The 110,000-nt window shown below is 40.5% G+C and overlaps 1 protein-coding gene and 1 long non-coding RNA gene across 2 annotated transcripts; one reads left to right on the top strand and one right to left on the bottom strand.

Moving 5' to 3' along the window:
- Positions 1-8,164: 8,164 nt before the first annotated feature.
- On the top strand, positions 8,165-45,932 carry LOC136840367 (uncharacterized). Its single transcript, XR_010853610.1, has 4 exons — positions 8,165-8,300; positions 11,823-11,947; positions 38,862-38,975; positions 42,188-45,932. It is a non-coding gene; the product is annotated as an uncharacterized lncRNA (long non-coding RNA).
- Positions 45,596-91,643, bottom strand: LOC136840366 (uncharacterized). The gene is made up of 4 exons (XM_067107050.1): positions 91,276-91,643; positions 69,304-69,708; positions 68,821-68,905; positions 45,596-50,591 (listed from the first exon to the last, which is right to left on the bottom strand). Exon 4 carries the CDS (start codon positions 48,137-48,139, stop codon positions 47,429-47,431), a length of 711 nt encoding a protein of 236 aa, XP_066963151.1. The 5' UTR covers positions 48,140-50,591; positions 68,821-68,905; positions 69,304-69,708; positions 91,276-91,643; the 3' UTR covers positions 45,596-47,428.
- Positions 91,644-110,000: the final 18,357 nt, after the last annotated feature.

Raw genomic sequence — 110,000 nt, forward strand, 5'->3', positions numbered from 1 at the left:
TATATACTGTATATATATATATATATATATATATATATATATATATATATATATATATATATATATATATATATATATATATATTAAATATAGTGTATGCGTGTATGTATGTATATACTTAAGTACAGTATGTGTGTATAATAAATAAAAGTACAAAAGATCCGAAACTGCCTAAACATTCCTACAAAGACATTCAAATGACTTATAGTTTTCGTTTTACCTGAAGATACCATTCAGAAGCTCATTAAGTCAAAAGGTAAGTGTTACTCTATCGAGTATTATATATCGTACGCGGCTAGCACTCTGCTGGGCCCGCGTTCGGCTCTCCGGCCGGCCAATGAAGAATTAGAGGAATTTATTTCTGGTGATAGAAATTCATTTCTCGGTATAATGTGGTTCGGATTCCATAATAAGCTGTAGGACCAGTTGCTAGGTAACCAATTGGTTCTTAGCCACATAAAATAAGTCAAATCCTTCGGGCCAGCTCTAGGAGAGCTGTTAATCAGCTCAGTGGTCTGGTTAAACTAAGGTATACTTAACATTTTAACTTATCGACTCTTGTCTTCTTTCATTTTTTTTTTTTACTATTTTTCTTCCTTGACCGGTTAAAATTTGGTAAATGATAATTTTAAATATTTAACCTACAAGAAAGCTTGAAATTTCTTCATAATTGACATCGTTTGAAGTTTACTTCGGAAAAAGAGCAACTGCTGCACCTGAAAAGAAGTCGACAACACCAAAATCAACCAAGAGAGGGAACTTTTGTACATCCGTGGATCTGTTGTGTCTGCATCATCCACAAAGGCGATTTAATGTTTGCGATAATAACTGCAAATGCTTCGTCCAAAGGTCCCCATTAGCATTTCTCTCTCGTGCTAATGCTTTTAGCATAATTCGAGGCAGAGGCCGTCGTAATCAACGTCGTAAAATTCAGATATATCCGCTCTCTGGTAAATTCGAGCTTCCGGGCGAGAGGGCCATTGCCGACGGTTTTATTAAACCTCCTGTGTGAGTACTGGAGACATTTTTGTTTAATCAGTGACGGTTTCGTTCACATAGCGATTCTGAAGCAAAGGGGTGGAATGATTTGGTGATGGAGCCAAGAAGAGTTTTAAATGGCATATGGAATTAGAGGGACGTGAGGATAATTGTGGAGTTAACAATTTATTATAATAAACCTTACGAATTTCCTTACCCTCTCTCTTCGTAAACAACGATTAAATCGGACCTCCATGATATATACATGTCCAAGTATGTGCATTTCCATGCTTTAGTGAAATAAATAAGAAATTTGCTAGGAGTTTTATCTTGGCTACAATTGAAATGTGGAATAGTGCAGCTAGTGCATCTGTGGAATCTTCTGATCCCCAAAAGTTTAAGCGAGGAGCAAATTCATTCCTACAACTGGTCTCTCTCTCTATAGACTGATTTCCATTTGGAGCCCCGTGGGTTTATAGTCTCTTTACTCTGTCCATAAGGGCTTTCAGCTGAAGATTTAAAGGAAAGAAAGAAAGAAATTTGCTAGGAGTTTTATCTTGGCTACAACTGAAATGTGGAATAGTGCAGCTAGTGCATCTGTGGAATCTCCTGATCTCCAAAAGTTTAAGCGAGGAGCAAATTCATTCCTACTCTCTGCGAACGTCTCCTGAATTTTAGGTTTATCGGCTCTATTTTCTGTTCCCCATATTTATCTGTTTATAAAATTTTCCTATAACTGGTTTCTCTCTCTATAGGCTGATTTCTATTTGGAGCCCCGTGGGTTTATAGTCTCTTTACTCTGTCCATAAGGGCTTTCAGCTGAAGATTTAAAGAAGGAAAGAAAGAAAGAAAGAACAGCTTCATATGCAAAATTTTGATGACCTAACATAAGCTATTAAGGAGCAAGCGTAGTTGAGTTCAAAACACTCAGTGCTGATTGAAATTAGTTCAGAAAATGCATAAAACCTAAATTATAAATACTATCTCAGTAGCCTTAATAGCAGCAATGCCACAAGTATTTACCTGTAAGTAATTGGATATCATTGGGTTCGATATAGTATATTCGACAACTGAAGCTAACTATTGCCCTGTTTCAGTCAAAAGCGAGAGAAAAGGCGTTTTAATTTGAAATGTTGGCTGATGGGAAGGCACTCTAAAGGCAGCAGTCCAGAAAAAGTGTCAGCTGACGAAGTTCCAAAGCATGCCAGTAGAAGGAGAGCTTAAATTATAAACTCCCGCATTAGGGGGATAAGATATGGGAGGAGGTAGACTCACGGCTATTACAAGGCTGCCTAAGGGGAGGAGGCAGTCTCTATCTTAAGCTCAGTGGGATAGGTGCCAAAGTAAGACCTAAAGTAAGAGAATTAGGATCGAGACATGTAAGGAAAGGGGTATTAACCATAGGAACCGTCTTCGATTTCAGACGGTTCCAATAGTAGAAAAACAATTGGGCACATTAATTACCATAGCGGCATCAAAAAACAAAAGGAAATACTTACGGTGTATAAGCAAACCTCTAAACTTTACAAACATTTATATTCATTATGATCATTCATGTAAAAGCTACAGTAATTCGCGAAGCGAAAATAATAATAGAAGTTTTAAACTCAATAAATCTCAGCAACATTTGAATACGATACAAGGATATCTGGCCATCATCAGTAAAGATTGTGATTATTTCCGACCCCGTCTACAACCTACAGCTGTGGGCTTCTTCTATACAAATAAGTTTATCTTCTGAATAATATATATATATATATATATATATATATATATATATATATATATATATATATATATATATATATATATATATATATATATATATATATATATATAACAAATAAAAAATATCGAAGATACTTCCATTTACCCTAATGTGTTTGTAGAGTGAATTTTCTCCAGGATATTTGCCCTAGGTAGGTAAACCGCTCAGTTATACGGCACACGAATATATATATTTATCTGTCTCTGTCTCTGTCTCTGTCTCTCTCTCTATGCACACACACACATATATATATTTATATATATATATATATATATATATATATATATATATATATATATATATTTATATAGATAGATAGATAGATAGAAATAGATAGATAGATAGATAGATAGATAGATATATTCGTATGCCGTATAACGGGTCGGTTTATCTACCTAGGACAAATATCCGGGAGAAAATTCACTCTGCAAATACATTAGGATAAATGGAAGTTTTCACAGCCTTGCTAAATGAGCTGCAACGTTAAGAAAAAATTTCACCTCACAAAATAAACTTTCAGATATATATTTTCTAAAAAAAGGTTTCTTGCTTTGATTTCTCATATGGATATATACATACACACACTCACAGACACAAAACACACATATATATACTGTATACATATATGTGCGTGTGTGTGTGCGTGTGTATGAGTGCATGTATATTATAGCTCGTATAGTAAGGCTCTAAAGACTTGCATTTTCCTCAGAGTCTTTCTAAAGCTAATATTCTCCAGGATACTTGTCCTGGTTGGATAAACAGCACATTTATTTGGCATACCCACTGTTACAGAAGTCATCATTCAAATTTGTATGTGTATGCTACAAAGAAATAATAATAATAATATAAGGAGAAATAGATAATAATAATAAACATGCTAATAGTAATAATAATAAGCAACAGAGAGAAATAGATCCTCTCTTAAACATGCTCTCGCCTTAAAAGAGAGAGAGAGAGAGGTAAATTTATATCATCCGTTACTGAACTATGCCAAAATACAATCCTAAAAAAAGGAATACGACGGAATTTTAAACATAATGATAAGAGAGAGAGAGAGAGAGAGAGAGAGAGAGAGAGAGATTTCCTGAATATTCTGTCCTGCAGCCGTAGCAAATGTCCTTCAGTTAAATTTGCCTTAATAAAGAGCACTTCATTAAGTGTTCCTAATTGGAGAGTCGCTTGAAATCGATTCACTACGCTATAAAGAGATTCCTGAGAGAGTGACGTCATACGCTTATTGCCTTTCAACTTACGGCGCAGTGAGATTATTTATTATTTTTGATGACCAGTAGCGATAAGGGCTCTCAGAGACTCGGTCTCTGAAAAATTTTCAGAAAAAGAACATTTTATGACTGGTGAATGAAAGGAGGGAATTTATGCCAGTTGTATCCCATCCTTTTAGTAATTCATTAAATACTTTCAGTTGCATCATTATCTCCTCTTTCTTTTATGTATAAGCATTAACACCTTGTATTTGTTTGTGGTCAAACGCTTCAATCCGGTGCCCGATTGTTTTAGACCTGAGACGAGCACAGCTGTTGTGATATGTATTTTATTTGCAGGGAATTTCATGGATATTAGGTTATGTGATTAAAGAACATATTCAAAAGATAGAAGAGTTGGGTTGTTAAAAATTCTTGGAGTTGTCTATAGTCTGTTGTCTATAGTCTGTAGTCTATATGTATTTTCTCTGCTAATTTTGAATTAGCAGAGATTAATTTTTCCCACTTCGACGCACGGGTAAAAACTTATCGAAGAAAAAGTACAAATACTTACAACAAAATCAGTATTAATTCTTGTAAATGCACACCTCCTGTAGTGTTCTGATATTAAAACGCCGAGGAAATAAGTGATACTATTCGCAGCCCGTTTATATAAATGGCTCGAGAAGAGTCAGGTTTTCCTATCGGTCTCATTTTCTTTTATAGCGCAATACAATTTTGTCCATCTGGTGCAGTGACCTTTTATGTCATGGTTAAAGCTTCCTACGGATAGCTGCCTCTTCCGACGTGAGATTCCTTTTTATCAAATGGCTTCCAGACACTTAGACTGAAGCCTTTATTGTTTTATTTGATGCGAGCTTTCCTTACATTTTTCCACCATGATACCTCAGTCAGCTTGGTTTTTTTTTATCAAAAAGCTTTTTCTTTGTTGTTTAACATTTATAGTATATGGGAAAATGGTGAATTCATACTGAGAGTTTTTTAATACCTCATATATAACTTTTCCTATGAGGAAAAATTAGATTAATCGGAATGTCTTTTGATAGTGATAAATTTTTAGAATGGATTTCATGGTCATTCTTGTTTATATACTTAGAAAGTCTGTAAACTTCCCCATATCTTGAAGGGATCTGGCAAGCATTTATGCAAATAAAAGGACGCATCAGTAAAAAAAAAAAGAATTGGCATGAAAAGTACACATTTGTTTTACCTCTTTGAAGAAATTGTTATAACACCAGTGTCCTCTTGACTTCTCGATTTCTTTGCACTTTTTGGACACGCTTGTCACAACAAAGCCATCTGCTTCTTAGCTTTAACGGGTTCGGGTTCGAATCCTGCCACGGGCGTCATAACTTCGGTATTCACTTCTTCAGTTGGATCTTAGGCTCGGTAGTGGTAAGCGTACCCAATAACTGTTATTACAGTTACATACGTTTATGAGGTAATTTAAATGCATTTTAGTCTGCTTCAGAAGTTTTATGTGATCAAGCTTATAACAGTATTGATAAAAAATATGAAAACTGAGAGAGAGAGAGAGAGAGAGAGAGAGAGAGAGAGAGAGAGAGAGAGAGAGAGAGAGAGAGAGTGTTAAAACAAAAGTCATAAGACAAGAGTCTCCCCAAGGCATCAGATGCTTCCCAGATACTCGACCTATGGAAAAACAGATTTTCATTTTCGCATTTTACAATTATTGCCATCCCGTTCAAGAGGACATGTTTAAGAGAGGGTCTAATCCTTTTATATTATTATTATTATTATTATTATTATTATTATTATTATTATTATTATTATTATTATTATTATTCCCAGTAAAAACACTTCTGCATTCATAAAATCATTTTATTTTTAGATGATTTGTCTTTGAGGATAACCAAGCTTCTTATTACATTTCCCATTCATAACCTGTAATCCTTGGGGGATAAAATAAAACTTATGACGACACATTTCATGGACTTCTGTGACTCGATCTTCAAAGGCTGCTCCAAATATCGAAATGTTCTTAATTAATTCCATTCAGAAGACCTAATTTAGTCCCAGGGTCTTTTCACGGGCTTCAAATGAGACATGGAACAACACAGGGCTCTCTGTCTGACTGCCTGTCTCTTACCAGGTGCTTCGAATGTAATTTTCAGTATTTTACATCGATCATGAAAATACTTTAATTGCGTCTAACTTGGTCTGAAGAGAAAAAAAAAATAACATTTTGGAGGTCGTCCTCAAGCAGTGGATTTCCTCTGGTGTGTTCATTATATTTCGTCAGTTTTTCAAATTCTATAAATTGCCATTTCAGATTTTCTGTCAAATGCAATGGCAGCAATGATATGTTACAAATCTAGGTTAGCTCGAAAATCTTACAGAGCGTCACACAAGTAGCCACGATTTTTGGGGGCCACTGAGCAAGATGATCAAAGTATGGATATGCACGATTGGTCGAAAATTCTGCGAACGTCAGTAGATTGAACGACTTTGAATCATGGAGAGGAAATGAGGTTATGAGTCTTGTGAACTCAAAATATAGCTCATTCTTTTGAAAATTTCACCGTAAGAAAGACGCCGATGTTTTTCTCGTTATCTGGTTGAGATCCCTTGAGTAATAGACGGTCGCGCGCGCGTGTGTGTTTGTGTGTATAAGAGACAAACGCTAGTGATTTGCTTTCACAGCAACCACTTCTTAATGTGTGTGTAAGGCCTGAGTCAATCTCAAGAGATAAATGATCAAGGATAAATTATAGAGCTTTTTAAGTGGAGAAGCAGCGAAGTCTAGCCTTGGTGTGACAGCCACTGTACAAATACGGCTGTCTTATTCGAATATGTAGTCACTCATGCATTACTGATATTAACATTGTTTGTGTACAGTATGTATAATCACCATATGCAGTGTAGGTCATATGGCCACACAATTGGCCGAAGATTGGTCATACCAATCATAAAATCTGGATTCATCTAGATTCCTAGGTGTCTCCTATTTTTTTCTTTTTCGAAATTTCCAGAAAACTCAATATAAAATTAGGCAACATATACTGCATCTAATACTTCATACTGTCATACTGCCCCTTACATTCTCTCTCTCTCTCTCTCTCTCTCTCTCTCTCTCTCTCTCTCTCTCTCTCTCTCTCTCTCCCTCCAAGCCTGTAGCGCATACCCACTTCGCAAAACCCTTATCCATTGACTGATACAGTTTTTTTTTTTTTATGTCACTTAGTAAATGACATTGTTGTGTTAATAGTTTCAAAAGATCACTATGCCGTAAAAGATGATGACACCTTGTCTTTCTTACTGGTGAATATTTATTTTAAATCACATGATGTGTACTAAATTCGTGTTTTTGTTTTTATTACGTCTGGTTGCAATGCTGCATGAGTGTTTTATCTCATTATTAGCTTTGGCGGAGATATTGCTTCACGTAGAACCAAGGTCTGTCGGTCCAATTACTGAAGCGATGGATTCTCCCTGGAGGAGTCGGTATTTAATGAACAGTAGGTCTTTAGTGACTGGTTTATGGGCATTGAAGAAAACGCTGAGAATATTCACTGAATTTCTGTTATCTGTTGCGTTAATGGCTTTCGACACACAGACAATGCTTTGCTTTTCTGTTAGTGTATTGTTTGTGTATACGTTCTGTAAAACATGTGCTCATGTATTCATTATTTCCACAGACACACAAACACACACACACATATATGTGTGCATATATATATATATATATATATATATATATATATATATATATATATATATATATATATATATATATATATATATATATATATATATATATATATATATATTCTGATGCCTTCTGACTAAAGTATCGTCCTTTCCTGTGAAATTTTCTTTCTTATTTTTATTACTTTTTATACATGAGTGTTTCCTTTTCAGGTTCCACTTCCGGTAATTTAAAATCTTGTTTCTGTTCTTCACCCTCCTCTTCTACCTCCTCTTGCATTTTCTCAGCGTAGATTATTAAATAACTTAAGTAATCACGTATCAGCGCACACAGACACGTATAATGTTCGTAAACCATTCGTATGTATGTAAATATCAAATGACAACGACTTCTAAAGATATATTTTCTGAAAATTGGTTCTCGTCTCACCAGCCAATGGGGAATCGTTTACAAAGAGGCCTTGCCAAAAAACCGAAGTTTTCAGCCAATGAATGGGGGTGAAAGAAACGTTGTGTATGGTAGAGGCCTGTCATTGGCCAAAGCAATTCCTATCCATACATCGGAATGCTCAGTTGCTCAGTGCTCACTTGCTTAGTGTAGTTCTAAACAAGAAGACGAACGGGTCATACAAACAATAGCTTACGAAATTAAGCATAGTGCTTGGGTAAGAACAAATTATTAGTTTTTCCTACATTTTAGGGGAATAATCTTGATTCCGTAGACCTTAGAGGTTTGAATAACCATTAGAAAGCTTTAAAATGTTATGAAATGAAGCAAATACCATAGGCGTTAAATTAAGCACTTGATTTTCTGAAAAATACTGGTAGATCGTTAAGTCCCTCAAGGCTGAATGCCATCCAAAGCCTAATTTTTCATTTTTCCCCAAAAATTCTGAGGTAGCTAATGATAGGTATGGTCCAGGGTCTATAACAGACCTTTTATTGCAGGGGTGGATAATAATCCATGCTGGGATTATTATTCTTTGCATGCAGTGTACCAAAAGCCAGTGATCTAGATTAAACGTGCTCTAACTTCCTAAATTGTAAAGCGCAGTTTGAAGGCCCCATGCCTTTAACAACACTTGGTGCAACTTGCAGCAACCCACAGACAGTTGCAATATTGGTGACGTCAACAGAGGCACAGTGGATTTCTCTCCCATGGGATCAATTGCAGTTTTGTTTCGTCTGTAAAAACTAATGTACTTGTGTCTTAAGCTTCAAATCGGGTACTTGCAAGGAACACCTTTCGGTTGGTTAAATTTTTAAAATTATTTTGAGACGTTATATGATCATGATGTCTTTATTCGTCCTTATTCGATATAAAAAAATGTGGCATTAATTACCTCACGACCAACTGCCAACATTACTTAGTAATTTGACAGTTAACCGGAAGTGAGATTGTTCGGCAGTCAGGTGAGCTAGTCGCCTGCCTTGCTCGAGGCGTGTGGACATATTCGTGTTAATGGCTAAAATCCTTTGAAGAATTTGAAAAATTCTTCTTATTTGGTGCTATTCAATCCGTAGGTGTTTCTGGGTAGCAAAGGCATTTTTTTATACTGTATTTCATTTCGTATTGGCAGAATTGATGTCAAGTGTTCAAATAGTGAAATTTAGTCTCGTAAACAACTAGGTATCTAGGGTATTGTCCCGTGATTATTACAGGTATTCCTGATCAATAAGGTCAATGTACCTTTATTTATATATTTTCTTTGGCATGGATTAAGTAAGTAAATAAGGTGACCTAAATATTATTGTACGTAGATAAGACCAAGAAAAAAGGCTTTACATTGATTGAGGACAGATCGAAATGTATGCCCACTGCTTGCGTTGACAACATATATGTAAATGGCAGCGTTTTAAGCAGCATCACATTATCTGCATTACACGTTGGAAAATGAAAGTATTTCTATAAATCTGAGGTTACAAGCAAGTTTGGTTTGAAGTAGCCAAACTGTATTACTTGGCAGTATTATAAATGTTATCATTTTATGACCCGCTCTAAAACTGTTGTCTGTTCGTGACTTCGTACTTGTCATCTTTAGTAAAAAATCATTCATATTGATTTCTGTTACAGGAAATAATCCGTAACTTAAATATAAATGAAATATTGAACTAAGCTAGAGTTCTGTTCGTTTTGATAGTAAATTGGTCATTTGAAAACCATGAATTCCTGACACTACTGGCCTAGTAAAATTCTTAGGATCTGTTTTTTCCAAGGCAATGAAAGGTATTTGTTGAAACTAATTACTACACCTCGTTTAAGCTTAAATAGTTTTCTGTCTGGGACAACGTAATTTAACAAAATCTCATGGCAACTGACATATGAATGAAGAACTCTTCATTTCGTAGCAATCTAAAATGACAACACTGAATGTTAGTGCCATTTAAGCTTTTTATATTTTATGATTATTATTGTAGTAAGACATTTAAAAAAAAATAATAAGGGAACTTTGTTCCTAGGGGAGAGTTAAGAAAGAAACTTCCATTGCTAATGTTGACGGTGTACAAGGAAATTGTTTTACGTCATCTTATCGTCAATTGCTTTTTTGGTAAATCTGGTGGAAAGGGACGAGGGATGGAGCTGGGGGCGGAAGGTTAGGGGAAGGTACGGGGCAATAAACGTAGTTGGTTTTAGATTAATATTATACTGAATTTGTTGTACGGAGCTTTTGTGATTAAGTGATTTTCTGTGATATAGGATATTCAAATATGGTAATTTTTCAGTTGTCAAAGTGGTGTGATATTAGCTGCATTGGTCTTCTTATTAGCTAGAGCCTCGATGGCCGAGTTGGTTAAGTCAGCAGCCTTGGACTTCTTAGAGGTCTGTGGCGCTGGTTCAAATCCGCAGCCGACCGGTCAGAGAGGCGGACACTTTGCTATCCGTGTAGACACCCCGGGATTATGTATGTAATCAACGGATAGGTTTGCTTAAAAAGCAGATGGGTGTTACAGACTATTACACACACAAACAAAGCCACTCCAACATCTAAAAACATAACAGACACCTCACACGTCTCGACTATCGACCTCTCCGCGTAACAACTCCTCGCTGCTGGGAGAAAGAGCGCTGGTGAACTGGTGCAATACATGTACACAATACCGGGGTCTAAGCGATGTCAGGCAGGGCAGCTGATTGGGACTACAAAGTCTACCCCAAAAGCCAAATCAAAGTCCTTCAAAAAGAAGGCATCACGGCGACCCCATATAAAAATGGGAACAAGCTAGGAAGAAGGAGGTCTTCTTACTAGCTAATTTTTATGGAAGTTAAAAGATCCATAGGTCTATATAACACCAAAAGGAAATCTGCTTAAACAGGTAATTACTACTGCTGTACCGATTAGCTTCTAAATTGGGAGTGCCATTACAAGCATGGTATCAGTTACTGATAAATGGTTAAGTAACTTCACATGAACATAACGGCATTAGTTTTTTAGTAATTTAAGAGAAACACTTTAGTCCTGGATTAAGCGAGCACTTGTTTCCATGATTTAAGTCTTAAATGGAAAACTTTCCTATAAGTGTCATGGATCATGAAGTTTGCGTGGGCAGGATGTGTCATTGATGGCCAGAGTACTTGAAGTATTTTTGAAAAATACTTCAAATCTTCTCAGGTACCAAATCTTGTGCTGGTCTTATGTTAGAGCATTTGTCGGTCAGGCTTAGCTGGAAGGTTTAGACCACCAGTGAGGAAAACAGTTTGCCACGATGTGCCGATTGGTCAACTATGGAAGTACCTTTAGATGTCAGTGATTGAGGAGGCATTATTTCAGTATGAAATGTTGCAGCATGTTAACATTAATTATATTAAATATCTGAAATAAACACTACTAGATAACAAAAATAACAAAACCTTTACAAAAGTAATTCATGAAGGAAATACCACATTCCCACCATTCTTTAAGAATTAGTCAATGTGCACATATTCTGATCAATCAGGTAAGTTCAAGATCGTGTTTAATATCAGAAAATGGTAAATGATGAGAATTGCGGGTTGAATTATGCATAAGTGAAGGGTATTCAAGTATTTCTCGTGTCACGCAGAGAGGCTTAAAACCTGTGCTGAGGAAATGATAAAAATGGCTCAGGAATTATAAGGTCCACTTTCTTTTTAACCTGAGACTTGCTCATCTGTAATCATCATTTGTACAGAACTGTTTTCCTAATGTAGATCCTTTTTTTTTTTACAGGCAAGGCATTGCCTCAAGGACTACGGCCGTTTCGAGTCGAGTGGTTTCAGAACATCCTTAAAGACGATTCGATGCAACCCACCGTCTTTCGAATTGTCCAAGTCATTAGTCACTTAATAAAACAGGTAAGAAACGTATTAGATATGACTACTGATGCTAAATCCTGAAACAGTATTTAAAAAATCAGTAAAGCCAATCACTTGACAGAGAGATAAGAAATGTCCTCCAGTAAAGCGAAATACGCTACGCGGTCTGTAACCGTAATAATAATCAGTGTTGGTGAGACATTCTACTCTGGCGTAAAAATAGCCGCCAATTAACTTTAAGGAACCGTTAGAATAAGCGTGATAATTTAGTACTTTTTCAGTTGTAAATTAGAATCGCGAAATTGGCATGCGAATCAAATATGTTCTTGGAAATTTAGATTTCTAAAATCAGCGTGTTAGGCTAAGCTATCGTTATTATAATAGAACCACCGAATTATCAAGTATATTATGGCAGTTGTAAAACGTGTTACTTATTTACGTAAGCTTCGATAAATTTGTGTATGTGTTGTTTGAGCGCCAATAAATATAACGCAACTGCTGCCATTTTGATTAAAGAAACTCGTGATCGTCTGAAGAGGTCTATTTTAGTGTTCTGTCATTTCTGTGGAAACGAACTGGATTGTAACAAATCGCTTCATAGATGAACTGAAAAGACTGCGTTTGTACCAAAAAGGCGGGATGAGGAACCAGGAACCACTTAAGCATTAAAATATGTAAACTAACGTTGAGGTTGAAAGCTATTCAACGTTTTGACAGGGCAGGAGTGGACAAATGACTTCGGTAAGTTTTTTTTTTTTTCTCCATCTGATTATTCCATAAAAGACGGGAACTTGGACGCCCAGGTATCTCAGTTCACTTCATAGACACCCTGCATTATTTGTAGAGATTTTTAGCCTCCAAATACTATACTAAGTCACCTAACACTGGTCCAATAGGATGTCTGTCTGTTAGGTGTCTGGGCGTTTTGATTGATTGATCACGTCTGATCCACGACAAAGCAGCTTGAAGTTTAGATTTTGCTACAGAATTATCAAGTGTCTAATTTTTGCTGAATGGCAAGGAAGTGTGCATCACTGTTTTTTACTTAATCAGTGCCAAATAAAAATATGGCTTATATACGGTGTATCAGAAAATACCTACTGTATATACAAACGAATATAATTAATTTTTTTGTTGGTTCGTCTAGTTTTCAGTAAAATGGAGGATGTATCCATGATAAAGCTTAGAGCCTCCACAAGACAACGCGCAGTGATCTGTTTAATGAATCCTTTTAAGTGTCATGGGTGAGATGGAAATAGGTTGTCCTTTCACTTTCCGATATTTCTACCATAATGCTGGTTTCCTCAGAATTTTTAGTAAAAAAGGGAAGGTAGAATATTTGACTTATGGGTCTAATGAATAATTTGGAAAGAATAAATGCAGTAACCAGTTTTGTTGGGGAACTGGAAAGATAATGTTAATAACCTGTACACTTCGTAAGACTTTTTTCAAAGTTTTTTATAACCAATTTACCTTCGAAGTAACAAGTTTTTACGTAACACTATAATGCAGTGATCGTATTGAGAACCATAGGTAATCAAATCTGTTGTTAAGAGTGACATCTGGATTGTTTAACATTTCATTCAAAGAGTCATTTGCCCGGAATGTTAGTTAGTTAGTGTTCCTGACCTTATAGCACTGAACCAAGCCTCATACAAGTGACATTTCAGGCTGCCTTGTCTAACATGCAATTAACCTCTATTAGTTATTTGCCATTTTATTTTAATTTTGCAATATGGTTTGTACTGATACGATTCACCCCCTATAGTCTGTGCAGTTTTCATACTACCTATTATATTTTGATCTCATTAAGGGAAAGATTAGGCTATATTTCATATTCCAGTAAGTTTTACTTTCAGCAGGGAATTTTTTCCCCCTCTGCAGGTTCATTGCTGAGTACTTTCTGAGTGAAATGAAAAAAAGCTAAACCAAATTCGAGACATTCTGATGGTACATAACGAAGGCAGAAGACAATTCACCACTTACGGAATGTATCAAAATCAGCAAACTAGAAAAAATTATGGGCAGAAGACAATGGCCAAAATTTCTGCTGCTGGCCAATTAAACAATTGGAGTCGAACTTAACAGAATTCTTTTTCTTTGCTCTTGTGTGCAAGCCCATTTCCCCTGCTTTTGGGTTTGCTACACAGCAGGCAGTAACACTGAGAATCTCGCTAATCCATTCATGCATATTACTTAACCCATTAGTACAGATCTCGCCATCCAGTGAGTCAAATACTGCTTAATGGTAATACGTGGCAATTAGTGGAGTTGGTAATGACAAGCAGGTCAGAACCATAGTTACTCCTGCCATTTACCATCAAATTTTATATAAGTAACTTACCAAGTAATTACATACTATAGTTTCGACTTTAACGGCAGCTTAGATTCAAAATTTCGCGGGTAGCACTTCAGTATTGTTTGTGTAGGTGATCAGCCCGTCCTACTAATGGAATACTGGAACGACCCAGCAAACAATTCTCATTCATTTTCTGCCGTCCGTGGTGGCAACATCTGGTCTGGAGGTAGTTTTTTATTTTATTTTACCGGATTCCGATGGATGATTCTGTAAATCAATCATCAGAATGTGTATGTTGTAGCCTTCAAGCTGAAATCTTTCAGGATGAGTTTTTTCTTACTTTGTTTTATGTTGATTCAGTCACCATTGTGCCGCTGGTAAACGACACCATTTGCATTGATGGTTTGTTTACCGGTTAGGCTTCTGGCGGCATCGATAATAGTTTTGTATTAAAAAAAATGTTAAAAAAATTTTTAATATTAAATCCTAAAATTTATCAAAATTCAAAATATGAATAATTTTCAGATGTGTCTACGGTTTCTGAGGTAGAATTTATCAAGGATACTTGTGGTTTTAGAATTTTGAAAATTGAACAACAAATAAAAAAGCCTTGTTGCTTTAAAGTTACTGTTATACCGTAAAACTTAGTTTTGAGGTATCGCATGGTAAAGTTTACACAACAAAATTTCCATTGTTGATGCATGTCAAGCTCTCTAATAACTCACCAAAGTTTGATTTCTGTTTTCTACTGGCATGCTTCTATGGTACTGGTCCCTTCACTTTCAGAATGCGATACTAACCCCTCTAAGGGGGGAAAGTTGTCATGAGGCACCACCTCACTCATTGTCACCAGGAAATTCAGAAGCTGCAAGCTTCATAGCCTGGGTCCCATATTACTTTAAGGCTTTTCTTCCTTCTTTTTGGGACTCTTGAACTACTTCGCAGTCTTGTGGTCTCCTTCCAAACTGTTGCTTTTCCTGCAGGTGATCCCATTATGTCTTCAGCTAAGCTGCTTTCCTCATACTCAGCGTTGTGCTTGCATGCAGCCATTTTCATAACCTATGATGACTCTTCTTAGTCCTTGAAATTTTCCTTTGGACACTTTGCCCATATTTTCCCATTGAAGGACTCGTTCAGATTCTGTGTCCTGCCTTTGATACATTTTAGTAACAATTCATCTGTAGTGAGGCTGTTGTAAACCTCTCTTATATGGTGTGTCACTTCATCGGGAATGTTTATCTTCACTTTCATACAAGTATGTGATCTTGGTTCTTTCCCCCTGGCTATATCTGCTTTGTAGAAACACCAAGACATCTCCCCATCTTGATACAAGTAGTGGTCTGGTTTTTCAACAGTGCTTGTCACATGATTCAAAGTTGCCAAACTATCATTCCTAAGTTTATGTACTTCATCTGATTTATACCATTTTGCTCTTTTTATCGCCGCCCTCAGGTACCTAACTAAGTGACCAATTTTGATGTCACTTAGTTTACCCTTTCCACCCAAGTATTTATGGAATCAAACTTTCCCAGACTTAGTTATATTCTTATTTACATATCTCTCCCTAAGATTTCTAAGTCTCTTGTCCAGTCTTTTGGAAAAATGGTTGATACATTCATCTTTGTGAACAAGATGTTCTTTGCCATATGGACCTTCTTTTTCATTCATCCCAATAACTCCATTATAAGTGCAAGTGCTTGATTTCCATCCCCTACAAACACAGTATATCTAATTTTTCTTTCTAGAGACTGACCCCATAACACTTTTGCTGCTTCAGCTTCCATTTGACCTGAACTCAAATAGAAATTTTTTTAACAGTTTCCACTTTCTTGATGAACTTCCGTGTCCTTTTCAAACTCCTCTTGGCTCAATTTTCTTTTTTTTCAACTCACTGTCACAGTAGTTGCAGTACAGTATTTTGAAAGAACATAAGCGTCTAAAATAAAGCCTGTGTAGGCTTCTGACACAACACCAATTCCAATATTTGAAGAGTGGCCCCGGGTCATCCAGGTGCCATCAAAAATGACTTCCACATCAAGTATTCCATTTCTGTCAGGATGAATACCTGCTTCTTCTTTTTTTTAGTAATTGAAAACACACTTATCCACTTTTTCTGGAGTTTCTGGTATCTACTGCTACCAATTAATTGAACATAGGCTTTATGTCTTACAAATGTTTTCTGTGCCATAGCACCTAAACCTATAACACCACACATTGTTTACAGCTGCTTGCCCACTTCTATTCAACAATGAATTATATACAAATTCAGTATTATTTGCAGTAACTGTAGATTTTGGTAAATTAGTTATGTTGCTTGTTTCAGCTTTTTCAGAAAACATGCTTTTGCCACATCCATCACATTTTATCATAATGTCACAATCAAAATTATGCTGAGTCAGAATCAGTTCACCTTTGCCATTACAGTTCTTCTCTGTACAATTTGCAATAGTAGAAACCATTCTAGTAAATACAGACTCCCTTACCATGGCTATTGGGTCACTTTTTGCCGATAACTGCTCCTGTACATTTTCTCCTCCATCTTCTCCCTCTTGTGGGTCAAGTTCACTTAGCAATTGTTTCCTCATTTCAGCAGGAGACTTTTGAGAGACATGAAGTTTTCATACTACAACTAATATTGTAATACTTACCTGAACACCTGAATTAGCCCTGGTCACTGACCAGCCCAAACTATATCCCCATAATTTTACCCACAAAATGGGTAACTAACTGTCAGCGTTACCAACTCTACAGGAAAAATCTTGTCAAAGTACCGTTGACAGCGCTGCTGCAATACCGGCTGACAAAGGCCAACATCCCCAGCTGAGTACTCACTATCAAAAATTGAAGTGGGGAGGAGGGTGGGAATCATTCAGGTGTTCAAGTAAGTATTACAATATTAGTTTTATTATGAAAACTTCATATTACAATACACTCCCTGAACACCTGAATTAGCCTGATTAACAAAATTTTCAAGGAGGTGGGATCAATCTAATTCAGCCCGACCTGTCAACAGAGAAAAGCATGTAACTCATTATCAACCTACTATGTGTAAATGAATGTGTCCTCACCTGGTTATTCAACTCGTTAGGTGAGGATGCCTGTAGAGAGAGTACCAAACGTCAGTCTCGTGTCTAAGGTACTGTCTGAGTCAAGCTGCCTCCCATGTGGTATTCTATACCTCTCATGAATGGAGGGGAAAAGATGAACCTCCTATGTTGCTATTCAGAGCCTCTCATGTATGGAGCAGAAGTTGAGTGTGCAAGACCTTCAAGTTCTTCACTGCTCGCTGACGCAGATGGCTGTGCAGAAGAGGTTGAAGATAATCCAACCTGGTCATCCGGATCTGCCTAACCTCAAAGGCCTAATGACAAATTAATACTCTCAATATGAACCCCGACCAACAGAGACTCTTAAGTTCATTAGACTACCATTGACTACCTAAAAACTCCCCACACCCTGACATTACAATCTAATTATAAAATTGAGTTGGCGGCAACAAAAGGACCCAGCGAGTAACCCTTCTCTGAAGAAAACTGAATGTCTCTAAGGTAGAACGTCGTGAAAACCGACACTGACTTCCAAGTAGCTGCCTCCAAGATTGCTGACACCGAAAAATTCCTCAAGAAGGTCGAAGAAGTAGCCATTCCCCTGATACTATGCACCCTTGAATGCAAAGAAGAACTCAGAGTCCGAAAGCGATGAAGAACCCTCCGACGCTTGACTAATGACCTCTCGCAAGAAGAAACTAATTGCATTTTTGGAAATGGGATGAGATGGATACTGAGGGGAAGCAAATAAGGCTCTCAGACGAGGCAAAAGTTTCTCAGTACGAGACAAACTTTGAGAGGCTTAACCGGACACAGCAGCATTTCGGACCTGTCGCCTCCTATGAAATCATCCAATGGTGCAACTTTAAATGCTCTAGGAGGTGGATTCATTTCTGATTTGGATTTAGCAACAAATTCCAGCAAGTACAAAAGAAAAATATCCTTCCCCGAAAAGGATACTGTCCTAGACACTGCCCGAACCTCTCCAATTCTTCTTGCTGTAGCCAGAGCAACTAAAAATAACTCCTTCTTGGTTAACTGCCTTAAGGACAACGACTCTAAAGGTTTGAATGATGAAGAACTTAACAAACTTAAAACAGCCGCAAAATCCCATGAGGGGTGCCTGGAGTGGAAAAATTGGATACTCTACAGTATTTTAAAAGATCTTAATAGATCATGTAAAATTCTGCTGGTCAAAAGCTCAGGTAGATGAAACCAGAACGTGCTGCTGAGCATCGACCTATAACCAGCAATTGTAGAATAAGATAAATTTTTTTTTTTTTCTCAAGAACAAGAGGAAGTCTGCTACTCTCACCACTGACAGACGAGAAATGCTATGCCTCTCTTTTCGGCACCAACTATGGTACATCGCCCACCTGGCCTGGTAAAGTTTCCTAGTTGAACTTCTCAGACAGAAAGACAGTTGGTGAGCCACTGCCTCAGAGAGTCCTGGATGACAGGCTGCTCGCTGGACAGTCTCCAAGCAGCTAGCTTCAGCACGCGGAGGTTCCATTGGAAGTAATGGAAATGAGCGTGTCTGAGAAGATCTTTCCTCTCTGGAAGGAATACTGGGACTTCTGTCAGCATGTCCAGAAGGTCTGGAAACCAAGGTCTTTGGGGCCAGAACCTGCATAGCAAAGTCATCTGCGTGTTGACACTGTTTCTGAGTTTGATCAGGACTTTCTGGATCAACCCAAAAGGAGGGAATGCATACGCTTGCGGGTTGTCCCAGGAGTGCAGCATTGCATCTGTCCCGCAGGACATGGTGTCCACTACTGGGGAGAAGTAAACCGGAAGACGGAAATTTAACCTGGTGGCAAAGAGATCCACTGTCGCTGGCCATCTCTTCAACAGAAGTTGAACTTCCTCTTGAACTAGAGTCCATTCGCCCCCAAGAACTTCCTGCGAACAACTCAACGTGTCTGCCAAGACATTGAGTTTCCCCAACACGAATTGAGGGATGAGAGAAACTCTGCGGTCCTTGCACCAACGGAGAACTCTTTGTGCTATGTCGTTTAATGCTTGCAATTTTGTCCCCCCCCTTTCTTGAGATATGACACTGCTGTAACGTTGTCGCAAAACAGCGCTACTATCTTGTTGCTTACTTGCTCTGAGAAGCAACTTAGAGCCTCTTCTACTGCTCACAACTCTTGGAAATTTATGGACTCCTCTCGATCCAGATCCCTCCAAAGGCCTCGGGCCTGAAATTCCTCCAGGGTCGCACCCCAACCCCGATCTGAGGCATCTCTGTACAGATGAACATCTGGAAGAGAGGAGTCCAATCTTACGCCAATAGTCAGATGATGTTCTTCTGACCACCACCGAAGATCCTTCAGGCAAGAGTTGTCCAAGACTATGAACGCCTTCTCTTCCCAAAAGTCCCAGCAATTCCTGAGACACACCTGCAGAGAACGCATCTGGAGACGAGACCCTGGAACTAAAAGCGAAAAGGAGGACATTCGACCAAGCAAGCTTTTCCACAGGGCTCACTGGTTGAGCTCTGTTTGACAGGAATACCTCCAGTTGTCTTAGAATCACCAGAGTCCGCTCTTCTGTCGGGAAAGCCCTCAAAAGACGAGTCTGAATTATCATCCCTAAATAAGTCTTGACTTGCGCTGGAATTAGTGAGCTTTTGTCTAAATTGACTCGAATTCCTAAAGTTTGACACAGGTTCAGTAGAAAATCCCTTGCCTGCAACACCCCGTCCACAGACAAAGCCTGAACCAACCGATCGTTGAGATATCTCCTCATCCGAAAACCCTGACGATGCATTATGTCTGAAATAGGAGACATTACCCTCGTGAAAACCTGAGGTGCTGTGGTCAGGCCGAAGCAGAGGACTTTGAACTAGAGTGTTTCAGTTGGACTTGAGAAACAAAGGAACTTCCGAGATTCCTGATGAATCGGAACCTGGAGATACACATTCTTGAGGTCCACTGAAATCATCCAATTGTCTCTCCGAACAGACCTGCGCAGCACCGACTGCGAAGTTTCCATGTGAAACTTCGTCGAGACTATCAACCAGTTGAGACCCGAGAGATCTATAATGGGTCTCCAAGATCTTCCCACTTTTGGGGCCATGAAGATTTGGCTGTAAGAACTCGGAGAAGGGGGAGCGAGCTCTAATGCTCCCTTCTCTAAAAGGGCTTGGATCTCTGCCGCCAAAGCTATTCCCTTGATGGAGGATGGGGAATAACTGGGAAGGTAAACCGGGGAGCCGGATAGAGGAGGACAGGAATGAAAAGGGACTCTGTACCCCTCCCTTAACACCTCCACTACCCGACTCTCTGCGCCCCACTCCTTCCAGATGTTCCAGAAGGGAGTAAGGCAACCTCGTACAGGCACAAGCGAAGGGAACATCTACTTTTGAAAACCATTCTTGAACGAAGAAGGTTTTGATACTGAGGCAGGAGTTGAACTCTTGGAGGCAAAACGGATCTTCTTCGTTGATCTTACAGGAGACTTAGAACTTGATCGCTCAGCTGGAGATGGCATTGTGGACCCTTTAGGAGATCTGGAACTTTGGGCTGCTACCCGACTCATAGCCTGTTGTGACTCTACTGCCGATGTCGAAGACACAAAGCTTACCATGAAAGAGACATCCTCCTCTCTAAAAAGACTGTTGCTGAGTGCAAAGGGAGACCTCAACAGAACCCTCTTATGAATCTCCAGATAATGAGGAGGCAGATGATTCAAAAAGAAATCCCTCCTCTTCTTTCCAAAGAACGTCGTACAGCCAGCAGAAATGCTAGCCTGGTAAGCCAACCCCCTTAGAAACTGAAGTGATGAGGATATCAGACAATGCAGGATCGGAGGGAGTATACCCATCCTGTTTAAGGAACCCCATTAACCCGGACAACATCCACATAGAGTGGGACAAGGCTTCCGACTGGCTGCGAAAAGTGTTCTCCGAGATACAAGCCTCCCTAGATGTAGCTGAGACCAGACGATTTGACGAAGGAACGCGAGAGAGAAGAGCATCAACAGATTCGTTGAGAGGAACCCTGACACCCGCAGAAGGGTTTCCCACTACCTTGTAAAACCCCTTCCGAATAGGAAGCAAGGTTGAATCCTGCTTACCCGACCCGATAATAGCAGCTAACCTAGAGTCCGCCTCCCTCAACGCTTGCTCGACTCGGCCAAACCAGACCAGCTCCTTTGACGTTTGAGAGACTACCAGTTTTGTTGCATACACTGATTTGAACATCGCTTGATTTGATTGCGTAGGCTCCTCAGGAGCCTTGGACTGCTGATAAAGGGAATGGATAAAGTCCACCATCCGCTGATACTCGCTCTCAATAGCTTGAGAAAAACTAATATCCGGAACTGGATCCTCCTCTTCAAAGGAACATTCTGTCAGACTGGTCCGACCTAACCGGAACAGGAAAAGAGCCAGGCTGACCACTAGCAAACGCTGAACTCAAAAACCTGGGTGCACGAGACGGACACCTGGCATACCTGTCGCGAGCATACTCAAGCCAACCATAGTCGGTTGCACAAACCCTGCACTACCCAGCGACGATGACTCAACACCTGGGCCGGCCACACCTGGGCGACAAACACCCACCCCTGAGAGCGAAGAGGCCACAACACCCGGACGAATCAAACCCGCATGAGAACGGGAATCCGGAACTGAAGTCACGCTAATTAAGGAAGAAGGAGGAAAAACTCCTTGATGACCCGGAATCAAAACGTAGACGGAGGAACCAGGAAAAGTTGAGAAAGAAGAAGAAGGAGGAGGAGGAGGAGGGAAGAAGGAAGAAGCCACACTCGGAGTAACCACAAGAGTGCCTACCACTGACGTTGGACAGGTGGAGAACATACCAACTGGTCCAGAACTCAAAGGAGTTTCTAAGAGCAAGCTACAAGCTATCGAACCCAAGGTAACCGAAGAAGGCAAATTACCAGCTATCCTAGTGAATGGAGAGGCTGAGGAAACTATCGGTATTGATACACTGAATGCTGGCGCGGGTGAACCGCCAACTGCCGTAGCATCTGCGAGAATCGAGGTGGATACATTACGGTCAGAACCCCGTAAAGGATGAAAATTAGTTGCTGACACCTCCGCACCACCTGGGAAATATCTAGATTGGATGCCTGAGAAACTACAGGATTCACAGATGGTGATAAAGAAGATGGATCCGCTAAAGGTACACCCTCCCTTAAACCCGAAGAGAGAGAGGGAGCCGCTGAAGCTCTAACATTACAGGGTTGAACCAAAAAAATCTTTGCTCTGCTGAGTTAAAGGCAAAGAAACAGGATGAGCAAGAAAAGACCCCAAAGAGCCCTCCGAAGAGTGGACTGAAAAAGAAGATTGAGTAAGGGCAGTGGAAGAAGGCTTAGAAGAAACTGGGGAAAAGGAAAATTCTGAAGCAGCCGAAGAGGCCCTAGATTTCAAAGAAAGAAAATAGACCGATTCTGTTCCCCCTTGATAATCTTGATAGACATTGTTAGCAAATTCAGGAAAATTCTTCAAGACATGATCATGAATGTTGGATAAACCAAAATTAAAACCCTGCCTAACTAGTAATCTATAACCTTTAGAGAGACCCAGCAAATCTGCATTATATTCAGCAACATTGAAAACCCGATCACCAGAATTACCACTACTGCAAGACAAAAGAAATTTATCCCCCAAAGGAAAAGGAACCTTGGAAGAAGTATTCCCCAATAATTCAGAACCAGACAAACCCGAAACCAAATCTGAACAATCATCCATGGATTTAGACACCTTCCGTTGCAAAGAGCACGAAGCAGGAAATAAAACTGAAGATGGATCTAAAGGAGAAGCCGAAACATTAGAAACCCCAACCAAACTGGAACCCGAAGAGGACTGCACCTTCAACTTCTCCTCCTGAATACTTCCTAAATTACTATTCCTACTCATCTGTGTCATACCTAATTCTATATCCACCTTAGAACTTACACTTTGAGAGGGAAGGGGGAAATCTGATGCCAACACTGACTGCTTTGCGCCAGGAGGGCCAGCAGAACTTACCTTCAAGGTTTACGGTTCTCCATGACCCCCTGCACCCATTAGGGCTGGTTCTAGAACAGGTGGGGAGGCTGAGAAAGAACAATTAGAATCAACACCACTAGTACTACTATCACTATCTTAATTTCAGTTAATTTAGTCATAAGGCTAGCAAATAGACTAGATAAACTAGATGGTAACTTGTCTTTTAACTTCTTGAATAACTCAGACTCTAACGCTTCCTTATCAAGTGCCTGTACCTCTACAGCTGGTTCTGACCTACACTTACTTTTAGAAGCTAAGGATTTTCTGTGCTTTACATAATCTTCCATCTGATCTACCGACCAAGACGTACACGCGTCACATCTTACTGACACTACATTGAATCTTTCTACATGATATACAAAGAGAATGTCTATCATGCTTGAGGGTACTCATCTTATGCTTGCAGGCCATGCATGATCGATGAGCGGTAGCATCTCCAGCAGTAGAAAGTGTGGTTGTCAAGGCTGTAGCAGAAGTGGAAGCAGCAGCGCTAACAGACAGCGACGTCTTCCTGTCTGATATATCCATCTCAAAGTCCAAGAACAAAGCCAAAGATAAAACTGGGAGAGAAGTTCCAACCAGTCATTAAAGTACAAATCCAGGAGAAAAGGACAAAAAACAGTCCAAGTCATTATCTGATATCCAAGGTATTTATAAGGGGGTCGGGCTAAAGACCAAAAAGTTTGCCTGATGCAGGATACATCCACACAGCACGGCGAACTAATAACAATTGGGGATGTCGGCAGCAGCATTGTAAATGGTACTTCAGGTAACTCATTTGACAAGATTTTTCCTGTAGCGTTGGTAATGCTGACAATTAATTACCCACTTTGTGGGTGAAATTACGGGGATATAGTTCGGGTTGGTCAGTGACCAGGGCTAATTTAGGTGTTCAGGGAGTGTATTGCAATACATTTTTTATATATATCATTAGGAATGTCCATTGCATTACCTTCCGTATCACTACTCTCTTCCATTTCTTCTTCATTGGCATCATCTGATAAACAGAGCTTATAATCATCATCATCACAACACCAATCATCATCTCCACCAGCATCACCACCATGGTTTTTTACATAGAAGCATCAGCTGACTTCGATGGCAGCCACTCGTGAGTTGAGTCATGTTTATCAAACACTACATTTTCTTCACTGAATTTTCTTTCTTTTCCAATCTTTGATGTCTCTGTTTATCTAATAACCTTGCACGGCTTTTCTGCCAACTCTCAAACCATTTCTTCTGTGACAGTTTGCGTGAATAGCAAAATAAAAACAATGAAAAGATATAGCACTAACTGGCAACTTTTTGGAGCACACGTGCAACGTAACCTTACATGAGCCAAGTCTATGGGTGACGGAAGGTATCTGGCTGGTTGAGCTACCTCCATACCTCTTCGTTCAATGTCGACTGACAAAGGATGGGAAAAATATTGTATAAAAATGTTGATTATCTATGCCAAATTCATGTAAAATGAAGCACAACGAAAGGACATCATGATTTCATGACTATTTTTATTAGGAATACTTTCACAAAAAGGCATTTTTTACCCATTTTAAGGTTAGATAGAGCGTTTATATTTTACGTCTGGCAGCAGCACACGCAACAGTTACCAAAAATGATTAAAACAGAAAATCGACCTCTGCACTTAAAACCACCTCCCGGGTAACATGGAGGGGCTCACCTTAAAAGTAACTCTCGGATGTTACAACATTTCATTATAAAAGTAAACTGCATGTTATGCATTTTCATTAGGCCATAATTTTGGCAATTTATGAATTGTTTTCCAGCTATAAACTGCTAGCGAGCCACCAATAATAGTTTTGTTCTTAAAAGTAATTTTCGAGTGTTAGGACACTCCTTTATAAAGTAATTGGTCTAGACACTCTATTATAAAATAATTGGTTTATGTTAGGCTTTTCATTAGGCCATAGCCTTTGCAATTTATGCATTGTTTTGCAGCCATAGTATACTAGCAAGCTGTAGATAATAGGTTTGCCTTAAAAGTAATTCTCGGATGTTATGGCATTCCATCATAAAGTAATCAGCATATGTTACGCCTTTTCAATAGGCATTAGCTTTTGCAATTCATGAACTGTTTACTGACCATAGGCTACTGGCGAGATGCCGATAATGTTTTTGCTTTAAAGTAATTTTCAGATGTTATGACATTGCATTACTATCTTTCATTAGGCCATAATTTTGCCAATTTATGATTTGTTTATTGGACATATGCTTCGCGCAAGCCACTGATAATTGCCTTGAAAGTAGTTGTTGGGTATTTTGCCATTTCATTAAGCCTGTAACTTTTGCAATTGTGATTTATTTACCGGACCTATGCTTCCTGGAAGCCGCCGGTAAGTAAATATTTGACATAACTGTCACATCTGCCTTTCTGGAACTCAAAGTGTAAGGCAGAAAATAGTAAGGAGCGAATTGGGGTTTTTTGTTGGCTGCTACGAGTTGACGTTCTCAACAGCCGAGAACCACCTCACGCTACGAACATTGCTGGCTGGCACTGATCTCAGGCGCCAGCTTCGCCCTCAGCACTCTCTCTCCTGTGCTCGGCACCAGCACTAGCGCCTGGCGCCAATTCTCTCCTACTAGCCGTCTTACCACATGCTCCCGCACCTGGCTCCCTTGCTTCCCTTTCCATACCTTTGCCAGTCTTGTGTCTTGGTTATACGGATGTTAACCTTGTTATAGTGAAGTGTAGTGCAGTGGAGGACTATTCGTCCCCCGATGCTCCTAGACAGAAGGTCCCTGTCAAACTCCCCTGCAAACCTGGGAGGAGGCAAACGAAGTCCAAGAGAGGTCGGGGGGTTTCACACGTGTTGTTGGCCCCCCTCAGTCGAGCCTGTTGCTGTCCCAGGTATCAGCAGACAGCCACTGGAAAGGCACCTTGTTGTATGTGTAGTGGAGGAGGTAACTATCCAGCCCTATCAGATTTCATAAACCCATACTGTCTGTCCATGTGAGTCTGAAAGGGTTTTACCCCAGATAGTTACCCCTCAGTCGATCCTGTTGTCTGCTGGTCTCGACAGAACACCATTAAAAAGGTGTCCATAAAGATGTGCTTGCTTTTGCCGTAGTGGCGCTGATGGCATTTTTTCGGTTTACGGATCCAAGTGTGAACAAGATTAGGATTCCAGTGTGAACAAGAGGCTCCATTGACACTTTCAGGATCCCAATGTGGTTAGTTATGGATCAGAGTTTAGACTAGTGATGTCAATGGCATTTTTTCGGATTTATCTCAGCCATTGTAAAGATATATTTCCCAGTTTTGGTGCGTCAGTGGTTATCGGCATTGCTCTCCAAATCTGGACAGAGTCAGAGAGCCCCAGGTTCCAAGCTAACTAGTTCCAAACTTCCGAGCACCCAAATTCTGAGCTCCCAGCTTCTAAGAGACCAATTTCTGAGCACCAAAATTCGGAGCTCCCAACTTCTGACCCCCTTAATGAGAGACTGCCGTGACGTAGTCACATGGCTCCAGCATAGAATATTCCTTCTCATGCTGTAGATTTGTGACGGACAAGGGGGCTCTCGAACGAGGGGAAATCATTCCCCCCGTTTGACTTTAAATGTCTCTCTGTCCTCTTTTTCATCTACTCCTTTTTTACTTCTTCCTCCAACTTATTTTTCAGCTCTCTTCCATCTTCCTATCCTCCTGCTATGACTACCACTTCTATTTTTTTTTTTCTCCGAACTCTTTGGCTTACGTAGTGTGGATATTTCCACCTTCATTAAATTTCCTGTCTGTGTGAAAGGAAAGGGCATCATACCTGGGATTGGGGTTCACGTTCGAAGCTAAATGTGGGAACTGTGATTGGGAGCGTCACCCAATCCGATGATGTTTGGACCTGAAGGGTGTTAGTATGATGTCATATTAACACCCTGAAGATGGAACTATCCCTGAGATCAGCCCATGGATTCTAGGGGTGGGCTGTTATTAGGGGTAGGACTCGTGGCATATTTTCCGGTATGCCCACCAACATAGTCAGAGTGGGGATGATTGTATTCTAGTAATAGTCTCGGTCCCAACAAGCGGGTCAGGCTTACACTTATGCCTCTCTGGTATGTTGGTGCCATGCCTTTTTGGATAGGGTAAGGGGTGGACATCTGGGAGTCAGTTCCTACTGGTTTCGTTAGCTGAGAATAGGGCCCCATGAAAAGTCAATGGTGCCTCTTCAGTGTTCACCAGTAGTGTTTTTTTTTTTTTTAACCAATTTTTTCATGGAAGGTCCCCATGTTGAAATCGGTACCCCTAGGCCAAATGACAATCAGACACGGTTGACGACCCAATGCCAGGCAAGAAGGAATACAGCCAGGAATCCCCAACAAAAAGCATCTGGTTCCAGTATTGTCACACTGGAACCATTTGCAATAAAGAAGAGCAAGAAGTATGAAATAGTTCCTGGGGTCTTTGTACCCAACTCATATGAAAAATATCTAAATTTAAAGATTAATGGTGACAATATTGATATTTTTGAGGTAAACAGGGAAATTGTAAAATGCTGTGGCAGACAACCAAAAATATCCCCTCAGAACAGTAATATGCTCCTGGCAGAGACTATCTCCCCAGAGGAAAGCATGAAGTTGATGAGTTTGTCGGTCCTTGCAGGAGTTACGGTGGAGTGCATTCCCCACTCCAGCTTGAACTCCAGCAAGGGTTTGATTTATGCCCCTCAGCTAATGGGTTTCTCTGAGGAGAAACTTGCAGATGAATTGAAAGATCAGGGTGTAATTAAGGTGAACAGGATCACAAAGAAGGTGGATAGAGATCGGATACCTCAACCTACCTTAATATTGACGTTCAATACTTTAAGACTCCCAGAGTACATCTCTGCAGCCTGGCATAGATACAAAATAAAACAGTACATCCCGAGGCCCAGAAGGTGGTTTCCATTGCCAACATTTCGGGCACACCCTTCGGACGTGCTGGTCCAAAACACAAGAAAATCCTGCGGTTTGTGTGTGCACAAGGGAACCTAAATGTGTTCACTGTGGTGAGGGACATGCATCATCACCTCAACAGTGTGATATATATTTATTTGAAAAAGAAATTTAGGCGTTAAGAGTGATGTAAAGGATAACTTTTAAGCAAGAGAGAAAGCAAAAGCTAAGATTGTAAGACCAGGTCTAAGTTTTGCCTCGGTAGTAGCAAAACTTAGAAACCAACAGAAAGAGACAAATAAACTAACCAAAATAAGAAGCACAAAGGTAGAGTCAAAGAATCGCTGAAAAGACGCCTAACAGATTCATCAGAATCTATTGATGGTAATGCAAAGACAAGGTTCAGTAGAACCAACAAGGAAGACGTCAACATAGAGCTAAGAAAAACTGAAGTGTCAGTTGAGACACACCCTCCTCCATCTGCCTTTTTGGAGGCAGGGCCAGCACTCGCTGGCCCGGCCCGGTGCCAGCTTCTGTTGGTGCCAACTCCTCTTTGGAGGACAAACCAGCAGATGCTGGTCCCCCGGCGCCAGTCCTTGCTGGTGCTTCTGCCTCTTTAAAGGCAGAGATGGCTACTGCCACGAATAGCAAGATAGATGAGGTGGTCTCTTTAGAGAACACCTCTGCTCTCCTCGTCTTGATTGAGATGGAGAGAAAAGAAACTAAAAAAAATCCTCAGTGTCAAAGACACTGAAGGAAAGGATGTTGGCTCTTTCAAGGTGGTTTTTCCCCCAAAGAAGCCAACAAAACTGCCCATTAGATTGCCTTCCCCAAGTAGAAAAAAGAACCCTCCCAATCTTGTAAAAAGGAACCATACTGATAGTCCCAGACGGAAATAAATTCACTTCCATAATTCAGTGGAACTGTCAGGGACTCCAAGCAAAGTATGAGAAGTGAGGCTTTTGCTCTATGAGCATTCTCCTGTAGGGATATGTTTGCAAGAGAACATGCTAGGTGAATATACCCCTTGTCCTAGGGAATATGTTCACTTCAGAACTGAGTTTGATTTGGAAGTGGGAAATGATGGTGGATCCCTCATCTACATCTGTCAAGATACTCCACACTACAAAGTAAAACTAAATACTCCTCTTCAAGCTATGGCTGTACGGATTAATTTAAGAAGGCAATATACTATATGTTCCCTTTATATTCCACCCAATAGTCATGTCTCCCGAGAAGACTTAATATCCTTAATGTGGCAACTACCAGAGCCATTTCTTCTTCTTGGTGACTTCAACAGCAGACACCCATTGTGGGGAGATGTAACATCAAACCAAAAAGGGAATATGATGGCATCTATTGTAGAAAATGAAGATACCTGTATAGGCCTTCTTAATACTGGAGAACCTACCCATTATCACATTCAGACTGGCACTGTCTCCGGCATTGACCTTTCAATTTGTAGCTCTAATTGCAGTGTTGATTTTAATTGGAGAACAAGTGATGACTGGCATACCAGTGACCATTCTCCAATTATAATCAGCACCAATGATGGTCCACCTATCCCAAGATCACCACGATGGTGCTTAGAGAAAGCAAATTGGAAAAAATTCAAAGATTTGAGCGAGTTGGAAAGGGATGCTAAAGATTTCCCAAGTGTAGATGATCTCCTCAATGGAACCTTCCATACTGCAGGCTTACATTCAGTTCCTCGAACTAAAGGACTTTTCAGGAGACGGCCAGTTTCATGGTGGTCAGAAGAATTAAGGCTACTACATCGAGCTACAAGGTCATCATTGACCAGGTGCCGTAGATGTCGCACCGTGGATAATGTCATCACTTATAAACAGTGTAGGGCACGATTTCAAAAAGCAATGAAAGCTGCCAGAAGACAATCATGGGCAGGATATGTATCCTCTATTAAAAGCAGAACACCAGTCAGCAGCATTTGGAAGAAAATAAGAAAAATTCAGGGTAAATTTACACCCAATCCTCCTCCAGTACTTAAAGTAAATAATAATCATATCACTGATGCCACAGAAGTTAGTGATATATTTTCTGAACACTTTGCTCAACTCTCTGAAAAATCAGATAGTTCCCCAGGACATCATTTCAGAATGATGGAAGAACAACAGGTACTTGACTTTTCATCAAACAAAACTGAATCTTACAATATGCTTTTTCTGAAAGGTAATTTGACTCTGCTTTAGCCAGGAGCAAGAACACTGCCCCTGGCCCAGATGAGATTCCTTACGAAATGTTTAAACACCTTTTAAGGAACACAAAAATTTTTATAATCAGCATTATCAATAGAGTATGGGATGAAAGCAGCTACCCTAACATATGGGAATTAGCAGCCATGTTACCACTCCTTAAACCTGGAAAATATCCTCTGTATGCAGCAAGTTACTGCCCCATTGCATTAACTTGCTGTTTGTGTAAATTAATGGAAAAAATGGTAAATGTAAGGCTGATGTATTTAGAGCACAACAATATTTTAACACCTTCTCAGTGTGGCTTTCGAAAAATGCACTCCACACTGGATATCTTACTGCAACTTGAAACCTCTGTCTGTGAAGCATTTGCCTCCAAACAACACCACGTGACAGTGTTTTTTGATATAGAAAAGGCATATGACACTGCTTGGAGACATGGTCTACGAGGAAAATTACCTTTATTGGTCAGATCATTTTTACATCGTAGGTATTTTAAAGTTAAAGTAGGCAGTACTTTATCAGAGAAAAGGTGCCAAGAAGGTGTTCCCCAGGGCAGTGTTCTCAGTGTAACACTTTTTGCTCTGGCCATAAACAGTGTTACATCTGTTATTCCAAAAGAGGTCTTAAAGATGTTATTTGTGGATGACCTGTCAATATCTTTTGCTGCCACCCGGATGACTGTAGCTGAAAGAAAGTTACAATTAACGATAAATAAAATTGCAAGTTGAGCTGAGAAACAGGGTTTTAAAATCTCTGTAAGCAAGACTATGCTGTCCACTTCTGCCGGATCAGGGGAGTACATCCTGATCCAGACCTCTATTTGTATGACCTTAGAATCCCATGTGTAGAACAAGCGCACTTCTTAGACCTAGTTTTTGACAGCAGAATGACTTGGGTCCCCCATATAAAACATATCAAAGCAAAGTGCCTAGAAGCTCTACACATCTTGAAGGTGCTGTCTCACACCATTGGGGAGCTGGTAGAAATCTTATACAAGTTTCATAAAACCTTAATCTTATCAAAGCTATCATACGGTTGTGAAGTATATTCTTCAGCCTCTTCATCTAACTTAAAAATTTTAAATTCTGCTCATCATTCAGGCATTCATATAGCCACAGGAGCTTTTCGTTCATCACCAATACCTAGTTTGCTAGTTGATGCAGGAGAAATGCCCCTTGAACTCTATTGCCAGTCATCATTACTTCGATACTGGTTTAGAGTACAAATACTTCCCAAATCTCTGGCATTTGCTGTGGCAAACAGAAATATTTTTAATGGTTTTTATGAAAATCATCCAAGGTATCCTACTCCTTTTAGCTATAGAATTAAAAAGATTTTAGAGGATACAAGTATTGGAAAAATTCCCATACTTCCTTTTGTGTATCCCACTACTCCTGTCTGCAAGTTACCTGCTGTGAAATTCTGCAGGTACTTCAATGGAGCAAAGAGGATAAATCTGATGAGGAAATGAGGGCAATATTTTTAGAGCATGCTTCAGAGCATATAGATACAAGATTTATATTTACTGATGGTTCCAAATCCAATGCTGGCGTTGGTTATGGAGTTTTTAGTGAATCTTTTAACCGAAGAGGTGCGCTTCCTCCAGTTGCTTCAAACTTTACAGCTGAGCTGTATGGTATCTTAGTAGCACTGGAACATATTGCAACACTCCCAGTGTCTAGCTACACAATATTTTGTGACTCTAAAAGTGCCTTACAGCCCCTGGAAGTCTTCAGTACTGATCATCCCTTAGTATTGAAGATCTTGCAGTGAATCTTCTTGCACCATTATAGAGGAAGCATTGTTGTTTTTTGTTGGGTTCCTGCCCATGTGAACATATCGAGAAATGAAAAGGCAGACCAGCTAGCCAAATTAGCAGCACAAAGTTTCATACCCAGAAAATGCCCTATTCCATATCGTGATACATTCCATATTATATGGAAATCCATCCAGCAATTATGGGCACATCAGTGGGACAGAGTAGGCCCCAATAAAATGAAAGAAATCACTAGTCAGACACACCCTTGGAAATATGACCTAATACCAAGGAAGTGGGAGGTTGTATTGTGTAGATTACGTATTGGCCATACACGTTTAACTCACGGCTATGTGATGAATGGGAGAATGAGCCCTTGTGTGACGATTGCTTGGTTCCACTGACTGTTAGGCATTTGCTGGTTGAGTGTCCCAGTCTAGTGGAACTTAGGAATCGTTTTTTATCATATAGCAGTGAAGCAGGTGGTAATTATAGCATGGAAAATCTGTTGGGAGAAAGTATATGTATTAATAATGTTATCTCTTTTATCAAAGAAGCTGGTCTTCTCAAATATATTTGACAGCTGTGCTGTCTTAGTATATATATGTATATATATTTTTTCTTAAGTTATACTGTTTTTATCGGATTTTTTTAGCAGAATTTTATATATTGGTTTATTTATTTATTTTATAGTCTTCTTTTTTGTTTTTTTTATTTTTAATCAAATTTATATGTAGTTCTGTTTAGCAGAATCTTATTTTTAATTTTATGTAACATACTATAAAAATGAAAAGATCACATTTAGTATTTGGCATCAGTGACCCTGGTAGTTTTGACGCCAGATAACCCACAATTAATCAATCAATCCCAAATTCCGAGTGCCCAAATTCCGAGTGCCCAAATTCCGAGTGCCCAAATTCCGAGTGCCCAAGTTCCGAGTGCCCAAGTTCCGAGTTCCCAAGTTTCGAGTTCCCAAGTTCGGAGTTCCCAAGTTCGGAGCTCCCAGGTTCCGAGTTCCTAGTGCATGGGTTCAGAACTCCTGAGTTCCAGACTCCTGAGTTCCAGACTCCTGAGTTCCAAGCGCCCAAGTTCCAAGCTCCTGAGTTCCAAGCTCCTGAGTTCTGAACTCCCAAGTTCCGAGCTCCCAACTTCCGAGCTCCCAGGTTCCGAGCCCCGAGTTCCAAGCTCCCAACTTCCGAGAGCCCAGTTCCGAGCGTCTTTATGTGTCCGAGCGCCCAGTGTCCGAGCTCACATTTGTGCGTCCACCTGTGTCCTATGTCCACTCGTCCTCCTGTCTGTTTCGAGCCAGCTATCAGTTATCTGACACCACACTTGGGACTACGGACACTACCTCTTCACTTTTCTACATCGGTTTTGTCCACTCCTTTGCTTTGTTGGAGTTCATTCAGCACCAACTTAGTAATTTGTTAGGAGTGTTAAACCGTCCACTGAAAGTCCGAGTGTCCAATGTCAGAGCACCTAGTACCAGAGGCTCAGTGCCTTGGATTATTTATGTGGCCTGTCAGGGTCGGACTTGGAAGAGTTTTTTCCATTCTTGTTTTGTATTCTCTAGAAGGAGATTTCTGACACTCTCTTCTACTGTGAGATTCACACAGTTGCAACGGGCTTTCACTCCCAAACGACGCCGTTCCGACACTAGTTTTGGAGTGCTCAACATTTTTTCTTGAACTTTGCTCCTGACAATGGGCTGCATGACCACAGTTCTTCATTTCCCTCTCTTAGACAGTAGATGAAGGTCAATAGGGAGATGATCCAGATAGTTCTTTCACCCATTCTCCAGGGCAATTGGATAGGAGTTTGGATATGCAGGGAGCAGTCTTCCAAATCCCCATATGAACCCTAGAGAGTTTTTTAGTTCCACCTTTTGGGACAGGGCTTCCCAATTGGGAATCTTTCTTTTGACCTCCTGATCACTAGTTCTTCCTGCATTTGAATTCCCCTTTTGTCTGGGTATTACTTCAATCTTTACATGTCGACTGACTTCATTATCCTCAAAGAAAAGGAGCTTGGAGGCTCTAGACAGTAACCTTCACTGGGACAGGGAAAGAGTCAGACACATCTGTGTTGTTTCTTAGCCCAGGTTTCTTTAGTCAGATTTCCAGTGGCGGCTGTCTGAACATGACTTGTGCAAAGGAATTCCCTCTTCTGCTAAGCTTAGTTCTAGTCTTCTTCTTAGCACCTCAGATCTAGGTCAAAGGAACCCATTTGAAGAACTGGGAAGATGTCCAGGACTCGGTCCCCAAGAAGAACGGAACCTCACCTATACTTTGGAGAGTTAAATTGTTTCTCTTATGGCCCTAGTACTGCTTGACCCTAGTTTTATGGTAGTGTGTTGGGATTAGACCTCAGTCCTAACACATCTACTCAAGCAGGGAAGCTGGATCCAGCATTTCTCTCGACCAGTCAGCAGAGTTCTTCCTCTGTTGACAGATCAATCAAGTCTTCTAGTCATTTGATTTATTCAGGGACTAAACGTCGAAGGATGTGCTGGGCCGTCAAAAGCTTGTCCTTCCCATCATGGTCTTTTGATCCCCTGAATTGTCAGAATCTCCTTATTGTATGAAGCAAGCCAACCTTGGACCTGTTTGCCTTTTCAAGGAATCTTCTACATGGTCGAGGAAGTGCTGAACAGTCTCAGACTCAGTTTTTCAGTTACTGGTGGACTCTTCAAGATCTTTCCCCAAAACTGTCTTCTCAGACAACCTAGATCAGAGATACTACCACTGGTGTATGCTCTTGCTCAGACAGGCACTGGACTGTCCATAGGATTGTCTTTCAAAGAGTCTTCAAGACGTGTTACAGAGGCTATTACAAAATTCAGAAGTCACCCTCTGCCTCCGTCTCCCAGACTTAGTGGTCGTCTTCCAAAGCTGGTGTCTCAGACTCTTTGTCTCTTCTTTTTAGACACCTCTGACCCTGCTGCAGATTACCTCTTTGTTTCTGAGAAGATCTAGGTTCTCTTGCTTTCCTTGAAGAGGTACCGATCTATGCTTATCTCTGGTTAAACACAGAGACCTGGATCTTTCATCTTCTTCTCAAAGACCTCACAAGCCTTTTTCACACCCAACTAGGAAGCAAGAGATGTGTTATCCTTGTTATTTTCCTTTTATTTTAGGCAGGAATGATTATCCATCCGAGACCTGGATCCATTCTTTCTCCCTTAGAGCTTAACAGGCATCCTTGGCTACCAGGAGCTCCGGCCAACTCCCAAATTCCTAACTCGCCTGTCGTCCAGCTCGCCTGACACCAGCTACAACCTGGCGCCGGTGCATGCTCCAAGCACCCAGGAGCGCTCACCAACTCTGAGAGGAAATAGTGAACTCTCTGTCCAATTTGAAGTTTTTCAGGCATTTACCTGAACAGGACTTGATAATCTAGAGGGCTTTCCTGTCCTTTGATGTTTGGTCAAGAACCCCTTTCCCTTGGATTAAGATTGCGTTGTCCTTCATCCTTAAGAGAATTTCTGAAACACTCAGATTCAGAATAACAACTTTTCCTTCTTTTAGTGAAAGCTAAGGTCATCTGAGCAGCCTCTACTTTAACTTTCAACTTTCAGGTACATATGTCCCTTACTTCCATTTGGCATCAGCCTACTGGAAGTATATCGTCCTTCAAGTCTGACAGGCACATACAGCCGTTACTTCCATTCTGCATCGACCTACTAGAAGTATAATTGACCTTCACATCTCACTATCTTAAGAAGTGAAACCTGAACTTCTAGCTCTGCTGGCACTCAGCTCTTCAGGCACCAGCTACAGTCTGCCGCCAGCTTTAGAGCTTCCAGAGCCTCGAGCTGCTAACTTGCCTGGCATCCAGCTCACCTGGAGCCAGCTACAAGTCCAGCCCCAGCTATAGAACCCCCAGCGCTCAGAGCTTCCGGCTCCCCTGGTGTTCAGCTTGCCTGGCACCAGCTACAGTCTGGTGCCAACTTTAGAGCTTAAGGCTTTCGTGATCTCCCAGCAGCTTGGCTGGTGCCCAGCTCAATTGGCGCCAGCTACAGTCTGGCACCAGCGATATCTATACCAATCTGCAAGCTTCCACAGCTCACCTGGCACCAACTCCAGACTGGTGCCAACTAAATAGCATGTAAAATCTGCGGTACCTCAGGATAGTGACTGGCATGGTATGGCAGGAGGAAGCATAAGATCTTCTCCCACTGTCTCTTCACCTTCTGGTGAAGTATAGAGTTTTCTAGGAGCCAGGAGCACCCACCACTCTCAGTGGATGGGTTGTGGTGTTATTTCAGTGTAGGTGACAGTGTATCTGTTAGTTTTTATGTTGGTACTGCGCTTGGGGCAAGGGCACCCATTAAAGTTTTGCTAGCTGTTGAATAACTCCTTGGCTGCATAATTTCCACTGATGCTTTGGTAGCCATCGGAGTACTCCTTTGCTACAAAACCCCCCACTTAGGTAGATGAGAAAATTGGCTCTACCGCCACGCCACTACAGGTGAAGTTGAGCGTCAACCAGTTGCAGTTTTATACTGCAGGCTTTCTTAACTAATAAGGAACGACAAGCTTTGTATTCAGTGCTAACAACTTTTCTATTTCAAATTCATTACATGAATTAATGTTTTTGGAGTAGAATACTATGTCCATGTATCCCACCTCCTGTCAGTGTGGGATTCAGCTATGTAATTACTTGGTAAGTTACTTATATAAAAATGACATTTTTATAACAAAATAAAGGTTTATATATACTTACCAAGTAATTACAGAATTGGAGCCCACCCTCCTCCCCTCTTATGGACATAAGGCATAAAATGAATGAGAATTGTTTGCTAGGTCGTTCCAATATCCCGTTATTGGGACCAGCTGATCACCTACACAAACTATATTGAAGCGCTACCCGCCGTTAAAGTGGAAACTATAGCTATGTAATTACTTGGTAAGTATAAATAAAACTTTATTTTACTATAAAAATTTCATTTTTACATGATCGGAGGTTTGCCAGGCTGCAGTTTCTAGGAATAAATGTGTGCCAGGTTACTAATGCGGGGAACACCACAGGTATTTTATGTCTCTGACCACTTGCACAGAAAAAACTACAAAGTTTAAAAAAGCTAGAGTATGGAAGCGGTTAGAAATTAAAATAAAATTTTGTGAAACAGTCAGTCATTGAGGAGTTAAACTATTTAATCAAGAGAACTGATTATAGAAGCTTAGACTGACTTCTTACTAGCAATGCACACCTGTACAAATAAAAATACAAAAGATATAACATTAATGAAATGTTATCCATTGCCTATGAATTTAATCATGTGCTGAGGGCTGAAAAGAGGAAGCGGTTCTGGAGTAGGTAAGCACCCAAAGAATCTTATGAAGCCACACTTGACTAATTGATTTCAAGTACGTCTCCACCATGAGCACAGAGAAATATGAGGTTGTGGAACCTGGTTGTTATAAAGAAATTAGAAACGAAAAATGTTTTATATCCAGTTCACCGAGTACTTGGTTGTATGTACCAAGAACCAAGGAAATTGGAAAATACGAATATATCAAGAGTGCACTGACACATGAGAAGTAGTATTTCAAGTAAACAATTCACGCAAACTGGCAAGAGGACCTGTCTGAGTAACCACACAAGGGCAAATAGGAGCGACTCCCATAAACAAACAGGAACAGGGAGAAACCGAACCACTTGGGTTATGCCATCAAAGCCCCGTTCATCATGGGTGAGTCTTGACGTTTTGAGTAATATGAAATTCTCTTATAATTTTTCTGGAGACCATTCAGATTACGGGTAACACTTTTAAGGTCTCTGTTCTGCGAATATGAATATAAGAGTAAGAGAATGTGGAAACTAAAGTAGACCATGACTGGTAGCACTAAAAGATTAAGGAAGTTAAAGGTTGCATTCACTGTGCAGCACAAATAATCAAAATGTTCAATGAATTTCTGGAAATGCTAAAATGACAGGATTCGAAGGAAATCCGAGTTTGTGTTGGGCTGTGCCGAAAGTATGACATAATAGTGGATTAGTTACTGATAGGGAGAGTTTTATCATTTATTTATGAGGTGTTTGGGTATTACCAGATGTAAGTACATGCTGTTATACTGTAGGGAAAATTCAGTGCTTTCCCCTCTTAAGGAGTTATTATAACCATCTCATTTCTGATGTTAGAGTATAATGAACATCTGAAAATACATTACATTTTATTCTAGACAGTTTATGAAATGGTAGAATTTACATCTTGAACCAGATGTAGAAAGTGACTAAATTAAATCTCTCACTGAAGGACGACTGTAGATAAAAAGTTCATATAGCTGTTCTAGTACGGTGTTATGGTCAACTGTCAGGTTTGGGTACTTGTATACTCCACCCTAACTTTATAGAATTCGGATCTAAAATCCATTAGCAGTAGATGTGATTTACATAGTACAGCTAGCCTTAGCAGGTAGAGTAGTGAATTTGATTGACATAAACAATGAGCTTAATAGGTCATAATCCCCTGGATAAGGATGGCTTAAGATACATAAATCACTTTGCAGCAGTTTTCCACAGTATGCCTTAAAAAATGAGTGATATCTAAAAGTTTAAGTTTAAGGTGTTTACAAGGCAATGATGAAATCATTTTAAACTTTTCTAAGGACTTAAGTACAGGACAGAAATTTGCTGAACAGCTTTACATGCAAATTGTAAAATACAGGTGTATAGATCAGGTTTATAAGTTATCAGTATCTGATTAATGATTTTCCTTTTAAGCTGCGGCCTTTTGGGAACAATTCAGTATGAGAAGGTCAAGAATGATAAGCCATGTATGTTGCATACTAGAGTGGACTAAGCCCATTTTGTCACCTGGACCTATGATCTTTGAAGGTAAGACATTGATCAAATTAGAAATGCTCTACTGATTACCTTTGATTGACTCTATAAAGTTGAAGTAGGGTTATCCACGAACACCAGTTAAAAATAGCAAACCATTTGTGTTGCTGAATAGATCATACTCTACAAAAGTCAGATATGGTGCTTTTAGAAATATTTTAAGATTATTTTGAACCTGATAATGTGTTATATTCTATAATAAAGTGTACAAGTAAAGAATTCTGTAAAAACTTTGACAAAACAAATACAGTATCAAGAACTAAATGGATTTTGGAAGAGAATAATGGCTTGCATAAAATTAAAAGTTAAAAGTAGAATTAAGTAGAATTAATAAACTAATCATTAAAGAGAAGTACATTTTGCACAGGAAAGAAGTTTGCTTGTAAGTGAAGGACCCTTGGAAGTTTGGTCGAGTTCTGTACAGGAGAAAGGGGGGGTCTGGAACTAGGGTAATTCAGATTTTTGGTATCTAGACAATATTTAGGATATTATTCTCATAGTTGTCTTAGGTATTTATACTCAGAAGCGACAAATTTTTTTTATTTTCATATTGTGAATCTTCCTGATCTGGTGCACTGCAGTCTTAATACAAGGATAGATTAATTTTTGTAATTAAATGTTCAATGAACTTGTTCTATGGTATATCATTAATACAAGTAAAATGTGATTTAGTAAAAAAAATACCGAATTTGATACCAAATTATCCTTCGAAAATGTTTGTTAGCACAATAACTGAGCAAAATAATGTGAATGAAAAGGTTCACCTTTCCAAGTTACAATAACCGTCGCTACAGTATGTGTGACTCTGTGTTAATTCATACATGATGTAGAAAATTAATGTTCAGCGTTTACTGGATTTTTATGGTTTCAAACATTATTTTTTCGGCCTAGTCTCCATTTGGCATGGTAGTTAACACAGAATATCCGGTACGTAATCCAGGTAACTTGAATCACAGCTTATGACTAAATTTCCTGAACGAGGATAATTTTGGGCCTCAGTCTCAAAATTGCGGCTTGGCAAAAATTAAAACTTCGCCTGTTTTAGTTCCTTTAACATTTAGTACCCATTTAACTGTATTTCTAATGAATTAAAAAAATAGGTTGATATTATCATTGAACTACAATTATCATGCAGGGCATTCGTACCGAATTCAGGGCAGGACCACATTTATACTGGCTACTTTGATATGTGGGCTACTTGCAGTGAATTAAGAGTAAGGTATATTATGATATTTGAGTGCATTTTTTACTGAATCAGGGTGTACAGAATTAAGTCAGCACTATATTCTTTAATTCCCTCCCTACAATATAAGGGGATTTTTTTTTATCAAATTAAGACTCAGGTCTACATTATTCATGGACATTCTCTGAATTCCCGGGCATTTGTACTGAATTAAGTCAGGACTGCAGTATAACTACACAGCCAGTGTTCAGGACAATTTTAACAAAGTTTTCTACTGACTTTTAGGAATACAGCATTAATGGTTAATATTCAGGCGTTTTCTTCCAAAATACCTCAATTTTTCATGTTATAATTAACATTTCACACTCCGGGTTATCCACTGCTTGCAAGTTCTTGAAAAGAATGATTGACGACTTCTGAGGAAAATTATCCAGGGAAGTTGTGCAACTTTGATGAACATGAAATGTGCTTCTCTGGGGGAAATGTATGACTTAGGTGGGATAGAAATGACTGTTCTGTTGGAGCCGAAACTGCAGATTTAGAGGTCTTTTTATAGAAACTCAAAATTATGCATTTTAAACTTTCGGACCTGAGAACAGGACAGAATAAAAATAGTAAAGTTAAAGTGGACTATGAATGTCAAAGCTCTTTGAATATTCTTAAAAAGTTCATTAAGGTAAAGTAATTGCAAGTATCCAATAGTAAAATGAGATGGAGGAACATATCTTTTTAGTATTCATAACTTTTATATAAAAACTTTGGTAGAGTGTTGTTAATTCTGGACTTCTGTAAGACTTGTTCAGCTTTCTCTGATACTCCACAGTGATTTTTAATCAGTTTAGCTTCATAAATAAAATGGTTCGGTTTTTATGAGTACCGAGAGAAATTCAGTTAGTGAGAGCGGTAAAAGTTAATTTTTTAAATAATTAAGCCAGCTAGTCCAGTTCTTAGATAATTTAAGACAAATTGGAGATCGGTGGGACTTTGCTGGTAATGAAAAATCCTACCAGACTACGTGAAAATGTTGAAATTGGTTCATATATGTTGTTATAGCCAGGCGCAAGCTGTAATAATAATAATAATAATAATAATAATAATAATAATAATAATAATAATAATAATAATAATAATAATAATAATGAATACATCCCCATTGATGTAAGTAAATATACATTTACATCAATGTGGATTCATCGTCGTAATGACTCGTGTAATTGTGAGGCTTTTACAATAATTATACAAGTTCCTCGTTGGACGGGTCAGTATAGTTCTCGAGTAGCATTCTGCTGAGCCCGCGTTCGAGTTTCCGCCCGGCCAATGAAGAATTAGAGGAATTTATTTCTGGTGATAGAAATTCATTTCTCGGTATAATGTGGTTCGGATTCCACAATAAGCTGTAGGTCCCGTTGCTAGGTAACTAATTGGTTCTTAGCCACGAAAAATAAGTCTAATCCTTCGGGCCAGCCCTAGGAGAGCTGTTAATCAGCTAAGTGGTCAGGTTAAACTAAGGTAGCCTATACTTAACCTTTACAATAATCATAACAAAATGTTGAAAAGGTTTTATAAACGTTATAGCTGGTGCAAGCAGCATTAATAATAATAAAATCCACATCACTGTAAGTGTCAATATCCTTTTACAACAATGTGGATTTTTCACCATTTCAATGACTCATGTGATTATGAGATAAAGATATGGAACGTTTTACTGTAATTTGCTAATTGAAACTTAGACTAAGAAGCTCCTTGCTTTTTCAAGTCAAATTTGCATTGTAGTCCAATTTTAGATTAATGTTTACTGTAGTCGTGACCAAGTAAAATTTCATTTAATCAAAATGTCCTTGATAAAACAAAAAGACTGATATGGGTCTAAAAAGACTGTTTCATCTGTGCACCTGTTAGGGGCCTAGGTGTAGGGAGTTTGGGGACCCTGTTATTATAAACAGTAATCTTTTATCCTATTGTCTTGTAAGCCAAGAGAACTCACCCTGACATGACGACATTAACTTCTTCCTCGTATTTTCAGGAAATTGTCTACATGTACAACATCGTAGTCTGCCAACAGAGACTGAACAAGAGAAACAAACGTAAGTTTCACATTACAATTCACACAACGTATCTCCTATGGAAGAAGAGCGTGAACTTCCAGAAGCAACTCATTTATTTATCAAATTTGTACAAAAGGCCAGAATGTAGTGATTCACAAATGTTATCTTTTGCTGATGATAGGACCGAAATAGAGAAACTGATCCCTTTAACATAAATGTTAGAGTCGTACTCTAGTGTCTAGATAATACAATCTTACCTCCTTTCACCGTTAAAAGTAGAAAACGGTTAATTTTTTACTATTATGTAAGCATTTTATCAGGATTAAAACAGAGCCTGATGACTCAAAACTGAGCCAAGTTCAGCTTTGATGCCTATAATTTTTAAGTAGAACTATTGGAGTATTTGTTATATCAGGGAGTTCACTGATTCAGGCTATATCGTTCATAATCTAAACATGCTACTGTTTAGGTTATCAGTCATCTGGTAGCCCATTATTATTCAGGAGCTTTTTATACTTTAAACTTATATCAGTTTAATATTAATTAAATTTCTCTTTCTGCTGTTAAGTAGGTCCTTGTTTCTGGATATTTATTGTTAACATAACTTCACCATCAGGTTTACAATAGGTATGTGGTACCTCACTATAATTCAGGACACATTTTTTTTCTACGTAAGATTCCTAAGCTTATTTTATCAAGTACTTCAGTACCTGTCAGGAATAAACTTTGTAACATGTTTTTCACCACTTTGTAATTTAATTATGTACATTTCTTATGTTTAACATCAGCTACCAAGTAGTTCACCTGTTACAGGATACAAAGTTTTGTTTTTACAAGAATATAGTACTGGTTTGATGACGGTTACAAATAGCTCAGTGTATCTCGATACATAAGTTATTTAATTTTATTATGTTAGCTATCTGCCATCAAGATACTTTTTTCCTCAGTAAGATTCATTATTTGCAATAAATCTTACCTACTGTTAAAGTCAGCTTATATCTTCGCGCCATTAGGTGCGAATCTAGATACAGGCTAACTTTAACAGCAGGTAAGTATCCAAATCATTAATTTTATCATGAAACTTATCATAAGTTTAAGATAGGCTTCCAAGAAGTATCTCTCTCTCAACTGAAATATCCTATTCGTTTAACACAGCTACGCTTCAGGAAGCAAAGTTTTCAATTGAATTTCTAAGCAGTGTTATATCAGCATTCAAGTAGCTTAGCACATTTCAGGATACATAATTTTCACCCATAATTCTCATTAGTTTATTATTAGCTATCAGGTAGTGAGTGATGTCTCCGGCTACATAATATTAAACACAATATTAGCTAATATCAGCTATTTGGCAGTCATGGCTATTCTTTGACTTTTTTTATTTTAAAGTCATGTATGATTAAGGACAATTTTTTTGATAACTTTTTGATTAACAATATCCAACAGGTCATCATTCTATGCATACTTGCCTGGGTACGAAGGTCACGTGAGATAACAGAGGGCTATTCATATGATTTTCAGTCATTTTCCTGAAGAAGTTCTTAAAGGATCAGTAGCAAAAAGTTCTTTACTTAGAAGGAATAGGTTTTACTCGTTTGGTTTAACATTTTTAGTCAAAATAGTTAAGAGCAGTTTCGTGGAATGAAATCTGTTAGATACGAACCACTCCTAGAGTTGATATTTCCAGCTGAAGCACAAATGATTCCTGTTAGTTTATCGCAGTAATTCTCAGATACTCTTAAACTATCTTCCATCACAGTAGAGACCTAGAGGCAAGCTTTTCATGTACTCCTCGTGGCCATCATCCATTGTGTGTTTCAGTTACTGATTAATATCGGAGTTCCTTTAGAATTAATTTTGTAATAGTTTCGAGGTCTTATATTATTATGTGTGAGCATAGGTACTTTTTCTATAAAATTTAGGCTATTGAAAGGTATTCTTTTATACAGGGGAGATATCACAGCCTGAAGCTTTTACACGTTTGCAATTAGGAGAGTTTTTGTTTAATTAAGTACTAGTAAGTCGCATGTGTCCCATTCCTTGTAAGGATTTCACAAAGGGACTGCTCTCCCGTGAAAGGTGTAAACTGGAGTAAGGCTAGGTTAGGGAAGTTGAAGAAACTAAAGGGATGTTGAGTAAAGGAAGGACGTCTGATAGTGAGGGATTTTTGTTACTCGTAGACTTTCCCAGAGAATAGTCACCAGAAATGAAATCTTAGTAGAAGAATTCTGTCTCTTCTTTTGAAACTAAATCAAGTCGGAAATTGTCTGTAGCTACATTTTGACTAGGTGTCTTAGATGCTTTGCTGCTTTGTTAACGTAAATTCTTTTAGAGATTCGTGTTTCTTATCTCTCAATCACAGGTTTTGTAAATTTCAGAATTTCAAATTCAACAGTGTCTTGACATATGGAGGCTTTTTAGGTTTAGGTATCAATAATTTTTTGTAGTGTTTCATAGTTCTCATTGAGTTTAAGTAATTTGATCACGTTAAGATTCAGTTAACCATCATTGTTAGTAATTCAATTTTAAAATAAAAAAAAGGGAAAATTATTGTAATAACAAAGTATGTACTGATTTTTATTGTGCAAGGACTTCTGTATTTCAGCTTTTGCTTAGTTCTCATCAAGTCTTACCCTTCATTTAGCAATAGAAAAAACAAAGCGAGCCGAAAAACTAACTAAAAACCTGTAGTGGCACCAAAATATCAAAGAAATTACAACAATATCCAGTGTATCCTTAGATAGGGTATATACAACAATATCCAGTGTATCCTTAGATAGGGTATATCATTTAGAGCCCTTAATCTAGGTTTGATGAACTTTGTTGACTCGTAGCTATACAAAATTTTCCCCATAGGCCTACGTTGGCAATACTTTCTTGCAGTGTCATTAGATACAGAAAGTGGATATAGCCGTGGGATATTTTTTCTGAACTGATATGAATAATTTAGTAATGGATCTTGCTAATTTCATTCTGATTTGACATCCCTCTTTATAACTTTAATTCACACACACTACATACTCAAGGGCATCTCTTCAGACTCCTGGTAAACCTGTTACATAGAAACACTGCATATAGTCCATGGGCCAGACCCCAAATTTTGGGTGATTGGTACCATTCGAGGTGGCAAAACTTTATGCTGTTTTTTGGAAAGTCTGATATCTAAAGTTAATGAAATAACATGATAGCCATTTCAGATGAGCAGCTTTTTGACTGATATCACCGTTCAAACACACAAGTGAGACGAAATTTAAGGGGCCATTTTTCCAAGTTCAAGTAACAAAACCATTCATAACTTTAAAACTACTCAACATATCCTCACAAATAAGGGCTCAAAATTTTGCTCATGAGTTTCTCTAGAAGGTCATAATATAAAATAGGTGTATATATGTTGCAGACTTTATTCATAGTACAACAAATGTATTTTTATCCATAATTTTTCCATTTTTTGGAACACTTCATTATGTGACCACTATATACAAATATAGAAACAAAATTCAAATCTACAGCTGCAGGGGAAATCTAACTAAAGAAACATGTTTGGTTATGAATGAATATTTGTTGTAAATGAGGTTTCCATAGCAAACGCAAACATCTCTTATGACAATTAGGTGAATTTTTTAGATTGCTATCGTATAATGTAATGTGTTATTTTTTCACCTGAAGGGTACAAGGTGCCAATTCCAATAAACTTTTTACATACTTTTTTAAATTCTAAGTATAATCTATGTACACAAAAATATTAAATTATATATTTCAATAGCTTTCAGAGGTACAAGAGGCGAGAGGTTGACACACTATATAAATTATTTCTTAACTGATAAACATAAATATGCTACTTTCACCCGTAGTTTTGGCCAATTATAGACAATATTATTAGGCTTATTAAGAACTCATATGCAAAATGACTAGGCACTTGTAAAGCGTGCTGCTTTCTTTTTTTTCTAATCAGAGCCAGACAATTTTGTGCAGCTAGAAGGTTATCATCTTGTTAATTAAGGGTGACGTTTCATATATGGACTTCTCAGAACTAAACTCAACCTATTAATAATAATAACCTATTAATAATAATATTCCATCAGCTCCAACATTTAATCATCCTCTGAATCCTCAGAATCCGGTTCAAGGTCAGGTTCCTCCTGCTGCACTCCTTGGTTAGTGCAGGTCTGCAGCTTGCACATATCAGTACATGTGAGGCCACTGACCAGACATCTGCAATCAGGCACCTTGCAAACCCGTGAACACTTGCAAGCCAGTAGCTCCAACACCACTTCTGGTGCTGGCGCCGACCGTATCCAAAGAATCTTCAGCTTCCCATCTTCTTCAGTCCAGCCATGCTCACTGGGGCTTGGAATATTGGGCTTGGACTCCAGACAACATCTCCAGACAGCAGCCTGGAAGTTGGCTCTCTGTGTGTGTAGGAAGAGGCAGTCTCTGCATGGTGGCAGTTGGTTTGACTCTGCTTCCCCTCTCTTGGCACAGAAAAGCTGGTAGCGCAGCTCGTTAACACTGCTGCACCTGACGGTGCTGCTTCTGCTCTTGTTGCTCCTGCAGTCAGCATACATTGCACAGGTGAACTGCTCAAGCTTCTCAAAGATCTCATTGCCTAATTCCCAGAGTTGGCCCAGCTGCTTGAATGCATGGTTATTTGGGTCCTTCTTGAGTAGCATGCTAATAGCTTACCTTTACCAGCAAAGCAGCTAACAGAGTCACATCCAGTGAATGCATGTAGGCCAATCAGGCTGTCGCAGAGCCACTGCCCTTGACTTTTTCCAATCTTGTTTATATCTGCGTATCAGGTGCGACTCTTTGTTCCAAACTTCTGGTATATAGAGACTTCCATGGTGCTGTGCATGGCAAGGCTAATGATGAAGACATCAGTGTCCTCTGAGGAAATGATGACTGCCTTATAGCCATCTCTCGCTCCATGCTGAGTATGAAGAAACAGGAGGGAAACAGGAGGGAATCAGCCTCTTCTTGTGTCTGTTACCTTGAAACAGTATTGGTCACATGTAATATAGAGAACCTTGTCCTTACCTTCTCTCTGTACTTGAGAGTTTCCACTCGCCTGTCAAGAACTTGATTAGAGAGGTCTTGTTTAAAGATCCAGACAGGAATTTCCTCCATTGCTGCACATGATTTCCACAAGCTAACTTCTTGTAGTGGAGAGCGTTGTCGGCACCTCAGTTGACTCTTTCAGCTTGTTTAATTGAGCTGAATTGTTAAAGATAAAATACAATATCGATTCTTTTGCTTTGTCCTCCTCCATGAAGGATATGGGTAAAGGCCAGCTCTGCCACCTGTCCAAAAGTCTTGTTGCTTCCATTCAGTTTCTGTACCAAGCTCATCCCGTCAATGATGGTTGCTGATGGGGTTGGGATCTCTTCTGCTGCAGATGCATTTTTCTCTAGTTCTCTAGCAAGGACATACTTGTTTGTTTTCCTTAGCGTCCCATCGGTATTTGCCAATGCCCATGGCAATGGGCCTAGGGGGTGGGCAAGAACATCCTTCATGTTCACCTGCTGGCTTTCAGCAACCAAGATCATGTGGCTGAGTAAGTTCCTGTCTGCCTTCAGAACAATATCCTGTGAATTCTTGGACTTGCATTTGATAATGATGTTGGCAGAAGTCTTCAGGCTTTGCTTTTTCAATTTGCCATAGAATTCCTCATGCTGGTCCTCATCTAGCCTTGCTTTGAATTCTTGGTATGCTGCTTCTCCTACTGCATGAGCTCTCAGTAAGTCTCTGCTGACTTCAGGAGGTGCTACAGTGCCAGTGGACAGGCTGAGCAGGTCTTCCTCTTCTGGAGACATGGGGTTGAGCCAGCTATTTTCCATCATGTCTATCAGGGCCTCTACATCCCACTCATCCTTCTTCTGCCGTTCAGTTTGGAGATCAGGATGAATTAGATTTGAGCTGCTCCCTCCTGTCATTTTTCTTAGTTGTCTAAGGTATTGGCTTCTGTACTCCTGTGTAATGTAATACTTTCTGAGGGCTCCTGGTTTGAGACTAAAGCCTTTGTTCCCCCAGCAGTCTGCATATCCTTGTTAACTGTCTCTTCAATAGTTTGGTCCACAGGAATACGGCCAAATGGATTCACTGACCCCAGCTGCACAGAGAATTTTCCTGCCATAAACTCAGCGTGAACATTTGGGTGTGTTATAGGTAGTTGGTTCCATCTGAGCTAAGTAGTATGACCAGTACCTAGCATAGCCTAAGAGGATCTCCACAACATCTATGTATGTCACCCAGAATGCTGCGAGTCCACTGCCATGTCTGAGCAACTCTGTGTAGGCTGTTCCTCAAGGCAAGGTGATTCAAGATACACATGCAAGAGGGGTTCTTCAGGATCTGCTCCTGACCATTTTGGGAGATGTCCTTGGAAAAGATGTCATCGACTTGTAGAGACTCCTCCAGATGTACCATGTTGTCAGTGTTTGTAGTTTCTAACCAGGGCAAAAGCCCCTTCCACACTAGGAGCAAAAGGGCTTCATAGACCAGCTTGTGCAGTTGTGCTGCTCGGTTGTATTTCCTGCCCTCCATGATGCCCACAACTGACCCTTGTGCAACTACCCCAGACTCAACACACAGATCACAGAGCCCAGCATCTTGAAAACGCTTCCCGACGATTGCTAGAAAAGTGCAGATGGTATGAAAGCACCTGTCCTGATGATGATGCTGCTGAACTGTTTAGGGTGCTTCCAGGTGATCTTGACAGCCTTTCTCTCGCAGCATGCGGCTCAGCATCCAAACAAGATTCTTCTCCCTGGCAACCTTGGTCTCCATGTCAGCAACAACTTCAGTGGTCTTGGTCATCAGTGGGCCTGCCCGTTGCCTGGTGTTGTACGTTGGCAGCATCAGCGGAGGTGCATCAATGCTCCTCTTCTTTGTTCTAGCCACAGTAGGCCTGGGTTGGTCAGGGACCAGGACTGTTATCTTTTCCTGCACAGCAATGCCATTCACCCTGTGTGACGTACCTTCACCACTCAGCGTTTCTTCTAGACAGTCAATGTTGTCCCATGCCAAGGTTGTGAAGAGACTAGGAAAAATGTTGCTTGGCAGTGTAGGACCACCTCCTGATGTAGACAACTTCTGCATGCATAGGGCAGTGTCAGTCTCCTCCATCTGTGAGTATGCAACACAATGTCCAAGGCAGTTGAGGATGCTTATCAGCTGAACATTACCTGTCAAAGACTTAACACTGAAGGACAGGGCAGTGTTTGGGTGGCTTGACTTTGCCACGTGTCACTGCATACACTATGTCCTGGCCAAATGATTGCATGAGACACTGAACTCTTGGGGTTACACTGTCAATGCTGTCAGGGTCGTTGGAGCCTGTAAGCAAGATGCGCAAGAAATACAATAAGGATTCTGGAATAATATCAGATTTGACACTCTCTATTTCTAGTGGCCAGGATTGGTTGATATCTTTGGCTTTGGCCTTGATGTCAGCCCTAAGTTGCTTAGCAGTCTTTGTTTGGAGTTCCTGGGCATCACCTCTGGACAGGGTCTTCAACTGTTTCTTTAGAGACTAGTTTTCCCTGACAAGCTCCTGCACTGTTAAATTGTCTGGATAGATGAGAAGTTTGCCATTATGATCTGGGATGATGTGAAGAGAACCACCAAACTCGGTCTCAATCCTTTGACACATGTGCTTTTTGATGGAGTCCAGTACTTTATCCACACCAAAGTTCTTGAATGATGCTGCAAGTTTAGAGGTAATATCAGTCATCATCAGAACCTTTGGGTACCGAAAAGCTCCTCATGGATGTAATGAAAGAGTTCACTGTATGACTGACTAACAGCCACCTCATATATATATCTTCATCTTCATGGGCACTAGCACTAAGAGCACCCTCCTGTTGTGAAGTTTCACTGCATGTGCACAATCAGTAGCAGGACATGTGGTAGTGTGCTTCAGTGGCCACAATATCTCTGCTAACAATGCCAAGAATTCTGCTGTCCAGTTTCTTTGTGGCAGCATTCCTGATCTTAGCATCAGCTCTAAGTTCTCTGCACTTCACTAACACTTCTCGGATCTTCTGTCGTTTGGCGTATTTGTTTTTTTTCTGACAAAATATACAATTTGCTTCATATGTTCTTGAGGTGGATGGGCTTGCAAGACCAACCCTTACGTGAGTGCCACTGGTAGTCTCCTTTTTTGTGCAATGATGCCAGCTAGTGCTTTCTTCATTGTGAAGATGCTACAACATTTCCTGTGATAATTGAGATCTGAGACCTCTCCTTCAGGAGTGTCTTTAGCTAATTCCAGTATGGGGTCATGTTGCTGCATTTGAGCTGCCCAGAGGAGAGTGTTCCAAGAGTCGACAGACTTACGGTTCCGGACAAGGGTTTTCAGTGTCCGCCATCATTCAACACTTTCACCTGTAACAGTTAACAATATGGATTAAGGAACATAACCTGGTAAGGTTGAGATGTAAATAACATCAAGATCGGGATTTCTGTAAAAAAAGAAATTTTTAGTTTTTTACCTTTTAGAAGTCAATATATAAAATTTGAAGAAAAAAAAATAAGATTCAGAATAAGAATCATCACCCTACAATCTCATCTCTATGACATTTTATCAAGAAAGTACTTGTTTTAGTGTTATTGAACGAAATATAGCCAGAAAATGCATTTTTGTTTATTTTGTGGATAACATGCCTTCAACTTCCGGCTTCATTTGCACACGAATTTTGACACATAACAAAAAAATGCATAGAAGCAAATCTGTGCAGAATTTAATTTGCTAAATTATTAGTCTCTATACCCTTCATGTACTCGTGTACAGTGCACCGTTTTCTTGAAACAAATGAAAATAGGAAAAAAATTACCCTACGAAAATGAGTTTTTCGCAAAAATAAGCCACAAAGCTAACAACATAGAAAGGCTATCATTCCATATTTTACTTTCATTGATGCAACAAACAAAATGGCACAAGTAAAGTTTTGCCACCTAGGATGGTACCGATATCTGGTCTGGCCCATGGACTAATATTTATGGAACAACTTAGAAGTCCCAGAACTGCACACTCTTGCACTAATCACTTGATCACCTTGCAATGGAAACTCCGGAGGTTTCATACTGTAATAAAGTTCACATGCTTTGTTTACGAAGTGCTGCACGCTTAGAAGAGGTTCTTCTCTCTCTCTCTGGTTTTACTGAAGCATTTTGCACATTTTGTGCTTAGCAAAAGTCATTAAAGGTTTTCTGAAGCAACATTTCACACTACATACTTTTCTGGAGGTGCCTTGCATGTTTTAAAGCATCATTCTCTATGGAATGAGGTCTTGGATGCTCGGCACAGGGATTAAAAACCTCTCTCAGCATGTTCACAGTTAAATTCTCAACTCTAAAGGTGTCCACTTGTAATGTTTTTATAGGTGTTCAGTTGTTCCATGGTAAAGGATATTTGGATCTTAGGTTGTAAGGGTATGAAACTTGAGGTAAATCTTTTGGTGTAAATATATTTGCATTCATCACTAAGTTGTAAAGTGAATTCTAGGATATTTTTTGTGGTAAATTTTGAGTAATTCATGTTTTGTAATGGCATAGAGTTGGGAGTTTTGTCTTATCTTAATATTTAAGAGAGGAGACGTTTTAAGTATACTTTAAAATGAGAACTGGAGCAGTCTCTAAAAAACAAACACTAGCCTGTAAACCTGATCAGTTTAAAGAAAACTATAAATTTTTGCTCATTATTAAGGGACGGAGGTTGAAGTACAGGAGCCCTCATATATGTTTGCATGTATGTACTGTCTAAGGAGAAAACTGGAAAGATTGTAGTTAGGCAACTGGAAAAAACTAAAATGAAGGACTCCATGGAGTCAGCATTGCAGTGCCCCAAGGAGGGAGAGGTCCTCAGCAGCAGGCAACCAGTCAGTTACCAACTTTGAAACTGACCCAAAGGGCTGTTTTCTGAGCTGACAGCTAATTGCTGAGATGGAAAAGTCCTTTTATACTTTCCTTGTGCTTTCTCACTTTTTTTCCAATTTTCTGTTATTACTGAAAAATGTTTAGACCATTTCAAATGTCAAAAGAGAATTTTTATGTGCAGGAAGTCCAAGGTGGATGTGATAAGGTTACTCTTGATACAATCCTTAGCCTATGTTATGGTTGCATTTGTACTTAATGAAAAACTTGCTTGGCATATTTTTGTGTCATATGATCAGGCCAAAATGTCCCTAGTTCAATTTTCTATGAATAACCTGCATGAAAATCAAATTTTGATACATACTGCAGTTCTGTATTTCGCTTTCATGCAGGATTTTTCCCACAACTTGTTACAGATCTTGAGTCTTGTATTGAATCTCATGGAAAACAAGAAACCTGATGCAAAAGACCAGTGATTATGATGTCTATATTTTCGAGTATGTTAACTTTTGTTTTCTTGGTTTTGTAGCTGTCAGGGTTCTCTCCTTAAAGCTGTGTATAAATTTGCTTATAAACATTTGTGGATACAGTTACCTGATTTGTCTTCAGAGATATTTATATAAAAAATTTACTTGTTTCTTTTGGATTATTGACTCAAATTGCTTTATATAGTATAATACAAAAGTTCTCTATATTCACTGATGTGAGGTGCCTAAGTAATGGTGTTACGGTGTGTATGTTTTTTTTTTTTTTTTGCCATTTTGTTCCTGGGAGAATACCACTGATTTGAGACTTGATTTTAGTGCTTAGTGGATCTTTTAATGTATAACTTGTGTGGCCTTTTCATTGGTCCAAAAGGGTCGTGGACCCATGGTGACCTAAGAAATCACTGAAATGTTAAGTGGTTTTACAGTAACTATACCTGATCTTGAAGACACTGGTCATGATGTAGGTTTGATATTTTCTTGAGTTTTACACTGATGCACAATTTATCTTTATAATGCCAGTGGGTTTAGGAAGCCTGCTGACCATATGCAGTTGAAAATTATTATGTGTTTTTGTATCATGTTGGTTTGTATCTTAAGTACATGCTCGTGATGCCTTGGGATAGCGAAGTTTTGGAATATGATAAAAATCTCTGATGTTTATTGAGTAATGCTGTGAATAAGCTGGGTTAATGTTAAGAGTTGTGCTTCATGTTTTCATAGTTTGTAATATGACATTTTTATAATAAAATAAAGTTTTATAATATGACATTTTTATAATAAAATAAAGTTTTATATATACTTACCAAATAATTACAATAGTTTCTACTGTACACAGCAGCTCAAAATTCGAAATTCGCAGTAGCGCTCTTTTGTTTTGGATGTAGGTATACTGCCCCGCCCACTATTGGGGAAGAATAGGTACAATGTAGCTAAGGAGCTCAATTCGTTTATGCTCTATGTCCATGAGAGGGGAGGAAGGAGGGCTCCGATCATGTAATTATTTGGTAAGTATATATAAAACTTTATTTTATTATGTCATTTTTATATAAGCAACTTACCAAATAATTACATAGCTCAATCCCACATTGATTGGAGGTGGGATGAATGGACATATACTACCCCAAAAAAACTCTGATATGGAGAAGAATTTGGAATAGAACATTAGCTAGCATCTTGAAATGCTTGTTGTAACCTTGTCCAGGTGAGGGAGCAATGGGAGATGGGTAATGCCTCTGGTTGTAGCTCCTCTTGACCTGTAGCGGCATGGCAGTAGAACTGTAAAGTCACCACAACGCCGTCAGCGGAGTCTCCTTCGGATGCGACATTCATTAAGTCTCCGCTGAGCAAGTTTTCTTTGGTGACTTCCCACTTTCTTCACCACACAATTCGCTACGCTTAACGTGCCAGGTCACGCATTTTCTACCATTTAAACTTTACATGTATTTGTTCAACTGTCATAAATTATGTATCTTGTGTTTCTTTATTCACAGGCATCAAGATTATATCCATATTGGAATTCTGTATGTTTTTGTATTGTAAATTGTACTTGCTCGCTGTATATTAATATTAATTGTTTTTGACCTCTCGCTGTATATTAATATTAATTGTTTTTGACCTCAGGTCACACTCAATCTCATAGTCTTCCGCGGTTCGGCGCCAGTCGGCAGCTATATAAACTGCCTGAATGTGTAATAAACCAGCAGTAACTTTTACCTGCTCATTTCTTTTGCATCTCTTACAGTGGTGACCCCCCGGAGTATCCCGGAGCCATTAGCGGACCGACACGGCGACTCAGCTTTGGCTCCAGGAACTCTCCAACGCTCTTAGTGGACTAAACACAGCGCTGTAACCAGCGTTTGAGCGTGCCGACTCTCGTCGGCAAAATCACCAGCGTCACTAACGGACTCACACGGCGCATGGAAGTGTGTTTTGACACGAATACCCCACTCCAGTAAGAGGGCAAAGAGCGAGCATGGATGCGGACATCCCCTCCTTCGTGCAGTCAACTGCGGACCTCGCGGACTCGGAGGTCTACCTTCCTCCCATCTCACCCGCGCCCGTCCCCACACCGAGGCCCTCCCGCACCTCCACACCCATGCCCGCGCCCCGAACACTCCATGGCCTGGCAACACAGTCGCGGGCTGCCCTGTCCACAAAGTTGCCTCCGTTCATACAGGGGAACCCAACGATGTGGCTGCATAGGGTCGAGAGCCACTTCAGGGTAGTGCATCCGACAGACGAAATTCTGCAGGCCGACACGGTCCTTAACGCCCTCCTGGAGGAGGTATACAGAAAACTCGTCTCGCGGGTGTCCAGCGCACACCCCCTCAAATACAACGTCGCGAAGAAAGCCCTCCTCGAAACGTGCTCCCTACCAATCGCCGAGCAGACCGCCCGCACCATCGACCTCACAGTCAACCCACTGCATGACCTCAACGCGGTAGATGCATGGAGCATGGTCGAGGACCTCCTTTCACTACCAGACTTCGATGGCAGGAAAAAGCGGCAGGAAATAAGCCTGTCGCGGGAGATCTACCTTCGCCAGCTCCTCCCGGAGGTCCGCACCCAAATTCCTCACCCCTACACCATGCCCCTCGACGACCTCATCCAAACGGCGCAGCACCTCACGGACTGCGTGAAGGCCACGCAGCGGCTAACAGCGCCCACACAGTCAGTCAGCTCCGTCCAGCAGGAAGAAGAAACGGAGCAGGGCGTCAACGTCGTCGCCAGGAGACGTCCACCGCCCCACAACAGATGGAGTTCCCCGGGCCTGTGCCGCTACCACAAGTGGTTCGGCAAAGACGCCGGAAACTGCCTGCCGCCCTGCTCGTTCGCCCGTTCAAAAAATAGGGGTGGCGGCGGCCAGCAGGACAAACCGCCATGGCAACCGAAAAACCCAGGGGCCCAGGACCAGTAGGCTTCTATGTCCGCGACACCGTCTCCGGCAGGATGATGCTGGTCGACACAGGGGCCTTTAGATCGATCTTCCCAGCATCCAGGAAGGACCGCAACCAGAAACCAGACCCAGCCGCCTTCCTGACAGCCGCCAACGGATACCCCATCCTCTCCTACGGCACCAGGCCCCTGTTGATCTTCATCCTGGGCCAGAATTACTCCTGGGACTTCATTGTCGCGGATGTAGGGACCCCACTCCTGGGTGCTGACTTCCTTGCGCACTTCGGCCTGCTAGTCGACGTAGGGCGTAAGCGCCTCCTCGACACTGACTCCTGCCGGTCTCTCCCGTTGACAGCGGGACCCAAGGCACCCACCATCTGCTCCGTCGCCCCCCACCAGTACGCACACCTGCTGACGGAGTTTCCCGAAGTGTTCAAGCCCGAACTCCGCCAAGTCCCCGGGGCCCCAGCCAAACATGGCATATACCATCACATAACAACTAAAGGCCCCCCTACACATGCGAAGTTCTGAAAGCTTCCCCCATGGCGCCTTCAGGAGGTGAAGAAGGCATTCGCAGAGATGGAGCAGATGGGAATCTGCAAAAAGGCCTCCAGTCCGTGGGCCTCCCCCCTCCACATGGTGCAGAAACCGGATGGCTCCTGGAGACCCTGCGGTGACTACAGGCATCTCAACATTGCAACGGAGCCCGACCACTACCCCTTGCCGAACATGCAAGACCTCACGGCCTCCTTTCACGGAGCCAAGGTATTCACTAAATTAGACCTTCTAAAATCATACTTTCAGGTACCCGTCGCACCAGAGGATATACCAAAGACCGCCATCATCACGCCGTTCGGGTCCTATGTGTTCACCTTCTCCACCTTCGGATTGAGGAATGCCAGGGCGACCTTCCAGCGGCTCATGGACAGCATCTTGGGGACCTGAAGTTCTGCGTCTGCTACGTTGATGACATCCTCATATTTTCCAGGTCTCACAGTGAACACCAAAAGCACATCCGGCCAGTCCTGCACCGCCTCCAAGAGAATGGCCTCGTCGTGCGTTTTGACAAATGCACCTTCGGCGTCCAGAAAGCCGACTTCCTTGGCCACGAGATATCCCCGGCAGGCATCTGCCCACTCACATCAAAAGTAGCAGCCGTCACCAGGTTCCCCACCCCCACCTCCGTCAAGGCCGTCCAGGAGTTCCTCGGGATGGTGAACTTCTACAGGCGGTTCATCCCCGGGGTCGCGCACACCACGGCCCCCCTGATGGAAGTTCTCAAAGGCCAACCAAAGTCCCTGTCTTGGGGACCCAGCCAGCAGCAGGCCTTCTCCCTGACGAAGGCCACCCTCACCGAGGCAACCGCCTTGGCACACCAGGATCCCAAGGCTCCCCTCCAGCTGACAACGGACGCCAGCAACGTCGCCTGTGGTGCTGTCCTGGAGCAGGTCATCAGTGGCGCCCCCCAGCCCATTGCCTTTTTCAGCAAGAAATTCAACCCCGCAGAAACCCGCTACAGCACCTTCAACAGGGAACTCTGCGAGATCTACCGCGCAGTCCAGCACTTCAAGTTCCTCCTGGAGGGGATGCCCTTCACAATATTCACGGACCACCAGCCATTGGTTCACGCCTTCACTAAGCAGGGGGACGCATGGTCTTCCAGGCAGCAGCGCCACCTCTCAGCCATCACCGAATTCACCTGCTCCGTCAGGCACCTCCCCGGCAGGAAAAATCCCGTAGCAGACACCCTTTCCAGAGTCGAGCTGAATGCAGTGCAGCTCGGGGTAAACTACAAAGACCTCGCCAGGGAACAGGCCACTGACCCAGAAACCCCAGCCTACCGCACCGCCATCACGTCCCTTAAGTGGCAGGACGTGACCCTCGCCCCCAGGGGCCCAAGTCTCCTCTGCGACATCAGTACGGGTCAGCCCCGCCCCTTGGTTCCAGCCTCACGCCGCCGCCAGGTATTCGACATCATTCACGGCCTCCCACATCCCTCTGGCAGAACTACGGCCAAGCTGCTGTCAAAGAAGTTCATCTGGCACGGGGTACAGAAGGACGCCACGTCCTGGGCGAAACAGTGCCTGCAGTGCCAAACCAGCAAGGTGGGTCGTCACACACAGTCCGGGATAGGCGAGTTCCCGCAGCCAGAGCGCCGTTTCGGCCACATTCATGTCGCCATCGTTGGGCCCCTTCCCCCATTAGGCGGGTCAGATACCTTCTGACGGTGGTAGACCGCTCAACAAGGTGGCCCGAAGCCACACCGATGCAAGAAGCCACCGCCAGCGCATGCGCCGAGGCCCTGCTTTCCAGTTGGGTCAGCCGCTTCGGCGTCCTGGACCACATCACAACTGACAGGGGCCCCGCTTTCCTGTCCGAGTTATGGTCCGCCCTGGCTCAGCTGCTGGGAACCACGCATCACACCACCACGGCATACAACCCGGCGGCCAATGGCCTGGTCGAGCGGTTCCACAGGTCCCTGAAGGCATCCCTCATGGCCCGCTGCACTGCCGAGGACTGGAAACATCAGCTGCCGTGGGTCCTCCTCGGTTTGAGAACCACCCCCAGAGCCGATGGCACCCCTTCCGCGTGCTGGAGCGGAACAGCAAGGCATTCCTGCTGGCACTCCCCGGGAGGAACAATTGGGTTTCATTAGACCGGTTAAAGCCGGCCTTCCTGGGGGAGGGCACAGACGTCACTGCAGTGCAACCCCTGCCCAGCCACCCTTCGCCACAGCCAGGCCCCCGCAAACGGCGGGCGCGCAGCCGTCCCAGGAAGGGCCCGCCCGCACCAGCAGCCTCACGCGCGGGGCGCCCCTCCATTGTCCTCAAGAAGCCGTGGCACCCTTCAGCGTCCCAGCAGATACGCAGATTAATCAGACGTGTCCCACGTCTTGGGGAGTATTAATTTTGTAAAGTCATCACAACGCCGTCAGCGGAGTCTCCTTCGGATGCGACATTCATTAAGTCTCCGCTGAGCAAGTTTTCTTTGGTGACTTCCCACTTTCTTCGCCAAACAATTTGCTACGCTTAACGTGCCAGGTCACGCATTTTCTACCATTTAAACTTTACATGTATTTGTTCAACTGTCATAAATTATGTATCTTGTGTTTCTTTATTCGCAGGCATCAAGATTATATCCATATTGGAATTCTGTATGTTTTTGTATTGTAAATTGTACTTGCTCGCTGTATATTATTGTTAATTGTTTTTGACCTCAGGTCACACTCAATCTCATTGTCTTCCGCGGTTTGGCGCCAGTCGGCTGCTATATAAACTGCCTGAATCTGTAATAAACCAGCAGTAACTTTTACCTGCTCATTCTTTTGCACCTCTTACAGAACCAAGGGTTGCCTCTACTTGAGTGGGTGCTTTGCAATGTAGGAGGTTAATCGCAGGTTGCCAAAGCTAACAACCCAAAAGGGTCACATAAATAATATGTGGGTATGCCCTTGCCCTGGGCGCAGAACAATAGAACAACAAAGACCAGATAAAATCAACCTACATCACACAAACTTTTAGCCAAAACCATAAAAAACAGATTGGTGACACTCATGACTCAGTGCTCACCAGACTTCCCAAGAAGTGCAACTATCCTTATTCAAGGAGAGTGGATAGAGGAAAAAGGCATTCCTCCTATCCTTCATCCCCCAATACCATGCCAGCTGCCAAGAACAGACCTGAAGTACTGCAGTTTCCGTACACCGTTTCAGTGTCCTATAAGTAAAACATGGCAAACACTGACTTGCACCTACAAAATGTTGCTTGCAAAATTGAAGAGAGAGACAGGTTACGTTTGAAAGCCAGAGACGTTGCCACGGCTCTTTATTTCATTACCCTTTACTTTACACAAGGGTAGTAAATCAACTGGAACTCCCGAATGCACTTCTGAAATCACGGATCTTAATTAAAAAGAATGATAATGCTTTCTTGGAGAAAGGACGGTTGGGGTTTTTCACAGAACACCAAAGATTAGGGGCCGAACCTCTAAGGTTTTTGGTTCTTTCAAGGTATACTCTCGAAGCTCTTACAGGACAGAGGACTTTCTCTTGATTGGATGGACCTAGTACTTCTGACAGGTTCTTGATTGAAAAGGAGCGAGGCCAAGGGTTAGCCAGGTCCTCATTCTTGGCCAAAAATCCAAAATTAGAGAGTATACAGCATTGCCTTGTAAGAAACCTATCCTTTTATCGATGGCATGAAGCTCACTGGCTCTCTTGGCTGTAGCCAGTGCCATCAAGAATAATGTCTTCTTTGTCAGATTCCAAAGTGACGATGAATCCAAAGGTTCAGACGGCGGCCGTGACAGCCAGTTGAGGACCACGTCCAAGTTCCAAGCAACTCCCAAGGGTTTTGCTTGCTTACTAGTATTCAAATGTTTGATTAAATTGCTGATGTCTTGGTTTGAAGACAGGTCTACTCCTCTGTTTGAATACTGAACTCAACATCGCTCTGTAACCCTTGGTGGTAGATAATGTGAGTCCTTTCGATGTTCTAAGATGTAATAGAAAATCTGAGATTTGGGCTACAGACATTTGAGAAGAGGAGATATTTCGCTCCCGGCACCACTTCTGGAAAACTGCCCACTTGGCTTGGTAGACTGCAGAAGAAGATTGTCACCTACACTTAACAATAGCCTCTGTAGCCTTCCTTGAAAATCCTTTTGCTCCGACAAGCTCCCTAACAGTCTGAAGCCTGTCAGCGCGAGAGTGGATAACCCTTGATATAATCGGAGGAAGTGCGGCTGTTTGAGAAGATTTCATTTCTGAGGAATTAGCCTTGGGAAGTCCATCAAAAGGCTCAGCAGATTGGGGAACTACTCCTTGTGTGGCCAAAAGGGTGTGACTAAAGTCATTGACACGTTGTTGTGTGCACTGAACTTTTTTAAGACTTCCCTCACCATGCTGAAGGGAGGGAAGGTATAAAGGTCGAGGTTCGACCAGCCCTGCAGCATGGCATCCATTGCCCGTGCCTATGGGTCCGGAGCTGGGGAACGATACACTAGAAGACAATGGTTCCTTGACGTCACAAACAGGTCTTTCAACAGCTTTCCCCACAGGTCGGTACACACCTGTGGATTGAGTGTCCATTCGGTCGGTAGAACCTGTTTGCCATGACTCGATTTGTCCACAAGGACGTTCATCCTGACCTGAATGAAGCGGGTCAGCAATTGGGTCTCGTTGCTCCTTGCCCATAGAAGAAAATCCTTTGTCGCTTTACAGAGTGTAAAAGAATGGGTCCCTTCTTGATTCTTGATATAAGCCAGGGCAGTCATGCTGTCCAAATGGACCACTACTGTCTTGTGGAAGGTTAGCATTGCAAAGTGTTGAAGTGCCAGATGAATCGCTTTTAGTTCCTTTACATTGATATGGAGGTTTCTTTCGGTAGGCAACCATGTTCCTGAAACCTCCTTATCGTTGAGAAGAGCCCCCCAGCCCAGATCCGAAGCATCTGGGTATAACGTTAGGTCGGGGTTCGTTGGAGCCAGAAAGCTACTTGTTGTAAATCTGTATTCTGCTAGCCACCACCAGAGGCCCTCTTTTATTTGGGGAGTGATGTTGAAAATGAACGAGTCTAGAACGACTTCCTTTTCCAATTGGCCTTGAGGTAAAATTGCAGTACTCTTGTGTGTAGCCTGCCTAATGGAACGAACTTCTCTATGGAAGAGAGGGTTCCCAGAACACTCATCCATGCGTTGGCTGAGCAGGAGGGGTGAGTTACGAAGTACTGGACTTTCCTGCAGCAATTTAGTATCCTCTGTTAGGATGGAAAAGCCTGAAAACTCAGAGTCTATCACTATCCCCAAATATAGAATAGACAGTCGGGACTAGCTGTGACTTCTTGAACTTATTAAAAGGCCTACATCTTGAGCAAGACGAAGAGTTTTCTACAGGTCCTTCGTGCACTGAGATCTCGAGGGCGAGCATAGGAGCCAATTGTCCAGGTACAGAGAGATTTTATCGCCATAAGATGTAGCCATTTCGCTAGGGGAGCGAGTACCCGGGTAAAAACTTGAAGGGCTGTGGAGAATCCAAAGCAAAGTGCCCGAAACTGGAAGATGCTGTCTTGGAACACGAATCTCATATACTTCCTGGAGTCTGGATGAACTGGAATGTGGAAGTAAGCATCTTGCATGTCGATTGCAACCATCCAGTCTCCCTGATGGATGGCCGACAAAACCAACTGACTTGTCTCCATTTTGAACTTCGTTGTTTGAATGAAGAGGTTCAGGGCACTGGCGTCCAGGACAGGTCTCCATCCTCCCCTCCGTGTTTACATCCTCGACTACTTCCACAGCTCTTTTCTAGTAGGGCTGACACTTCCCGAGATAGGGCCGAAAACCTCTCTGAGTCTACCGAGTAGGCTGTTAAGCTGATGGGAGAGGTTACCAAGGGAGGTTTCTCCCTGAAAGAGATAGCATAGCCTTCTTTCAATACCTTCATCACCCACAGCTCCACATTCTTCTTTTTCCATTCTGTCCAGAAATGGGAAAGTCTTGCTCCCACTGGAACACAGAGGACAGAAGTCTCATTTTCGAGGTGTTGGCTTGTTAATGGGTTTCCTGGTTGGTTTGGAAGCTCGGAGGTTGGCTCTAGATCAGAACTGGAAATGGCCTCTAGAACTTCAAAAGGGCTGTTGCTGCAAGGGTGACGACATTCTAGTAGCTGTGCTTGTAGTGGCTCGAGCGGGGAACTTAGTCCTTTTGGTGGATTGAGTGAGGAGGTCCGGAGTTGACTTCTTCTGTAGCTCCACTGAAACCCATTCCAAGGTGTCTTGGGGAACAGACTATTTTTGTCCAGGGGGACAAAAAGAAGCAAAGAACGTTGCGATGGGGTGACACCCTTTGCCATGAACGAACACCACAAATCTCGTTTCTTGAGGACTCCTTTTGTGAAGATGGTTGCTAGCTCTAGTGCTCCATCTCTTATGACTATCAGCTCACCCCAGTACTCCCAGCCAGTCCGATGCGAAGTTCTCTTTAAGGGACATACAGTCTTCTATTTTCTTGGCTAGGGCCCCCACCATCCAATCCAGAAAACTAAAGATCTCGAAGACTTTAAAAGGTGTCTTTAAGCAGATGGTCTAATTCCAAGGCTGTGAAGAGAATTCTGGCTGACAAGAAAGCAGAGTGACGAGAAGCACTTATGATACTGGAGAAGTCCCCTTGAGAGGAGGTAGAAACTCCCAAGGACGGAGCTTCTCCAGTTGCACAAGACAGATACTTCTGCTTTATCAAACGAGAGGGAGGTGAACGTAACACCGCCTTACTGACTTCCCTTTTCTCCGCTAAACAGGCAGCCATGCGGCCGAAAGCTTTCTTCGATGACGAAGACAAAACCATACATGGCAGTCTGGTGGTACCTGGTGGTTGTTGCATCAAGTAGGCCAAACCCGGTGATACAGGGACAACTGGAGAGAACAACAACAGGTAACAGACCAGGAAAAACCTGAGCAGTGCTGAGTAATTCGATGCAGGTTGCTCCTCTTCTACAGGTTCCTGAACGGACAAAGTGGGTGATCCTGGGGGTTCCACGGTGTCTTGCACTACCGGAGTTGGCTTTTGAAGAAGGCTCAACACTTTATCAAGCCGAAGTTGAAGCTGTGCCAACGAAGGATCTATAGCAACAGACGGAAAATCTCTTGAAGCATCAGGTACTGGAGATTCTCCTTGCGGGGTCATGAAGACATTAGAAGTGGGGTGGACTTCAAGAGAGGCACCTACAATGACTGGACGCACAGACGTTGGGCGCCCACTCGCTGTTCAAAGCAGACACTGACTCCTTGGAAGCGGCTGCATTCTCCGCGGACACTTGGCGCCCTAAGGATGGGTGCTCGGCGATCTGAACTGAAAAGGCAGAAACTGTGCGCTCATGCAATGGGCACTTGGACAAAGTGCACTTATACAATGGGCGCTGTAGAGATGTTAGCTCGGACACCAAACAATCTTGGAGTTGGCGCTCATGCACACCACTAAGTACCCTGGGCACTCGTACTCTTGGCGTCGATAAGCTGGCCTGACACACTTGTTCGGGGTCGGAACGCACTTTTGCACCTGAATGGGCATGAGAATCTCTAGCTGGCGACTCCCAAAAACTACAAGAAGGGATAGGGCTACATTCTCTCTCTACAGCTCGCTTACGAGACGGGCAAATCTGAATCCCAGGAAGCGCCTGGCCTTTTCAGTGGCCCAGAAACTTTGGCAAAATGGTCACTGCATTTCTTTGATGAGGGAGAATCTGAATTACTTGAAGATAGGACGCGCACATCCATTCGAACACCTTTCCAACGGTGTTCTTCCGCAGCCTGGGATTGGCGGACAACAGGCTCGGATGAGTCAACGACTGCTCGTGGCCAAACCCCACCCACCTTCCTTGGACTGCAAGTTTGCTTCCTCCTAGGTTGGCAAGGGGAGTTTAGCAGGGACCTTGTTCTAGGAGCATCGGTGGGGCGAGCATCCATCCCCTCCACTGACACTACACTATTAAATTTGTCCATCAGGACCTGCACAGAGTTCCCGATCTGGGAAACAGTATTGATAAGTAAATTAAATTTTCTATCTACCCGTGCTTCTAAGCTGGCAATGGCATTGGGTTCAGCAGAATGAGAGCTAGGTAATGGAGTGACATGAAAGGCTGGAGGACTGGAAATGGGAGAAAAAGGTAGTCTCAGGCATTGAAAGGATAGGCATAACATCAATATCACCTCCTGGAGAATGACCTGTACTAGTGGAAGCCTTAGTTTCGCCCCTAGCTGTAGCTTTTCTAATTCGGTCACTATGCAATTTGTCTGTAAAGTCTTCCATTTACCCTTCTCCCAGTCTTTACATTAGTCACAATTCAATTTCGGAGAACAAATTTGTTCCCTACAAGTACAACATATTTTGCAGCAGTGAGTAGTTTTACAGCCTTTGCTGCAATACCTAATGCTAGACAAACTAGTCAGACATAGTGGTCAAAATCGAAGAAATAATCCAAATTCTAGCTAAGATAAATAGTTGCGCTATCAAAAGCAAAAGTCCTTCACCAAAGACGATCTCCGACCATCCGGCGAAAACTAATCAAGATCTGCTAATAACTGGTGTTCAGTCATTAGCCGGCAGAAACAAATTGAGCTCTTTAGCTACATTGTACCTATTCTTCCCCAATAGTGGTCGGGGCAGTATACCTACACCCAAAACAAAAGTGCTACCGCGAATTTCGAATTTTGAGCTCCTGCGTAAAGTAGAAACTATAGATATGTAATTATTTGGTAAGTTACTTATATAAAAAGTAAATTTTGGTGTTCATGAAACTTGATGATGTCTAACTTTTGATTGTTAAAAGTAAATTTTGGTGTTCATGAAACCTTGATGTCTAACTTTTGATTGTTAAAGGTATACCGTGTCTTGTTATAGTCAAACTTAGCCTTTTGGGCCACTAAGGTGTTGGCCTCGTTTAGCCTGGATTTTCCGCACCATTGCCATGTCTCCCCCGGTAGGTACTTCTGCCCCACTTCTCTCTCTCTCTCTCTCTCAGACTTATCTTTGTTCTCATTTGGACTTTTTTTCCACACCACCATGGAGGTAAAAGTCGTTAGGTGCATTTTTTTATAGAGGTTTCCCCAGTAGGCCTAATCCTCTCTCTGGTGTTTAATCAGAAGATTCGTCGTCTGAACTCTCCTCGATGTTGATGACAAATGACTTGATAGATCTCTCAACTGCTACATCTTGCTTTGCATCTTGTTCCTGAAGCTTCTCCCTGTGTTTTATTGCCTACTTCCAGTTTTCTGCTGTCACAGTGCTTAAAGCTTCTTTGACCAAATGCTTAATTTAAGTTCAGCAACTTTGAATGTGTTTTTCTTGGAAATGTAAGTTTTTACCCGAGCCCATATGAGCTCTATTGGGTTGTACTGACAGTGGTAAGGCGGGAATTGTACAACTTTATGCCCTGCTTCTGAAGCAAGTGTGTCAATCACATAAGTTTTCTTTCCATTACACATTTTTTTGGTGAGGTCATAGAGCTCCCTTTCAGCATGATGTCACTTGGATGTGCACCGTTCTTTTATCAACCAGTCCTTTATCACTTCTTTTCTCCAAGATGATGTTGGGTTTTTTCAAGCACAATCGAGTGGTAGGATGCATTGTCCGTCACACTTACAGACTTCGGGGGGATGTTAGGTAACAACTGGGTCTTAAACCATTGCTTGAAAACTGCAGCATTCATCTGATTGTGATAATCACCATCATTTATTGCTTGAAAAAATAGTTCAACATTCTTGAGAAAGTCGTCTTTTGTTCCTACATGAAGAATGATGAGGTGATTTCCTTTTCCAGTAGGCGGTTACTCCTGTTGCTTGTTTGGAGGCCATGTCAGTCCAACACTTTGCAAGTGTAATTCTTATTGACTCATGTTTCGTCAAGGAAAACGAAGTTTTCGCACTGTCTGACTTGCCGCATCTCTCTCAAAAATTTCGTGCGAGCAACAGCAACAACACTTCGTTCCATAAGGAACTTGTGGCCATCAACTTGCAAAATTCGAAAGCCAGTCTGCAACAGAATTCTTCGAAGTGACTTAATGCTACCATTGTGAGATATTTTCTCTCTTAGCTCTTCTGTGACTTTGTAGAGTGTAGGGATTTCATTTCTTTCATAAAATTCCAATACAGTTCTTCTCAGGACACACTTACCAGTCATCAAAATTCATAACTGTTGTAGGCTGAGTTTTTTGTCAGTGAATAGGAGACAGGTTGCTTGTGTTCAGCTCTGACCACCATTCTTGATTTTGAAGCAAATCCTTCTAACTGTCCTTTCTCTTACTTTGGTGGCTTTGGCTGTCTGAGCAAGGGCTTGAGTGGGTGGTAGCAAAGGTCCGCCGTTGGACTTTTCATTTAAAGAGTACCGATTAACATTGTAGTGTCTCCTTCGCTTGACTGTGCAGGCAAGGGCAGCGAGAAGTGGGAGATGTTTCCATGGTGTGTCAGTGACAAGGAATGACCTTGTCGGGCTGAGGTGGCAATGGTGCACTATCCCACCACAGCGGTGTTGTCAAATCTCAGGAAAACATTTTTAATAATATTAATTTTCCTGTAAAAAAACTTGGTCATTCTTAAACATAGGAAGTTTTATTATAAAACAGAGTAATTACCATATATTTAGTAAGTATAAAAAATATCTGCAAAAATATTCTGCAAAACTGCAAAAATATTCTGCAAAACCTTTGTTACTGTCACCAGCAGCCATGGGCACCAACCGAAGACAAACAAAGAAGACATGATGATAAACTTCATGGCTGAATTGCCCTTGGAAGATCTTTCTCCAGATGAGACTACAGCAGAGAAGTAGAAAGGCTAGAAAAAAAGTGCTCAAGATCTCAAAGATAAGGTTTGGTCAGGTATTAAAGAGGAAAGGGGAGGTTGCAAAGTGATAGATACTAGTGTTCAAGCTGGAAGTCTTTTTTAATTCGTTAACAAGGACCTGGACCAGGAACAAACTCGAGCTGTAGGTGTGCAACATATACGAAAATAGAGAAAACTATTTAGACTTCCGGCGAAAAAGACCAAATTATCTAAATCATACTCTGGATTTATGACATTACTAATATTATGCATCCAACAGTATGCTGTTACACATTTAAAACTGCTTTTCCTACAATACTTCCCCTCTCATGGACAAGCCTAAAACCGTCTTTAAATCTAGAATACTATATACTCATTTAATTAAAATGTAAGTACATTATTGCACACCACAATAAATTCTCTCATTAACAATAGATACATAAATGCAATCTTATATTAGCTTGACAGAGCTAATGGCTTTATCAGTTTTAATTCTTCAGAATTATTTTCATTTTACTGAAGTTTTAAGGTTAACAGTCACTAATTAACCATAATTTACTTTGAAATTTTAAATTTTGGAATTCTTAAAAGACTGAAATATAACTACCCTTATTTCTTTTAACCCTGTACTTTCATTAAAATTTCAACTGTTGCCTTTCTCTTTTATATTTGAACACAATCAGAAATATGCACATGCAGCTTAAGTCATGGTATACATTACCAATTATGCCCTTACTTTATATCTTTACAAATTATCCATTTATTCATAAATTTCTCTTATTATTGCACAGAAATAAATTTCCATTTTCATTTGTGCCTAAACTATCAGTTAAAATCAGAGAAACCAAATACGTATATTACACTGTGAAAAAGTGGTGGTTACCATTTTGTTTATCATATCTGTTTGAGGACACAAAATATGAATCAATCAGAGGAGCCGAAAAGTATGGGGAATAGGAAAATACATAAAGCAAAGAAGGACTATATAAATAAACGACGGAAAGGATCATGAATAGGTCAGTTATTTTTACTTACTTTTTTATGGATAATGATAAACTTGAGTACCTGGCTATCATAGACAATATCCAAGGACTTGAGGTTTTTTTCTGAGCTCCAAACTCCAGAACTGACCTTTTTAACCCCTAAATCATAACAATGAAACTGTACAATACTGCTGTATTTTTATGCAGAACACAGATCATTTAATTTCATTTAGACTAATTTGGAACCAAGTTTAATAAATTGGAAACCACACAAGGAAACAAAGGAAGCACTAAGAACCACAAAGGATACACAAGATACTGTACATTGTGATCACACAAGCTTAAGATAGAGCTTGTCCGAAAATGGACACCTACGAGAAATACTTAGCAACAGCCAAAGCCAACCTGAATCACTTGTACATATCAAGTGTCTTCATTACATCAAGTAACATCCACTCTGGCCAAAATAGTCACAGAAGTCTGTTATTAAGAGGTACTGCTGTAAAGAATGAATCCCAACCTGCTTTCTGCTGACAGGCAGTCAAGTATAACACAAATGCATTCCTTAAAAGAAATACCTGAAAGAGAAGAAATAACCACTGCCTTTGCAAGCATTAGAGCATAGGCAGACAGGCATGAAAATGTCCCCAATTCTGTATACTTGAACACTTACCAGCTCAAAAATACCTGGAAGTTATACAACCATGTATACACAGGTGGTGAACACGAACAACACATCAAAGTTCCGTAGCCCAATCCTCACAATAAAAGGAGTACTGCCCTGAAGAGCCGCTTTAGATGGACGAGTGGACTCAAGGCAGAATACTGTACTATCAGAAAAGGTAGAAAGTTCAATGGACATGGTACAAGTGAGCAAGCAACACCTAAGGGAGCTACAGAATTTTCACTTGTTGGGAGAGGTCACATACTCTTAATATTAAAGCATCTCCAGGTTGGTTCAACTTCTGCTCAAGCACCCAGTTTCTCTGCCATTGCTGAAAGGTAAGGCACAAGTAAAAGTAAAAAGGTTTGTAACTTGCATTAATATACTTGAAGAGCAAACCTTTTTAGAAAAAGCATTGGATAACTTCCATCTTCCTCAGATCTTGAAGCCTTCTTGAAAACTTCAGGATAATGAGCCCAGGAACCTGAAATACAGTCATAATTTAGTATTAGGTAAAAGATGGTAATCTTCACACCACTTTGTAAAGTATTTTTTAAGAACCTCAAATATACGGTACAGTACACACATGCCAAAAGATACTGATCCCAAGTGCAATACTGACTAGAGTTTCTTATTGCTGCTTATAATACATATCTCTTATTGAAAGAATGATATTTATTAATATTACTGTTTCTAACCTTCCACAGGACTCACCCAAAGGAGTAAAGCAACAAAAAAGCTGAACAGCTAAAGGTTTAAGGGTTTTGAATGTTTGAAGAATTGAATGAGTGTTGGAGGTAAAGGACAGGTCACTGTGATGTTGCATAACTATGCTATCAGGAAAAAATGCTAAAATCTTATCGGTTATATTGTGTTAATTACCTTTGGTTAATTCCTTGCTTTTTTCAGTGCCAACCCTTCGGTTTTCAGTTTACCCTCTGCCATCCTTGACGAATGAGACTTTGCTTTCACAAGGCAGGTCTATGGATCCTTTGGAGTAGAAGATTCTTTCCCCTCCTCCACTGATACCCTGCCTTCAAGTCTCTGTTACCAAAAAAACGTAATCTTAGTGGTTCAGCTTCTCAGGCCTCATTTCTCAAAGATTCTTTGGATGAACCACAGGATACTCTAGATATGTGACTTAGCGATCTCATACATAGAAGAGCAAAACCTAATTATAATACATGCAGATACTTAGCCAATTTTTTGCACATATCTAAGCTGTCTGCAATTGTTGCATAAGAATTTCTTGCTAGATTCTCTTGCTCTTGTTGGATTCAGATCTCCCTGTAATGAAAGAAATGAAACTACGTTAATTTTGTCCACTAACAATTTTTATCTTAAAAATTATCTACAAAATACTTCTCTCATAGTTCCAAAAATATTTTTTCCGTATTAACTTCTGTTCTAACAAGAAAATTTTTTTATAACTATTTAGATGGTGATGATTCATGTGGAACTCTTCATTTATACCAAATGGGTCAACCATTTTGGGCACTGAAGAATGGACTGAAAATTTTCAGTTCATGTCCATCCATATGATACACAAACCTCTGCTATATCCCCCACTGAGTAGTTAGAGGTAACTGCAATTAGTTTTCTCAGCATTATTTTCCACTGTAAGGGGAGCCCAGCCCCCCAAAACTGGAATTCCTTTCTCAGTTTAAATTGCATGGAAGGTTTGTTGGCAGAGTATTTAATGGCGATGTATTGTTTAATTTTCTTTCTTAAGAAGGTATAATCATCAATGTCAACGTATCGGAAATGGCTACAGGAAAATATACGCTCATTTATCCACCTTATTTCACCTCAATTTGATATGAGAATCTTACACTTTTTATTACATATATAGTGTACAGTCAATGGGCGACACTAAATCACAAAAAAAAAAAAAAAAAAATTGTCCTTCCTCGAACCCCTGATGAGAACACCAACTTTACGTAGAGAAGAGGTAAAGTAACGGTAATGCTTGAAAGTGTACAATGTCAACAAAGCGTTTGATTGTATCGCAAGACTGCTGCTGCCATTTTATAAAATCTCCAGAAAGTTGCCACGGGTAACTTACAATTTTCATAACCTAACTGGAGTCATAGGCTGAAACTTGTTGACTGTTATCTTGTATCAAATGTTTTTTATTTTGTACAAAGCACTGTAGGCCTACTTTGATACCCATAAGTACAGTAATTGGAGTTACCATAATTTGTGGCCTCTGCTTATCAGTAAGGCCCAAAATTAGTCTCAGGGATACAAATAACTAATATTTCAACAACTGGCTTCTTTATATCTTATCAGTACAGTGTTCTACATACTTGAAAAAATATGTGCATTGCATAGTTTGCAAGGTCAGGAATCACTCTAACTGGGTATTTTCTAGAGTCACCAGAAGTTATTGTAGGTGTTCAACAATTCTGAGTTTATTCAAACTTTGCCTGCACAATAAAACATACATGTGTGATCTCCAATGTATCCACAGAAGTTAGGTTATAACTACAAACCGTAATGAAAAGAAAAGAGTCCAAAACCCATTTTTCTAAGTCATTAAAATACCTTATCTCAGTGCTTCCAGTTAATCCTTAAGTGTTAATCACAGTTATTTTTCTCACAGAAATAATTCAAATGAATTAATTAGTTCCACAAGCTGAAAAATAATCACACTCCTTTTACACTAGTGACGTAAAAAGTGACAATCCAAAATCTGTAGAGACTTCTTAAACTGATTAGGCAAAAGTTAGCAATGAGTAAAAACAAAGTGCTTTAACAGGTCACTTATCCCACATGCAAAGCAATTACGCCTGAGCTCTGTCTACATACTAAATGTGTGCCAGCCAAAGACGAAATGATGTCACTAAACGTCATGGCTAAGCTTACAAAGCTGCCACAAATAACAGAATAGATACTCCCACACACAAGTACCAAATGACAGAAGGTAGGAGTTGCTGACCACTCTTCCTACCCATGGCACAAGATTAAAAAAGAATGTGGAACTGAATATCATTTGTATTCATATAATATATTGTTTTTTCTCTCCATAATCTAATTCCTCAAAGGTCCAACTACAATATCATCCAGGAAAACACCAGACATGACAGGCCTAGACTCATTAAATATGCAAACAATTACTCTCTGCTTTAAGTCAGTTTAGGAAATCCGAAAGAAACAGAATACAAAGCCTCCAAAATGAAGTTTTCATAATAAAACTAATATTGTAATACTTACCTGAACACCTGAATTAGCCCTGGTCACTGACCAACCCGAACTGCATCCCATAACTTTTTACCCACTAAGTGGGTAATTAACTATCAGTGTTACCAATGCTTACAGGAAAATCTTGTCAAATGAGTTACCTGAAGTACCGTTGGCAATGCTGCTGCAAGTCCCGATCAAGTGAGGCCGAGATCCCCAATTGCGTTATTCACTATTCAAATTAAAATGGGGAGGAGGGTGGGAATCATTCAGGTGTTCAGGTAAGAATTACAGTATTAGTTTTATTATGAAAACTTCATATTGCAATAGACTCCCTGAACACCTGAATTAGCCTGATTAACAAAATTTTAAGGAGGTGGGATCAATCTAATTCAGCCCAACCTGCCAACAGGGAAAACAGGTAACTCATTATTCGTCTACTCTGTATAAATGAATGTACCCTGACCTGGTTATCTCACTCGGCAGGTGAGGATGCCTGTAGAGAGAGTACCCCCTACATCAGTCTCATGTCTCAGTACTGTCTGAGTCGAGCTACCTCCCATGAGGTATTCAAAACCCTCCTATGGATGGAGAGGAGAAGACACCTCCCATGTGGCTAATCAGAGCCTCCCATGTAGAGGAGAACAATGAACCTCCCAGTCTCCACGCAGCTAGCTTCAGCACGCAGAGGTTCCGATGGAAGTAATGGAAATGCGGCTGTCTGAGAAGATCTTTCCTCTCTGGGAGGAACACTGAGACTTCCATCAACAAGTCCAGAAGGTTTGGAAACCAAGGTCTTTGGGTCCAGAAAGGGCAAACCAAAGTCATCTGAGTGTTGTTGCAGTTTCTGAGCTTTACCAACATTTCCTGAATCATCCTGAACAGAGGGAATGCATACACTTGCAAGTTGCCTCAGGAGTGTAGCGTTGCATTTGTCCCGCAAGACATGGGGTCTGCTACTGGGGAGAAGTAGACTGGGAGATGAAAATTCAACCTGGTGGTGAATAGGTCTATTGTCGCTGGCCATCTCTTCAATAGAAGTTGCACCTCCTCCTGAACTAGAGTCCATTCTCCCCCAAGAACTTTCTGCAAATGACTCAGAGCATCTGCCAATACGTTGAGTTTCCCTGACGCGAATTGGGAATGAGAGAAACTCTGTGGTCCTCGCACCAATGGAGAACTCTCTGTGCTATGTCATTTAATGCCTGCAATCTGGTTCCCCCTTCCTTCTTGAGATAGGACACCACCGTAATAATGTTGCTAAACAGCGCTACTGTCTTGTTGCTTACCTGCTCTGAGAAGCAACTTAGAGCCTCCATGACTGCTCTTAACTCCCTGTAGTTTATGGACTCCTCCTGAGCCTGAGATTCCTCCAGGGTTGCACCCCAACCCCAATCTGAGGCATCTGTGTACAGATGAACATCTGGAAGAGGGGAGTCCAATCTTACACCGATGGTCAGATGATGTTCTTCTGACCACCACCGAAGATCCTTCAGGCAAGAATCATCCCAGACTATGAATGCGTTCTCTTCCCAAAAGTCCCAGCGATTCCTGAGACACGCCTGCAGAGAATGCATCTGGAGACGAGACCCTGGGACTAGAAGCGAGGGGAAGGCCATTCAGCCCAGCAAGCTTTTCCACAGGCTCACAGGTTGAGCTCTGTCTGACAGGAATACCTCCAGCTGGCTTAGAATTGCCAGAACCCACTCCACTGTCGGGAAAACCCTCAAAAGACACCTGAATTGTCATCCTGAAATTAGTGAGCTCGTGTCTACGTTGATCTGAATTCCTAACTCATGACAGAGTTTCAGTAAGAAATCCCTTGCCTGCAGAACCTCATCTACTGACAAAGCCTGAACCAACCAATCGTCGAGATATCTATGAAACTTCGTCGAGACGACGAGCCAGTTGAGACCCGAGAGATCTATGATGGGTCTCCAAGATCCTCCCGCTTTTGGGGCCATGAAGATCCGGCTGTAAAACCCCACAGAAGGGGGAGCGGGCTCTAACGCTCCCTTCTCTAAAAGGGCTTGGATCTCTGCCGCCAAAGCTATCCCCCTGATGGAGGAAGGGGAATAACTGGAAAGATGAACCGGTGAGCTGGATAGAGGAGGATAAAAGTGAAAAGGGACTCTGTACCCTTTCCTTAACACCTCCACTTCCCAACTCTCCGTGCCCCACTCCTTCCAGATGCTCCAGAAAGGAGCAAGGCAACTTCCTACAGATGCAGGTGAAGGGAACGTCTCCTATTTCCGAAAACCCTTCTTATGAGCAGAAGGTTTCAGATACGATGCAGAAGCAGGACTTTTGGAGGAAAAGCAGACCTTTTTCAGAGATCTTACTGGAGATTTGGAACGTGGACGCTTAGACGGCAATGCCATCCTGGACCCCTTAGGTGATCTGGAACACTGCGCTGCTACCCAAATCATTGCCTACTGCAACTCAACTGCCGATGAAGAAGAAACAAAGTTCACCATGGCAGAAACATCTTCCTCCTTAAACAGGCTGTTGCTGAGCAAGGGAGCCCTCAACAGAACCCTCTTGTGGATATCCAGATAATGGGGAGGCAGATGATTAAAAAAGAAGCACCTCCTCTTCTTCATACAGCCTGCGGAAAAGTTCGCCTGGTAAGCCAAACCTATCGACACTGAAGTGATGAGGTTATCAAATAATGTCAGATTGGAGGGAGTATACCCATCATGCTTAAGGAACGCCATTAATCCGGACAACATCCACAGAGAATGGCACAAGGCCTCCAACTGACTGCGGAAAGTGTCTTCCAAGATACAAGCATCTCTAGCAGTAACAGATACCAGGCGATTCGAAGACAGATCCCGAGATAGAAGAGCCTCCACTGATTCGTTTAGAGGAACCCTGACACCTGCAGAAGGGTTACCCACAACCCTGTAAAACCCCTTCCGAATAGGAAGCAAGGTTGAATCCTGCCTACCCGACCCAATCAAAGCTGCTAACCTATTGTCCGCCTCCCTCAATGCCTGCTCAACACAGCCAAACCAGACTAGATTCTTTGATGACTGTGCAGCTACTGGTTTTGTCGCGAACAGTGACTCGAACATTGCTTGATTCAGTTGTATAGGCTCCTCCAGAGCCTTAGACTGCGGATAAAGTGCAAGGATGAAGTCCACCATCAGCATGTACTCGTTCTCTTTGGCTGAAGGAAAATTAACCTCTGGTACCGGATCCTCTTCTTCACAAGAACAATACTTGTCGGACTGGTCCGACCGAGCTGAGACTGGAATGAGACGCTGAACCCGACAAACCAGAATACGATACACCTGGGTGCGCAAGACAGATGCCTGAAGAATCGGTTGCGAACATACTGGAAGAAAACCGAAATAGGTTGCGCAAACCCTGCACCCTCCAACAACAATGACGCAACACTTGGGTCGGCCACACCTGGACGGGCAAAGCTCACTCCTGAGAGCGAAGAAGCCGCAACACCCAAACCACGCAAACCCGGATGCATCAGAGCTGTATGAGAATGGGAATACGGAACAGAAGATCTGCTAGTTAAGGGAGAAGGGGAAAAAGGTCCCTGATGACCCGAAATCAACCCCGAACCTACACAGACCACCTTAGCTGGAGGGCAGAGAAACCTGTCGGAAAAGTTGAGAAAGAAGGAACTGAAGGAGGGAAGAGGGAAGAAACCACACTCGGGTAACCACCGGAGCTCCTGCCGACGACGTTGGACAGGTGGAGAGCGTCCCAATTGGACCGGAACTTAAAGGAGTTTCAAAGGAAAGCTTACGAGGTACCAAACCCAAGGTAATAGAGGAAGACAAATTACCAGCCATCCTAGCTACTCAATGAACGGGTTGGTATCGTTCTCTGCTAGCACTCTGCTGGGCCAGCGTTCAATTCTCCGACAGGCCAATGAAGAATTAGAGAGATTTATTTCTGGTGATAGAAATTCATTTCTCGTTACAATGTGGTTCGGATTCCACAATAAGCTGTGGGTCCTGTTGCTAGGTAACCAATTAAGTTCTTAGCCACATAAAATAAATCTAATCCTTCGGGCCAGCCCTAGGAGAGCTGTTAATCAGCTCAGTGGTCTGGTTAAACTAAAGTATATTTAACTTAACCTAGCTACCAGAGCGATTGTGGAAACTATCGGTACCGAAACATTGAATGCTGAGGCAGCTGCACCACCATCTGCCGCAGCAACTAGATCAGAAACCTGAGAAACTATGAGATTCGTCAAAGATGGCACCGAAGACAAGTCCGCTAAGGGCAAGGAACCCGGATGAGCGACCAAAGAACCCAAAATGTTCCCTGAAGAGTGACCCGAAAAAGAAGGTTGAGAAAGAGCGATGGAAGAAGGTTTGGAAGCCATGGGGGAAAGGGAAATATCTGCAGTTACAGAAGAGGCCATAGATTTTAAGGAAAGAAAATATACTGGTTCTGTTCCCCCCTGATAATCTTGCAAGACATCATTCGCAAATTCAGGAAGATTCATTAAGACATGATCATAGATATAAGAAAAACTCAGATTGAAACAATGTCTAAGTAAAGACATGTAACCCTTAGAGAGACCCAACAAATCAGCATTATATTCTGCAATATTTAGAACCCGACTGACAGAATTACCATCACCGCAAGACGAAAGTTTGTCCCCTGAAGGAAAAGGAACCTTCGAAGAAGAAGGGGTATTCTCCAACAATTCTGAACGTGACAAACTAGCAACCAAATCTGAACCATCCTCCACGAATCTAGCAACCCTTCATTGCAGAGAGCCTGCTACTGGAAACAGAACTGCCACTGGATCTAACAAAGATGCCGAAACCTTAACTACACCTGACTCCAAGAAGACTGCACCTTCAACTTCTCTTCCTGACTACTTACTAAAGCACTACCCCTACTTGTCTGAGTCATGCCTAAACCTAAATTCACCTTTGAACTTACGTTTCCAGAGGGAAAGGGGAAATCTGCTGCTAACACTGCCTGCTCCGAGCCTGGGGAGCCGGCAGATCCTACCTTCGAGGTTTGCAGTTCTCCATGACCCCCGGCACCCGTTAGGGCTGGTTCTGGAACATGCAGGGGAGCTGAAAGAGAGCGATTAGATTCTATCTCCCTAGTACTACTATGCTGATCTTTCATTTCAGTTAATTTAGACAGGAAACTAGAAAATAAGCTAGACATGCTAGCTGATAATTTGTCCTCTAATTTTCTGAATAATTCAGATTCTAAAGCTTCTTTATCAAAACCCTGTGTCTCTACTGCTGGTTCCCCACGCTTACTCTTAGAAGCTAAAGATTTCCTATGCTTTACATAATCCTCAATTTGCTCTATCAACCATGACCTACATTCGTCACATCTTAGAGTGACATTACTTTGAACCTTTCTGTATGCTATGCAAAGAGAATGTCTGTCATGCTTGAGGGTACTCATCCTCCTCTGCAGGCTGTGCACGATCAATGAGCTGCAGCATCTCCAGCAGTAGAAAGCTCGGTTGTAACGGCTGTAGCAGAAGTGAAAGCAGTAGCACTATCTGAAGGGGGTGTCTTCCTGTCTAATTTATCCATTCCAAGTCCAAAATCCAAGCCAAAGTCTAGATGGGAGAGAAGATCCAAAACCAGGCAAAATAGTACAATCCAGGAGAAAAGGGCAAAAATACGGTCCAAGTCATTATCCAAAATCCAAAATATTTATATATGGGGGTCGGGCTAGAGAACCAAAAGTTTGCCTGATGCAGGAAATGTCCATCAGCATGGCGAACAAAAAGCAATTGGGGATCTTGGCCTCACTCCGTCGGGACTTGCAGCAGCATTGACAACAGTACTTCAGGTAACTCATTTGACAAGATTTTCCTGTAAACGTTGGTAACGCTGACAGTTAATTACCCACTTAGTGGGTAAAAAGTTATGGGGATGTAGTTCGGGCTGGTAGGTGACCAGGGCTAATTCAGGTGTTCAGGGAGTGTATTGCAATACCAAAGTTACTTTAGGTACAACTACAGTTGTCCCTCCAAATTCACAGAGGTTAGAGGCTTAAGCCCCTTGAATTTTGAAATTACGAATAATTTAAGGTTCACCAAAGACCAAGCCATTCAACCAGACCATAGACTAGCCTATACTAAAAGACGGCCTATGTATTTAGCTGTGCAGCTTGTACACAATTTACCAGGCCATTCTACTAGGCTATGCACTACAAATTTCCTCTCTGCCACGGTCCTGACCAACTACTCCTCAACCCTCTTCAACTTATGTGCAAATTATCTTCATCTGTGCCACACTGTCTTATTCAATAACACAGGCTTTTTATGAGGTCACTAAAGCCAGCCCTTAAGGCTATTTGATGTAAGACACCAGGTTAGATACAAGAGGTCACTTGAATGCTGTCCAGAGCTACCCAAGGGAACCTTGAATGCTGTCCAGAGCTACCCAAGGGAACCTTAACTCAAAAACAACAGACCTGCCTCCACCAGATGCATGTAGTAACATTTTACTGGTTCAGTTAGTGAACTGTCACTCATATTCTGAGGGTTTCTTTGCTTGTGTACATTTTTTCACTGAACTTCTGTTATTTTTCAAGATATGATGAACTTCCATTACTAGGATGCATATCCTACTGTCGATAACACAATAGACAAGTAAAAAACTGGGAAACAGGTTTTTTTTAAAGATTTCGCAGTTTCCTGTAAGAAAACGGGTAATAAACTTTCCCAAGTTATATATAAGATGGACTGGACTATACCTACAGCTATTCAAAGTGAATGTTTTCAGCTGACATCCATATCATACTTAACTCTAATTATATGTCTCAAATTGCGTACAACCTGCATAAAGTTTAATTTTGGTGGAAAAAAAGGAGCAAATTTTGACCAAATTATCCACAAAATCTTTTCACTTCCCTGCTTTTAGTGAGCCATTGGAACAAAATGTTACTACGAACAAAAACAACCAGTACTTTGTAATAAAGAATGGATTCTATCAATACGGCTATATTTCATCATACACTAGAAAGGGACATAACTATTTTTCTGAACAGACGTCACCTACAATGAACATGACCCCATACTCACTTAGCCTAAGCTGCTACATGATATCATTTGAAATTAAAAATTAGAAATAAAATGCAAACTGGAATTACCTTTAAAATGAACAAGAGAATTAAGATATTGGGTTAGTTTTTAGTCTAAAACTAAAGCCCAAGCAATCATATTTAGAAACTCACTGGGGTCACCCAAAGATTTCAAAATATGACCAAGGTAAATTTAAATAGGCTGGGCAACGTAAAGGTGTAAATAAACCAGAGGGGAGTGATTGACAGATAAAACACTGAAAGAAGGAAGCTGGCCCTAAGAAGGGTCAATCAAAATAACACAGGGAGAAACAAATACAACAAAAGACATAGGGATCAACTGTCAATCAAACAAACTGCTGCTGAGCACCAGGGATAAGAAAACTAGTAGCTCAGGTAGGCAATCTACCTACTTGATGATGATCTGAAATTTGCCACACATAAACAAGCTGACACACTATAAACAGAGTATGACAGCATCTCAGGCTCCCCTGGCCTTCATCCCCACTGAGCATCCCAACCTTAGCACTTTAACCCTGAAAAAATTAATAAATGTATTTATAATATTTAGCCTATTAAACACCTGCAACACCTCAAGTCCTAAGAACTATGCTGAACCACAAAAACATCTATGCCTTTTTAGCCGCTTCTTTTTCTTCATTTCTGAATTAACTGTGAAACATTCAGGACATTTTGCTGGATCAAAATGACCACCAGGTACTCAACAGAGCTGAAATTGCACAACACCCAATAATGCCGAGAGATTCTGCTAGACCACCAAGGACAAACTGCTCCTTCCACAAGATTAGTCTGCATGATGTTTGATTCAATTAAATGTGCAGTACTCTGGAATAAGGCCCAATATATAATCTACAATAAAACAAAAAAAGTGAGAGTAACAACCGGACTTTAATGTCATTTTTAATATCTGTACTATACTCGACTCACTCATACCACCTTTATTAATCAACAGCACTTGACTAGCTCAGGACCAAAGAAACTAAGAGTAGGATGAAGAAAAATGGTATGGCCTAACAATAAATGAAGCAACAGAATGTCCCTTAAAGGGCATGTGGGTATAAGACAAGAAAAACAAAAGCAGGAGTAGAATTCCAATGTCTGGTTGCAAAATGTTAAGATTTCCCGGAGAAAGTGTGGTAAAAAGAGGTCCAACAGGCATTACTAAGTCACCTGACAAGTGGTGGAATGTAATTAACATTGTAATTTTAATTTACTTTACAGGTGCAGTATTTTCATACATCCCCGAGTCATCTGAATCATAACAATAACAATTCAGTGAAGTTCTGAGGTTATACTTCCCAAATTCCTGTCTCAATTACAAAACACAGCAGCTAACTTCATTTCAGGTATGGTTCCTCTTCTTCTAAAATGAAGTTCTAGCTTGCACCTAAAGTAGGAGCCATTTCCAATTACATATATCGTACATGATATTATTTCCATATCTTGCATGTCAGCTAAACCTAGTCTGTTGTGTTTCACACTGGGAGAAGGCTACTATACTGGATTTCGTCATTACCAATATCTCTACATACAAAACGTACCCTTACCCACACTATGACTGGGAATTATCTAGTGTTATAAAATTCCTACATAGAATGCACAGCTGATCCAAGTTACAAAAGCTATTCATAGATCACCTTGCAAGTAGCAACACTAGCTTTTTGTTTGTCATTGATATTATACACAATACCATTATTATAGATCTTGCACTTTTAATGAAACATAAGGAACTAGATCTAAAGCACAACCAAATGATACAGTATGGTGGTCAGTCTGAGGCAACCCCTATGTGTAAACTATATTAATAAATATAATAACCAAGCATGCCACTCAGGCACAAAATGACCTTTAAGAAACATTTCTTCTGGTCTGAAATCAAAATCCACAAGCAATCCACTGACTCACGATGCCAATAACCAGTTATCTCATCGAAGCTATAACTATGCAAAATCATCATTTAGCCTAACCCTTGATAACATCAATCCTCTGTCCTCAATTGAGGAGAGTCAAAATCATTCTCTTAAATGTGTATTTCGATATCAGTTATATACTGTGGTGGATTATACATGTTATAATGTATACAAATTTAAACCCACGATTGTGATGGACTTACACCATGCTATCTAAGGAGATTGGTTAAGTGGTTATTACCTGAAATCAGACAACCAATTATGAAGCCTATGATGGCACAACAGTCACAAATTGTGTCACGGAAATGCCGATGTAAGTAAGTCACTAATGAGGACCCTGAGAAACCACAGTGGAAGTGCAGCTAATTTCAATATTTAATAAATAAAAATACATATATATGAGAAAAAAATATCCGCACCAATTTTCACAGCTTGATAGTTCCTAATCTGCACCTAAAGATGTGTGTTTAGTATACCATGAAACACAAAAATGATGGCTATGCTTTGATACATCACTCAAGATCAATGTCAAATGTAACACTAATACAGTAGCACCTTAGCTTACCAGACTCTTTGGGAATCTGGCTTTCTGATAATAAAAATGAAGTTTTCATAATAAAACTAATATTGTAATACTTACCTGAACACCTGAATTAGCCTTTAATCCCACTAGCCCAAACAACTCTCAACTACCCATCCCACTATAGTGGGAATTTTAACAACCAGCGTTACCAATGCTGCAGGTAAAATCTTGTCACTTGAGCTACCAAACAAACGGTTGGCAACGCTGACACAGGTGTGCGCCGACACGCCCCATTTTCGTCAATTGCTTTATTCAAGGTCAAAATTGATGTGGGGAAGGAGGGTGGGAATCATTCAGGTGTTCAGGTAAGTATTACAATATTAGTTTTATTATGAAAACTTCACATTGCAATACACCCCTGAACACCTGAATTAGCCCGATTAACAACATTTAGAGGAGGAGGGATCAATTCTATTGCACGCCCCTTTGACAACCGCAGAGATGGTAGCTCACCAATCTGCTCCGCATAAGATATCCATTTAGCCAAACACTCACCATATCAATCAATGGTTTCAGTGAAGGGACATGTTGGAGAGTACTTTGATCGAGTCAGGTCAGTACTCTCGGCTATGATACCTATCAAGTTAAACACTCACCTTATCAATTGTTGCTTTTGGTGATGAGACATGATGGAGAGTACTGTGATCGCCCGTCAGGTCCGTACTGTCTCAGTCCGTCGACCTCCCATGTGGTTCTTCAGAACCTCTCATGTATGGAGGAGTATGGTCACCTCCCATGTGGCTATTCATAGCCTCTCATGTATGGCGGGAAATAAAGCAGTGCCGAACCGCTGATCCTCCGGATAAGGTCCGACAAGTGAAGAAGTATCTCGGTGCCAACGAAATTGCCTAGCCTACTAGAGTAACCCCTTGGACTCTTGTAGGGAAACTATCAAAGACTAAGATACTTAAAACATACTAAACCTAAGTTCATGTGATTATATTATCACTGTTACCTAAGAATTCTAAAGACTAAAAGGAATTCCTCTATCTGGTTAACCTAAGAATCTCTTCACTATGCGAATACTGCATCAGCTAAATAAACGCCCCTAGATAATAGACTTCGCCGCTAATGTGGCCTAAGAGAATAACCCTCTGCACTATGCGAATACCACCTCAGCTAAATGAACGCACCTTACATAATAGACTTCGCCGCTACACGTGCAAAATAGTCCGACATCTCATGATCTCAGAGTCATTGGTGTTGCTACTGATGTTACTACTACAACTATAAACTGAAGTTTGATGTTCGACGCACGTTCTCACATTCAAACGGTTTGTGGACAATGAAGCCCCGCCCACAAAGTCAGGGTCGAACAGACTTTCTTCAAATCGTTCAACAATGTGTTCGACAACCAAATACCCCATTCACAGGTTCGAACATCACTTCAAACACAGGTCTGTCAAACCGCGTTCGACGAACTGTTTGACCGTGTAAACCCCTCCCTTAAGAGAATAACCCTCCAAACCTCCGCGTTAATACCCCCTCAACTAAACGCTTTGAGGTGAATCAAACATCTCTAAGTAAAATGAGTAAACACTGAGACGGACTTCCAAGTAGCTGCTCCCAGAATAGACAGCAGTAAATAATTCCTGGGAAAAGGAAGATGAATTGGACATACTCCAAAAACTGCGGTCAGGAAAATACAGAGCTGAAGATGACGAAGAACAACCCTGAGAAGCCCTCCGAAAGTAACTAATCACTTTCTCTGACAGTGGACGGGAAGGATTCGTGGAGAGACAAGTGTGTGCGGAAGCGGAAGGAGTTTCACAACCCTTGATAAATAGACTTTAATGCTCCCACCAGACATAAAGGTATCTCCGCTGGATCACCGGTAATGAACACTTGCAGATAAAGAACTTTAAACGAACAAGGCAGAGTTTTAAACTCCGACTCTGTCTTCAAATTCCGGAACAGACAAAATGTATCATTCTCACAGGAACCCAACCTAGAAACTGCCTGAAGCTCGCCCAACCCTTTAGCTGAAGCTAAAACCGTAAGAAAAGGCAACTTCTCAGTGTCTTAATGTTATAGTTTCAATAGGTTCAAAGGCAGGGGAAAGCAAGATAAATATTGAAATACTTCCAATAGATTGATTAATTGAGAGTTATCTGGCGTCACAACTACCAGGGTCACCGACGCCGAATACTAAGTGTGATCTTTTCATTTTTATAGTATGTTATAAAAATTAAAATTAAAATTAAAATTCTGCTAAAAAGAACTACATATAAATTTTATTAAAAGGAAAAACAAAAAGAAAACTAGCTAAAATAAATAAATAAATATATAAAATTCTGCTAAAAAGAACTATTAATAGATTTGATCAGATAAACAATATAACTTTAGAAAAAAAAAATATATATATATATACTAAGACAGCACAGCTGTCAAATATATTTGAGAAGACCAGCTTCTTTGATAAAAGAGATAACATTATTAATACACATAAACAGTTTTGCCATGTTATAAACTTCACTGCTATTTGATAAAAATGATTCCTAAGTTCCACCAGACTGGGACACTCAACCAGCAAATGCCTAACAGTCAGTGGAACCAAGCAATCGTCACAGAAGGGCTCATTCTCCCCATTCATCATAAAGCCGTGAGTTAAACGTGTATGGCCACTTAATCTACACAATACAACCTCCCACTTCCTTGGCATTAGGTCATATTTCCAAGGGTGTGTCTGACTAGTGACTTCTTTCATTTTATTGGGGCCTACTCTGTCCCACTGAAGTGCCCATAATTGCTGGATGGATTCATATAATATGGAATGCATCACGATATGGAACAGGACATTTTCTGGGTATCGGAATTTGTGCTGCTGATTTGGCAAGCTGGTCTGCCTTTTCATTTCCTGATATGTTCACATGGGCAGGAACCCAACAAAAAGAAACAATGCTTCCTCTACAATGGTGCAAGAAGATCCACTGCAAGATCTTCAACATGGGGATGATCAGTATTGAAGACTTCCAGGGACTCTAAAACTTTTAGAGTCACAAAATATTGTGTAGCCAGACACTGGGAGTATTGCAATATGTTCCAAGGCTACTAAGATGCCATACAGCTCAGCTGTAAAGTTTGAAGCAACTGAAGGAAGGCACCTCTTCGGTTAAAAGATTCACTAAAAACTCCATAACCAACGCCAGCATTGGATTTGGAACCATCGGTAAATATAAATCTTGTATTCATATGCTCTGAAGCATGCTCTAAAAATATTGCCCTCATTTCCTCATCAGATTTATCCCTCTTTGCTCCACTGAAGTACCTGCAGAATTTCACAGCAGGTAACTCCCACGAAGTCGGCAAAACAGGACATTCAATCTTACAAGAATTTAATCAACGATTATCTTACTACTTGAAACTTCAGGAATGTGGAAACTAAATATACCGCTAATCGTTGAGCGGTAGTCAGCAATGGCCGAATATGAAAGACTCTTGATTTTCCGGAGGAATAAAGGAAAATCCGCTATTTAGGCACAGTTCTAGGGAGTCCGGACTGTTTAGCGGCTCTCTCTACAGTTGCCCTGCAACTAGGTCCAGCACGCGAGGGTTTGGATAATAATAGAAAGAACGTGGTCATCTGAGAAGTAGTAGTTTCGCATTGGTAGGGACAACGGAACTTCCGTAGGGAGCTCAGGAGTTCCGGAAACCAGGCGTGTTATGGGGAGCAGGGAGCTATCAGAGTCAAGGTCATCTTGACACTCTCCCGCAATTTCCCTATCACCTGATTAATGAGACTGGATGGAGGAAAGGTGTACACTTGCATGTGATTCCAACTTGTAACGCCACCTTGGTGACTATTGAAATGGGGACACCCTTAGAGAGAAATAATCCGGAAGACGATGGTTTAATCATGTCGCGAATAAGTCGACCGTTGCTGGTCACTTCCGGAGAACCTGACATATTACTTCCAGAGTCAAAGTCCACTCTCCCCCCCAATACCTGAACGAGAGCGACCTTGCGAATCTGCCCGTACTTTGGGACTCCCAATATAAATTGGGGAAGAAGAGACGCTTTCGTTCTTCGCACCCTCTCAGGACTATGTGCTATAGTATAGTATTGAGTTCTGTTGAGCCTGTTCCCCTCCGAGTTCTTCAGATACGACACAGCAATTACGCTGTTGCTAAACATAGCCACTACTCTGTAGCGCACTAAGACTTGCTTTACAGCATTGATTTTCCCGAAGATTTATTGACTACTCTCGTTCTGAGGCCTGGATTCCTCCAAGGTTGTTTCCCAACCTTGATCTGAGGCATCTCTGTACAGATGAACGTCAGGAAGAGGGGAGTCGATAGACCTTTCCCCTGTCAGATGCATTTCTGACTACCACAAACGATCCAACAGGCAAGAATCGCTCCCGACTACAACAGCGTTCTCATTGTGGAAGTCCCAGCGATTCCTGAGACATACCTGAAGAGAGAGCGCATTCGGACACGAGACCCTGGAATTAAAAAAAGAGAGAGAGAGAGAGAGAGAGAGAGAGAGAGAGAGAGAGAGAGAGAGAGAGAGAGAGAGATTCTCCCTAAGAGGCTTCTCCGAGCTGGTACTGGCCGTTCCCTGCTGGACGGGAACCCTTCTATTTGTGAAGGACCGATTGGACTCTCTATAGGGTTGTGAAAACCCTCAGAGAAAGAGAGAGAATCCGCTTACCTGAATATGTTAACAATTCCAAAGAATTCCCTCGCTCTTACTAGCTCCTCTGGAGAGGAGGCCAGTTAAACGATCGTCTAGATACTTCAACACTCTGTTTCGTCTAGATACTTCAGCACTCTGTATCGTCTAGATACTTTAACACTCTGTATCCTCGACGATGCATAATTGCCAACACCAGAGACTTGAGTTAGAAGAAACCATGTTCGTCATACTGGCTACGTCATCATCCTTGAACAAGAATTAGCTAAGGCTCATGGTGTTCTAAGCAATCCCTCTTATGAACGTCCAGGTACTGAGGGGGAAGATGACCAAGATAGAAATTTTGACTTTCCTGCTCCAAACGTCGTAGACGAAGCCAAAGCTTTCGCCTGGTGAGCCAGACCCCTCAAGATAAATTTATTAGGCTGCCAACAGCCACGGATCCAAAGGGACATAGTCGTCACTCTTTAGAACCCGCATTGCAATAACTGACTGCATCCAGAAAGAATGCGCAAGAGCCTCAGTCTGATTGCGCCGTGCCCCCAAGCACCTGCTTCCCTAAGAGAAGACCTTACGAGCCGAAACGACGCCCGAGACTTAAACAGGAATGCCTCAACCGATTCGTCGAGGGGCAACCTGACACCTGCCGAAGGATTACCTCGAACTGCGTAAATCGTCCTACTCGGAGAGAAAAGAGAAGAGTGCTGTCTATTAGAGGAAACTACCGATGCTAAGCGAACATCCGCCTCCTCCAAAGCCTGGCTAACCCGATCGAACCAAACCAGCCACCACGAAAAAGAGGCAGGAGCTGGTTTAGTGTCATAAAAATCTCAAAATCGGGAGGTCCGGAGCTCTTGCTTGAGGGTACGAAGAAGTAACATACTCAAGCCTGTGTCCGTAATCGTACTGGTGGCAAGAGGACATTCTAAGTCTGCCAGAATCTCCTGCACCTACGGATAAGAATCCTGTTCTGCAATGTCCAAATGGTCTAAGACTGACAAAGGAGGAGGCACTGGACGAAGCCCCGGACAACGATGAAGAGTCCGCAATCGGACCAACCTAACCAGAATGCTCCACACCCGCACCTAATTGGGTACCCAGAGCTGAATCCGAATTGTTGGACCCGCCGGGAAGAGAAGGATGAACCAATAAAAACCCAGAGCCAATTCCCCATTATTACCAAGGGGAAGACGAGTGAGAATAGCCAAACCAACATTGTTGAATCTTGGGGGAGGATGCGCAAACGAAACCGCTGCAGAGGGATGGAAGAAGATGAAGGAGAGAGAATGAAAGAGGTAGAAGCTAGCCTGAGTTACTGCCGCGGAAAATGCAGGCGATGAAAGCCACGGATTGCTCGAAGAAGGTACCACACGCTCTGCCAAAACCTCGGAGCGCAAACCCAAACTGGAATAGACGGGAAAACCCTGTGAAATACCTGATACTATCGGGACAGCCGCATGAAGCGGAAGCAAGGGGTTGCCCATACCCGAAGGGATGGAACAAGAGACCCCTGCGGCCAAAATCTGCCGAAACCGGGTTTTCGCCTGTCCGGAAGCTCCTCCTACTGGAGAAGACTGTACTAAGGAAGGAAAAGGCGGGAGGCATAGGAATAGCAGACACATAAAAAAGTTACCTGAGAGGAGGAAAACCAAAATCAAAGGAAGAGGGAAAACGGAAGATGCGGAAGCCGCAGCAAAGACCAGAGCCGAAGAAGAAAGGTCCAAAGAGGAGACTGAAAAGGGAGAAACAGAGAATGTGGGAGCAGGAGATGAAGCGACAGATAACGAAGAAGAAAACTATAGAGCAAAAAGGAACGAAGGTACACCGAATCTGGCCCCCTTCAATAATCCTGAAAACATATCTAACATGAATTCTGGACACTACTGTGTCACATACTCTCTAATGTTAGAGAAAACATTCGAGAAAAAAAATATAACCTCTCACCATAGGTCTATACCCGTCGAAAAAACCCTGTCATCCGTCTTATAACCCGCCACAGCCAATTGCAGGTCCCGCAAATTACTTTAGAAGCCCAAAGGACACACCATAATTCACCTTACTAGATGGAGGAGAAAATACAGGGAAGGGGGAAACTAGAGTAGGAGATTTAGAAAACAGTAGGAAGTGCGTTAGAAGCGAAAGCAGAAGGATTCTGCCCCACCGTAACTGAAACATTGACTTGAGACTGAGCCAGATCGAAAGAAGAGATGGAGAAACTCTTGTCAGAGCACAAAAACCACTCGAACCCGAAACCGGAACCCGTTCAGGAGAACGACACTGCACCGTTAAAACCTTCTGCTCACTACCAAACCCAAACCTATCCTCTTTTATCACACCTAGATCTTGATCCTAACATTATCAACATTAAATTTATCAATATTACAAGGGGGGGGGGAATCCTTCACTGCCTGCTCCACCGAGGGGCCAGTAGACCCTACCCACTCGGAGGCTTGCGGTTCATCCATTACCCTCAGCACCCGTTAGGGCTGGTTCTGGAACAGGCAGGGAGCTGAAAAGGAAGAAGAATTAGACATCCTAATACTACTATTATCCCTATCTGAGAAATGTTGAAGACTAGCTATTGAATTTTCCTTACTAATTGCAATCCTATCCTCTATCTGTTTGACTACCACTGAACTCGCTAAATCCATCAACTGATCTGTAGCAGAAGTCTGAGACACTTGAGGCAACGAGAATCTGACCAACGTCTGCCACCGTTACGAGCCAAAGACTTGCGATGACGAATGTAATCATCCCTCTCTTGTGCCTTCCAATGGGAACACTCATCACAATGAGTCTGACATCACAATTAACCTTCCTACATACCTGACGGAATGTCTATCGTGTCTCAAAGTACTCATCCGTCTTTGCAGGAAGAAGAAGCGATGAGCGCCAGAGTCCACCGTCGTAGGCAGTCGAGGCCAACGTCGAAGCCGATGGCACGGTAGTAGAAGGTGAAAAGTCCGTGACGCATAATCGAGACCGGGAACCAGTGAGTCCAAATCCAAAAGACATTCCACGTCGAAGATATCCAGAAAATCCAGGAGAAAAACCGTTAAATCCAATCCAGGTCTTCACCACAAGTCCAAAATACAAAGAGAAGTCGGGAAATAGGATTAAAACCTCGCACTGCAGAAGGAAACAACCTTCCAGCAGCGCGAACAAAAAGCAATTGACGAAAATGGGGCGTGTCGGCGCACACCTGTGTCAGTGTTGCCAACCGTTTGTTTGGTAGCTCAAGTGACAAGATTTTACCTGCAGCGTTGGTAACGCTGGTTGTTAAAATTAGTGGGATGGGTAGTTGAGAGTTGTTCGGGCTAGTGGGATTAAGGGCTAATTCAGGTGTTCAGGGGGTGTATTGCAATAAAAAAAGTAATAAATGTGTATTGGTTCTATTTGCCAATCCCTGATATTTAATTTTTTATCACCTTTTAACTTGTTTCTTTTTAGCAGGCAGGTTTCCCTTTGGAACCCTCTGGTGTTTGTTTCTTTTTAGCAGCCTATAAGGGTTTACAGCAGAAGATTTAAAGGAAGAAAAAGCCTATAATATTGCCTGCACTTAGGTATTTTCTAGATATTTATAGATATCTTACAACTGACAATAATTCCATAGCATTCCTAACCTAAACTAACCTTTGCTTTACACTTAACATTCAATTTATGAGAATTGTTTTAAAAGTCTACAATTTCTAAAATGGTAGCATAGCAAAATAACCATCACAATACAATAACGTAACTGATAAGTTGAGAAGTCCGCACATTGAGGTGTTACCTACACAAAAAGTACAATGAACCTGATACCCAGCACAAACAGTGCAATGGTATTTCGATGCAAACTGGTATGGGGTGGGAATAGGCTGTTCACAAAACAACCATTTAATTAAACTATAGTTAAATATTGTTTTAAACCTCTTCACAGGCAGTAAACTAAAGATTTTCTTAATAAAAACCCTTTGTAGTTGACAGTTCCCACAATTTTGTGTCTTCCTTAGGCTATTAGTAACTATTTTATTAATAATGAAACCCAGTCCAAACAAATATAAATCTAAAGTAATTCCTTTTAAGCCAAATGGCAGCCATTCTCAATCTTAGTGTAACTGCCTTGGCAACATTTCCCTAGTCTGTGACAGGTTAAATAGGACCAAGCACCTAAAAAGTTGTCAGTCGATATGTAGTATTATATTATTTTAAACCATTATTGCATTTAGGACTCAGATATATATATATTTTTGGTAATTCTAAGTATTAGCTCCGCACCTGTTGTTACCTTTTCAACTGGTTTTTTCTTCACTTTTAGGGGTTCTGATACTGGCGGTGCATCTGTTTGTTGTCAGCCAAATGGAATGTCCCTTCGCTGTGTTTAGTACTAGCCCGGGGGGGGAGGGGTACCCATACATTAACAAGTTATTGCACTTGCCGGACGGGATATGAACCATTCGAAACAGACATGCCCATGCTTTGTCTTGTGACGATCGCGTATGGAAACCCCTTGTTGGATGGACTTCTGGGGTTAATTACAGGTTAATTACACTCGAGTGCCAAGAATTAAAGGTAAATTCATAATTAACAACCAAAAAACTGTAGAAAAAGTTAAGTTAGAAGGCAGTCGCTGCAGCAGAGCTACTATATAGTTCTACCATATTTTTTAATGCCTGCTTTGAACATTTCTGACATTCGATTTGTTAGCCTGTGGGTACTTTTAGCGCTAGGGGATCCCAACTTAACAATATTAGGGACCACAGTGGAAAAGGGGGGGTTTTTGGGAGGGGAAACATAACACAAAACGAGTGAAATAGGACTGACAGTTCTCACCCAGATTAAGGTAAGGTCATGGAATGTTTTTAAGCTAGACTAATATCATGCACTTGGGTATGGGCCTGGTACTCAAGTTAAGTTAGGTGTGGTTGGTTGGCTATCTCCCCTTGAAATGAACGTCGGAAACGTTCAAAACACATTAAAAAAAAATTATATTTTGAAGTCCAAAACGGGACAATCATTTAAAGTAAAATTTTACCTTGAATGCATCGTAAAAATTGTGAGCAAAAATTGGGTCCCCTGATCAAATACCTCAAAACAAATAATTCAGTTCAGTCATACAATTTAAGTTACAACATTATTAAGGCAATAGGAAATGTTCTCACTCTTCAATTGGAATAGGTAGGCAAAATATAAAGCCTGGGCTATGTTTAGAATAGCACAAACAAATTTTATGTGGCAAAATAACTTTAATCTTTGTATCGGCTACAGGCCTATGTCTAGGATATCAACTATGGGCCTAAGTTGCCCTGTAGCCTATGTGCAAAGATTAACCAAGAGACTCCTCTATTATCGTTTAACCATAATCTGGAAAATATCACCATCTTTGAAAAAACAGGTTCATCCTAGACTAGCCTAGCCTTCCATAAATTAACATGAACACTACGATTGTCTGCCTAAGCCTTGCTCTTGGTGGTAGGCCTTAAGTTCTAGGCTAATACCTACCATCTAGCATGGGCGTTTCGTTTCAGGTGACTAAACACAAGTATCAGGATAAAGTCTCGCCATTAACTTAGCTTTCTGTGACATAAAAAACGAGGACTGAAGTGAAGACGTTGTGGGGCAGGATCAGGAAGTCATGACAGTTGTAGACAGAGCAGCCTGAATTAACAGTTGCCAATTATTTAACTTCTTTCTTATTTTACTCAACACTCACGCGTATGTGTGAATGTGTTACAGCGCACACTTGATGATGAGAATAAAGGAGAATGTTTTAATCCAGAGTATTTTAGCGTTCCTAGACCAAACGAATATTTATAAAATATACAACAGAGCCCCTAATCCAACGGCTTTCAACGCGCATGGGCAACGCCTATAACGTTAAGTAAACTATAAAAATTTTAGGTAATGATTCTTCACAAGAACGACAATAGTAGTAGTAATATATATATATATATATATATATATATATATATATATATATAAATTAAATGGATAAAGAATATATTAGCAAACAACACCACATAATATATACGTCGTTCGATAAATCTGTTAAGGACAATTCATGCAATTAACACGAAGCACTACAGCCAGTTTTCGTCTCACAGATGGAATATGAATTTCATTTCGATAGTTTCCACCTTCGATCAACGTCTGGGATGTTTACCATTTCAAAGTGCTGGTTCTTCGAGCTAAACACCAATAATTCATGATATGAAAAGGAAAGCTATAGCTTTACGTTCACAGGGACGCTGGAAAATTTCTGAAAACATCACAGAGGCTAGTTTCCAGGTGCCGCAAAATGCAACAAGTGTGTGTGCGTTTGGATGTGGTGTATAAGGAAACGCAATCACAGATGGACATCTCTTTCCCAGATATGCCCAAAATCATTCGATCTTTGGAGGTGGAGACGAATTTTACTTGCATTTCCAGCGAACGTTTTTTCCCAGTAGCCTATGTCTAGCCATTCGGCATCATAAAAATGTCGCATAATGACGTGGGCTGCACAATGCATGCGAAGACACTTCACGGAAAATATCAGAATATCACGATATGGAAAATTCTCAGAAATGTATTCTTCAGCTCTCAAACGATGGTGAGGATTTGCGTGCATCTTTCTCATACAGGTATCTGCTTGTGCAAGGAAACTTACTTATAGCAGCCCATTGTAATTGGGCACTCACGACATACCTTTATTTCTAATTTCTGGGAATTTACATCTCGCTTATACTTGAAAGTTATTTTTAACTGTGTCTGTCGATTCTATCCTGCTTATTTGGTTTTGAAAATGAAGATGTTATACTTTACACACACACACGCATATATATATATATATATATATATATATATATATATATATATATGTATGTATGTATGTATGTATATGTATGTATACACACAGAGCACACACATATATGTATATATATATATATATATATATATATATATATATATATATATATATATATATATATATATATATATATATATATATATATATATAATGAATTCACACACACGCACACACATATATAAATATAAATATATATATATATATGTATATATATATATATATATATATATATATATATATATATATATATATATATATATATATATATATATATATATATAACTAATATTGGTAAATTCTCAAGGTTTTGTTCTGATGGAACACACATACCAGTTGCTTATAACTTTTTTAATATTATTATTATAAAACTTTCTTCACAACTTGAAATATATAAAGAATAATGACTATCATTTATAGTTAGTTTGAAATGTAGTTTTCATTTCATAATTCTAAGAAGACTCGTTCATTAATTTTCCTTGCAACTATTTCCACAATGGTTCCACTGTGAAAAGCCGACTGACTGACCTTGTCAGTCCTTGTCCCTGCTCTTCTACGTGGCTCTATGATCGTATGGTTCACTCTGAGAAAGTGCTCATAAAACTGAACCATATTTGTACTGCTGGCACCCGGAACATATGCACAGATCGTCAGTCTAAGTAAATAAATCATTTGTTACGTAATTTCTTCCGAAACAGAACTATTGTGACGTCATCCATGTGTATGGTGTTGGTAGTATGAGAGGTTCTTAAAATAGAGAGATTATTTATGAATATCGAACATGAATAACAAAATAATTTTTTTAATTGTTCTTTTTTTCATTTCATATGAATTCTCTCTTCATGATTTCGAAATTGGTAATGCAATGAAACGTTTGTTAAAGAGCAACAGATATTGAGAATGTGCAAATTATTATACCTGTTATTTATTTTTCAAAAGTATGATTTATAAAAAATTGGAATCAGCGTGGATACCCATCAACTTACAAAATTGGATTTAAATTCTTCAGCACCATCTTATTATCACTTTCCCTTAATTGAAATGATTTGCAGGAATAATACCTAAAGAGATTTCTTTTTTTCAAAACTGAATCTGATAAAAGTAAGTAAATATAAAAACGCGTAGATCATTTCCTCCCTCTACACTTTGGTGAACGCTTTATCCATAGCACAACAACTACTCTTCCAATTTGGCTGGAATTGCTAGAATTTAGATGTAGCGAAAGGCTTTCCAGAGTATTTCTTCCTTATAATGTATTCCCGGGTACTACTCGCGCTAGGCTAATGGACTCTTCCCAGTAACTCGTAGTGCAATTTTCCGCGCCATTTCGCTGGTAATGATATGAAAATTACCTTCACTCAGCGTTTATCAGAAATATTGGGGCGTCTGCGAGTCTTGCGTATTTCTGCTTTGTTGCACGAACGTTTTTTTAGAAATCTGTCAGAGGTTTTGGTATATTTTCAAAGATATATGTGCCAGAGAGATGGTTATGGTTTCTAGCTGACATGTAAAAGTATATCAAATGACCTCATTTTGGATAAATCGCTATATACTTGGAAAACATATTTTACAAATCCAATCACAAAGGCATCACTGATGTGGGAAAGACTGCTCCCCTTATGGACCCTAATTATTCGGGTATTCTTTATATATTTACCTGTTGGAAGTATGGTTTACAATATGTATTAGGCATTTCCCGTCGTCTTCCACTTAGCTTTTTGGAACACCGGTATATATATACCTGCCAGAACACGATTTCTCCTCTCTAAACCACCATTTTCAAAATTTTTACTGAGCAGAATTTTATATGTACTGTCTTATTCAAAAAGACGAAATCTCCTCGAAGAAACGAAAAACAGCCCAATAACGGTCTTTTTAAAGGTATTAAAAATTTCAACCTTCCCTTTTTCCTGTTTTCACTATTGTGTTTTGCCAAGATTCAAGTATCAATTTCTTTTTCATTTTCCTATTTTTTCAACTTCCTGTATACCACCTTTACTATTCAATTTTGTGAAATATTGAATATTAGGATTTTTGTTTTAGTCCAGAAAGAAAATGTATGTAATGGCATTTATCATACTGGCCTGCTTTACACGCTAATTCCCACATGTTGATGAAATTATCACCTTCAGAAAGGTTCAAAATAAACTGTTCATCGAAAAAATAAAAAAGGAATTCCAAGTAGCCGTCCTCTGCACCCCGAGATCAATTTACCTTCATGGCAATTGTAAATGATAGAGCGCTAGCCTCGGCCAAGGTGTAGTAGGTAAGATAAGAATGGGCTGCTTTGCTCATCATTTTATATTACAGAACCTGAATTCAACAGCAATATGCACAATAAAGTCAAAATGTTTTCTTATCTATCATATGGCTAGGTGCGACAGGTCAAAGTTTTCCCTTGTATCAAGGATAAAGAGCATGGATGGTGAATTCGTTGCTAAAGGGAGATTTGAGGTTTATCATTTGAATCAACAAACACGCACAAACATTCTTATACATACAGTGCACATACACACGCACACGCACACACACACACACACACACACACACACACACACACACACACACACATATATATATATATATATATATATATATATATATATATATATATATATATATATATATATATATATATATATATATATCTCAAGTTTAAGAGGTAAAGGAATGTCTCTCACAAGTATCAAGTCTGTTATGCCAACGTTTCACATCGCATGATGCATCCTCAAGGTTGGGAAATTACAGACTATAATTACTTAATACGTCACTTATAAACCGGAAAAAAAAATTTTAACATTTACAAATACAAAAATTTAAACAAGAACTTGAAAGGAACACCTACCAAGGTAAGAGCTATATATATATATATATATATATATATATATATATATATATATATATATATATATATATATATATATATATATATATATATATATATATATATATAGATATGTGTATATATATATATATATATATATATATATATATATATATATATATATATATATATATATATATATATATATATATATATATGTATATATATATATATATATATATATATATATATATATATATATATATATATATATATAGATAGATAGATAGATAGATAGATAGATAAATAGATAGATAGATAGATAGATAGATAGATATCAAATATAAGGGAGCCCATAAAAACGCCAAAATGTAGAAAACAAAGGCTATATTTCAGAGACAGAACTATCTCTCTCCTCAGGCAAATAGTGAATGAGAAAAAGTTACAGAAAAGTAGTATTTATACCAGAACATCCATGGGTCTGCCATTAAGTCACTCCAGTTGACAATTTCTCTTCAATCTTCTTGATCGGTAGTTGGAGGAAGATTTTATCTATAATATCTGAATCCCAGGCACTTTTTGAGAGATTTGCTGCATTTCTTTGTTTAATCAAGGCTGATTCCACCATCTGGCTTCTGAACCGACAATTGCTGCTATAAATTATACGAGACATATTCTAGTTTATTCTGTGGTTATGGTTATTTATGTGGTTAAAAATGACTGAGCTCTGTTGTCCGTACCTAACTGAATGTTTATGCTGTATTAATCTTTGGGGGAGTGATTTGCCTGTGAAACCGATATAAGATTGGTCACAGTCAAGGCAAGAGATTTCGTAAAACTCCTGTGTCTTTGGGGACTGGTTTTTGTTGGACGTTAATCAGGGATTTGGCTAAGGTATATGGACAGGTAAAAGTAAAAGGGTTAGAGTTTCCATGTGTCTGTGTCAACGTCTTAATCCTGTCCCGGTGTGGGATTTTTATTTTATTGTTGTGGGTCTCTCTGGTCTTGTTATGGGGGAGGGGGGTGGAGGGGATGGTAGAAAATAGTGTTTGCTCTGTGGATCGATTTCTCAATTAAATGAGCATGGTACTTTTCTAGGAGATCCTGGGAGCAAATCCGTAAGGCTCTCAAGAATAAATTGCTGGCTATGCCAATTTTGATAGAGATGTCATGATAGCTATAAAAATGGATGAATGACAGAAACTTGGTTTTCTGTATATGGTAAATTTGTATTCTGTCGTGTCTCTAATTATTACATCAAGAAAAGCAATCTTGTTGTCTGTTTCCCATTCAACTTTAAATTTGATGCTAGGCACTAATGCTTTTAATTTTGAAAGAAATTGATTGAAAATGCCCCACTCATTATCCCAAAATGTTAAGATATCATCTACATATCTCATCCATAGCATGTCTTTAGGTTTTATTATTATCGTGTTTATTATTACAGTTTCAAATTATTCCATGTATAGATTGGCTAAAACAGGACTTAAAGGGCTGCCCATGCTGCACCCTAATTTCTGTTTAAAGAATGACTCCCCGAATGAAAAGATGTTATTTGATACACAGAATTCAGCTAACTTTTTCCCTCAAAAACTGTAGAAGGTCCTGTACTGGTACTTTTGTGAATAAGGAATCTACATCTAACCTTAGAAGTTTTATGTTGTGAAGCGGTATATGTGCTTCTTTGAATTTGTGACAGAAATCTTCTGAATGTTTAATGTGCCTGGGAGAAAATGTACCTAAGAAACGGGAAATTTTATAATTAAAAGCCCCATCAAATGAGAAGATAGGTCTGAATGCAAGATTATCTTTATGAGTTTTGGGAACGTCATAAAAGTGAGGTAGTTTTAGGTTAATGACTTTAAATTTCTCCAGTAGTTCACTGCTCTTTTTGGCTTTGCCAATTAGTCTTACTTTTCTAAAAAATTCTGTGGGGAAGTTTTGGAGGGGATTTTTCGTTAATTTCTCATAAATGCTTTACTTGATGGAATTCTGTTTTAACAGAAAATATTTCACAGTCATAAATATATATATAAATATACATATATATATATATATATATATATATATATATATATATATATATATATATATATATATATATATGTGTGTGTGTGTGTGTGTGTGTGTGTTTGTTTGTGTGTATGTATGTATATGTGTGTGTGTATATATATATATATATATATATATATATATATATATATATATATATATATATATATATATATATATATATATATATATATATATGTGTGTGTGTGTGTGTATATATATATATATGTATGTATGTATGTATATGTATATGTATATATATATATATATATATATATATATATATATATATATATATATATACTCTTATATATATATATATTATTAAGAATAAACATTCCTCCTTCCTTGTATAGTAATTTCAGCGATCAAATTCGAATTAATCTGTTGTTCCTCTGTCTTTCGAATTGGGCGTCTCAGGGAAAACCGCGCTTTTTGAACCAGTACCCAGCCGTTAGGCGTCGGTACTTCTCACCTGACCCCCCCCAACATCGTGCGATCCCGAAGAACAATACGCGAAACCCCCTTTACCCCTTTTCCCCCCATCATGTGATGGGGGAGACATGTAGGGATTGGGAAGGGCAGAAGGGCATTTAGGGCTGTGGGACAGGTAGTTTTGATTCTATAGGCATATAATGATAAGTGTGCTTTTCCCATACCCTCCTTGCTGGCTTTCTTGGCTTGCTTGCAGGTACAGCTGGGCCCCCCTGCCCCCGCCCGATGCCGAATGCGATCTGCTTTTCAAAAAGCAGGAGAGAGACCTTTCTGACTTCATCTGGAGCGGACGCTCTGCGGACCCCTCCATCTCCGCTGGTGTGGCGATCGTTGACGAACAGCCCATCCGATTGTAGGCGTCTATAACAATCATAAAAGGTTCGTACGTTGCGATTAGTCAATTAGCCAGCCCTGTCCCTTGTACTTAACTCCTTAATTTCCATTTCTTTTAAACTTTTACCCTCTTCCTCCACGAAACAATCTTCCCTTTGTCAAAATCTTGCCTGTATCCCCTGCCTTGCTATTTACGTACCTGGAATTCGGGTAAAGATCCCGATATAACAATCATTTATCCCTCCACCAGTGCAATCCAAGGGCTATTTAAGTTATTTAAGTTAAGTGGCAAAAGCGTTAGTTAACTTTGGGCGTGTATAATTACACGTCCATTGTTAACGCACACGCAGCTCCGATTCTCAGATCATATTTATGTGCTTTCATCAAAAGCATCTTCTAGGATACGTTATGTGTTGTATTTAAGAACGTGTCTCCCGTAATCTTATGTAGGGAGACTCCATTTCCCTTAGTTTGAGCAGGGCTAACGCAAAACGTGTCCTTCAGGAGGAGACATGAGACACGTGGTACGATCGAATCCTGCTTCCAAATTTAATCAATGCCTGGTCGTAGTTCAGAGAAGTGTCCGTTGTTGCCAACTGTTCGTATGAAGCATTCCTCCATCCTGGAACACCATCATTTGCATTAATAGTCCACGTAATCAGGGCAGACTGAATGTGATTATTATCATTGAACTGATTATTGCAGATTGGCCCCATTTCTATCCACTTGCTTGTTGCCAATTCTTGTCATTATTGTTCCTGTGCCCTATTCTGAATCTGTCCCTCAGTGGTTATGTCGTATGGTGTCTAACTGTTGATTTGCTAATGTTAATTTGCTAAGTTCCTATAAATAAATCACTGTAAATTGGCAAAAGAATTCTAAATTCCAATATGGCGACCTTCCACCTTAAATTATAACTCCAGAAAAATTCTGAGGTAAGTCTTCAATTAAATCCCCTTTTGTTTACAAACTGGACTCCCTTGGTTTCGTGGCAGCATCATTTATAATTTTGTGTGTAAATTCTTATCAAACACAGTCCAGTCTGTAACAATATATATATATATATATATATATATATATATATATATATATATATATATATATATATATATATATATATATATATATATATAGTTTTACCTGGGAAATGCTTATCATTAGTTACAGAACCTAAATGAATGATTTAGTTACTTGCCTAAAATAATATTTTCCAGTATCTGACTGCTGTTGATTCAGGAAATCGTAAAAGACAAAGAAAAGGGGAATGCAACTGACCTGAGGGCTCTAGTCATAAGGTAGCTGTAAGCAAATACTTTAGGGTAAGTTTTAGATTACATATATTTACATTAAATGGACAATCAGAAGACGAAATGAACTAAGCAGGCAGGTAAGGCCTGAGAGATTAATCATAACTAAGAACACTTGAAGGTATATCCGTTGGTGTGACAATGCTGATAAGGGAGTCATGGGCTCACGATGGGCAAGGCACAATCAAGGAAGAATTCCACGGCTAATGATCCTTTTTAAACGGAGAGATTTGCAAATTAAAGGCCAGTGAGGACACAGTAAAATATGCATAGGACAAGGCAGTGCATGGAGGGCATCAAGGATGCCTTGAACACATGATTTTACGTAATTACTTAAGACTCTTGACTTTACGTAACACTGCACGAACAAGGCGAGGTTCATATGGAAATAATGGCACTTAGAAATGAAATAGGAAGTTTAATATGAGAATTAAAACAGTGTGACTGAATGAAAAGAACCTTTGCAGCAAATCACTTTACCTTATAGAAGAGGTGGCTAGAGCATGGGTAATGGCAGCAGAGGAGGACTAAAAGGCTTCACTGGTAAGAATACTAAGACCCCTGCAAGAGATGACCATGTAGCAAGGGCATGGTGCTCTGAAGGAGGTGGGAATGCAAAGGGAGGATGGTGACTTGCTCACATCCAGATATATTTCCCACTTCTCGTTCCTTTGGCCAGGCCTTTTAAGACCTCGGGTCAGGTATTATGATGCTTCCCTGTGCAGATGGGGTTAGTGTCGTTCCTCTGTGCGCGCACATCATTTGAATCGGGGTCACTGAATGGTGAACCAATTCCAGGTGGTTCCCTCTCTTCCTCTCTCTCTTAATCTGCATCACCGGCTCTATTCTGCCTTCAACCAAGCTTAATCTCCTCACAGCCTCGTGTCCTGAAACGATGGCTTCCTACAGTCACATGTTCAAAAAGAGAAGGTGGGTAGAGGTAAACAGAGTGCAATTAACGGGTTTTAAGGAGGGGCCAATATGCCTTTTGTTCTTCCTTTTCAGGCAGTGCTAAGCAATGCACTGTATTTTTACTTCTTGACTTTAAATTAGTCTTTTGGTAGCTTGGATGCTTAAGAAGGTATAGCAACTCCCTGCCCAAGTTGACATCTTGCACCTTCTCTTGGGTGTGAATGTCTACCAAACCAAGGATTCAGCTGACAAATGCTTTACATTACTCTAATTTCCTCATTAATGTTGCTCATGTATACTTATTAACCTAAATTTCTCTGCTACATGTGAGAGATTTGAAAATTTACTTGACAAAGCATTCAACATTTTATTGTTAAGGAACTATGAGTAAATTATTGTAAACATTAAAATAATGTAAGTCATAAGCTACTGTCATTTTAAAACAGGAACTGTTACAAATATGAGAAAGGTATTGTAAATATTAAAATACAATAACTTTAAGTGATTTCCTTAAGATAAATCTTCAAATAATCATGCACTCAACTTTTAGTGTAATTATTACAGTCAAATACATGCAGTTAGTTTGCCTTGATGAGGCATTACAAAGAAGTATACATAGTCTTCACTTAGATGTTGCATATTACTTGAGTCGACGGCACAGTGCCAGACGTGGCACCGAGGTCAATGGTGCTTACAGGCATGAAGCTAAGTACAATGTAGTACAGACAACTATGTTAAGTACACGGTCTCTCAGAGTCATGGACTCAGGATTTAAATTACAAAGGAACAACAAAGAAGAATAACGAAGAAGACAAAAGACAGATTGCAGAATGAGTAATGACTGTTAAAGAAAAATTATGATGAATATGCTAAAATTATGCTCTTCAGCCTATGAAAATGGCTTAGGTTTATTCTTTAGCCCAAGGGGCTTCAAAAGCAATCAAAGGACACCACTCCTCTGGTAGGATTATCTGCCAACATCTACGATAATGGCACTGTGCCAAGTTGGCACTTATATAATAATACTAGATGGTTTTGGCATATATGATTTTAAAACGTATCATGCTTTTTATGGACATGAGAGGACTTATGAATCTGAAATGTCATAGGGCTTATGAATTTGAAATGTCTGTCAATTTGTACTCTGCATTGGCAGAGTGGGAAGTAAAATAAAATTTGTGCTTTGGTAAGGTGTGAAACAAATGCCAGGGGTACTCAAAGGGAAAAGGAAGAAGAAAAACAAACAAAAATGTTAAAGGAAGAGAATAACGTACAGGGTTGTAAGGAAAAGAAACAGGTGAAGACTCAGGCATTCTCTTTCTGGATAGAGATGCCAAATAACTTCGTAGGATAAAAGGGTGGCACTGTGCCAGATTTGCACTGGTGCCAGGAGAGATCAGCAGCTATCTTTAGGCTAACTGACGTTACCTGCACCCATGACTTCTGTCACAGATCTCTTTTAGGTTGATGGTTCTGAGGACATTGGAGTGCCACTGTGTCGGCTTCTTTGGTGGCTGAAGTAGGGGCATTCATTGCTGGTTCTACCCCAAGTTGTCGCAGTTCCGAGAGTTCATTGGCCATTTGAGACACAGCAAAACCCTTACTCACGGTCGTGTCCACGGGGGACCGGGAAAGAGAGGAAGAGGTCGCGTTAGGCGTGATAGGCTCACAGGTTACCATGATCAGCTCAGGCACAGGTTGCGAGGCTGCACCTTTGAGCAAGCTTCCACTGTGATCGGAAGAATCTGTCTCTCTTACGGGCACTGGTAGCAGAGCCAAGCCAGGAGAAAAGAGGGATCCAGATTGGGATCTACTGAAGGGAGATCAGGGGCGTGCTCTGGTGCTGGCACTAAGGCAGGGTTGGGCACTAGTATTTAATTTGGAATTTGCTTGTTGTTTGGGGCAGATGGAGATTGGTACTGCTCAGCACACTCAAGTGGCACTGGAAGAGATTGTGAATCAAGTCTGGGACCTCCTGGATGGAATTGATTTTGATGGAGGTGGCCACTGCTCATTGTATTCCAGTGGCACTGGCAGGGGAATGAATGCAGGCTGTGGAGGCTTACTCATGCCTCATGAATGATTTGAGGGGTTTGAACCCCTGGATTGCTGTAACTTAGATGGGGACTGGAAGTCCTGTCCCCAGAGGATATCATAACCCCCAGGAATATAACTTGCTACTGCAAGGTTGCAGATTTTGGATCTATGAGGTCTTGTGACTCTCAAGTGAACAGTAGGGAGTATCATTTTAAATTGATTGATACCCTCAATTGTGATGAGTTTGTCCTTCCTTATGAGGGAAATTTGTGCACTGGAATCATCAAATGCCTTGTCTTGCCGTACAGGGTAGCTACCTTGAGGAGGTGCCACATATATGGGACCCTTGTCTGGAGGGCCTAAGGACTTTGGATTTGTAACTGCCAAAGCAATAGCTGGAGTACTTGATTTATTATTAGGGCATTTTGCCCATGTGGGTGAATGGCCATAAACTTTGCAAGCCATGCAATAGCTCTGGCTGTAATCTCTTCGTGGCACTGCCCCTGAGGAGGGTGCAGGCTTGTTAATTGGTAGATTCCCAGGAGAGGGTTTGAAAGGTGCCATGGGCGGTGCCTTGGGCTTGTTTTGGCACTGCTCTTGGAATGTCCTGCTTTCTTGCAGAACCCACATACAATGGGCTTCTGTGAGTGCCCATTCTTGGGCAGAGGGGTGCCAGAGGTGAAAGAAGGAGGGCAGATATTGCGTCCCAGTGAGCTTGCACAGGCATGATGGGTGTCCCACGTGTCTGAGAGGCAACAGCACTCCACTAGGGTCATGGGCACTTTTTCGCAGACATGGATGGCTACGGAGGAAGGGGTGTAGTATAAGAAGTTTTCAATCCTGAGCTGGTTGAGGATGTCCTCGGTGAAGGAGACTCCCAGAGACTCTAGCCATTTAGAGAGGGCTCTTTATGACTGATATGCCCGGTCAGAGCAGGTCTGTCCTGCTTCTTTTATCTGGCCCCTCCAGCATTGTCTCCAGCGTTCACGGGAAATCTTGTACACCTTTATGATTGCCTTGTGCACTTCCACCAGTTTCCCTTGATCTGCCTCAGGGAAGGTGTTGAAGGCAATTAGGCCCTTTCCTCCGAGGAATTTTCCCTTGAGTAGGGACACTTTGGAGGGAACGAATGGGTATGTGCCAAGGACCCTCTCTACCTGATCAAGCCACACCTGGGGCTCGGCCTTGTACCACTTGGGCATAAAGGTATAAGCCTAAGTGAAGGTGGATGCGCCAGGGGCTGGAGAGGAGCTGGGAGTGCCAGCTTGGGCCATCTAGAGCTCATGGACCAGCTGCTTTTCCTCTCTTTCGGGCCTATCCTTTCGTTTTTGTTCTTCCTTCTTATCCTTTAAACTATCTTATTCTTCCCTTGCAAGTTTATCTACCCTATCTTGTTCTTCATCCCTTTCCTTCTTGGCAGCATCTACCTTTGCTTGGACCCAGTCTATCAGAGTTTGTCCCGTCAATCCCAGCCCCTTCCCAAGCCCAGTGAATGCTTTATAGTCCTCTGCTTGCATTGTGCCGGTATTATGGGCGTTATAGGATAATACCTGGGAGGAAAGAGTGTGGGGGGGGGGGTTTCTGGAGAACTCCAGTTGATTTGTAGAGAAATTAATTTCCAAGGGGGCGTCTCAAAAGACTCATGTTTTTTGGGATGAACTGGTTTCAATATGTCTAAAAGTCTCAGGGCTGTTCGACTGAACAGGGTCGATATGTTTGCAAAGAGTCAGTATCGTTCGAAATGAACGGATTCAGGGTGTCTGAATACGACTCAAAATTCGTGATGAAGCAATTTCAATAGGTCTAAAAGACTTAGTTGTTCGTGATGAATGAAATTTAATGTCTCAATAAGACTCAGTTGTTCGTGATGAACGAATTTTAATGTCTGAATAAGACTCAGTTGTTCGTGATGAACGAATTTTAATATGTCTCGAAAGACGTACTTTGGAGTTTATTTCACGCACGGACTTGGCTGGCTATAGCGTGAAGGTAGGGTTTTTTTTGGTTCGCCTCGTAGGACGTGATTTCGGATTCACACACGGACTTGGTGGATCTTAAGGCTTGGTTCGGGGAGTGTTTGCCCGTTCTCCAAAAATTTTTTGGTTTTGCCTCATAGGGCGTGGGCTTGTTTGCAGGGAACTGGTTTGTTGGATTTATTTTGTCTCGTAGGACGTAGGTTACTTACGCTTATGAATGAAATAGCGGGCGATTACTGTATGGAAACGTTTTGAATGAAATAGAATTTATCACATGCGTTGCTTTATGGAGGAATGTATATAAATAGAAATATTGAGCACATTTATTTGCTCACGTGGCCTGAACAATTTTTATGATTTTTCTGAGATTTTACTCCATAATGAGGAAATATACATTTGCCGAGCGGATTCCTAACCGCTATGAGAGAGAGAGAGAGAGAGAGAGAGAGAGAGAGAGAGAGAGAGAGAGAGAGAGTAAAACTCTTAACTCCAGAGTTACGATAATTTGTCGGATGACCCAGGTGGGTTCTAACATGTGCCTAGCTAAAATTCCAAGACGAAAAATTGTCTCGATAACACAGGGAGGAAATACACGTGCTATTTTCTTTTTACAACACTTCGTAATTCACTAGTTTGCCGGACATCAGGCATTCAAATATAAGACGTACATTCCACGTTCCTTAGTGAACACGGCCATATCTCTAGTTAAAGAGCCCTATGGGAGAAGGTCCGCATAATTGCAACGAGAAATACAGGAAAAGGGACCTTAAATATGCCAAGCCAAGATAAGCTCATTTAAATGGAGAATAGACAACAGGAGGGCAATAAAGTAACCTAACCATAGAAGCTTGTTGGGAAAAATACTGAACTGGAAGGAAAAAGATTTTCACTAGAGTCCATAGACCTTGCAGATGGATGAAGAAATATGGCAGACTGGATGAATCGAATTTATGATTTGAAGTTTTTCATTCAATAGTTTTGGAGGGATTGTTTACCATGTGTTTAAAACTGATAGTAGAGTTGATTGACTAGAAAAGTAATTGCATGAATCATATTCTAACATATAGTAACACACACACACACACACACACACACACACACACACACACACATATATATATATATATATATATATATATATATATATATATATATATATATATATATATATATATATATTGTTTTCTTTCATTTATTTATTTATGAAAGCTATTGGAATAAATTTAATTCTAGTACCCTTATCATTCACTCATAAGAAAAGAACCGTAGTAATTTTTGCATGAACGGGCATCTGAAAGTACCTTCATACATATTGTAAGAAACGCTTTTCCTTACATCTTAATAGTTCAACTGGCTGAAAATGAAACGGAATTCTACCTATCATTCCAGTTTTCCTGCTGATTTTCCTGCACAGCATCTCTAGGCCTTCTTGAATCTGCACGCGCCATTGTAAGGAATTTTCGTTGCAAAAGATAAAAGTAATTTACCTGATAAAAGCGGACCCATTATTCCGAGTCTATTTCGGAAATGACCGTGAGATGGAGCTGAAATGGTTCATTTAAGCGTAAGAAATTAGACCTTAAAGGTAGGATTTTTTTCTCTCTTTTGCCATTTTTGTGTCGTCTTCTGCATAGGAGAGATTCTTGTAAATAACGAAATGTTTCTTCAATGAACAGACGCGCGCAAACGTATTCTGTTTTCATCTTCGTTTTACATATTCCTTTTTTCATATTAAAAAGGACACTTCCTTAATAATTTTCCTGAAGATTTATATTTACTAATCACTCTCTTGATGGGAAATTTAGGCTATTTTTACTGTGCATACACTTATTAGTCTCAGTAAATGGTTAATATTTGTAACAATAGTCTCCTGCATTACCTATTGTTTCTCCCATCTTAAAAGGAAAAATTTGGAAATCATAATCTCCCCCCCCCCTCTCTCTCTCTCTCTCTCTCTCTCTCTCTCTCTCTCTCTCTCTCTCTCTCTCTCTCTCTCTCTCTCTCTCTCTCTCTCTCTCTCCGTGATGTGAGGGTATATATTCCAGAAAATGAGCATTCTGAATTGGTTGTTTACGCCAGTTTCTGCTCAATGGCCACATAACGCCGGACAAAATGGCATCACAATTTCCCCTTTTCTGAAAAGCGAAGTCATTACTTCTTTTTCGTTGATTATCTCCGAAGACATAAACGAGCCAGTGAGGAATGTGATTTTAATTGTACGTGCAATTTATCGTTTATAGGTCAAATGAAAGGAAATACCTGTACAAGTCACATCGTGTATTCATAATTGTGTGTTTTGAGTTTCATCGTCTTACGTTTTAAAAAATAAGCTTAAATATTTCCCAGTTACGCAGTTAATAAAACCATTCCATTTCTTTTTTCGTCAAAGAACAGCATCTGAAAAGGATAAATCTCAGCTGTGTATTGAAAATGCAAACCAATTTTCTGAGACCAACAACAAAAAGAATGAAAAAAGTGAAGGAATAAACAAAAAATACGAAATGAATGGAGGAATAATAGTTTCACCCGTCATTCATATCAGTCTTTTTCAATAAACGATGCAACGCGCAAAGCATCACTTCGCCAATAAATCGGGGAACTGAAAACTAGCAGTAGTGAGATCTGACCATTTCCCCCAGGCTAACGACATTTTTACACAGGAATGAGATATTCTAGGTTTTCTCGTTTTACGCGAAATGATTCGGCAGTATTCGGGGAAAATTGTCACTATAATTGTCACTATTTGGATACTGCCTCCCCCATGTCGTTACGCTTTGAAACACTGATCACAGACTTTCATTAGCGATATATAGCGCCGTTAGGGGACAGTGCAACCGATATATTTCTGCGAAAGATGGGCGCTTCAACCGCGTAATTCAAACGTCGAAATGATGCCCTCGAAGAAATAAACCTATTTTAGACTTACTTTCCCTATGTGATTCAACGTAATTCATTGCTCGCGATATCGTAATTCCTACGACATCGTTTATGTTCCTCACCGCTCAAGAAAATGTTTAGGAACATTTTTTTTCCTTGATGCTGGTGTTCAGTGCTTCGAAGGACGGGTTCACTTGGTTTTTAAAACGCTGTTTAAAATGAAATATGACTTAGCATTCAGCTTGTTTGATGATTTCGCCTTTTGGTGTTCAGTTAATGTCTTATTATTTTGAAAATTGAGAGAGGGAATAGCTGATTCACATAAGCAATACCATGTATGTTTATATAATATATATATATATATATATATATATATATATATATATATATATATATATATATATATATATATATATATATATATATATATACTTATATATATATATATATATATATATATATATATATATATATATATATATATATATATATATATATATATATATATATATATATATATATATATATATACACACACACACATAAATACATACATATATAAATTTATGCATGCACATATGTAAGCATGTATGTACGTAAATGCATATATTTGGGCAAATGCTGCTTTTATGTTCTGCATATGCATAAATCTATGAGTGAACAAGACTAATTATAAAACGTAATATACTCTATTACATTTTGTGAGCATATAGTTCAAGTATAATCACAAATTATGTAATAATTTATCTAGTTTCATAAACGTTACTATAATCTCCATCAAGTTTATACATGAAATAATATTAATAGTAGTAAAAACACAATGTTTCTGACAGACCAAAAATCCTTTTCACCAGCCATACTAGAAGTTGCGTATAGTCTCTCACAATAGACTTCACTGCTATAAAGAAGAGTGATAAAAAAGCATTACTTTTGCGAAAGCCTTTCTCTGCTGGAAGAAATGGAAAAGCGAAGAGTAATGGGGTAGCTGGAGACGTCTTAAGGGGAACCACACCAGCTGATTTATGTCACACTGACCTGATATTATACTCAGCTGCACTAGCCGAGCGTGTGATAAAAATCCAGCGGTTGTCTGCACTGGCTTTTGGCCTGTCATGATTTCCTCATTTTATTGCACGCCCTTTGGAGGTTATTACTGCGGTGGACTAGGTCTTTATTCTCTGGGTTTTGAAATATATTAGATTTCTACACTTTTCGCTCTCTCTCTCTCTCTCTCTCTCTCTCTCTCTCTCTCTCTCTCTCTCTCTCTCTCTCTCTCTCTCTCTCTTTTTGAAAGTCGGCGTTTTCCAAAAATGTGCAGTGTTCTGTAAATCATATTCGAATTTGCTAAATGTAATATTGTTTACACACTGTTTTTTTATTTAATCTTGTGAAATATCATCACGCTCCCATTTTATATATCAATGATATCTTCAAGAAGTACCCTAAAAATTCCAAAAAAGTGACATGAAAATCGGCAAGAAAATCATAGTTAATTATATTTAATCTCATGTATAGCGGCTAAAGACTGAGTTGGCTCAGAAACTGAAAATTATTGGAACAAAAACCAGAAACATAATTTTAAAGGCAGATCCCCAGGGGATAGTTTGCCTTAATAGCGAAAGTGGACTAATATTTTGTTTGAAGAATATTTGACTGGGGAGTTTTAATATTGATGCTTTTGACCATTCGTATTTCATTTAAACACCCTGGATATGCAGACAAAGATAGAAGGTTTCAATCTAAATGCCAAACGTATGGAAAAATAACAAAATTTATGGCCCCGAGGCTGTAGCAATCACAGTGAGGGATCACAGCGGCTGACGTGAATTGGCTCTAATTCATCAATAAAATCTTTTGATTTTTGAATGAAAAAGTGTGGTGGAAGCTGCATATAGCTTGACATCAATGATTCATGTACACACAAATCACTTCTGTGTAAAACAAAGGAAGTTTCCAGCTGCCTTTTTTTGTATATGCGTGACCATCAGCGACTGAGAACGTAAAATACCAAGGGTATTAATTAGAAGTCAGTTGGGCATTAACTAATTCGGAGGAAAGGAACCTCATTGTGGAATATTCATTCCGAGTCGAATTATATCAAAATTGTTCTTATGATGCCATGAAGGCTTGTTATGATGAATCATCGGAATAAAATTTACCATTAAAAGAAAACAAGCATCAAATCTTAACCTTTGCAGGCATTTCCCAATTGTCTAGTTATGATTATGTTTCAAATTGGGGTTTCTGTATTTTCTTATTGTAATTTACCCAATCCACTCAGACACTTTAATAAAGTGACTGAGTTATTTATTGCTGAAATTTACTCATTTTTTTCCTGAGCAAACAGTTAATTTTGTTCTTATTTCTCTACTCTGGTTTGGTCAATTTTTCTTTCATTCGAAGGTGTTTGAAGTTTTGTTGACACGTCCCATTAAATTAATCTGTTCCGATTTATTAATTGGCATGCTTCTATTATAGAAAAGTATTCGAGGCTCTGTGGCTTAAACACGCAAAAGAAAAAATAAACGCCGAGTGTGAGTGCCTTTGCCAGCTACAAATCTGTGTTC

This window comes from Macrobrachium rosenbergii, chromosome 7, assembly GCF_040412425.1.
Source record: "Macrobrachium rosenbergii isolate ZJJX-2024 chromosome 7, ASM4041242v1, whole genome shotgun sequence".
Taxonomy (NCBI): domain Eukaryota; kingdom Metazoa; phylum Arthropoda; class Malacostraca; order Decapoda; family Palaemonidae; genus Macrobrachium; species Macrobrachium rosenbergii.

Excerpts from the sequence above, each read along its gene's own strand:
- LOC136840366 (XM_067107050.1), bottom strand. The coding sequence starts at position 48,139 with ATGACAGGAGGGAGCAGCTCAAATCTAATTCATCCTGATCTCCAAACT.